The sequence below is a fragment of the Cotesia glomerata genome, linkage group LG9, assembly GCF_020080835.1.
Source record: "Cotesia glomerata isolate CgM1 linkage group LG9, MPM_Cglom_v2.3, whole genome shotgun sequence".
Lineage (NCBI taxonomy): Eukaryota > Metazoa > Arthropoda > Insecta > Hymenoptera > Braconidae > Cotesia > Cotesia glomerata.
In genome coordinates, this window is record NC_058166.1 from 19927615 (window position 1) to 20039270 (window position 111656).

A 111656-nucleotide genomic window follows, 5' to 3' on the forward strand; every position below is an offset into this window, starting at 1 on the left:
ACAGTCAGGCAACCAGGGGGTGTTAAAGCACGAGCTGCCAAGGGAACGGGGAAGGGGGAAAACCCCAGAGAGAGAAGAGGTACAGGATTTTACGCAAGGCTGGCCACGAATGGACGCGTCTCCCGCAGTTCTGCCGCTGACAGCCAGGAATTGGAATTGCATCGGCGTCGCTCGATAGCCACCCATCCAGCTCTCACCAATCCAACTATCCAACGATCCAACTATCTTGCTATCCAACTATCCAGCCAGTTTGAGGTTATACTGGTTATACTGGTGGATTTTAGGCCTCCGCATGTTACGTATGTTATAGGCCGTTTGCCCCTTTTGCTCCTCTGCTTCCATTTACATTTCTTCTTTCATCATTTCTCTAAATCTTTAGCCAAATCCAACATTCACCTTATACAAATAATCCAAATTCACTTGAGCATTGATAAAAAAAAAATCACATCTAGGCAAGTATTAATGGATAGTTTTTATTTTAATCAAAATGAATCTCGTCGTGGATCATTCAGATTTTTGGTATCAACATGTAGACGTTACCATTGGATATAAATCGGACGGCAGATTGATGGGAATGCTTTTGTAGAGAAAGAGTTTCACCCACCAAATACCGGATATATATCAATGTATGTATATGTATTTACGAATAAGGAAAAAAAAAAAAAACTAGTCACAGAGAAGAATAGAAAAAGCGTTACCGCATTGTTCGTCTCGATGTTTTTCGACGTTCGAGAGATTGGATTTTTTTAATTTTAAAATACAACAGCATATCCATTCTGGCGCCATCACTGCGGTATGGTGTGTCTGCAGGAAACAACCAAGAGCTTTTTTTACCCTATATCACATTATATACATACATACATACATACAGATATCTATTGTCACACTTTTTTTTTTTTTTTTTTTTCACCAGTTATGAAACTGATTCGAGAGGATAAAACTCAGCGGTCTGTCTCCAAATATAAATCTCTGAATACTAGATTGTGGCCACCGGTTTATTTAAAACTACTAAAAAGTCATTCTTTTTTATTATTTTATTATCCTTACAGTATTTGTTTTTTTTTTTTTTTTTTTTTTTTTTTTTTAATTAGAAAATTTTATCTAGTCTAGTAAATAACAGAAGACCTCATAAATAGACGATAATGTATATTTATTATATTATAATATTATATGACGAGTTTATTGTCCCACAAAGTGAGAAAAGTGACAAACGAGCATCATCTAGTAGCTTTCTCGGTTGTTCTGCATGATATACAACTGAACGAGAACAAGAACGGGGCCAGTTACACGGATCATCTGACAGAGACGATCGATCTACCTTCTGTGTATGTGCATCAACAACGGCAGCGAGAAGCTTCTCAGCACTTGGCAAACTACAGAAGCTCCTTGGCGCATCAAATTTTATATATATATATATATATATATAGATGATTACTCGTTACTCGCTTCGATTCACCATAAGACGTTATCCTCCTTATCAGTATCCTCATTGGTTAACCATTATCTCCCATCGTCGACCTTTATAAACGTGTCGTTTACTCTAATAAGCCCCCGTTTTACATTTTACATTTAACATTTAACCTTCCTTTAATTAATCTATTAATAGATTGTAATTAACCCATATACTTTAATTTTAATAGCTCATACTCTTCGAGATTTAATTATCGAGAGTGTATCATACCACTAAAAATGCAAGGTAACAAGTTATCAAACCAATAACTGTTACAATATCCTGATCTTCAAAATAAAAAATAAAACAAGTAGTACAAGTAGTTGAATAGTCAGACATACATAAAGTGTATTTTACGATAAATACTGAAAGAGTAAATGTAATATTTTATTTTCAGATATAACACCCTTTTTGAAAAATATTTTTCTCACTTTTGGAGGGTCTACTAACTCAGTAACCGAGGGCTATCGTGACGTTGATAAAATATTCAATGGGCATCTTTGGCCCTTTATCAATCGTTCTTTACCCCTTCGACACCTCACATAACTTATACGTTCTCGTTATTTTTATTTTTATTTATATTTGAGAAAAATATAAAAAAAAAAAAAAAAACAACCGATTCAGTTGGACCCTTGGGCTATAAACAATCTGTGTAGGTATATTATTAGATGGCAATATGTCAAGTCCACTCGTAATGTGAATATAAAATATAAAAAATATATATTTGGTTATATTTTTATATTAAAAATAGGGAAAAAAAAGAAAAAAAAAAAAAAGAAATGAGGAATCTCATTTTGAAGCGTATGTACCTGTGAGCTGCCCTCAGGGAAGGAAAGAAAGTGCCAGCACTGCCAGCAGAGTTGAGAAGAGCAAAAGGAGTCTTTACAGAGTCTACAGGATAAAGAAAGAGTTGGAGGTGGATTCTAAAAAGGAAGAAGAAGGAAGAAGGGAGGTCGAAGGGCGGAGATTAAGGGCCAGGAGATGAGTTTGTTAAAAAGGCAGAAGCGGGACAGCACGCATCAGAAACATCAAAGAGACAAGACGAAATGAAATCCAACCTCTCTTTCCTTTATTTCAGTCTGCGCCATCTTTTTAACTTTATTTTTATCTCTTTATCTTTTTTTTTTTTTTTTTTTTTAATCTTTTTATCTTTTTATCTAGTACGATTCTACTTCTGTGTCAATGTGTTTTATACTTGGTTTTTAGTTGTAATTTTATGTTAATTTTTAATATTTACAAGTTTCTGATTTTTTTTTTTTTTTTAGCTTTATTAACATCCACTATAGGTTATCTTTAACATACAAAATTTGATTATTATTTATTGATAATGTTTGAGTTTAAATATGGATTATAATTAAAAATTTTATCAAGTTGTTATTATTATAGTTAGTTATAATATGAGTGGTTGTTTAACAATTTCTTGGAGAGAATAATATAATTCAACTGTATATCCAGAGAATTGTTGAGAGACTTTACTTGGTTGGAACGTAGCGGATAGGATGAGACTAGTGCTTTTGTGAATTCTCGGACTGCGTGGGCGACTTGTGTCTGAAGAAAATCCTTGTGGGAAGCATAACAGGCTTTAAATCTTCTTAGGCACTCCTCGCTGTACTTTCGATCTCCATCTACAGCAGTCTACCGTTATACTTTTATTCAGAGAGGTGTCGGTTAAATATATTTCACAGAATAATTGTATATAGTTATAAAAAAAAAATAAAAAATATTAAAATACGTGGATTCGCAAAACATATTTTGAAAAAATTTAGTATTACTGTTATTTTTATTATTACTTATTTTATCTTGTGATTCTTAGAGAACTTTTTCAGGTTTCAGGGTCTTTTCCTCCTCATGATTTCTCGGTAACTGCTGAGGAAAATTTTATCTCCAGTACAACCAGGAAAGATGTGGGACTATAAATATATTCAAGAGAAAAGAAACTACCTCTAGGTATCCATAGTAACCGAACGATACCAGATAGTATACCGCAGACAATACAAAGATAGAAAATGATAAAAAAAACGATAAATACGAACGAACTGTTGAGGTTACTGAGACCATTCAGGTATATTGCTCTCAAGAAGACGCTTACTTTCACCGTTCCCTCTCTTCTATCCCCATTACCCATCACCAAGTGGATCTTGACGATATCGTTATCTTCGTTCGATAAATATTCACGCATCACTTGATTTTTTCTTTTACTTAATTTTTTTATAAATTATTTATTGAACTTGTAATAATAATAATAATAATAATAATAATAAATTATAATGATAAAATATAAAATAAGGTGAAAAATTATTGATAAAAACTCCATAGAACCGAATAACTGAAGACATAGAAAGCACACTCACGTCACACGTGCTATCGATATATGTTTCAGACGTAACCGTATTACAACAATTTAACTTGCGTTTGATGAATTGTTCGCACGTGTCACTACTAAAATGTATATGTATCCATATCCATGTTACAATAGTTACATTTAACGTTAATTACACGGTGATTACGCTGTTACAGTTATGATATCATTTGGATTAATATTATTATAAATTATAAAAATATATGGATGTAAAGGATAAACAAAATCTAACTATTTAATAATAATAATAATCTGAATAAATAAAATGAAAATAAAATAACATTTAGGACAGTTGCATATTTGTGGGATTGTCGGCTCGTAAATAATGTACTGCATGATGAGTGTATATATACGTATATAAAGACATAAACTGAAAAAACAAAAAGGCAATAGCCAAAATAACGAACAAATGTACCTATCACTTCTGGTACATAAAGCCGTGTACACGCTCACGGGTCGACGGATGCCCAGATAGATGTGCGATGTATACCATGTATATATCATGTATATACGATGTATACAACCGGGAGTTGGGAATAAAAATGCTGAAACAAAAACTAAATAAATAAATAAATAAAATAAAAATGTATACATAAATATAGCTAAAGTTTGGACGCGTGGTGACTATACAGGGTGTCCCAGAAGTAACGGACGCCATTGTACCATCTGATGAAAAAAATAATTCTGAGACGAAAAGTCCTTAGCCATTTTTTAATTAGACGCATAGATAATTAATTATTAATTAAAGTAACGTCGCTTTATGTGTTAGAGAGAGCGTCAGTTTCCAGTAAAGTATGTGGCAAACAAAGACACAACTAAGTGTATGACTAACTAGCTACTATAGATAACGTAGTCACACACATTTACTTACATATTCACACGTGCAAGCGTCTTCGTTTGGAACGCACTTGACTGGACACTGGTGCTCTCTCTCTCTCTCTCTCTCTCTCTCTCTCTCTCTTTCTCTAATGCATAAAAGGACATTATTTTAATTGATAATTAATTATCTATGCGTCTGATTAAAAAATGGCTAAGGACTTTTCGTCTCAGAATTATTTTTTTTATCAAATGCTACAATAGCGTCCGTTACTTCTGGGACACTCTGTATGTGTGCTTTTAGAAAACCCATTTTACCTCCTTTTATTATCATCATTAGATTATTGCATTTTCTTTTTTATTAAATAAATATATAACAAAATAACAGTGACGTATTTAGTATTATTGTTAAAAAATTCAAAGTAAAATAAAGAAAAGAAAAAAAGAGAGAGTAGAGGGACTGGACTGTATAATATAATTCAGTAAGTTTATGACTGGCCCGAGGGAGCGATGGTGGTTTGCATATACCAAGGGTAGGAGAGAAGAGGGGTAAATTTGTACCATACTTCTCTATATATGTATATAAAAGAAGAATAAGAGTAAAGGGAGTTTGCCGGTCGGCCGTATTTCTTGTCTGGTGAGCTTTATACGGTAGTGCGCGGTGCGTTATGACCGGCGAATGGATTATCATTCCTCCTATCCATGTTTCTCTTGCTTTTCATTCGTTTCTGCTCATCTCTCTGTATATATATTTACTCTCACTATATAATAGAGAGTAAAAAGAAGAATAATAATAATAATAATAAGAAGAAGAAGAAAAAGATATAGTGCCTAGCCGTAGCCGTTTCATGGAACGTCGTTTTCTGCCACACGGCAAAGGCATGCAAAGTAGGACGATTCCCGAAGGAAAAAAGCTAAACCATTTTATTTTTATCCGCAACAACTCAGCTTCTTCTTCTTCTTCTTCTTCTTCTCCTTCTATCCATCCCCGCTTAATATGTAATACGTATACAAACTACTAACTATACAAAGAACTCTGCACTGCAGATAAATAAACCTTAATATCTCATATCTTGTCGTATATACTTGTAATAACATATATATATATATATATATATATATATATATATATTATCAACAACAAATATAAAATATATGGATTTATATTAATTGTTTCTTATTTGTTGTGGTTTGCTCCTACTAGTTGACTGTCCCGAGGCATGTGTATCCACGTGGTACAGAGTCAGCAGAGCCAGAGCAAGAACCAAAACCAGAGCATGTGTATTGTTACCAAGATGTTGAACAAGCTCTTTCACTCGTACTGTATACACTACATATACTAGATATACTACATATACAGTATTATATTAGTCAAGAGTCGAGTAGCACAGTATCAGAACAGTACCAGTAGCAGTATAGCAGTATTACAGTATAATAGTATAACAGTACAACAGTATAACGTTCCTCTTTCTATATAACATTGGCCGCCATCATTGAACTCACTCAGCTGGAATTAATTTAAATGTTTTTTTTTTGCTCTGCCTCAAGCAACCTCTTTAACGTTTGTCTTATCTCGCTATATTCAATATACTCAATATATCTTTTGCTTCGAGCTAACATAATAATAAACACAATCAATTATTCTCTAATAGATAAATATATATATATATATGATAAAAAAGAAAAAATATAGATAAACTCGAGTATGAGAAAGAACAAAGTAGACTCAACGTCATCGACTTGGTCATTACCAAATGCTAATTTTTATATTTCACGAGCAATCGATGGCTACTAAGTGAGACGTGTGTCACGCTGTTTAACCGGTTAAAGTACATATATAGACATAAAGGTATATTATATATATATATATATATATATGTACACCAGTAGGGTGTTTAACGGGGTGAGAATCGTTTGTATCGACACGCGTCTCGTTACGTGTCGATCGCTCTTTTTTTTTAACCGCCTCATTCTTTTAACTTTGTTTTTTTTTTCTTTCCTTTTTAATAATAAACTCTTTGTTGGTATTTATCAACTAAAAATACTAATGATAATTTTTTTCTTCGAGAAATATAATATTATCTTGAAAAGTGTAATAATAATAATAATAATAATAATAAAAATGTATCTTTTGGTAGCGGAAAAATGACACGCGCCGGGTTGACACTATCCGCGATACTAAGTAGGTTTTTATTAAAACGTGTGATGAGGAAGGGAGAGGTAAAAAATAAAATAAGTAAAAGGGAAATAGCCGTTGTGAATAGAGAGATGAAAGGTTTGTCGGCGGGTGCATGGTCGATGATGTAACGATCACTACAACAGAGTTGAGGGTGTCTAAAGTGGGTGGCTCGTTTTCAAATTGTGCAGATAGATCTATATATATATATATATATATATAGAACGAATGGTGCCTTACCAGAGGGATCGAGGGATGCTGAGACACGTGACTGCTCGTGTCTGGTGCGTTGGTAAGTTGGTACGTCGGTACAGGAGGCCGTTATAAATAAAATAAAAGTATGGCTTATGTGTGTATAATATAGATATATATATATATAAATGTGTGAAATCGGGTGTCCAAGTTATTATCATCAAGCACCCGAGAGCTCAACAGAAAAGAGAGATTGGCTGTTTTACTTATACACAAGAGTACTGGATACATTTATATCTTTATATTGTTAATTCTTATATATAACTGTGTCGATGAGTTATTGCCACGCGTTGACTTTTACTTATAGGGGTGGTGTAGTGTATTCACTTCTAGATACTAAAATTGCTCTTTGCACTGTGTAATTCGATTTGATACGTTGAAAATTATCGTTATGATTAAAACGGCAACACATCAGACAGGTTTTATTGTTCCTCTTATACTATAGCCGACTTTTGAATCCATTCTTTATCATCAGATAGACACGTGTCATAATTGACAATTATAATGCCCGATTTGAGCATCCCAGCTTATGCTGGATTTATCTTAATCAATCTTTATGCTTCAGAAAAGTTTAATAAAAATATAAGAATTATCATTATTATAAATCTCTTAAAAAAAGAGAAATACTGTTATTGTAATCTTGGGATAATATTAATTAAGAGCATTTACAAATGAGTAGTTTGTTAGAGTAATTAAATGCCTCGCATTAGCTTACAACTCACACGGCCAGTAGGTTATTACACAAGTTTATTTCTACCCTCTCGTTCTCCATCTCTAACTCGAGCTCCAGCTCCGATTCCAGCTCCAACTCTCAACCAGTAAATATATATATATATATATAATATCTTGGTGGTAGCACGTGTGTCTCTAAAATTTTTTTTATTTGGTTATATAAAAGTAAAAAAGACAATCGAGTAAAATTTAATATTAAAAAATAAAATAAAAAAAGTTAATCCGAGTGAAATTAGCGAAGCGTTAACTGCTACCCAATTTATAAAAATAACGATGGAATAACTGTAGCGTAAAGCACACGTTGCAACTGGTCACAAGTCCAGCTTGTAGATATATATAATGTCTATACGGTATGAGAGAGTTTAACTGTAATAATAAAAAAAAAAAAAGATAAAAATATATATAAAGAGTCGACGTCAAATGACAGTGGATATACAATATACATATGTGCTTTTCATATTTCTATATTTTATATTATATAGACATTTATGTATATATACAGAAATATACAAATAGAAAGAGAGAAAGAGAGAGAGAGAGAGAGAGAGAGAGATGAGATTGTCCATCATCAAATGGCAAATCATGCTCGCTTGTTGGACAGTTGATGTTTTCGAAAGTTGAGTTGAGTTGAGTTGAGTTGATATTCTCTTTCTCTCAACGCATATTTCACGTTTCGAAAAATATGCTTAGTGATACGTTATGAAATCAGTCAGGCTGCCTATTATTACGGTGTGTCTCTCATACGAGAACCAGAGAACCAGAGAACCAGAGTACCAGAATACCAGAATATCAGAGTACACCAGAGTATAGGATTAATTAAAAAATGGCTATCGTTCCATCCTCTATACTATATATCATATATATGTCCATCGTTAAATGTTTGTTTTCAAATATACAGACACACACTCTCTCATATATATTCACCTCTTTTCATCAGATAAATTTCATAAAATATCATTATTTATAATTTATAATGAATATAATGATAATCATTTACATTGACAGTCAATACAATAGTGTTTCAAATAATTTTCACAAAAATATATCACATAATATATATATTGTTGTTATTATTATTATTATTAATAATTTAAACTCGACTTGTGAAAAATAAAAAATGACTGGAGGAATATAAATTGATGGATGGAATTTGTTGGAATAAAATGGAGAAAAACAAAGCCATCAGCAAAATAAGATAAAATATAAAAAAGTAAAAAAGTAACAATTGCTGTGGTACCAATAGGTTTCTTTAATCGAATTACAATGAATCAGTGAACGAGCCATCACGCAAGTTGCACTTGACTTGCTCTCACCGAGGATCCATAGACCAGATATAAGAGTGATAAAGTAGAAAAAAGTATAAAAGTAGACGGGAATTGGCATCCACTACTCTACTACTCACTTTGTTCACTAGCAGTACCACTATACTATTAGGATATATATGTATATATAATAGTAGTTAGTTTATATCTTTCTATCTTTCTCTCTTTCTCTTCTATCCGCAATCCTCATCGAGCCGATGCTAACAATGTTTGCAGATATATTGTATCTCACGCATCACTTGTCCCACAAATTGTTTTATAAACAGATTATGGCGACAGCCGTCCGCGAGTCCCGCTTTATATATATTATCTATCTATATATAAATCTACTCGATATATATATATATATATATATATATATATAACACATAAACACAGACCATCAACACAGCTTCCTCATTACTATTATTATTATTATTATTATTGTAATAAAGATATAATGTAGAATCTTATTGTCCTTATATTATAAATAATCATATCAGGAGTTTCCTTTGATAAACTTTTAATTAATAAACAATATAGAAATGAAAATATAATGACGTATGAAAATAAAAAAATACATGTAGAGGGTTGTTGGGTGTTGGAAGATGTGAAGAGGTAAAGAAGCAAAGAGGTGGCGGACGATAATGGACATCCGACGAAGCAATGGCCCGACGGCCGGAAAATCTCAGGCTCATTGGTCACGTAATAGCGGTTACCACTAGCAGTCCGGTGGTGGTGAAGCACGTCCTTATTGTGGCGGTACACCGTCAGCTTAATGGGCTGTGACCTCAGCCCATGGGTATCAACAGCATCAACACTATCAACAGCATCAACAGCATTAACAGAGTATCAACAAGATAGTATGAACAGAATGAGAGTATTAGAGTTAACCATCAGACCATCACCAATACCAACAATTCTTGGAATATAAGTTTGCTGTTAGATTCACATTTACATGAGCAGCTTCTGGTGGATAGGACATAACCAACAGACATCTTTGTTTAGTTTCCACAAGAGAACGGAAGAGCTAACGTCTGCCGACTTGGTGACGCGCCTGCCGGGCGTCTCCGGTCGCGTGGCTTTATACTCTTCTCCCTTTTACCATTTTAAATCCAAATAGTCTCAACATTGTAATACTTGATTGTCATCATCATATAGTATATATCGCGGTACATCTTTATCCTCTACTATTTAAAATTTTTTATTGTTATTTTTCAGTCATCAATTTAACTAAAACGGATATGATAAATAATAGACTTGTCTTATTTATTATCTCATTATAAAACTATTTATTTCTTTTAAGCTATGAAAAAAAAAAAAAAAAAAATTAATATACGAGGACTATTTATATATTTTTTAGTTTAATAAAAAAAAAAAAAAAAAAAAATATAAGAATAAATAAATTGGATGTAAAGGGGCAAGGGAAAGGGAAAGGGAAAAGTTCTGAGGGATGATTTCCCCATGCACACGATTACCAGCCCAATCTCGAATATAATTTTCTTGTTAGCCATAAAATCCAATCATAGCGAACGGGTAGGCGGAGTGACTGCGGTTTCATTTCTGACGGGGATTTAGAGCAGAGTGAACATCAGTTTGGAGCCTTTTTGCGCATCACCACAACGGAAAAACAGCATGTATCCCATCCAGTATATGACACGTTTTACCAGCTCAGCCCCAACTCGAAAATCTACACAACCTATACAGCAGGACAATTTAATATTGTTGGCATCATGGCATATCAGCCAGCACAATTATTGAACCAACTCGTTTTACAGCTTTACCATATTTTATTTCAATTTTCAACCTCATTTATTTTTATAATATTATTTTTTTAAATTATTAAAAATAATGATACATGTATATATATATATTTGCATCAAGAAATCTAGTTCAATTATAACAACAGGCTTTTGTATGTCTTAATCCACTTGCATACAAAGTTTATCCCAAGAGAATATACCTAAAAGTACTTGAACTTGAATAAACTTATCAAAGTTTAGTCAATTAAAGTTCTCGAGTGAATATAAGATGTATGGATAGTTGTTGGCGTTGTTGTACTTGTATTAGATAAAAAACGAGAGTTGTATTTGGTAAAACGGGAGAATAATGACAGGTAATACGCAATTAAAAAACACGAAAATTGTCAACGGACAAAAAAGCGATTTGCTGGAATAAACATGAAAGAGGCTGTTGGAGTCGACGGGGGGCAGTATCGCTTACTAAAAGGGAAAAGGGATCCAAGACACAATGGAGCAATATTAAATCAGCGGAAAGAATAGTTACTAAATGTATAGGGGTGCGACGCGTGCAGTAGTTGAGCCGGAAATTGGGCCCGATTTCACACACCCTCTAAAATTGTTCGTTTATTTATTTATTTCTTTTTTTTTTCATATTATATTTTATAATATAAAAAAAAAAAAAAAAAGAAAACTCTTAACTTTACAGGTATGTTGGCAACTAAATATACGCTGAATAGAGCCAACGTGAGCATCAGATACACCCAATCACAACTTGGTTGGACAACAGCCAAGCTTCGGCAAAAGCTTTACTAGATTTGGATTCTGATTCTGATTTGGATTCCTATGCCGATGCTGATGCCGATGCGGTTAGTTTTTTATTCTACTAGAATTTCGTCTATTCTTAAAGCTTCGGTCTTTGGTAAACTAGATCGAGTATAAACCCGCGATTTCTTTCGACCGGTGTTTACTCAAACCGCGAAAATAAAGTCTGCACATGACTTGAATTTTATTTTATTAAAATGTTTTATTTGGCTAACAGTATATTTTTTAATAATAATAATTTAGTAATATATTGTTGGTGATGAAAAATTTCAATTTGAAAGAAAAATAAAAGAAAAGCATTTGAATCACCATCTCCATATCTACATCTAAATCTCCATTTATTATTATTATTATTATTATTATTATTATTATTTTTGTTCCCTTTTTCTCTGTTTTTAAGTTTTTGTGTTTTTGTGTTTTAGTATTTTTTGTACTACTTCTCTCATCTCTCAGCCAACGAATCACCGACCCGTAAAGTAATTTCTCATTTTTGCCAGGGACAAAAGCGCGCTGAATCTTATTGTTCTTTTGTCAGTAATTAAGGCAGCCGAATTAGTTGACGATTGTTCTTCGTCGTCCGTTGCCGCGTCGGATAATAAATAAGATTCCTGAGAAAATTCCATTGCGTTTCCAACTTTCTCAAAATGAATATAAAAAAAAAAAAATAACTTATTCTACTGTTTATATAAATTATATACATTTAAGATATATAGGAAGAATAAACCAGTCGAGAGATAATAAGAGAAGGACCGCACTGGTTATTCTATATATGCTATAGGGTTCACTGAATTTAAAGAATTAATAGGCAAGGTACTTTTAAAGTTACTTTTCTCAACCGAATATCTTTTAGTAACAACTCTCTGGCCTTTTTTTAGTGACAAACTTACACTGTATTTATAACTCGCAGTTTGCAGTTCGCAGTTTGCAATTCGCAATTCGCAGCTTGTATTGGATGACTTGAGGACTTTACTTGGAGACTTGGTTGGTATATATGGCTGGTAGATGGCTTCAGAAGAAGAGCAAAAGAGTAGACGAGTACCAACCAAGTTTAACTTTAAGTACCACCGTAATAACTATTTCAACGGTATTTCTGCTTCCACTTCTCAGGTACTTTACATCCACTTCTAATTACAATTTCACCAGCAGTACCAGCACCAGCAGCAGCAGCAGCAGCAGGTTAAGGTTTCACGTCCTCTGACCTAAATCTCACTAAATTCAACAATCTCATTTATTTTAAATCCCATTATTTTATTATACATTGTGTGAATTTATTTTATTACAAATTTTTATATAATTTATAATATTATGAATCCGTAATTCATTGGCAAACCGGAAAATGTCAGAGTTATTTTCAAACTACGACCAAGAAAGTTTCGATTGCAAAAACTTGTCTCGACAGAAAACAATAAAATGACAAGTTGGATTATATATATATATATATATATATATATATATATATATATATTTTTCTTCAACATCTCTTCGACTCTCAACTTTTCTACGAGTAAGAAACATCGACTGTATCGTCAAATAAAAACACATTATCGTCTTGAAATTTTCTCTGCTTCAGTTCGTTCACCGGAACTACTTGTTTTTAAATAAAAAAATAATATATTAAGATAGATAATATATTATTTTTTGGAAAATTTATTAGAGATGTACAATTAAAATTTCAATTGGGGGTAGTGAGGAAAAAAAATAAAAATGGGAGTTAATCCATTTATGGAGATAAACTGAGGGCTAAAGGGGGGGGGGGGGAAATAAATCCATGAAAAGCTTACAAAAGTTTTATTTTTGGGATTGTAATGAATTATTTGATGTGGATATATGGTAAAAAGAGGGGGTTGATGATAAAAACGGTGATTGCAGCGAGTAATGACAAGGAGGGTGAGCAACAGCCTGGAAGTAAGTAAAAATTTTAAATTTAGTTACATAGCTCGCGTGCATAGTCGAAGAGGCGAACAGGCGTGTTTGTGATGTGGCCGTAGATGCGGAAGGAACCCTGGATGAGTCATCAGATGCCCCGGATTTCGTAACTTGGTGAAACAGAAATACAGACGGGAGAAACAACCGTACACAGCAACCAACTAAACCGGGAATGACGTTGCGTATGACAGAAGCTATATCAATATCAATATCATTTTATTATGTCAATTACAGAAGTCACTCTTTTATTTTATTTTATTTTATTTTATTACATAATTTTTTATATTTTTTTTTTTTAAATGAAATTATTATTATTTAATATTTGTATGATTTAATAAAAAAAAATAAAATAAAAATTTTCAATCATTATCAGAAGATGAATCTTTTGGATGAGTGACTTGGAAGATAAAAAAATAATAAAAGTGGTCTTGCCCGAAATAATAAAAAATAAAAAATAAAAAACTAAGAGAAGAATAAAAATATCAATAGCTACGTGAATAATATTCGTGTTGCGTACCAGTGGATGAAAGATATATAGAGAATAAAGTCGAGGGGTTGTGCGAGGGCGCTTTAATAAGGGCTGCCGAATTTCACACTGACTTGGCGCGGCTCGGGCTCCAACTCCAGTTCCAGTTCCGAATACATCATGGCCAAAAAACATCAGGGTCCAAAGATACACTCACACACAACCAAAAGCTCTTTTTTCATTTTTATCTTTTTTTTTCTTTTTTCTTTTTTCTTTTTTCTCTTTTTTAGATTTCTACAGAAATAACAGCAAATATAAAAATGAGGAATGGACTTGGAAGGCGTGCGCCTGACTAAAATAAACTCTCTCGATTTTTGTCCACCAGTACCAATATAGTATAATAATAATCTATACCCCTATTATTAGTATTATATTGACCAACTAAAGGTAAAGTAAAGTAATAACTCTGAAATGAAATTGCCGAAAACCGCCTACCCAAAATACCGGAATATGTCAACAAACCTGGCTGCAGTTGACGCTAAAATATATTATAACTTTTCCGCAGTCCAACCTACAAAAATATTAAATTTATTTTTATTTCTAATATACAATAAATCAAATAAACCGATCGACCGGTGAAAAAATGTAATTTATCATCAAAATTATTCTATTGGATTGCCTATTTCCCAAAAAATTTTTATTTAAAATTCCATCACTTTCGGTTACTCACTAAAATGACAAACAAAATATAACTTTATTATCAATTATCACTATAGTCTAATAATTAATTATTCTAATAATAATGAAAAAAATAAAAGAGAGTCGATGGATAAATGGAGAATTAAACAGCTGGGTGATACGGTCACTCTTCTCAATAAGTACTACCCACTGCAGCATAAAAATAACGTAAATGTAAAGGCGCATCAGACGAAGCTTCAACCGGATTGTTTTAATGCCGTTTAAACTAATCGAATTAGGATTAGTCGTGATGCTTCTACTGATGATAATGATGATTATGTACTAGGTGTGTGAGATTTTTTTATATTTAAATTTAAAACACTATTGATATAAGGGAGTTTAAAATTCAAAGTTTGGAGTTTTCAGAGGAACCAACATAGACAAGATAGTAGAGCTAGTAATAAAAAAGCATACTACTACTATTTATAGTATAATTTTGAGAGGGGCAACCCCTGGTTCCGCAAATCCCCAGCTGCCAAGCGCAGCAATCACCCAGCCGGAAGTAACGCGACTACTGCCTAACACACGTTTATCTCTTCACTCCCATTCCACCTTTTATTTATTTTTTATATTTTTATTTTTACAACATTGCATTCAATTTATTTTAAATCTCAATCAGAGAAAAAGAGAATGGTAATTTTTTTTTTTATTTATAATATCGGTTTTAAAAGTAAAATTATGAATTTTTTGGTGGTAAAAAAAAAGAAAAAATAAAAAATAGTTTCGGAATGTGAATGATATTTTGGCGGCGTGAGGAATATTGTTGTTGATGCTGATGCTGATGCTGATGCTGATGGGCTGATTGAGGGTGGCTAACGCGCAGGGAACCGTGCGCCGGCGATCCACCCTCCAAAAAACACCCTTTCAACCCTCCTCTCTATCAGATCGCTCCGCCCCAAATCCACCACTTGCACCAGGGCGTCTCTCTTTTTCTCACCCCTATATCTTTATCCCTATCCCCCTGTACCTCTATACATATTGCGTGAGCAATACACAAAGTTATAAACTAAAATTCTTCAACACTTGATACAAATAATAATAATAATAATAATAATAACAATTATAAACTATATATATATATATACTTTTTTTTTAACAACCACACCCAGAAGAGCGTATTATAATTTTTTTGTTCGATGGATCAAAGATTCCGATTCTCGATCAAGTAAGATATTATTATTATTATTATTTAAAAAGGATTTAGAAATAATAACAATGTGTATAGTTTAGGGTTTAGGATAATTTTTTTGGTTTGTTCGGCTTATAAGCTTGAATAAAAAATAATAAAAAGTATACATATATGGAGGATAGTAGCATCAGAGTTGAGAGTTGATAATAAAAGCTGGGGTAAAAACCGCGGGACTGTATGACTGTATGACTGTATGACTATGTACCGCGGTTGGGCCGAGTTTCCTTTCATTAGTTGAAGTAGAGGAAGCCGCGGATCCCGAGCAACCAACCAGTAGTCACTCTATAGACTCTCTCTCTATATATATATATATATATAACCACCCTATTTTACTACCCGAGTCTTTAGTTGAGTTGTATAGTAGTTGTATATATATAAGCCACCCTTAACCACCCGAAATGTACTCATCCTCTATTCGCGATTTATCTCTCTCATCTCTCATCTCTCGTCTCTCGGTTTTACTTGGGTCTGTGATACTCGGGTGGTACGGACTGAGCTCCTCATCTTGCGTGCGGTTGACTCGTTTTCAATGAATACAATGGCGAGCAGATCATATTGAATATGAAAACGGGAAATGAACGAGCACTCGTTGGTACCGTTCTTCATTTCTCCTTCCTCTTTCCTCCCTCATTCAGACTAACAACCATTTCCACAAACTACTCTTTTTTTTTTTTTTCAAATTTATAAATATTATATTTACTTTTATTTATTTTCATTATACTTAAAATTAGTTTAAGAATATAATCACTTTAATGTATTTATTTTAAATGTTAACAACTGATGGTGGTTTAAAATTACTTTGAGGCTCTACAGGGTGTTTAATTTAAAAAGCAATTTTACTACTCGCTTATTTTATTGAGGATCATTAAATGATTTGATTCGATGTCAACTTCTTGAGTGCTCGAGGAGGTAAACTATCGAATTATAAAAAATACCACTTGTTGACGCATTTTTATTTTCATTATAATTATCATCATCAGATTTATTAGTAAACTCTATATTATGTAGTTTATATCGAAAAATTAAAGTTAATTCGTCTACTGACACTGTGGATCCTTTAAAAGGATTTTGCTTCTTGTTTTTTGATAACTTGGATTAGCTAAAATTATTATATAAACTACCTAACCACCATACAGATAATATGTACTCATTCACTAAAACATAATAATACACGATCATTAATCTAATATTATTAAATTGAGTGATAATAAAATAAATAAATAAATAAATAAAAATAGTCCGAAGCGTGTGAGAACGATGAATAAACTGATGGTTTAGCTCCCCGAAAAGCCTTATATAGGCCTGCTGGCAAATTTAATGGTCCACTTAACTAGAAAACCTCATCGTCGTTGTCGTCGTCGTCGTCGTCGTCGTCGTCACCGTCGTCCCGTTGTCCCGTTGTCCCGTTGTCCCGTAGCCCGTGCAAAATTACACGCTCGGACTTATCAAACCGTGAAACCGATGATACGTCCGTATGTCAGTCAATATACCGTGTTTAGCTACTGAACACGCGCCAAAACACTCATTCTCATTAAAAATACATATCTTTTAAATTTTAAGCACCTCTCTACACGATAATAATCTATATATTTAAGAAAAAAAAAAACTACGAATAATCTGAAAACATTCTACATCCTTTCTTAAAAGAGGTTTACCTCTTTTCATAATAATAATAATAATAATAATTAAAAAAAATCTATAATATAAATGAAAAATTAAATGAAATTAATGATCATTGCAGTAATTATAAAAATAATTTCCGAACACGTATAATTATCTCTATTATACGTGTTCGGAAAAAAATAATCTCAATCGCGTACTTGTTGTGCTCTAGCCACTTGACATCGCCGCGTTCGTACGCGTGGCATCGATTTCACGGCAAACAATGCCACTGAAAACTGAAGGAAGACGAAAAAAAAAAAAAGAAAAAAAAGAAAATAAAAATTACCAAGACTTGTTTCAATGCATACTCATTGTACATAAGCTCTCCTGTGTATTATATATGTATACTATCCAGCAGAATCTCAATGCTGAATTCTGAATGTTGAATGCTGAGAGTTAAGTAGAGGCCTCTCAATTTCTCAATTTCTCCATCTACCACTGCTCTCACTCAATAACAATACACACGTCATATCAAACAAGTCAAGCGTTTGTCGTACAATCACGTACAATAACGTACAATGACGTTGGCTTAAACGCCGTAATTATATTTGCGGGCAAAGTGAGGCGCCCCAGGGGCCACTCGACACCCACTTTTATATAATATATAAATATTAATTGCATAACAAATCCCATCTATATATTATTATCATCATCAAATCAATGATGACACTTTATTGAGGTTATTTTATATAAATAAATAAATAAATAAATAAATAAGGAGACAACGTAAAATTTACAAATCGGAAAAATAATAAAGTTTAAGTAAAAGTATGGATGCATGAATCTCGGCTCTCTCGGCTCTACTCGTTATTAATGGGAATCAAAATCTCAAGAGTCATCGAGCGCTCTTCAATTTGAATGCCTTCTGCTCATGACGTCACATTGATTCTACTTTTCTTCTTTGGTAGCTCGTTTCATTATCGTTCCCTTAATTTCCTCCTGATTCTCCTCGTTCTTTACCCTTCGTGTGCTCCTTATGTCCCTTTATACTAATATATGAATTTGTTGTGTGTGTGTGTTTTTTTTAATTATTCTATTGAATGACTTGAGTAAATGGTAACAGCTTCTAATAAAAACTAAAAATCAATTCAACACCGGGTGTTAATTATTGATAATATAGTTACAAGTAAAAGGAGGAAGAGGAAGCAAGAGGGAGATAATTTCTTGGACATAATGATGTTTCGTATAGAACACTGCGGTTACAAGGTAGAAAATTTAAACTAAACTAAACTTGTATACCGTGAAATCGGGTCTCTATTATCGTGAATCGGATGATAATGAGGTTGTTTTGAAGATAGAGGATATAGAGGATAGAGTAGAGAGTAGATAGATAGATAGATGATAACAGTGATGGTGGTCCCTAGAGCTATTGATGGAATCGCATTCCCGTTCTTCCTCATCATGATCGTCATCGTCACCACCTCATCATCCCATCACGATTATCATCCTCGGACACATGTGGTTTGATGTTATAGTCAGAGGTAACTCTATATATATATATATATATATATAATGATACTACCAATAGAGAAATAGAGAGAGAGAGAGAGAGATAGTACTGTATAGTTCAGTAGGCCGTTAGTAACGAGATGCAGGAAGTGCGGGCTAGACTCTGACCGCGGGTTAGTAGTTCCTTGTTCCTCATTCCTCGTTTATGTTGATGTTAGTATTAGTGCAAGCTACTGCAACCCAATGGTATTGCTAGAGCAGTTGGTGAAGAGCAGAGAGCAGAGAGCCAACCCGAGGGTTGCTGATATTCGCCTCAATGAGTACCACGTAATCAACGGCTAATTATCCGATGCCCCTTTGGCCTCCGGAGGTTCCACCGGTCCGCGTCAGCCGCAGGGCCTCGTGCCAGTTTAGCCCAGCCATACATCACCCATATACAATTTCCATATTCTCTTCTCTTAAAATTCATATTATATATACATATGTCTTTCGTTTGGATTTATTTTTTAGACCAATAAGAGTGATGAGCTTTTTTTTCATCCAGGTGTTGTTATTTTTTATAAAAAAACAAGAAAAAGAAAAATAAAATAAGGCGTTTTGTCATCGTTGTCCGTGTACTTACGCCCTGATGAGTCCAAACGAGCTGAGCCGCGAGCGGTTGGATGATCACCAAATAAAACACGATACTATATAATACGGCGATGAGATGAATCCTGTGGCAAAGACTAGACGCGTTCTTTTGCCACGTGGCCGTTTCTTTCTCTCGATTAACAGAAAAAAAAAAAAAATATATATATATATATATAACTTAACTTGAGCCAGGGTAACCAAAGAGAACGTTATTGTCGTCACTTTGGTAACGACAATGCTTGACGCTCAACGCTCAACGCTCGCGGGTACGCACCATTTATAAGCCCTTTTGCCCTCTTGTCCTTTTGGAGTTGCTCAGGCATTTAAAACGGTTCGCCACGCTAAACATTATATTCACTTCAATCTCTATTATTTATTTATTTAATCGGTAATCACCGAGAAATTCTTTGTAAACTTTTAAAAAAGCCTCCAGTGACACATGTATTTATTTATAGTATTTTGTTGAATAAAAAATTGAAATATACATCTTGTGATAGCTGATGGCCGATGGCTGAGGGATTTAATTATATTATCAAATGAGAATAAAGTGATGGATCAAAAAGTAAATTAGGTTTATTTATCGAGAATCGGGAATCAATATTAATGATGGTATATTAATTTAAACGGACACCCAAAGGTATAGTACCTCTATAGAGGTATAGAGGAGATAGAGGAGATAGTTTATAGGCCTGAAAAACTTTGAACAGAACAAAGCGTTGGATAAAATGAATGGATGGATCTTCGGACGAAGCTTGATACGTTATCCAGCCCAAGCTTTAGGTGAGGAATGAGTAGGCTAGCTAGCCCTTTTATTTTATATATACAACAACAACAACAACAACAACAACAACAACAACAACAACAACAACATCAGCATGTTGACCCGGTTAGAGGCTTTGATAAATTTAACAATGGATTACGTGGGTGTCACTTCCATATTCATTACGACGACTTGACTCTAAATTCTCGTGTTACTCGCGTTACTCATTTGTTTTCCAGACTACCGATATATATTATACCAAAAAGCTCAATAAATTTTATCTTTATTTTTTCTTTTTATTCTGATTCATGTCTTGGATCTGTCATTCTTCAGCAGCATTTGCCACTAGAATATTTTTATATTTTTTATCAGCCTGAGGATAAGGATGAGGGTGAGGGTGAGGGTGAAAGGCAAAGGCAAGTCGACGAATTGAAGCTTTCATCGGTAGGATTCGCGGACAGCTTTGCGAATAGGAATAGTGGGTATAAAAATGTACAAGAGTATACAAGAACTACAAGAGGTGGAGAAAAGAAAAATGAGAAAAAAGTTCAAGGATCTAAATATCCTGGTGGCGTTTTACCCTCATTCCGTCACACAACTCAACATCTTCACAAGGTTTATTTGTATATATATATATATATATATATATTATATATCAAGAAAAGTACGATCAAGGTCTCGCCGGTTGCCGCAAAGATTGTTTGCACGCACTTATATAACAACGTCACGCACAAACCGCGCCCTCGTTTATTTCTTTTGTTCCGCGCGGTAGCTAGGGGTGCCTTGATCGCTTTTCGTCGGATACGCTTTTCGGGGGATGCCTCTTAAACTAACCTCCTTCTCAACTTCTCAATCCCAATCCTTTTTCTACTTCTATTTTTGTTATCGATTTCAAACAATAATTTGAATAAAAGATTAATTTTTTAATCAATTATATAACAATAGTTGTATAGTTATATGTATATAGGGTTGAAAACTGTTTTAACGATCAAAGTTAACTTGGTCGAGGACTATTATTATTTTCACTAGTTTTGTTATACAATTAAAGCTTCAATTGGTCTCTCCATCTTTTCCTTCCTTGATATAACTCAAGCTATAACCAAGATAACAAGTACAAGTAAGAGTAAAACCGCTCGCGCCCGCATCGTAACAATCCTACTTGCTAATCGAAAAACTTAATAAAAAGTTTACAAAACTTGATATAGTTAATTAGCATCTTTTAACCAGCCCCGTTTTCTTCTTGCCGTTCCTCTCTCAACTTTCCTCTGTTACTTTCAGACTTTAAATTTATAATTTCATTGAAAAATTATCAAACACTGAGGATAAAGAAATAAAGATTATTAAATTTGGATTTCAATATTTTTTTATTTATATAACTCTAATAAACATGAACAATAAATAGAGAAATAGAGAAATATAGATAAATAGACGAGTGTATACAATTGAATAAACGCAAGTATTGCCAGCGTATAACCAGACTGCCCTTTTTTTATTTTTATTATATTATTTAAAATAAATAAATTGCGTCTAATTATTACATAATAATAATAATAAAGCTCTTAAATAATTATTTTTTATAAATATTATAATTTTTGATTTATTCCATTATATGTTTTTGGTAGTTGTTACTAATAATTATTTAAATATAAATATAAACTAGATAATAAAAAATAAAATAATTTTTTTACAGCTTTTATTAATCTTAATAATATGGATTATAATTTTTTAATTTTAAATATTTTATAATGATTAATGAGGATCGACTTAAACAAGCGAAGCTGATTATACGTGATTTATAAATGACATATTTTAATTAACAACTATCAGACAAAACAAATAATATCACAAAGGTTAATAATAATAATAAATAATTTAATAATAATCGCACCAATAGACAAGAACAAATGAGCTTAAAGTAATAACAATCGATATGGGTTTTGATTCGACACTTTTTACTATATTTCATTTATTTATTTATTTTTACTTTACCGAAGCTCATTTGTCCCGATACATATATATATATATAAGATAAGGGTAGAGAAAGCGTATTCGAGCTGTCATAGATTTTTCAATAAATATATTATAGATAATTACAACATTGCACAGTTACTTTTTAGTTTTTATTAATTAATTGGGACTTACGCTTATTTTACAGTGCGTTACATCCAACTTATATACAATACAATTCAGCTAAAAATTTATTCGTATTACATATTTATAATTTTTATTTATTACTTCTACCAAAAAATAACTTTTTAATTAAAGATTTACTTGATAGTAAATTTTTTTATTATTCAGAAATCTAATAAATAAATTTTGGGGAAAAAAAAACTTGGAAACATTAAGACAACATCTATTAATAATAATAATAATAATAATAATAATATACAATTATATAATGAAGGGATGATAGTGACACAATAATAATAATAATAAGTATATGTATATAGAATAGATATATCTAATCGTATTGCTGCTTTATTGAGTTAAAGAGAAAGTTTTGGGGAGGAGTGTGTAACACTGTAACACTGTAACACACCCTTTAAAAGTAACTATCAGCATAACCAATTCGCCCCTAAAAACTTTTAGTTTACTACGATACTTAACTCTCTATACTATTCACTATTATATTCTTTACCCTTAATCCTCAATATTCACAATACTGTTTTTTTTTTTCTTCTTTTTGTCATTCTCATGTACACACATACAGATTTAACATACCGACCCTTGAGCTGATGTGCGTGACAATAATCACAAACCATTCAAGATACATATATATATATATGTATATATTATAATGATTATTCAGCTCTCTTTCTCTCTAAAATGTCATGTTTTAAATTCGAAAATCTCAGTGTGTCTCTTTGTCTCTTTGACAAAAATTTATACTTTTAATTAGTGCAAGCTCAATCCTTAAATCAGAGCTTTATAATAAGTTGGCCCGGATGGATAGATATATATATATATATATATATATATATCTATGTATATAAAGATTTATCATTGAAATTATTTAAATCTTGAGTTTTCTTTGACGCTTTGCCTCTTATTAATTGAAATGCTGTGCATTTAACTTTTAAGACTCGTAATTTTTTTATTAAAATAAAATCAAAGGTATTAAATGATACGCAGTATTAACTGTAATAAAGATTTAAAACCCTTTTAAGATTTTAGTAAGCAACATTAATATACCACCGATTAAAAATTTTCGCCTTAAATTTATATTAATTTTATGGTATATAGAATTATTACGCTATAAGCAATATTTTATATAATTTATATTTAATATCTTAAAGACAAAGTTTAATCTCAATTATAAAATAAATATAAATTTTTAACCTCGATGATTGAAACAAAATTTCTTAGCTGAAATTTATATCTAATTTACTGGCATGGCATAATTAATATTTATCGATAAAAGCTAATTTGTTTTTATAATGGCAGGAAAAATTTAAACTAACTTTATTGAAAGCGTTTAAATATTTAGAATACAAACGCGAATATAAAAATGAACAAAATTATAAAACTCGTTATTGATGTTTATTGTTTAATTATTATTATGAATAATTATTATTGGTAGTATACAATTTTCTACAATACCGACACGCTTTGGTATGTAATTATTTATTAATAATTAATAATTTATTAGCCCTCTTTATCTAAATATTAATTCGTCGGTTTATTTTTAATTTAATAATACAGTAACAATCCATTAGGGATTTTTTGGCAGTTTAGTTACTATTGATTATTATTATCATCAATTAAAACTTGAGTAATTTTATTTTTAAAATCACTAGTCTGAAATCCCTCTTCATTTCTTTGGTCTAGTCTACCAACTGTTTTTATTCAACCCAATCATTATTCTTTTCATCTAAAAAATTCTAGGACGACATATGTTATTATTATTATTATAATTATTATTTTTTTTTTTTTAAATGCCCTTGTTTTAGATTATCAATAAGCTAAAATTAAACCTTTTAAACTCCACACTTTTCCTCAAAATTTTGTCCTAGCTTGATAATTCTAAATTATTATCGAATTTAATTAGTAGATTTTGTAAATTTAATAAAATGTCAATTGCGTCATGATTATCGAAAGTTACAAGAACATGGACATTGAGACCAGGAAAAGACTTGTTATATTTTTCACTGAGTTATATAATTGAAAAAGTTTAACAAGTCTAATTCGTGGATAAGTTTAAAGTTATCAACCGTTGACCGGTTTACAAGATCAAAATTTTACCCTAATCTCGTTAAAATTCTCAGTCTTTATAAAATATTAATTAAAAAAGTAGGCTCATCATTTGATTATTACGAGTAAATTATTAAAAATTAATTTAAAATTGAAACTCAATCTAATAATCAATAATTGAGCATATTCATCAATCGATATAATAATAGTTAGTATTAAAAATTTAAAAAAAAGGTTTTTCAAGGGAATGTCATTATTAATTGATTAATAAATATTTCTAAAGAGTAAAATTGTCAACACGATCGATGATAGAATTTAATATACTATTAGTTAATATATGAATTTAATAAAAAACTTACCAAATTGTTATTTTAATAATAAAAATCACTAGAGATAACTCGTTGTCCTTGTAGTTGAAGACTCGATAATGCATTGTTTAATTTAAAAAATAATCACAGTTTAGATTTTAAACTAAATAAATAATAAACGGACTTATGGAGTATATAATTAATAATAATATCGATATTGATGTATTAATTTAGATGATATTAATGAGGTCGATGATATTGATGATAATTATAGCTCTTCAGAAAGGGCAATGGGTGCTCGAGAGCCAGCTTTCATGTCTTTGACGCCGATTCCGATGTCATCAACCGGAGTTGGTACGAGCTTTAACTGATTCCCATTAATCTTGATGTCGTTTACTGAGTGTGAGCGCCCGTGCGTTACCAGGGGCTTTGGCGGTACCGGGACTGGTCCTCCCTTAGTATTGGCATTTGAATTCCCACTGGAAGTGCAATTACTTCCAACGGTGACATTTATCCCAGCATGTGAATTTGTGATCATGTTAACATTGCAATGAGAATTTGAATTTGAATTTGTATTTACATTTGTGCTAGTTTTATTTATTTTAAACTTGGCCTTGAGAGTATTAGAGTTAGAAGAATTTCCATTATTGCTGTTGCTGTTGCTGTTGCTGCTGCTGCTGCTGCTGCTGCTGCTACTAATATTTATTGTTGCTGTTATACTATTTGAATTATTTTTATTAATTTGAGTAGTTAATGTTGGTGTTGAATTTTTATCATTGGCACAAGTGTCATTGCTTTGATTATTATTTCCATTTGGTGTTTTACTCGAATTAACATTAACCTGTGTGTGTGTGATGTTTGTCAGTTGACTCGCCGACTGTGAACGGACGGTTTGGCTGTTTCCATTTCCAGTCCCGGTCAGTTTGTCTTTCAACGCCATTTGATAAGCCACTTCAAATGCTTGCCCCAGTGTTAGAATCACCTCGGTTGCTTGGTCCTTTAATTAAAATAAATTTTACATTTTTTTAATACATCCAATCAGATAGACATTTATTCACCAGTAAATTTCGATAAGTTTCAAAGCGACTTTTTAAAATGATAAAAGTAAATTACCATTGTAGATACACAAAATACATGACAAAAATGTGTACGGCTTGCGTGATCTTTAGTTATATATGCAAAATGCGTTAGGTCGTCGGCGTCTTGGCAAGCGCAGTTAATATTACGGATTTCATGATCACAAATCGGTTCCTGTAACAACAAAAACTAAACTCGTATCTTTGTTAAAAATTATTAGAAAAAGAAAAAAGCTTCTTTTTAACAAAATTTTCTTCTTACATTGGTATTTGTATCCAAAAATCTAACCCCGCGGTAAGAAATTGCTAGTGTTATGGCCAAACTAACACGAGGATCTCTGCATGTGTTTTTGAGCTTCTGTATAGACTTTTTGGTGGATTCTGTTCCACGCAATTCTTTTACAACGGTAGACCCCAAGTACTGTGTAATAGAAAATAATAAAAAAAAAAAAAAAACAATTTTTTTTTTTTTCCCCCTATATACAATCTTGATGTAAAAATGAAACTGTTTTTTATGTTATTAAATTAAATAAACTTACATTGGCAACATAAGTGATATTGCTAGTGACTAGAACCTTGGGCTGATGCCTCCATTGAGTTTTAAGAGTCGAGGGTACGCCAAAAAGTAGCTCTGAGGGTGCTCGTATCTCCAGTTGTTCAGCAGAGGGTGTCCCGTTTTCAGGTCGGTGAGGAGGATGAGGTGGTTGAGGTGCTGGCCGATTCTTTCTGTGTCTCAAGGTACCCGTGGTCACTGCATTAGTTCCAGTTACGACAGTTGTCGAAGAATTTTGGGTCACCGGAGGATTTCCATTGTTCTGAGAGTTCTGGGTCTCGGGTAGCTTGTCGCGAATCTCCTCTTTTAACTGCTGAATATTAGTTTTCTGTAACCAACATTCCGTAGGCTCCTATAGACTAAAACCTACTCGGCTACAACCAGGGAATAACTTGTTTTATCTCTCAGTATCTTTTTGGGCTGGGTACAATGCCAGAAAAAAAAATAACATCAAAGAAAATAAAAAAATAAAGTGCTTCGAGGTATCTGCTGAGAAACCGGATATCTAAAATAAAACCAATGAAAAGGGTTTTCAATACAAAAAAAATTTTAAAAAAAAAAATGTTTACTCAGTAAAACTAATTAATAAGTAACCAAAGTGTGACAAAAGCAGGTAAAAAAGCCTAACCACAGAGCGATGGTGTCTGTCACAGCAAGTAGACTTGTAAAATAAAAAAAGGTTGGAATTTGCGCTCGAATGAGACAGATGAAAGAGTCATCGTATCACACAATGTCCGTGTCTCCAATTAGCCACGTTATTTACATTATAACGCGATCGAATGGCATCCTTCTGTTCATTGTACATGTGTTTTACTCGCTCTGTCAATGCTGAAGGGGAGAAAGTTAAGCGCAATACGTCACCCTATATTATATATATATATATATATATATATATATATATATATATATATATATATATATATATATATATATAATTTAATCCAGCTACTCGACAAGAGTATCGAAACATCGAGCTCTCATTGTGTCGATGATCGAAAAGCACCCCATAGTAGTTGGTTTCTGATGTTGGCTGTCTATCACCGACAATGTCTACTATCTACTGTCTACTGTCTACTGTCCCATCAAGTGGCGTGCTCTGTTTCCCAGTTTCCCTTTTGATTAACTATATATAAATATATATGCATGTGTATATGTCCCAGCCATCCAATAAAGTACTAATTTGATTGGAAGTTATTGACTGGAGGGTCTGTCCATGGTTTGGTTATAGGTATAATTAATAATTCCAATGAATTTAATAATGATAATTGTTATTAAATGAAAAAAAAACTCACTAAATTATTGAGATCCTTGTTGATGTCATCTAAATTGGAAGGACGTCCATTGGTAGCCAAAGCTTTAGATCTTGGAGTGGGACCGGTAACCGAGGCCAAAATTCTTTTCCGATGCCCGGGTTTTTGGATCTCAAGGACCGCCGCAAGTTCAACTTCCCAAACTCTCTTAACCCGATCCATGTCAGTGTAGAGATGTTTTTTAAAAGTCTCGAGGTAGTTATCTAAATTTATCCCCTTGAGCCACTCCTCGACGGTCCTCGCCTGTGAGCCAGATCTTTTGTCGACGCGCTTGTTCAGCGACAACGAGGCGTTCATTATCACAGCGCGCTCCGTGTCGCTCGTTATTCCCATGTCTTTTAGGTCCGATTCCTCCAACACGCCGTTCTATTTTATTTTTTTATTTTTAATACAATAAATCATCATAAATCACTTGTATTTATCTTTTAATTATTATTATTACTATTATTTTTGTTAATACTACTTACAATAAATTCAAGGTCATCAAAACCATAATTTAAAAAAAGTGATTCGTAATCTGCGAAACCTAAATTTAACAACCACTGTCCTATAGTTGTCGTAACCGTTGGGCTATTTGTTTCACATCCTATCCCTTTGTATAAAAAATAAAAAAAAAAAAAAAAAAAAAAAAAAAACAACAACAATCTTGATTATTTGTTTCTGAATTATTAATAAATAAATAAATAATTATTAATTACCAAGTCTCGATTGAAATTCTTTCTCCAGCTCATTAACAAATACAGATTCTCTGACAAGTCCAGTTCCGAAAGAAGCCATAATTTCAGATATTTTAGCCCACTCCTCTTGCTCGTCAAAGGGACTCATAATACTCAGGGATTTTTCCTCCCTGTCCCGATCTTTTTCCCGAAGCAGAGGATCCGCGTTGGCATTGTCGATAATCCGCTCGTTTGAGGAATCTGTGCTGCCGGTTCCCATTCCGGAATTACCCGTGTAGACGTTCCTCAGCCGTCTAAGTGTTCGCGGACGCTCCGCCGTGACCGAGCCCTTCAGTAAACCTGATATTATACAAACGAATAATTTTAATTAAAAATTCATTTACTCTAAATTCGATGATGGTTTGAAAAATAAATTTTATGTTAATATGTTATGTTGTGAGTTTTTTCAGTTTAGTAATTTTTAATAAAAAACAATGAAAATGTTATTTTATATATAATATTATCTTTGAAAATGTCTCTTTCAAGAGGTATAAAGGTATAAATGAGATATGAATTTGCTTGTCGACATTATTATGTACAACATTATAACATGAATAAAGATAAAAAAATGTTAACATTATTAAGTGATGACTTTGAATGGGTAAAAAAAATCTAAAAAAAAAGAAAAAGTGGATAGTAGCCATGTCTTTTCAAAGATGCTTCACGTTCATATTTTACATTACATAAAAATATACATGTATAAATATCGCATAATGAAAAGCTCATAAAAATACTAAATAGAGGGAAAAAAAAAAAAGTGAGATAAAGTTGAGTTACAAGTGGAAACGTACGTAATTTTAATTAAAGCCCCATGATAAAGGGCGTCTCAACTACACGACGCCTTTACCTCTTTCAGCTTCTACTGTATCCTCAAATCTCAAACCCCAAACCCTAAACCCTAAACCATAAAACCACCGCGCGACATTGTGTTGTTGCATTACGCAGTTATTATCCAAGTCACACACGCAAATTATTACACATATATTATTAAAAAAAAATCTCATTCTCATCCATTTACTTTTTTTTTATTTCCCTTATTTACGTTGTTTTAATAATCCACTTATGAGGGTAATATAATAGGTTTAGCCTTCTTAGTCTCAATTTATTTTCTTATTATTCATCATCATTTATATTAAATATTAAATAAATAAATTTTGGTGGAAATTTAAAAATACACACAAGACCTTGAAAATTATAATATACATAAACTCTACAGCAAAACCGGAAGTAAAATTGACTTTCAAATAGGTTGTCTGGGATCCGGCATTAAGTGACTATAAATAATTCATCGCTGCGACAATAAAAAATGATAAATAAAAAAAAAATTTGGCATGACAAGTTAATATTAATAATAATAAAATTGCGTTTCGTGTCTGAATAATTGCAAGCAACGAGGACATTTTTTTAACTAAATACTCTAGCGGATGACACACTCTCGGCAATTGGCATTATATTAACTTTCGGGGTCGTTAACCGAGCTATAGTAGTATAGATCGTTAGCCAATATTCCTCGAGCGATGGCAGATGGAGTTCTGCCAAGAAAAACTATATATTACAATTTCCGGTAACCTTAGAAAAAATCCACTGAAAATAAATGTATATATGTATTTAAATTTAAATAATTGTTTAATCCTATTATCGTTACATTATCATCATACTTTCCTCACTCATTTATTTTTTAAATTATATTTCTGAATAAATATATATTAAATAAAAAATCAATTACTGGCTGTTTAAATGTTTCAATATTATTAAAGGAATTAAAAAACAATTAACTTGCGTGTTTTTTTTTTTCCAACCGATTTGATTCAATGTTGAGGACAAGGTCATTAAAAAATAATAAAACATTTGATTTAAAATGAAAAAAAAAATTAGTAATTGTAATTGTCATTGTCAATGGTACTGACTGTTTAATCCAAACAATGTCAGGGCGTACAACTGAACGTGAATTTAAATTAAACCAGCCAATGTGACCAAATAAATTTAAAGGTGCAGTTACAACTGTGCTTTTTTAATCACTCTGTTTACTATATATACAATATTTACTATATTCTTGTTAATTGTTATCATTTTATTGCTTAGTTTTATATTTCAAAATTAATTGGCGAAAATTTTTAATCCAATAAAAAATATAAATTTTTATTAAAACAACAAAAGATCACTTTAATTGACTCATTTAATTACTTATTAACATATTTTTTAAATAGTCCATTCAAGTAATAATAATAATAATAATAATAATAATAATGAAATGATTAATTTAAGTACGTAATAATAAAAAAAGTAAGAGATAAAAAAGAGGCGTATTATGTATAATGTATAATATATATAAAAAGAGAGTTATACCGCACGAGCACGTGTAGTGACCTTGTTGTAAATTTCCTGCAGCTAATCACCAATAAAACATGATCATCACGACATTCCAGAGTGTAATGCGATCATCTGAATAACCGCAAGTGTCTCTACTCTTATTTATTTGAAATTATATATCAAATGGCTCGTTAAATGACCCGAGTATATTCAATAATAATAATAATAATAATAGTAATAATTACAAATGAGTAGATAATAGAAAGACAGCGTCAGGTAAATATAAATAATAAATAAATATGCAGTCGGTTTATAGACAAACAGGATACGAAACTTCCGTTTATTTGTTCTATAGGATCAATCAATTGTATATAATGTACCGTGAGATCGAGCACTCTACAATCACCAGTCCAATTTAATTGCAAATACCTCAACTAAACTAAACTCAAATCAACCAGCTACTCAATACTCCAGGCTATACTTTTATTTTAAGTTTTATATTTAATAATGTTAATAAGGATATTATTAATATTATTATCATTTTGATTCTGATTCACACGCGATTTCTTCATTGATAAATAGTTAATAACACTGGCTTATTATTGTATAATAGCTAATTTATAGTCGCTACTGGCAATCATTTAATTTAATTCTCCATCAGTAGTAGTTGTAATATAGTTTGCTAATTTTATTCTGTAGATGAGTAATACACATGAGTAAAGTTAAGAGGTAGTAATACCCTCAATTTTATAATAGTTGTTGTTATTATTATCATTGCACTGAATTTCTCTCTTTGTAATTTAATAACAGATCTGTCATCATCATCATCATCATCATCATCATCATTATTTATTATTTTTTTACTCCATCATTTGATTAAAAATTCATTTAATTTTATATTCAAGTAATTGATAATTAAATAATCTTATCAGTAATACCAGTAGTAGGTTATTTAAAAACTAATTACGTTTTATATAAATTTTTAACTGACTATTTGGTTGATAAATTTGATTAAAAAATACATAAAATTTTGTTTCTATCAACTTTCTAATTATATCATTTTTTGAAAATACTATTAATTTTGAAGATAAGTGTTTTCTTTTATAAAATATATGTATATAAAACTAATTAAATAATTAATTTATTTAAAATGACTTTCTAATAATTAAAATAATCTAATTAGAGAAGTATGTAAAAATTAAAAACACATTATATATGTTAACGAAATGCAACTGAAAAAGATAAAGTGACGTTTGCGGTAAGTATATACTTTATAAACACGATAAAGCCCTACTAGTCATATCTTATTGTTGTTATATATTTACCGGGGATTTACGTGATACGTGACGTAATGGTTCTATCAGTAGGTAAAGTACTGCATAATGTACAGCATACAGCATACATCACAGATATATGTTCTGATTCTGAGTAAGTAAAGAGCAACCAGGCTATTTATTACTTACTCGGATTAGATTAGGACGTCACAAGCAACAAGTAAAGTACTCGAAGTAAGGATTTTGGCATTTGGTATTCGGGATACCGCTTACGTTGGACACAATTTAACCTAAATCCCAATTAACCTAATCCAATTATCCAACATTAAAAACAATTAAAAAGAAAAAAAAAAGAAAAATTTAACGAAATAACCGGAAGCGTGAGTTGCTGTTGTTTAACTAGAGCAGATGTCAGCAAATAAATATATATATATATATATATACATATATATATATATATATACATTCAATATACAGAGTAGTATATTATTTTGTATTTTGTAAATATAATTTAAAAAGGTGTTCAAACACCTGCATTGTTAAATTAACGATCTACAATTGTCATTATCCTGATGCCCTTCAATAATACCCTAGCATATAACATAAATGTAAACCGGGATCCGTATAGTATGTATTATTTTTCTTTTTCTTTATATTCCTTTATATATCAAAACCTAAACCACAATGCCCACGAGCCGACACATGATACTTGTACTTGTATTATTATTTTTTTTTTTTTTTTTTTTTTTTTTTTTTCTAGTATTATTAGCTTAGTAACCGAAATTTTTTAACAAAAGAATTTAAAGAGTCTCAGATTATAGATATCTATACCTTACTAAGTTTATATTTCTATTTATTATAAATATAATTCTTACCAATTTAAAATAGCTTATCCAAACACTTGCACTTAACTTGTGAACGAGTGTGAATTGTAAAAGTAATGAGTTGTGATTAGAGTAGTCTAATATGTCTAGTCAGTAATGTAATGTCATAGAATAACGTGGGATGTTTTTAAATAAATGGGATGTTGCAAGTTCTATTGTATTGTTATTGAAAAATTACTGTAAACACCCGCGCACCAGACATGCACAACACTACAGACAATACTAGCATTACACTCGCGTACTGTTGGTTTGTTACTAACGATCGCCGCGAAAAATGACCCAGACGTGGGACTGTCGCCCGCCGGCTGGTATGGGGCCCCGCGTAAAATTATTAAAAAAAGTAGTGGGGATTTGTTGCTGCTGGTGACTTGGGTTTAGTTTAATATATTGAGATTGAGAGACTTAATCGTATTGGAGAAGGGGAACAAAACCTGTATTTTTTACCTCCTCCATCTCCTTTATTCTCTTTTAGATTCTCCTTTATATCAACTAATAATATTTATTTTTTTTAAGTACAAATACAAATGTCATTTATTTCAAAGAAAATTAATTGAATTATTAATAAAAAAAATTAAATTCAACATGATGATACGAGCAATAAATCGTGTGTACACACATCAATACAATGATGATGATGATGGTAATAATAATAGTAATAAAGCTGGAGGCATACTCAAAACCAACTGTGATCCAATAAATGTCACTTCTCATTTATATATCAAATATATAAAAGATAAATATCATCTTTTATTAAGATATTTTGTGATGAATGATTATATATAAATATATTAATAACTGGCTTAGTGTTACAAATATAATTATAATTAAGGATGTATAAAATGTTGAACAGGTTTCCAAATAGTAACTTAAACTCTCGTGAGATATGTTCAATGTAGTTAGTTTTCCGGAGAAACTTTAGATTGAGATCGAGACAATGTGTCATTTAAATTAATTTAAAAGCGCGTTTGTTTACGGGAAAATATAATATTAAGACAACAACTGAAGAGAGTGTGGGAGAATTTAATTAATTGAGTTAAGAAATTAACTTTATATTGTTTGTTTTTATTAAACTCTATTATTTTTTTAATTTGTGCTCATAATAGTATTTTATTTATATATATAGGACTCGGATAAATCCGGAGATAAAAAATAGAAAACGCCGCGTTGCCCAATGAGTCATTCATATAAAACCAACTTACGATCCACGCATTCCATCGTTATGTGATGTCATGTACAAATACATCCATTTAATTCAATCTTTTGTATTATATATCTATACAAAAGTACAATTACCGTATTCATCAGCATTTTTTTATTTTTTATTTTATTAAATACGACCAATAATTTTAATAAATAAATAAAGTTAAAAAGGTCAACAAAGGTCAAGACACTACTTTAAAATACTCACACGTTAAATAAATAAAATATTATTTTACTTGGACGGTTACAATCGATACTGAGAAAAAAAAAAAAAAAATGAATAACTTTATATCAAGCAAGTGCAATACAACGTAAACGATAAACCGGAGGAGTTTTATTTTTTTATCTTATCAGCAGATTCGTGTGCCACGATCGTCATGATTTAATTCAGTGTTGTTGTTATTTTTAATAAACTTTAACAATAACAACAGTAAACAAATTGAATATTTAATAAAAAATTAATAAACAATAGATAAAATGTTGGTGTGATGCTTTCATTTAAGAAAGTCGACACTCGGGTAATATCACACTAATTACACACACGCCAGGTGTAAATATATTAATTACTAACTTGAGCTATTTACAACACGGCGTAAGCTTTCACAATTATTTTTTAATTATATATTCAAAAATAACAATAGTGAGAAACAGTGCAGTCATTCATCCGTGCTCTCACCTTGCTCCAATTGTAAATTATCTACGCTCACTTCGTCTAGTGTAGTACACTATTATATATAGTACATAATAAACCGAGGATTATTATTGTTTTTGTAACATAAATTATCTTTAATATTTATGTATTTATGCCATATCATTTTATTTTTATTAGATTTGTTTTATCTTACCTTGAATATTTTATTTTAAAACATTATGGCCACTGTTTATTTTACCAATAAAACCAAATTTCAATTTTAATTCAAAAATAAAAAGTTTGGTGACGGATATGCTTACGTAGATTTAATTTAAGAATCGATTGCGTTTTTTTAATGGTATGAAGATGTCGAAAAAATTGATAATGATTTTTTTTTTTTTTTTTTTTCAAACAAAAAATTCTAAAGAATTCAGTGGCCACTTTGTTGAATTGCTGATTCATTCAGTTGAATGGTTGATTGAATCTTGATAAAAACGATAATGAAGATGATGATGAATGAAAAATTATGATGACGTGCAAATATAAAAAGTAACAAAAAAAAGATAGATCAACTTACTGTCTAGCGAATGTCCGTGGTTTGGCACGTCCATATTAGCTACTATAATAAATATATTCCGGAAAATATTTAATAATAATTGTTAAATAATGATAATAAGTAAACAAATATCGTGAAAGCAGGGCGACAAAAAAAAAAAAAAAAAAAAAAAAAGCATTAAAATAAATCAAGACACAGCAAACACAATGGCACAATATTTATTGGCAAAATAATATATAGTGTTATAATAATATGCACTATAAATTTCCAATTTTTAACCCTAATTATGCAATATAATTCAATAATCAACTAATACTTTATCTAATACTTTTTTTTTTTCATACCACACAGTCGTGTACAATTTTATATATATTATTATTAATTTTTAAATACGGTAAACTTTCTAATCTATCAATAATGCATTAAAAAAAAAAAAAATAATATATTTTTATAACAATAAAAATTTACATAATCACAGACTAAATAAAAACTTGTCGAATTTCAACAATAAAAAAAAATATTTTTTTTTCTAATCCTACAGTCCTATAAATTTCTACAGAGTACCCATCAAAAATTTGTTTAAAAATTTTGTTTTTAATTTTTTTTTTTTTTTTTGATGAGTTGTTGTTATAAATAGTAATAAAACAATAATCGCAATTACATAAGCTTTTTAAATATATAAAAACAAATTGTGATATTTAATAAAATTAAATTAATTAAAAATAAACGGTGTATAAAAAGCCAATGACTATATACAGTAGCGTAAAATAAATATATAATAATATATCTGACCCTCTATATACATTATACATTAATAATAATAATTTAAATATTGAAATACCTCAAACCCTTGTTGAAACTGCGCATTAAAATACAATTTAATATTTTTATTGTATTTTATAAAATGTCAATAAAACGCCAGCGTATACATAACAATATTTTTAAGTATAATAATAATAATTTTAATTATACGTTTCCGATTTGTTGTTAAAAAGTATGGCGCACAATAGTAATAATCATAATAGTGATGATTATTATTATTATTAGTAATAGTTTGTGGTAATAAAAATATAAAAGCACATCGATTGTTACAAAAAAAAATATAACATATATGTATAAACTGGATTGAGATTGAATTTATAATCAATTGTTTGGAGTTGATAGTGTACGGACACAGTAACAAAATAACGATAATATGCATGTACACCAGGGCATAAAGCGTCATGCGGTGCAGCCAAGCGTTTGTTGCTGTTTACCTGCAAACGGTACGTCACCAAAGTACTCCTCGACGTTGTCGGTGGACATACTTTTGTCGGATAAGGACACGCTTGATAATGAACCACTTGAGGCGTCTAATGAGCCACTTGGTTGAAATTGCAACAAATCCTCCTCCGTTTCAGTCTCCATGTCACGTGACCGACGTTTGTAAATCTTTAAAATAATTTACCCTTTTTTACATACACTCACTATGTATGTAAAATTTTTATTAATTTTTTTTTATTTTATCCTTTAATTATCAACTATCATGTACTTTTTTTTTTTTTTTTTTTTTTTTTTTTTAAAACCATTAATTTTCAAATTACAGATAAAAAATTTTCATTTTAATACTTAAAAATTTTTTCGACTAAAATAAAAAAAATGACAAAGATTTTATAAACGTATAAAAAAAAATATGAAATTCATACTGTCGGGGAATAAAAACTGACGCGATTTCAATGCAAATTTATTGAAATGGAATTCTTTCGCGATCAGTTCTCTTTGGTCTGATAAAAAAAAAAAAAAAAAATTTGTACATAAATATATAAATATATAGAGTATAAAACGGAAAAACATCGAGTACAAATATGAATAGCGCGGAAATATGAGCCGAATGTTGATCTCAACCGTAAATATTTTACATGATAAATACACAGCCAGTGTATATGGAGGTAAACAAATAAGCTCTTAGTGTATACACAGATATTTATATAGACGTTTAGTTGACAGGATAAATTGTGAGTTGGTGATTTAAACCGGTGTCTTTCTTAATCTTGTTCAACTAAAGTGTTGATAATAATAATAATAATAATAATAATAAAATAGGAGAATACGGTAGTGAAGTAACAGAGAGTCAGACAGATTTTAGATTTTAGATTTCTCACCACTCAGATGTTGTGTATTAAATTTTGTTTTACAGGGATAAGGATGCTGCTTGTGTAAAGTGTAAAGAGTAAAGAACCAGTTACCGAGTGAGTTAGTACAAGAAAGACATGAAGATAGGCGAATAGGCAAAACCACAGCAGGTACAAATTTGTAGACTTGACTGGCAAAGACGACATATAAACGGGTTAGCGAGGGAAACTCCTTCTTGAGAGAAATATATATATATACACACCGACAAGTACCACTACTATTGCTGTTATATAATATATATAGTTTATATAGAGTATAGTCGTGAAGGAAAGGCTTCATTATTCAAAGGGTGTCGACGTCTTGCGTTCTGCCGCTTCGTTGGACACGCGAAAGTTGACGGGTGAAATCCAACCATCCACGTACCCTACATCAAATTTTCCTTCACACGCGTATTTTCCGTAAATACATCTTCAATTGTCTTCTCTTTTCCTCTCAGATTTTCTCTCCTCTTGAAGGATTCAACAGCTCTATCTTTCATCACCATTACATATACCACACATGTTGTCTGTTGTCTGTTGTCTACAGTCTACTGTCTAACACTACGAATCAACTCTTAGTTTTTTTTTTCCTCTATCTTCTATCCAACATCTGACTATCTTATATCCGACACTTTTAGTAACATTTATCAAATGTAACCACTAGACATGTAGAAAGAGAAGAATTTATATTTGATTTTATCTTAAAGTCACTCTCCTGCCTGATAATATACGTGAAATATTTTATTTTTTATTTTAAATAATTAAACACGTTTAATGTAATTTGACTTATCAAGTGAAAAGTAACTTAAAAGCATCAAAGATGGATGCAAGAGAACATCTAAAGATATTTATAAATACGTTTGATATAAACGTAGACGTATCAAATTTACAAGGATCTAAGAATCTTGAGGAAGACATAGATAGTCTGAGAGAGAATGTTCCTCTATCCGTAGGTTATATTCACTGTGCGATATTCCATCAAGCGTATCAACACTCGCGAAAGATTGCGGGTGCATATGAAGAGTCAAGTTGCTATGACATAATGTTGATATATATATATATATATATATATATGTATGTATATAAGGAGTTGAGTATATCGAGTGTATAAAGTATGATATGGATATGCAGAGAAAGCCGCCGAGGCAGACGTAGATCTAGAGTTTAAGGATGAGCAAGTATGAGCAAGTAAAGGCATGAAGCATCATCAGTGCTTGTTGCCAGCTGGAAAAGGAGAACCCAGATCACAGCAGAACGATCACAAGATGACATACTACACACCAAACCCCACACAGTACCCCTTTCCGATCCTAGTATTGAGATGGTTAAGCATCGCATCTTCTCAAGGAGCTAGACTCCTTGTAAATCGCATCACAGATCAAACACCCGGTTTATATATTAAATGTCATTCGCTAGATCTCTTCTATCTTACTCTTCTCTTCTCTTCTCTTATCAACTCGATACTTGACTCTAGGTGAATTATATAGTACGTTATAGGATACATAATCTAGCATATGTACTTCCGAATGTTAATTTTATGTTACTTAACTCTCTATTATTTTTCGATTATAATTATCTTTAAATTATCTTAAAAAGTATATCAATACGACTAATTAAATATTTATTTTATTTTTTGTTTGGTAAAGTTTAAAACTAATTAATAAATATTGTAATTTAGTTAAAGTTTTAAAAACTTACCTGACTGAGTGGACGAATTCGTTCATGAATAGATTTCTCTGCCTGCAGAGCGGAAGGTGGAGGATGATCTGGAGTAGGCGGTTGAATATAGTGAGTAGGACTCGTTGGAATAAGCATCTGTACCCTCTTTAGTCTTTTATCTGTAGCTTCTCCAGTACCACCAGCAGTTTGAGGTTCCTGGGGGGTAGTATCACCATTCTCTGTTCTGTCGTCCAGCAGACTTTCCTGGGAAGATTTTAGTGTAAGAAATGCATTTGAAACGAATGTTTGATCGTGTAAAGTTTCATTGGTTGGTGATTGATCAACTGGAGGATTGTTATCCTCCACATCGTAATTTTCATAAGCTCTTTCACAGTGTCTGCGTAATTTACGTCGAGGATTTTGGAGTTTTATCAAACGATCCCCGTAAACAGCGGTAAGAGCAACTGGTTCTTCACCTGCCCGTCTATTTGTGCTTTCGGGACCACTGTACCTTGCTTTCATGTCTACATACTGGTCAACGCTTCTGGTTACGTGACGCAACTGATCTCTTCGAGTTTGAAGTTGTTCAAGATCAATGTGACTTCGAGCTCCACTTCGCGCAAGAAATAAATACTCGTAATTGCTCGGACCAAGAGAACAATCTGCTGATAACGACATCTGAGTTTGTAAATGAGTTGGTGATACTGACAGATTTCTTCGAGGTGGTTTTTTTGGTGGAGTCGGCTGTAAAATTATTTTTATTTAATTTTAAAAAACTAAAAAACTATCTATTACCAAAGATAATATTTTAAATTATTAATAAAAACACTTACCGAGACTTTACTATTGGAAGCAGGACTGTGAAGTGAACTAGATAATGGAGCCATTGGCAAATAAATTCCAGAAATACCAGAATCATTAGGTAGACAACGTCTGTCCCGAGGGCTAGGTCCACCAATACTCGATGAAGAAGATACGCTTAATTGATCAGACTCTCTACCAGTGAATCCCGCGGGCAATGTCAAGGACAGATCCTCAGAGACGTAACTGCCCTCAGTATACCGAGGTGCCGGTGGCGTCTGATATAATCCGCTGTCAGAGCCCCTAAACATCCCGAACATTTTTTCGATTTACTCATTACCACAACCAATCATCATCATCATCAATCACTCAATAATAAATAAGCATAATATGTATTTTTGTATTATTTGTTGTTATAAATATAATGTAAAATAAAATTAAGTATAATATCTAAAAAGCCGTCTGCAGTTAATATTTTTTTGTTAATGTTTTGCCGTAACAGGATCATACCGTGTTCGCGGTGATACTGATGTGTTGTTGTTGTTGTTGTTGTTGTTGTTGTTGTTGATAAAAATGTCAATAAATTTGTTGTTGTCATCGGGTGTTGTCTGAACAGAACTTGCAAGTGTATTTATTGAGTTGAGAGTGTCTGACATGGACATCAATACGCTGTCGAAGAAGGAGCTTGGATCTGAGTAACTCTCGGTCATTTGTAATTCTGGGGCATCGTAGTAAATGTTGCCCTCGAAATCCCCGCTGAAATAACTCAACTATTTTTTAAATCTATCATCTATCACAAAAAATATAAACTCTTTTTCAAACATTTATATTTGATTCATCATCAAAAGCTTTTAAAGAGTAATAAAAAAAATTATTAAAAATAAAATAGAGGCCTTGAGGGTATGTAAAGCTAGTAGTAAAGTTATTAATTTTAGGTTGAAACGGGCTAACATTTACATTGTTTAACATGATGGATTCATCTCGAGACTGGATGGAGGTGGAATCGTGTACTGGGCCAACGTCAAACATTTATGGTAGCTGGTGAGCGTGATTCCCGAGTAGTATAAGACTCCAAAAGGACGGGGGCTAAATAATGGTAGGGTGGGGATCAGAGCTGGAGCACACTGCCGGAGGGTAACACAAGTAAAGTGAAGGCAAGCCACGCCAAAACGAACAGAGGTGAGTCCAAGTACTCCGAGAGAAACCAACGGACTCACTAGATTCACCATCACTAGAACTGGTGGTGCCTACATCAGGAAAATTAAACCAACTGAAGCGGTGTTTAACGCGGTGGAGCAACATCACCACCTTTATACTGCGTCCTTTGCACTTTACAACCTCCACTCTCTCTTTCTCTTTCTCTTTCATTCATTCGTTGAGAATACATTCTCTTGTTTCTGGATACGGCCTTTTCCTCAACAACTAAATTCCAGACTGGCATTACTAGTACATAGTAGTAATACTATTACTATTACTATTAATACTAGGATTGGGACTACTATCAACACTAATACTGATATTCAGTTCTTTCTTCATTTACTTGCTAGGTTGGTACTTGCTACATACACTAGCTCTCATTCACTTGAACCTTAACATCTGTGCTTTTGTTTGCTCACATCTCCTATATTAAACCTGGCAGCTACCAGACCGACCTGTACACCCACTGCATTTATATATCTATATACTCTATATACTTTGAGTCTTTCTGGGAAATATTACAACAGAGGTCAGTTGGAATTTGTCGAGTTGTTAAAATAGAGATACACACTGAAAGTAATAAAAGAACGAAAGAAAATAATAAAAAAAAAATAAAGATCAAGTTTTGTCTGGTGTTTTTAGATTTTTTGTTCAACATTTCTTCGGGTACTCTTCTTTTGTCTTTTTATATGGCTTCTTTCATTTTTGAGTGTGCTCACAGAGCGTAAACATGCTCGCCTGCAACTGTTTCTACTGCTTCTACTGGTTCTACTGGTGCTACTGTTACTTCTGCTACTGAGATACAACGAGATAAAATATAAAAAGTCTATACAAGAGGGAGTCATCTCCATCTCCATCTCCATCTCCATTTTAGTATAATTCAACTTCTTGGCAAATTGTTTCTGAATTACTACTGGTGAGTGTTTGTGTGAGTGTGTTAAAATCTTTCTGGTTAAAATTTTTATGCCTGATGCACAATTACGAGACACTCGTTCATTAAATGTATATATAAAATTACATATTTAAATAGTGCCTCCTTTTATTTTATCATTATAGCTGGTGTTTTTTGTTGGTGTGAAAAAGTCTATGTTTGTGTAGGTAAATGAATTAAAATTTCACTAATGAGACTTACAAGGACATGACTGAAGTACCGGATACTCGGCGGTCCTCGTCTCGTGGTTTATGATAAAACTGCCATTGCGTCGGCGAAGAACCTTCCACGGGAGATAGATCCAATGCGTTGTCGTACGGACTGCCTAGAATGTCATTTGTTCGTGGAATATGCTCACTGTCAGCATCACTCTCTACTCCAGAAGATGATCGATGTCCTGGAAGAAAAATAAAAATAAAAATATTATATAAATAATTTTTATTATTTAATAAAAAAAAAACAAACTTTTGATAACAGCTGTAATATCATGAGTAACGTGAGGAGGAAATTGTCCCAGAAGATCTAGTACTGTGTTGTGTCTTGCGTCACGTATTCCTAAATCAACTCCACGGTCTAATAATGTTCTTACGACTTCCATTTTACCACAAAGTGCAGCCTCATGCATCGCAGTGCCAGCAGAAGTTCTTGTATTTACATCAACTCCAGACGCCAGTAAAACTTCAACAACAGCCCTGAAACAAACATTACGATAAATCTATTATATTTATTACTAATTAATGGTGTTAATAATAATTATAATTATCAATTATCAATTTACCAGGAGAATATAAACATATCTTTGGTATAGATGAGGGAACCAGCAATAGAAATAGACTGTTGGAAGTACAGTAATGGCTTACATGATGAATGTACGTCGAGTGTAGGGAGATTCATCGGCATACCAGGGGATACGATGGAATATAATGCCGCCGGGGGCCAGTGAATCAACGAAACCAGCATAGTATCATAGTATCACAGTAGTATCACAGTAGAATAGTAGCGGAACAGGAGCCATCCATTGGCAATGAGATTGGGAAACTGGAAAACTGGGAAACCCAGTCCAGGATTCGGGAATAGTGAGCCAGAGTTAGAGTCACAGTCACAGAGCCAGAACTAAAACCAGAGCCAAAGCCAGAGCCAGAGCCAGAGCCAGAGCCAGAGCCAGAGCCAGAGGCAAAAGGAGATAGAGATCTGATTCGCATGAAGCTATATTTTGTTATTACCGTACCATATAGGGGTATTTGTACTGGCTTACCGAGAGCACCGATATTGAATCCGATAATTGACATTACCCCGCCTGACTCTTCATATTCCCTTTCTACGCATCTATGCATCTATCCATCTATCCATCTATCCATCTATACCTATATATACTCATACTGATATCCTTAGTTATTTGTGGCTAACCTCGCTTCCACTTGAAATAATTATAATTATATATAAATCATCTAATTCTCTAATATTATTTTATATATCACAGAAGTAACAACAATTGATAACTGATAAGTGATACAAGTATAAAAGGATTTAACTTTTTTTAAAAATCGATTTAATTGTAGATCGTCGAATGGAACTAAATACACTGGCAGGCATCCAACTGTATCGCGATGCGATCATAGCATTATAGTCGAGGCGTTGTTGAAACGATTATTGCCCACTCTACTCCCCATTCTACCCTTTAACCCTCTTTATCCTTCCGCCAGAATCATCCCAATCTTTCTCTCTTTCTCTTACGTAACAACAAACATTCCCCGGTAAAGGTATAGGTATAGGTATATACATAATATCTAGATACCACCAATTTACCAGTTAGTTGTTTTTATTTTTATTTTTTCAAAACATAGCAATAGTAGTTGTTGTAGTAGTAGTAGTAGTAGTATATTGTATACAGTCGATCAACAATCACGGCAGATTACCAAACACGTTATACGTAAAAATAATCTAATGGAACGACCGGTTATACCCCGATTACGATGTAACCCGTAGTTTCGCGGCTATTACGATTTACCAGGCATTTAAAGCGACATTTAAAATAATTATAAAAGCTTTAAATAAATAACTGAAATCCAATCACCAAACAATAATATAATCAATATTATCATTTTTCGATTATTTCTCATTCTAATAAAATTATATTTATGCGTATGAATTACCAACTAATTAAAAGTTTCCAATTATTTTTTCATCCACGGGAGTAATTAATTTTTAATTACCAGCGTTTTTGCCTTGCTTGTTTTTTTGCTCGGTTAAATTCAATTAATTACCTGATATTTTATATTTATCCAATCCATTATTCATAAATTACGTTCAGATGATTTTTAAAAATGCTAATTAAAGGATGAATAATTTAATTGTTATAAAATATTTTTTAAAAAATTTTCATTACAACAGTTAATAATTTTAAATGAGGGTATTATTATTATTATTATTATTATTATTATAAAATAGGCGTAGTATTTGGTTCCAGTGAATTAGACATGTCAAACAGGCGGTAGGGATACTCGTAATCTGTAAAATTAAATCCCGTATTAAGATGTGTTCCGTATGGATCAGAAACTACGACAATGTCTTAGAATTCAGCCTTTCGTGTAATAGGATTCGTCAATGCTCAAGTGATAGTTTGTGGTAGCGCTGGAAGTACCTAACCCAGACTACCGAGAGTTTCAGTTAGAGTTCGATCCAGGATCCAGGATCCAGAATTTAGGACTGAGGATTCAGTTTCGGAATCTGGTAGCATTCAGTGAATTGATAAAGGGAGAAGCTGCCTGATTTTAGAGTAGCTTCAAATGGTACTCTACTCCCCGGGAATCTGGCAATATAATCGTTACCAGCAACACGCAGTATTTGATATAGAATAGAATAGAATAGATAGATAGATATAGAGTGTCAAGCACATTGAATGTAGAGGGATTGTTATGTTGGTGAGGCTGAGGCTGAGGGAAAAGCAGAGGCTGAAGCTGAAGCCGAAGCTGAGGGGTTGCTAGTCAGTATATAGGGATCGTATCTGGTCTGGCGTATATCGGTTGAATGGGATTATACAATACCGTGCTCTCTGATTGGCTCTAATCGGCACTATTGCACTTTGAGTGTGTGCCGCCGCCGCCGCCGCCGCCACCGATGGTAGCTAGGATGTTACGTATGGAACCGGTCTATATCCTAGTAGTGGTGTGCTTTACATACCTGTGGCCATTTCGTGAAGCTAGATGCAACGGTGTGTGAGGGAAGATTAGCGATGAGGAAGAATTACGAAGTGGTTCGATGAGCTCTGGATGTGTTCTCACTATCAATTGTACCGTTTCTAATCTGTAAAACATAATTAGTTTTTTTTTTTTTTTTTTTTAAACATACAATAATCTACAATAGTTTCATTTTATTTTAATATTTTTTAAACTCTATCATTGACGTATTAGTCTTCTTAATCAAGCTCTTTTTCTTTGTATATATATATATATATATATATATATATATATATATATATATATATATATATATATATATATATATATATATATATATATATATATATATATATGTTTTTTTTCTTCTTCTTTCCTCATTTATTCTATTTAAATTGAAATTAAGTAAAATCCAATTAATATAAATTTGTAGGTAGGAATCTTATTAAATTGAATCGGATTTAATTTTAATCGGCAGATAGATTACAAAACTTGAACAATGGCTTTTGAAATAATTTAAATTATGAGCAACATTGTGTTGTATTAAAGATAAATATTTTTATTGAAAAAATGAACTAATATATTTATAAAATTTCTGGTATTAATTTTTTATCTAAATTTCGAGTTAAAATAAATAAAAATATTTACCGGCCATACTGAGCTGCAAGATCGAGTGCTGATTCGCCCCGGCTGTTACGGATACTAGGATCACATCCGTACTGCAGCAGCTGTGCTACCACTTCAGTGTGCCCATATTGCGCTGCACAATGTAGCGCTGTTTCATTGTCTTTTGTCTGTGACAAATAATTTTATTTATAAATTATATTATAAAAATTAACAGTCAACAGTCAACAGTTTAATTAATCGTACCGTGAGATTGACATTTGGTACAGATGGACCTTGGCTGAGAATTAATCTGACAATCTCAGCATCTCCAGCCCATGCTGCCAAGTGGAGAGGTGAAGATCCCTTTGCATCAACAACATTTGTCGATGCTTCATGCTGTAGTAGCAATTTCACAACGTCTCTGAAATAATAATCATCAGAATTTTATCAACCGTTGAATTGATTTAATTATTAAAAATATAATTAAAATACTTACTTATGGCCATTTAATGCTGCATGGTGTAAGGCTGAGTACCCGCTGGCATCTTGCACGTTAGCTCCAGGACCTCGACGAAGACTGTAAAATAAAAATAAAATAAAAGTAGCAATTGACAATTGACAATAAAGGAAGAATATGTCGTAAATAATTTAACGACAACCGGAATAACGAAATTGTTTCAGCCCACTTTGAATAGAATCCATCTCACACTGAAATTAATTCAGCGAACATACTCATTCGTGGACCAGTCAGTTTCCGTTTGTCGGGCGCTTCATTTCCGCAATCAAGTATTCAGGTTTACTCACACTAAACTCGAGCTTCGAGTTAGCTTCGAGTTATACCGCCAGCATGCCAGCAGTATTCACCAGTATTCAGTACTGAGTAGAACAGAAAGACGTACGCACAATAGCTAGACAGAAATCGATCTGGTATTTACATTCAAAATATAATATAATATAATATAAAGACAAATAGACAAATAAATAATGATAGAAGGCGTTCAAATGACGAGATAAGAATAAAATGAGGAATCGGGTTTAAAGCATAAACCATGAACCAAGAGTATTGTTGATAATACCGAACAAAACGAGTTGAGATAATCCGTAGTGTCGACGTAAATGCAATGCTAAAGCTTCTCGGTCGCGTCAACCGACCTGCTAACGAAGCCTATACGTCTGACACATGTCCTCGTTAAACGCTATTGTTACGTCAAACCGACAAAGTCCACGGTTATATAGATCCAATACACCCCTATATACATATATGTACATATAAACTTTGCTCTGTTCTATTCTCCTCTCCTCGATGTTCTGGGGAGTGTAACAGCCCCTCGAGAATTTACAACTTATCTTTGTTTACCCTTTTCTTATTTATTGATACGTATAAAAAAAAAAAAAAAAAAAAAAAAAAAAAATATTTTTACTTCATCATATTGTTACTTCCGGAAATTTGCCAATTCATTTTTATTATTACCTACACATCCTATTTATATATTATTTGTAAATATTTAGGGTATGACCAAGCATTTAATCTCCCAATATTGATCACCGAAACCTCGATGATTGATAAAATATTAATCCTTAAACAAACACTATCAACCGCTAGCAATATACCAAAAAAAAAAAAAAATAAATATATATAGATATTAAATTCTGGCACTCTTTGCCCTATATGCTGTATAAAATAATACCAATAAACCTGACAAAAATATCATTTTATGACACTCGAACACATAATAAATCATCCTGGGGAAAATATAAAAAGTAATATAAAAGCACAAACGTGGTTAAATAATAATAATAATAATAATAATAAAAAAAAAAAAAAGGTATATAAATCTCATTAGCAGATTTCCAATAGATCCCGGTCAAAGGCCGCGGCGTTTCTCTGATCCATTGAGCTAAACATCAAAACGGTGCCGCGATGAATGCATCTCAAGTACGTGATTCTGTAACTGAAGAATAGACTGAAAACTATACAATAATAATCTTTGATGATAAAAAAATAAAGAAAAATAAATAAGAGTGTAATGGTAAAGAGCAGGAGCAGCACGTGCTTATACACTCTAAATTCTACAATACCTAACCAGCCTAGAAAAGTCCATAAGAACTTTAACCAGTCTCCTCTTACCCTTACCCTCAACCTCTTATATTCTTCACTCTTCACTTTTCTCTTTCTCAGCTCACCTCTTACTTTATTATATATTTGTGTTTGTTTTTATCCGCCCTCTTTTTTTCTCTATACTATACATAGTGTACTTTCACTATATAATACACTCCCTGCACTCTCTCGGTTGTTTGTACTACTGTATTGAATACAAGAGGGCTGCTGTCAACATTGGATTGTGATTCCCAAAGCCAACTACTTATACTACACTCCATATACGTAGTTAAACTTTTCATCAGTTATCTTGATGTATATATCTATCCTCGTATATTTGTATGTGTATGTCACCTTCAAGTTTATTCCATGTGATGATAAGAGCCTAAATATATATATATATATATATATATATATATAGAGTATGTATGGTGAGTGTGATGAAGGGAAAGAGAACAAGTAAAAGAGAAAAGGGCAAATGGCAAATGCCAAATGGTAAATCCCCTACAGAAAAGTTGCTGGGGACATTTTACTCCATTCATCGCTTCAGCCACACTCTTTACTCTATCACTGAGTTTCTTAATTAAACTCTGAAGATTGTCTGCAAAAGGACATCGGCCCTATACGAGAACCCGGTACCATAAAGAGAGTAGCCGACTAGGGATCTGACTTTTCTCCTTTTGCTCTTTCTCTTATGCTTTACTTGAGATTTATTTATGTTCGAATGTGAATCCTCCACTTGGACTTGAAGTTTTCAAATAAATTAAGCCAGTTGCTCCCCCCCCCCCTTTCCCTCTTTTCTACTCTCAAACTTAATTAATGTATACGTAAAACTATACTTTCAAGTATAATTAATTTTTACTATACTAAAAAGCCATTGTCATTTCTTCTACAATACAAAATGTTTCTATAGTTGTTTCTCACCTCCAAAAGGTGAGAAAATTGATAAGAAAGTACAACAGTCGGATCCAGCAGCTCAGATAAATAGATAATATATAGATGAAGAAATCGAAGAAATAAATTTTTGTTGAAATATGCATTATATAATAGTATAGGACTCTTAATTTTCTCAGTCTCATTTTTTTGCATCAAAAGAAAAACGCCAGCAAAAATGAACGAGTATGAATTAATTAACAATCTTAAAGTGGGTAAAAAAGGCAAGTGAAATTGTTGAAAAGTTTTTTTTTTTTTTTTTTTTTCTCAACTCGAGACTTGGCAAGTGGTTTTTTGCACAAGAGGTTTCTAGCATTATATTAGCAACTTCCTTATTTAAAATAAGTCGTTATTTTATACAACAAGTATCATTAAAGCAATGAATATTTAAGTCAGACAAATTAACCCCACAAAGGGCTACCTACTCTATTACACTCATTAATTAATAAACACTATAAACACACTGAGCTGGTACATTGTCGTTATCATCATGATAATTGTTATTAAAATTTAATACCCAGATTAAGATTATTATGTAATTGTTAATCCCTTTTACACAGTAGTGTGTTATACAAAACTGTAAAATATATATATACATATTTATAATACAGTGTATACATAACGTACAAATTTATTTCATGAATTATTTAACGGATTAAGTCTCTTCAGCACAATCGATGTGTCACATTCGGACAAGTCGATTGCGCAAATCCCCAGATACTCTCTATTATTTCCCTAAATAATTTATTTCATTTTTATAAAATTCTAAATAATTTATTCAGCTCAACAAGTGTTTGATCGACGCGACAAATTCATTTTACATTTTACTCAAACTAATTTATTTAAATTTTAATCGGCAATTGGTAGTAGTAATAACTCATTAATTAATTACTCATATTAGGCTTTAAAATGATAGTTTATTAATAGACCGAAAATCGTTCTCCGAATACTTTGCCAGCACCTCAAACTACTCAAGTTTTAAATATAAACATATATATATATTTTTTTTTCTATTGATTTTCAAGTAATGGCTATTCATTTTTTATTATTTATTGTCGCGGCTATTTTATTTATTGTGGCGCCAGAGGTTGTTGAACTGTATACACGTGCCAAAGCTAAAAAACGTGTGAAGCAGAAGAAAATTTACAACGTGTTTAAATAACATTATTGTAATTAGACGTGTTTATTACCGCTTTTAAAAAAAAAAAAACAAAATAATTAAATAGTCTTATTATTAAATAAATAAATAAAGAAAAAAATGATAATTTTCATTAAAACAAAGATAAAATAATAAGAATTAGTCTGAGTAATATTGTAATTTATGGGTTGAAAAAAATGTTCTTGGAATAAATTTATTGAATAGAAGGATAATTTGAGGGTGTCTTTACTCGGATGGTTATTCAACCTTTAGAGAATAAATATATATCATACCGGTACACGCAATCCGGCAATGAATGTTCAACAATGATTCATACCATCTACAATTGTAGATTATTATTATTATTATTACTCCATTGATAAAATACCTGAACAGCCTTGATATATTTCCTTGTTATTTTGTTATATCAGTTTGTATATTTAACTCTATGACGTTTATTTATCAAATGATTAAAATATTCAACTACTCGATCAACATCACTGTTAATATGTTAGCAACAATCTGGGATAAAAAATAATAAACGAAAAATATATAAATATATAGATATTAAGCAATATGAAAAAATTAATAAGAATATTGAAAGATTATATAGGTCACGAGTCTGCCCAGATCTTGATACACGAAACTAAAAAATCATTACAGCAAACAAGTGGAGACACATGATGACCTGAATCTCATTTTAAATGACATAGTACTATAGTACTATTAGAAAAATAAAATTACCTCTATCAGAGAGTGGATGGATAAAATGTCAAAATAATCGGAGTTATTTAAAACAGAGTAAATAAATGATTTAGTGGTTAAAAAAAAAAAAAACGGGTTAACACCCACCTTGCCAATGGACCACTCCTTCGTGCTCGCTGACCAAGTATTTTCTCCACAATCGTAACATTTCCACTTCTTGCTGCCTCCAGCAGCTCTTGATCTTTCCCCATGTCCCATTTATCACTGCTAATCACTTGTCATATTCCTCACTGTACTACTCACTTGAATTAAATTATTATTTTACTACTAATATTTACTGAGTTTACGAGATATACTACTTTTCATTGATCCACCGCTGCCATATTGTTCTCACTAAGCTGACATCTACCGGTAAATTTTTAAATTAAATTCCCGCCTCCACACTCAACCAGCTATCGCGCACTATTTTTAAATTTTATTTTCATCATTTATCAAAAATTGTCATGACGTCATGAGAATTTATTTTTTATTTCGTTATTTAAAATTTTATTTAAACATTTTGACCATTGATATCTCTTTATTTATAAAAAAATTATAAAAAAAAATCTACAAGTTTGAATTTAATTTTACCGCGCAATTACAATCTGTCGCTTACAGCTGATTTAACGTCACTTGTCATTTACCTCTCGGTATATTCGGGTTATTAGTGAGTTATAAGTTGTTTACTTTGATTATTTTCAGTTAATTAAATGTTTTATTCGCTGATTTAGGAAACCGTGATTATGGGAATTATTTTTAATTTAATTATTTACTTTGGTTTTCTTGGAATTATATATGCAAATAATTTTCAGCCGGGTATGTAACCTAACCTCTATTTATAATTGTTTCGTATTTGTAATAACAACTAAAAATTTTTAAAATCTATTTTATTAAATTAACAATCACCGATAACCATTATTTTTTATAAAATAATAAATTTTACTTAAATATTCCAATTTATATCTAATTATAAATGTGACATAATTATTTTATTACTTACAAGATAAATAATAAGATAAACACTTGGAGATTAAAATTTATCGGGTTTAAATTATTATTATTTAAATTCTATTTAATGACAAGAATTTATTTTCAACAATAACTATTTACATTTTCTTTATAAAAAATAATTTTTTTTGGCGGGAACTTTAATTAATATTTTTTTTTTTTTTTTTTTTTTTTTTTTTTTTTTCCAATTAAATATATAGTTAATTAATAAATTAAATAACTAAATACAAACTTATTTTATGCAGTAATTAAAAATAAAGAAAAGAAATTAATTTAATTATTTGCTCTGGTAAAAAGTTTAGAGTTCAATAATAATAATAATAATAATAATAATAATAATAATAATGTTTATGTAACTCGCCAACTGTCACGTAACGAAGATACAATTTAATTATTATATAAATAAATTTTTTAAGTAAGTAAAGGAAAAAAGATTTTTTTTTTTTTTTTTTTTAGATTCAGTGACAATTTCACTAGACAGTTTTAATACATCTCAGCGAAATGGCCAAGCATTTTACATTAAAACGACATTGCCTTGTTCGAAGGCAACTTTAGTTTTAATTAAAAACCCCCCCTCGAGCTTGTCGTTCATAATAATCCAAGCCCACGCTCAACAAAATTTGACTCTCGTCACTAAAAATGCTCAAAAAGTATCTAGAGTTGTTGGTACCAATATCGGGCTGCAATTAGACTCTAAACTCATCAAAGACACTAAAATAAATGTGATAAATGATAACAATAAGACTGTACCAGCTCTCATAGCCATCACTGCCTATACTTTTGAAGGTAATTATAATTTATCAATGTAAATAAATATTAATAATAATAATAATTGTTGTTTGTTGTCTATTAGCTCCCGTACCAGGAGGCTGCAATATGGAATTTGATATAGAAATATCACCGTATCAGCAGCTAATGCTCACAAACTCTACAATAATCATCGACTCGCAGCCAGCGTCAGCCCCACTTATCAATGGGCTAAAATTACCATGTGAAAAAAACCTTGTGACCTACGAAATTTATCGTCTCTATACAGATGAAAGTGATTTTAACAATGAGACTTATTTTTCAACTATTATCACAATGCTTACAGTTGACGATATTATTAAAAATGCTGTAAAAGTATCTATTTATTAATTTATTTATTTATGTTTATTTATGTTTATTTATGTTTAAAATAATAAATATTTTTATTAATGAAAATAATTTAATTTTCAGATACCAACATCAGCTTCGAGGTCACCGATGCGTAAAGTTTATAGTTCATACCCAGGAACTGGATCAGCGTATGTAATGATAGCAACTTTTGGTAACCATTCATCAGCATACGTACCAATATTTTCTTACGGCTGTACTCCATTCTCAACTGAAATTTCTTGTGATTATTTAAGTTAATATCTCATAGTTTACTTAATAGATTAAAGTTGATTTTAGTAATTAATTTATTTATTTATTACAGAAACAGCAATGTCAAAAGTACTCTGTGCATCTGTACTATTTTTTGGAATATTTTTAACATTGATAACCCGGCGACGTTATCAAGTAGAATTATTTTTACTTGGATGTTTTTCTGGCGGTATAATAGGCTACATAATTTTACACGACAATCAAATGGAGATTCAATGTAAGTAATATTTTTTTTATTTTTATTTAAATATTAAAAAATCATAAAAAATAAAAATATTAATATTGAATATAATGAAATTTATAGTAACAGTTAATTTATCAGTAATAATCGGAATAGTAATGGGTTTATTACTGGTATCGCTGTGGTATATTAAAGGAATGCCATGTATTGGAATTCTTCAAGCGTCATTGTCCCTCGGTGCTTTAGTGGCCAGTACAACGTACTTAGGAATGCCAGGCACGTATTTTATATTTTATAAATTCTAAAGTAAATAATGATAGTACAATAATAATAATAATAATATTAATGTAAAAAAAAATTTAACAGTACAGAAATAAAAAACAGTAGGGGTTGTAGAAACAGGGAAATTATAGGAAAATAATGAAAGCTGAGGGGACTGAGCTTTAGATTTAGGTTTTAGCGCGCAAGCTCAACGGACGTTGTATCCTCAATCCTTATTCAGAAAGAACATTTCGTAGCTTTCGTAGCTTTCGTAGCTGAGTCTATCAATGATATCCACTCATGTGGAAACGGCTGAATCCCCTATCCACTAGTAGGGTTCTATGTCGCTTTCTCACCACTGACTGATCTCACCCTCCCTTTTTTATTTTTATATGCCTCGATCTGAATGTGTGACAACCCCTTGGACAGCAGCAAACTCCCACGGACTCCTGAACCAGCTTGAAAGATTCACATTTGCCTAATTGCATCCCCCGTATATTTATTTAGTGCGTAACTTATTTAGATTACACGCTTGTAATGCGGAACATTAATTTATACAACGGGTATTTACAATTACAGGCTACAATTTTTTTTTTTTTTTAACAATACAAAAGTGTACTAACTGACGATTTTATTTGCTACTTAATTATTACTAAATCACTCGAAAAAAGTTTTTAATTCATTTAATTTAACAACTTTTTTCGTTAAAAATAACCCGAAAATCGAGTGCTTAAAAGTAACTGCCGTTTGAACAATAATTAATATCATAAGTTGATTGAATCAACTTTAAAGGCTCTAACTTTTATACTATTTATACTATTGACTCTGTAATATTTTTTTAAGACCAAAGTTTTATCTAATTTAAGTAATCAATTAATAAATTATTTAAAGATGGTCAACTAGTATTGGTTAATGACACAACATTTTGGATAATTTACTCGACAATAGTAATAGCCGTGGTGTTATTACTCTGTATATTTTCACCGAATTCAAATATTATCTGCTGTGCTTTTATTGGAGCATTCGCAATAATTTTGCCGATTGACTACTGGGTTGGCTCGAGCCTAAAATACATTATTATCAACACTGTACGACGGATTACAGTTTATGGATTTAACGTCGCTATTATTCATCCACCCTTCCAATCTAAAGGTAATAATATTTAATATGTGCAAATATACTTACTTGTCGTATTATTTAATATTTATTCATGTTATGATTTGTGTACTCAAAAGACATATGGTTGTCGGTCTTCTGGATATTGTTGGCACTACAAAGTATTCACTTACAAAGAAAAAGATTACAGGGTGGAAGTCCATTATTTCCACGTCGTGTCGATTATAATCTTATTGACTCGGAAAGTTCATATCCAATTATATCCGAGGAACCGCATCATCAACGGACATTTTTAATTGGTAATAATCCAACAACAACCAAAAATTATTCTACATTTTTTCAATAAATTATAATATTTTTCTACCAATAAATTTAAGTTAATATATATATTTTTTATACTATAAATTTTAAAAGTGTCAATTATTTGGCATTAAATATTGTTATTTTTAATACTAAGACTAAAAGTCGGTAAAATAAATAATAAAAAAATTTTATCAATAAATAATAACTAAGTCGAAATTACCTGACATTAAAATGAAATAACATTTATTGAATTAAAGACAAGTGTGACCTAAAACATTGGGTCTATTATATATATATATATATTTATATATATTTTGTTTTTTTTTGTTTTTTTTTTGTTTTTCTACTAATTACAATCTTAAAATAATCACAGCAACAATATCATTTTATTCACAACACTTACATAAAATTACTGCCGCAAATATTATATATTATTAATTAATTATCATTATAATTATAATTATCAATTTATTAATTATTATTATTAATATTTTTTATTGATAATAGATTTGTTTATACGCATACAATGTGTTTCTTCGAGCTATGACAAATACTCCCGTGTTAAAATTCACTAATTCATTATTTTTTTTTATAATAGTAATATGATTTATCAATTATTATTGTTATTATTATTATTTAACTGTACACTTTTTTATCATATTAGTCTAATTTTATTTATAAGTATTACATAATTGTGATATAAAATACTAAAAAAAAAAATTTAAACATTAACACGGAAGAAAAGTTGTTAAACTATTTACATATTTAAATGAATTTTTGATCCAATGGCTCGTAAAAATTACTCAAATTTAGCTTTAATTTTTTTTTTTTTTTTTTTTTCTTTCCTATTAAATAACTCGATTTTGATTCCAAAAATATAAATTTACGACTATTACTCGTGACTTTAGTCGATTTGTCTAATTAGTTATTATTATTTATTTGTATTTGATACAATAAAATTTGTTTTATCGTGGATAAATGATTCATCTAGATTGATTTATTTGGTACTATAATCGTAATTAATATTATTATTGTTATTAGTATTATAATTATTGTTATTAATATTAATATTAATATTATTATTATTATTATTATTATTATTATTATTATTATTATTATTATTATTATTACAACAGTACATTTTGCAATAATATTGTAGGTTATTAGCGTTTTACTTTAATAATAAACTTTCTTGTTGTCGAAATAAACTAACTATTGACTGTGATTATGAGATCGAATGAAACATGTTTTATCATTTTAACGTTACGCTAAATTCATACAGTGATTGTTTTATTATTTATTTATATAACTTTAAATTATTAAATGCAAATGCACTTGGGTTTATTTAAATCCGATTATTAATATTTCATTTTCAATAAATTAAATTATTGCTAGAACCTTTGAGTAGTCGCGTAAATAAACCCTTTTGGTAATGATTATGATAAATATCAAACAACACAATATAGATTTATTACTTTTAAATTAAATATTTGCATTACTAGCCACGGACTACTGAACTAACGGTATTAATTATTTGTATTATTTTTGTTATTATTATTATTATTATTATTATTAAATCACTGATTGTTTAGAAACAGTTTTAACAAACAATATAATCGCGACTACAAGATTAATTTCAAGGATTAACAGGTTGGTTAAAATTGTGTCTGGTTTATATGGATTACTATTTATGATTAGTGGTTAATTGTTGTATGTATTTATCTGTATTTGATTTTATTATCATCTGCTAAGTCTACATTTTTACGTCTGAACATATAACTGGTCTTTTCCACTGATGCGTTATATACAATAGCTGTTACTTATTTACCAGCATTCTTTTTATTTATAATATTTACTAGATAAAGTAACAAAGTCTATTTTACAATTATTTTTACATCATCTACACTTGATAATAATTCAAGTAATTTAATCTCATAAATGTGTTTGTTTGATGTAATTTAATGAGAGCATTTATGATTCTTATTTAAATAATTCATTACAAATCGGTCCATTGAATTAAACTATTCGCGCTTCTTCACTAACAGTGTTGCTTAGAATTTCTATATATTTATAATTTAATGAAAAATAATATAAATTAAAATAAAAAACAAAAAAAATGATATTAAAATTGAATTGTTGAAATGAGTTAGATTGTTGTGAACAAAAAAAAAAAAAAAAAAAAATAAAAAAAAGAAAAAAAAAAGAAAAGAAAAGAAAAAAGAGCGTCGGCATCCGCCATAACTATAGTTGAGCGCGATGGCCGACCCTAAGAAAGCCACCCTTACTATTATCAGCATCGAGTTTCCCTTTAGTTGACTTGATTCAACTGCTGGGAACCCAAAAAACAGCTAGCTCATCCCGCGAATCACCCCAACAGCAAATCTCGCGAGAATACCGGCAGCCGTTGTAGCTCCTATAAAAGTTGAATCCCTCTACAACGAGTTTACTCACTTGCTCTCATTCACCCAAACACCGGGTTGAAAGTTTCCTTCGGTTCTGTTCACTTTTCTTCAACCCCAATTCTTGGTTCGAGCCACCACCCCTCTTAATAATCCCATCCTTCTCTTTCCTCTTAAACTCTAACTCTACTCGTTCTTTTCTTTTCCTTCTTTGTCTGTCTCTTCCTTCATTTCGCAATTACCATACTCTCCTCACAGACACAGACATTTAAATTGAGCACAATCGATCTTAAACCGCTGCAGACAATCTGCAGAAATATTTTACCTTTTTATAATTTTTATTAATTTTTTATTTTTTGTACTAATGCAATAAATAATTTAAATAAGCGCGTAAACCCTGTGTGATCCGGATATCACTCCACTGTTTTATTAATTAGATTATTTTTTATAAAAACAATTAAAAAAAAAAAAAAAAAAAAAAAAAAAGAAAGAAAAAACTAAAAAATAAAGTAAAAATCCAGGCCGAAAATGAGCAAGTCGTGTTGGTGACTTTTGGACTCACTCAGAGGCGTCAGATGTAGTGTTGACCGGTGTGGTGGCCGGTGTGCTGGCGGTTTGATGCTGCTGTTGCTGTTGCTGTTGCTGATGATTATGATGGTGATGATGATGGACCACTGCTGGCGAATGCAGTTGATGCGTGGGTAGACCCAGAGAAGCGAGAAGTGGCCGTGTCAGAGTCCCCGGTGTCGGCGCTGAAGGAGGCGGGCTCTCCTGTCCGACGAGAAGACTCGTCGGCGGGAACCCGAAAAGCTGGGATCACTGAAGTCGCGGCCAGTAGTTGCTCGCTAAATCTGGAGTCTGCGACGGTATTTGAACCGGAACTGATACACCAGCTGATATCACTCCTGTTTACATGGAGATGAGATTGCATTTGTTTTTTTTTTTTTTTTTTTTTTTTTCATAATCATTATATCTCTTTAAATTACTATTAATTTAGAAAGATTTATTTAATATTTTGTATCTCTCTCTAGCGTAAGTGAAAATAAGTGAAATATTAGTAATAAAAATAAATAGATGGTTTTTTCGTCACCATTCCAACGGAGTGTTATATGTATATATATATATATATGTATATAATATATAATAGTACACCATTCCTGCACGATATGGTCCCTATTTCCTCCCCTTTGGGTTCGCACGTTATTGAGCGCTCGCCCAGCCGAGGCGAGACCCAACCCATCCACATCCACGTTCGCCTTCTACCGTCCAACCCTCCAACTCTCTAACCCGCGGGCTCTACAAAGAGGGTAAGAGGAGCAAGAGGAGCAAGAGGAGGTAGATTCTATACAGAGAGGGTGATGCTTTCCAAACCCTACCACCAACGCGAGTTTCGTTAAACGCAAGAGGGGTGCCGGAAGTATACAGCTGGATGGATAGAAAAAGATGTATATCTATATAGATAAATTTGGAAGGTAGAGGATAGAGGAAGAGAAAAATCGTAAAGGCAAAGAGAAAATAGTCAGTGAGAATTGTGGAAAATGGAAAATTCAGAGAGAAAACCGCCAAACATCCCATTCTTCGATTCACCCCACGGCGTCCATGCGAGATTTGTTTTAAAATCCTTTTACAATTTCGTTATTCCATTGGTATTAATGTGAGTGTGTGTTCGTATGTATCTAGGTATATACTATATATGCTACTATTGTTGATAGATATAGATAAAATAAAAATAATGTATAGATATAGATCGTGTGGCCGCGGTGGTGGTTTAGATTCACTGTATTGAGTATTGAGTATCGAGTATTGAGTATTGAGCTCGTTTCTGGTATAGTAGTATTCCCCGATCAGTCCAACAGTTTTTCTTTTCACTTTGGCTATTGTTTGTTTTTTTTTTTTTTTTTTAAATTTCAATTTTTATTTTTATTCAACCTTTTTTCCATGAATATCTATAGGTGTGGGTGTACTCGGGTGTAGCGTTAAAAAATACATCACACAAAGTCCTCATCCAGTATCTATTGATTTAAATTTTGATTTTCCTTTCAAAACCCCGATTTTAATTCCTTTGTCATGTCACACACGTGTCATCATGTCATCTTTTATTTTTATCTAAACATTACTTTATTTATTTATTTATACCCTTTTTAAATAAATAAAATGTACATAAAATATTTAAAGGAAGGAAAAGCTTTGGTAATAAGCTAATTAACGTATTATTAAAATTAATACGAGTTAAATGAGTAAGTAATTTGGCATAGAAAGCCGGAACAACAAAATATGCAACGAGGATTTTGCCTCTGTATATTTCACAAAGTACATGAGTAGAAAAATTATCCGTATCCGGCGCATTAGCATTTTACAAGCATTCTCTAAGCTTTTCTCATCTCTTCACATATATAATAATATAAAAAAATAAACTTTAAACCCCGAGTAAAAATATACATATATACATATATATATATATATATTTTTTTTTTTTTCGTAAATACCAATTAGTCTATTTTATTTAAATTAAGTTAGTTGGTTGTCTGTTGAAAGAAAAAATTAAGTAAAGTAAATAAAGAATATAAAAAAGAATTAGAAAAAAAAAAAAAAGAAAGAAAAAATGCGGTAATTAAAAGAATGTGAGAGAGTGTATGATAATAAACGAAAGGATGCCAATTAAAAGTGATTTAATTTACTTACCAGTGGCTGTTGAAGTGGTAGGTTGGTATGGTGCCCCTCCTGGACCGGTCGGTTGACCCCCCGGTGTGCTCGGTGTTCCACCGTGGGAGGTCGGTATGCCGCGATGGGGTTGCGAATGCGCCGCGGTCGTGTGATGAGAATAAGACTGGGTTAAAGAGTGCAGTGGCTCGTGAAATACGTACGCCGGGTATCCTTCGGCTCGCTGTTGCAGACAACTGCCTCCCATTGATCCACCCAAACTACTAGTCATTGAACTGAACAAACCATCAAATCATCAAATTCAACCCTTATTATATTTTCATTAAAAATATTTTATTTTATTTTATTTTATTTTATTTTATTTTAATTCATCAAAATTTATGTTAAATATTTTTTAAAATAACACTAAATTGACCTGTAAGTGTCTGGCATTGTAGCAATCGGTTGAGGGATAGATGAGTACATGGCGTTAAATCCAGCATTTAGAGGTATTCTAGGAGTAGCAGGAGTAGCAGCAGGTGGTGCAGAACCACCTGAAATTCCACCAGCTCCTCCGCCAACCACTTGATCAACAGCAGCACGTCTTTGATTTCGTAATTTTTCCTCCCGTCGCCACTTGGCCCGTCTATTACTGAACCAAACCTGTAATTATATTTAGAAAAAAATACTAAATATTAGTAATAATAAATACTCGTTGTTTTGAGTATTAAAATGTTATTCCCAATCATAACCCACTCTCTCAGGCATTCCACCAAGTAGTAAAATCGGTGTCGAGTCAGACGCAAGTTACACGGTTACGCGCCTCCATGGCTTCCGTTCTATTCGATTTAATATCAGCATTAGTATCAGTAGACCGTTGCTGTAAATTCCATCATATATATATATATATGTATATATATAGTATATATAATACTGTAGAAGAGAAGCATCCAAAATGGATGGAACCAACAGCTTTTCGGCCATTTCAAGAGGCCCCATTATAATCCCATACCCTCAGGGTGCGTACTACTGAATTCCCAAGTATAGTATATCTATCTATATAGATATTGAAGTAGAAGTAGGATCGGCCAATCAGAGGGCAACCTCCCCGGGGACGCGTCGTTGCCATGGTATCCCGGTTGTACGAAGAACCCTCTTAGGCCTTGCTTCTCTTCTCCAGAGTTTCAAACCCTCATCCCTCAATACCACCGTATTTTCTCTTCTATTCTTTTCTCTTTTCTTTTATTATCATTATCACTTATAATAAATACAATCGCCGATATAAATTTTTTTGTTTTTTTGTTTATAACCTCTGACACAATTAAGAAATCAACAAAATAAATTTTGGATTTGGAATAAAATTGGATATAATAAAAAAAAGAAAGTGAAAGAAAAATGAGAATGGTCTGACTTGACAGAGATTGGAATTTTCCGTGAGTTGTTCCCAGAGCGGCGGAGTTCGTCTGTTAGTTTCCTGCACTTAGCAAGATCAATACCAGCCAACGAGGCTTGAAAACATGCGTCAACATGGTCTTGCACTGTTTGTACGTCCACATAACGCTTGGTTCAAGCCCCACGGCCGCCTACCTCCCGACAACAACTACCTCGCTGACTGAAACCCCTTTTGCGTTTATATCACGGCCAATCCTCAACCTGTGTTGTTGTCCGCTTCTCTATCTTTCTATCTTTCTATCTTTCTATCTTTCTGTCCCTGTCTTGTTCATTCACAGGCACCCAGTACCTCTGCTCTGACCGCCGGGTAACGGGTAACGGGTAACGGTTGACGGGTGACGGGTATAACGGGTATAACCGGGAACGGGTGCTCGGTACCGTGTGCCACTATACACTATTGTGTGTCGGCAGTGGCAGCGGCAGGAGGCTACATCCAAACAATGTACGACAAGGCTGCGTACATATTAGCTTGTACTCGCCATACGTCACCTCATGACGTTTTCGTTGTTATGTATTAATTAAAATAATAATAATTATTATTATTATCATTATTCCGCAATAACTAACGATCAAATTTTAATTATTATTTTTTATTTTTAAATTCCATATTGTATTAATTAAATTTTCAAATATTTTATCATCATCGTCATAAGATAAAGTTATATAATTTTTATATCAGTGTATATAATTAAAACAAGAGACAATAAAAAAAAGATGTCATATAGTTGTTTTTATCGAAGCACTTAATGAACAATAGTTTGTTTCGTTTGAACGGAGCCTTTAAATGTTAGAGGCACGCCCCCACACACTCGTACACATTCACACTCACCTGGATACGTGCCTCAGGCAATCCAATCTTCTCGGCGAGACGTTCTCGTGCAAATACATCCGGGTAATGGGTCCGCTCGAATTCTGTAATAAGAGCAACATTGCAACAAGTGCGCGTCATTAGTCTGCCTCTATTTATTTATTTGTTTATTTATCGAGACTAAATTGATGGTGAAAAAAATAAAAAATGTGTGTGTTTTCATACCTTTCTCGAGAGCGTCGATTTGATCATTTGAAAAAGATGTACGATTGCGTTGTAATTTACGTTTGAGCCTAAGTCGAACCTGTGAATCTTCGTCCCCGGATGAGTTGTGATCAGAATTACCGTCAGAGGTTGTTTCCTGTTGATGTGTCAGCAGAGACCCGGTATCTATTTAAACAAATACAGAAAATAATTATAAATATATAAATAAAAGTATTTTTGAATGAGTAAACAATGTATAGATAAATAAGTTGAGGTGAGAGACATGATGCAAAGCATAAAGCGTCTACAGCATCACCATCAACATCTAACTTGTTCACATAAACCAGATCTATATATAGCAACGAGCGAGGAGCGAGAAGCGAACAGAGAGTAGAGAGTAGAGGCTAGAGGCTGCTGTCAAGCCCTGAAGGGCGACGATTATCTTCCGCCTGTGCGCACCGAACCCTCGGCTTTCTCTATCATCCCTCCCGTCCTTCAACCTACAACCTACATCCTACAACATCTACATCGACATCAATATAGTTATAGAGCTCTGGACCCTTTGCTCTGTCGGCTCTGTCGGCTCGAGAGTTAGTGCCGGGATAGCTGGCTGGCTGGCTGGCTGGCTGGCTGGCTGGCTGCTAGCTCCTCGGACTGTTCGATGACGAAGGGGACCAGGGGATGATGCTAGAATGGATTCTATCTGAACGTCAGCTGCTCAGTTTCTTGCTTGCTCACTCTCACTCTTATATTCTTACTCTCACTCTCATCACTTCTCAGCTCAGCTCAGCTCAGTTCAGCTATCTGTGACCTCTTTGTCCTTCTGAATTTTCACCATCACCATTATACTTGCTATCACTATCATACTAGTACTCTCGCCAGCACTAACAGTAATACACCCTCGTTCTACTCGTTATCCTCTAACATTCTCGTAGTTGAATTCAGCCCAGACATTTCCTCGGAAAATACCGAGACAGAGAGATGCTGAGAAATACTGAGAAATACTGAGAGAGAAAGAGTGGACAAGCGTTGATAGTACATGTAACTTGTAGCCTTGTAGTAACTTGTCACACTATATTCTATGTGTGTGTGTGTGTGTGTGTGTGTGTGTGTGTTTAAAGCAGCTTGGTATCTAACTACGCCTCAACACCCATCCAGCCTCTGATTCCTCTCTTGCTATATGGTTAGCTCTGGTTCACTCTGCTTTACTGTGAAAACTAGTTAGATCATAGGAACACGATGTCTCGATTGCTATTCATTTCAATTCACTCAATTTCATTCAAACGTACCTCAATGTCTTGTTTGGTTAGTAATTATTTACCTTCCATTTACTCTTTATTGTAATGAAATTTAAAAAAAAAAAAAAAAATAATGCTTAAATTAATATTGTAGTTTTGAGCGACAATAAATCTAATTAATCAGCTCTCACAATTAAAATAGCTGTTACAACAGTCGAGAATTTAAATAGAATCTGCATACTGTTGTCTAGGGTTGTCTCAAGCCTGATGGAGAAGAGTCTCTGCATATATACTATACGCAACAGCGTGAGTGACAAGTAAAGAGGAGGAAAACAAGTAAACCTGAGAGAGAAAGAGAGAGAGAGAGAGAGAAAGAGATAACACTTTGGTGGCGACGTTAATCTGTCTATTGAATAGGAAAGCAAAGTAGTATTAGGTTGGAGGTATAGTAGGTACAGTAAAATCAAGCATCTGGAACAGTCGTCATCTGTAAGGCCAATCTGCACCCGCAATCTCCATCTCTATCTACATCTCGGTTCACTGATTCCACAGATCCTATTATTACATTATACTGCTCCGAATTTTACTCTGTATACATTTATAAATTTTTAGATTTAATTCAACTACAATATATATATATATATCGGATGCACTTTACCAGCGATATATATTTTCTTCCGGCTTACACTCGAAATTCTTACGTTGCCTTGACAATTCTCTGACAGAAATAAAATAAATACTCTCACGCGGGAATAATCGAGCACTCGAAAGATTAAATTTATATACCCTCCAACAAAAATAATAATAATAATAATAATAATAATAATAATAGAAGATATATTTACCAGAACGTTTGAGAAGGGAATCGTCTCTCGGATGTAATTGACCACCGGGTAATAAAGACTGTCCAGTTCCGGGAGCGGCTGTTGTCGGTATTCCAGTGGCAAGAGGATGATGGGAAGGTGTAGCCGAGTACCAAGCCGGTGGCCATCCTGTCGCCTGTCCGTTGAACATCCTCAGCTTGTCGTAGACACTCTCGGCACCCTGGTGAGCTTGAACCGCGGCTGCCTGTTGCTCCTTCTGCGAGGCCAGGTTTCTTAGCACCCTGTTGATTGAGGACACCTGGAGCACAGAATATTATCGTATCATCAATTATTTATGGTTAAAATATACAACTGAAAAGCTTGATGGCCTCTCAGATAGATAGATAGATAGATAGATATATAGATCCTTTTTTATTTTTATTTTTATTTTCATTTTCAAAGGGATCAAATGAATTGTACTATTTGAGATTTAAACCGCAGGTACTTTTGCGTCCGTTGTTGCGGCCAAGTTATATACAGCTATATAGTTATAAGTTATAACGAGCACAAACCACTCGCTAACTAGAATAGTTTGTAGTTAAATAAATTTTATATACTTTTATTTCTTAAAGTAAATTATACTCAAAAAAGAAAGTCAACTAAATATATAACAATAATAACAACAACAACACAATGATGATGATGATGATGATAATAATAATAATAATAATAATAATAATAGTGGTATGAGCACTTAGACTTAAACTTGCCGGTCGGATCTATCCACTCGACCCTAATCAAAGTCTCGTCAATACGATAGTAGGAGGGTAATCGGTCGATTACGTGTACCGGAGGATGTCCATTCCGCCCTTACATGATCATCCTATATCCCCCTATATCTGAATCTCACAAACATCCTCATGAAGAGAGAGCTTGCGTTCGTCTAGGCTCATCACGTAGGACAGGACCAAAAAACTCCGGATACAGACAGTCAGCTAGATAGCTAGTCAGACTAACCTAAGGGAGTGATGCCAAGGGTTCATTCAATACTAAATTGCCACGCGTTCAAGTCATTATTGTAGTCGCGGATGTGTCGTCATTTCAGTACATTCATTCTCAAATAACAATAATGAAAAAAAAAAAAAAAAAAAAAATCGAGTCCGTATGTCGAGTGTAAGAGAATACTGGCGTAAAATTATCATCTCTCCCCGTAATAATAACAAGAGCTGATGTTGGCGAGTTGAAAGCTGGTGAAAGCGAGCCATATATATATATATATATATGTATGGGGTAATATGTAGTTGTTGGTGGGTTTAGGATTTGGACTAACGCTTGTACTCGCACTTTTCTCTGTATATATGTATATAATGTGTATACTGAAGTAGTGAACTGGTGTACTCGAATAGAGTAGAGGCCTTGTCTTTACCAGGGTGGGTTATTTGCTCGTCTGTGCTCTGGCGCAATATAAGGGGGCGGATAGCGGATGGCGGATGGCGGAAACCGGCCAGAGAATAAACTGAATGGGATCAGTTAAGCGTGTTGGTTAACAATTATTCGTGTTTGGTCGCGCGTGTAATGGCCTGCATCGAGGCTAAGGCTGCGGCTGCTGTGTGGCGGACCAGCCGCTATTCCCTCTACCTACCGATGATAGGGAGACTTTTAACTACGCTACTAAAATCTCTACATTACTAAATACTATTAATTTTATAGCTATATAGTTATTATATAAGTTATAATAACTATACATACACTGTTTTAATTATTTAGATACTAAAAATAAAAAAATAAAAAAATAATAAATACTTACGCTAGGTATATTGTCATTATTACAAACACCCTCTTGCAGCAATCGATCACGTATTTCCCATGCAAATATTGATGGACATTCACGTTTATAATCAGCTATTTTATTTACAACTGGTGTCGTTGCTACTCGTGGTTTACTTCCACCGATTGCACGTGGTTTTATTGATCCTGTTTCGTAATATCTGTAATTAAGCAAAAATAAAAAAATTAAATTTATAAATTGTTAATATTACAAGTAAGTAGACAGTAGTAGAGAAAAAAGAAGATAAAAGAATGAAAGGGCTGAAATCGTAATGACCACAAATTGTATGACGTGTGGGTTAGCTCTGAAAAGAAGAATGTCACGGTAAACTACACATACATGTACATGTATACGTATATATATATATACATATATATATATATATATATATATATATCAATGGGTATATTGACGGGTAGGGGGTTCATACTCCATTGGAATTATTGTCACTAGCACAGTACAGGGGAAAGAGTAACGGGGGCTAAAGCTAGTTATTACGCGGCTAGTCTCTCGGCTTTTAAATTCCCCTTGCACGCGCCCAACTACAATTACCATGTACCGATCCAACGGATAATAGACTGTAGACTGTAGACTGTAGACGCTTCTGTCAATTCATCAAGGAGTTATACTTAAATTTATTTAATTACCATTTATAATTGCTTCTATACAATATATTGTAGACAAGTGGTCAATTAAAATTTATTTTGACTCCCAATAATTGTTTTTTCTACTTGAATTCTCATACAAGTATTATATTTAAATTATAATTATTATTTATATTTAAATATTTACCTTCCGAGAATTTTTGAAACACAGCCATTGCTGACTTGAAGTATGCGGGAAATGTCACATGGTCTAGCACCGCTGTGAGCCAGCTCGACGATTTTTTGTCTTGTTGAATCAGGAAGCGGGCGTCCATTAACGTAAACACCTCCAAGCTGATTAACTCCACTGTGTCCTGCCGTTGAGCATCCGAATATTGAGTTCTGGCTGACCATACCCCCACCGAGACCTGGTCCTCCATGCATCAAGTCATCTTCTGTAAATAAATCAAAACAATATTATTTTCTTTTTAATAAGTAATTATACTCTTTTAAATTGTTAACAAGACGCTAAATACGTCTTTTATTTAATTAATTAATTTGCTTGCCATGACCTAGTTTGTTACTGCAAGACTCTGACAATAATATTATTAGTATTCGAAACTTTTCAGAGATGATTAAGATTTTAATATAATATAATAATAATAATAATAATAATAATAATAATAAATAATAGTAATTAATTAGATTATCATGTCTGACCGAAAATAATTTTTTCTACTTAATATAAAAGATTTAAAAATATATCAAGTAGTAAAAATTGAGTGTATCAGTTTTTATAGGAACGACGATGACGACAGGGAAAAGTGCTCCTGGTTGCAAACAAAGAGGAAAACCGCGTGCATCCTGGCATGCAGTAAATTAAAGAGAGTGGAATGACGGTGGCGTAAAAGAGTTGAGTTGTTGGCCTGTGTTAGTCACTGAATAAGAGAGTGAGTGAGTGTATGTATATTAAAAGAGAAAAGCAAAGAAGCGAATAGAACACACCGTCGGTTTGCACACGAGAATATACACGCCTACAGACTGAAGCCTACAACCTAACAGAAAATATAACTATATATATATATATATATATAATATATACAACACGGCAGGCACACATTCTTTATTTATAATTTTGCGTTAATCTACGCGACGACCAGGCAAAAGCGAGTCATGCCGCAAAGTGAGGCAAAAAGGTTCCACTTGGCTGAGCGTGAAACGGGACACAGATTAAATCCCATCCTAGTGGTGTACGACGCCCTCTTTTCCTCTTCGTCCTCACTTTACTCTTCGACTCATCTACCATACATACCCTATCCTCCTTTTCTCCCACTTTTATACACTATACTACACTCTTATACAACCCTCTGACAACCCCTTCCTGCTTCTGTCTCTGCTTCTCCTCTCTATTATATATATATATATATATATATATATTTATACATTTATACTACATATTCTACAACTCTCTCAGTCTATTCGTTATCCTATACCGAATGAGCAAGAGTCTTCTTATCATAAAAAATATACAAAAATTTAAATGAATAGAGAAAACCGACCGTTCTTACATTTTTTACATTTAAATATCATCATCATTTTCCTTCTAGCCATTATTATTATAAATTATAATTGTAGTTATAATTTTAATTTTGAAATTCAAAGTGGAGAGAACCAATGCATAGAAAAATTTTAAGAATTTATATTATTTACTTGAACAAATAGTTAAAAAAAAAAGAGGGTACTATTTATTTATTTATGATAAAATTTGAAAATGATCAAGTATATCGATTGTGGTGAGAATTTACTGAGGCGTAAAATGATAGCATTACTGTAGGTTATACGGTATAATCTATACACGGGATTAAACTCTTTTACGTTGATGTCGAACGTTGTGTATTCATGTAGATATGTATATATGAATAGTTGGATAAACGAGAGAGGAGTGATGACGAGAGGAGGAGAGTAAAATATATAAAGAGGACAGAATGAAAATTTGATTAATGGGAATTCGATAATGGAAACAAAACACAGTACGCCAAGCGAATAATACTCGAATTTAAAGCGCAAAGTTTACGTCGCGGGTATTTGTTGACGGGCGCGATAATGGTACGGATAATTAGATCGTTTTCCCATGAGCATCGTCCGATGCATTCACGAGAGCTATATTGAATGAGTGACTGCTGGATGATCGAAAACAAAACAAACGTTTGCTTGGTACTCTTCAACATCCACCTATATACTTATACACTTGCTGCATATATGTATATTATTTACATTACATAGAGAATAAAGAGAGTAAAGAGATTAGAGAGATTAAAGAGAGATCAAGCCCATGCACAGATTTAGAGTTTGAGTTGACGATAACGAGCAAGAATCTCTTTTCCAACACCCTCGTCGTAAGGACCTTGTGTATTTGTCCAGTACATTCAAGTTATATATATACCTTTCTCTCTCTCTCTCTCTTACTCAACGACGATTAGTTTCGAGACTCATTAAGTTCCCGTTAACTCGACAGAGAAGTGCAAGAACCCGTAGCTCTGAGGTTTCAACGTTCCGACGTTCCGGCGTTCCGACGATTACATACCAAAGGATATCCAGCTAACCACCCAGTAGACCCACCGCACCTAGCAGAGCATTTGAGGGTGAAATTATATCATCAACAATTAGATGGATTAACGATCTACTTGATGGAATTATCGATGGATAATTTTTTGATTGGGTATTATTCCAATACAAAACCCCCGACACGATAAAACTTTTTTTCTTTTTCTTTTTTTTTTTTTTTTAATTATTCACTCAACATCCATTTAATTACCGGTAAATTTCATTTTTTCCTCCAATTAAACACTCTCTGATGATGATGATAATAATAAAGTGAAAATTTTAAAAAGTTTAAATCAATAAAAATTCAATTTGATGTGTTGTATGAGGTGTTAAGGTAGTAGTAGTGTAACGTAGTTTTTACCATCAAGTTACCAAGAAAAGAAAGATAAGGTAAAAAATTTAGCCGCAATTAATTAATAAACGGAGAGTAAAGAGTACAAACGTTTGAGGAGGAAAAGATGTGTTGAGTGTGGAAGGAAAATCGTGTGAGAAATACATTAAACATAAAGTAGAAGCTTGGAGATATAAGATAGAAGATACTCCTCTTGAAGTAGTGTGCTTTGCTGGGTAAACTTAAGAGTGCAAGGGAGTTAAGGCTTTAGTGATAGACACACCTGAGGCTACAGAGTTTCATTTCATGGCAAAGACATCAAACGATACACTATCTCACGTTCTCTAATGAGTTGAATAGTGGTTTAACTTTTATAATGCACCCTCCACTCTTAAATTTATATATATATATATATTTTTTTTTTTTTTTTTTTTTTTTTTTTTTTTAAACTCAATTTCAATTACGATATATTTATAATTTCAAGTTGGTAGCCTGACAAGAGCTTAAAAATTTTCGGATTTAGTCACTTGACACAGCAATCCAATATATTGGTATACCAATGAATAAATTAGCTAAATGAGCTTCTGTGAGAAGATTAGAGCTAGGTTAGCTAGGTTAACTAGTGGTCGAATGTTTTAGGTGAGAATAACATAACAAGGTAAAATGAAAGTGTATAAGAGTAAGAGTATCTTTCTCTAGACAGTCTTTTGCGGTACCAACACACAGTGAGGGTTACGGGTTACAGGTTACGGGTTACGGGTTGTGGGTTGCGGGTTGTGGGTTGCATGTGCAAGGGGCTGTTGCCCCGACAGAAGCCACCCAACTGCCGCTATAGGGTTACCAAGAGCTAACCTCTGCCAACTGAATAACTTCTATTCCCTTAAAGCCCTGCATATAATAGTCTGCCGTAACTAAACTTGCTCTTTTTCCCTACACATCATCATATACATACCAGCACACACATCTTAATCTCACAAACTCATTTCTCGGGTTATAGAGTCCACGTTAAAGTATTTTCACACTCTACGGATTCTTTTATTTTTTTAGTTTTTTAATTTTTTAGTTTTTTAGTTTTAGGCTCTTTTATTCTTTAATTAATTATACTTTACAACACACGGTCTAAATTCTTATTCATACATCAATTATGATTTAAATATTCTAACACTTTGCGACTGATTAAACTCTCCAGCACTTGTGAATTATTTATTATTCATGAATTCAAACTAATCGATAACATTCTCGATTCTCGACTTTAAATTTATGATTTTATGCAACCGGAAACAAAAATAGTAAGTGACAAATGGGGATAAATTTATTCAAATATTTCATTTTTTTTATCTTTGCAATAAAAATATCCTCCCAACTCGAATTTCAAACTGCAGAGACAGGATCCTCGAGTCTGAGAAAAATAATGAAAGGAGAAAAAAAAAAAGTTATTAAATTGTGTCTTGTAGTCTTTTAGCTACCGAATTTACAAAAAATATTTTTATAATAACAAATTACAAAACGAACAAAATCCGATAGAGAACTGTATAGAGTATATATATATATATAGTATGGAAATAAAAAGATTTAACGCCCCGCGGTGAGCCCGAAGCTGCGTGATCTGGCAGGACGCTAAAATCCGTCAGGATCCTCGTCAACGAGTCAGAGCATCGTCACGAAGCTGCCATGATTTAATTCTCATTCTCTTATTCCGATACTATCGTAAATTAATATCTATTTTTATAAAACATTAAATCTTTAAAATAAAATTATTTTAGCATTTTATTTAAATTTAAAGCAACAATAATAAAATTAATCTGGGATATAAATATGTGTTGTACATTTCGATAAACAAATGTACTTTTGTTTTTAATATTTTATATTAAAATCCCATGACAGTGGTGATGTACACAACAATTTAAATGATCGCGATCAGAGTCGGCGGTATCTGGTGATTTGAATTTATATTTTCGCTGTTCTGCCGTTCTACCGCGGCATCGTTTTTTGCATCGCCTACCTCACAATTGTGATTATTCTTCGCTCCGACGATTGTCAGCCAATTTATAACGCATTTCATTTTTTTTTTATCCATAGATAAATATTATATTTAACTCGAAATTCATTTATTCATCTCGTTTTACTTTTTTTTTTTCTTTATTAAAATAAATCTTATTAATTTTTAACGTTTACTGTTAAATAATTTTCCAAAAATTTAATACCAATTTTATAAATTTTTCCACAAGGTAATTTTTAAAAAATTTTACTTGGTAATATTAAAAAAAAAAAAAAATCTTGTGTATTTTGTCTTTATTGTATATCAGGCATGAATTATAATACAAGAGTGGATGATAAAATATATTTAAAAGTAATAAGAGTGAGACAAACCTTTATGAGGCATTTTCCAAAATGATGGCTCGGGGGTGGACGAGCAAGGGTTAGCCACCCCCGCGCCCAACAGCGTTCTTGCCGCGTGCAGCGCCGCCGCGGCCGCTTCTCTGCTCCTAACAGCCGCAGCGCTCGGCGGGTAATCTGAGACGCCGTCACTTCCGGCACCTGAGACACCCCCGCCGCCTCCGGCCACGCTAACACAGTGCTAAAAACAAATACAATTTACATTATTAATAAATTATTATAGGATTTAAATTTAATAAATATAATCTATCAGTTTTTCATTATTAAATTAATGATAAAAAAAATAAAAGTAAAACTGTTGTAATGAAACAACAATGTAGTCTAAAAATAGAAAATGAAAATGATTAAAAGTAATAATATTTTTATTTTAAAAACTTAATTACATGAGAGAGCGGTCACGTTGAATATCGATTTATGTGTTGGTTTAACGCGGCTATTTTATGTAAATAATTTATCGTGTACATACGCTAAATTTATTATTAAATTAATTTATTAAAATTTCTGGCACAGATTTTAATTTAAAGAAATGAAAATAAAATTAGTAAATAACGGACTTGTTGATTTGATTTTAATAAAAAGAAAATAAAAGAAAAGAAAAGGTTGTAATTGAAGAAAAATAAATAAAATACGTAAATGAGTGAATACGATACGATTCACGTAAAGTGTGTGGTGTGTCGTGGGGCTTCTATTCGATAAAACAGAGCTTTTTTTATATTTTTCTTTTCACCTTTGACTCTGTTGGGAATGTGATGAAATGCCTGGAGAGCACTAAAGACCGTCGGCATTTTTGATGTACGAAACATCACACAAGTGAATTAAAATAATAAAATAAAAAAGGTTTATATACATATATATATATATATAATAGCAGTAAAAGTAAGAGTAGAAGTAGTTGTTGTAATGAAAAACGTCCCCTTTCGCAACTGGGAACTCGGATCTCGGATCTCGGATCTCGGGACTTTTCAGACTGGAGTATGATTATAACTACGTCATAATCCTAAAGCTAAAGAGTTTGAGAAAGGTACAAAATGCATTGCAAGATTTTTATCCCTCCTATTACCGAGCACTACACTGTACTATTAAACACTCTGTAGTCAACTACACTGTAATGCTGCCGGTGAATAGTCGACTCAAAATAGAAAAGTAATGAGTTTTACGCGGCGCTAACGAGTTTTGCTTTCATTAAGCCGGTACGGGGATTTTTTTTTAAACTCTCTTGACTCTCAACCATTATACCGATCTACAGATGGATCTTTAAATAATATTTAGATAATATAATAATTTTTTATTTTATTTTATTTTAATTTGTTTTAAACAATTAATTAATTTACAAATACAATAATCGAACAATTTGAAATTTTACCCCTACACGGTATAAATCAATCCCTACAAACCTAAGATCCGATTTATCCGTATTATCCCGTTGTTAGTTGGGTACAAGATCTATAATATATATTATATATAATGTATATAATAGAAGGCACTACCGTGTGTTATTTTATACTGCTATTAGCTTATAAACCTCATATCCATCTATTCTATCAGAAATAACTTTTACCAATCCAAATAACAAAACTATTATTACTCCCTTATTAAATACAAGTAGTACAAGTCAATGATTGTTTTACAGAATAATTAAAATTGTAAATACATACCGTGTCGAGAATGGCCGTGATCAGGCCGGATCCGATCACCGGGAACAAGTATAGCGGTGAAAAATATCACCGCCAACAACAGAGTAACCGTTTATTTTATTATTGTGCAAATCTCTCAATATATTATCAAACAAAACAATTTATAAGTAATTCCTTGATATTGTAATATCAATTTGTACATTTAACTTATAACAGCAATAATCACGTCCAATATTATTATAATAATTATAATCACATTAAAACAAAATTTTAGCACCGTCCTATTGCAGCCATTAGTTTTTTATTTTATTTATATTTAAATCACTTATCCGTCGGGCCACTGTTTATTATTATTATTATTATTATTATTATTAATAATGAATCAATTAATCACTCCCGTAAATTATATACCATATAAAATAATAAATTAATGGTCACTTATTTTTCGTAGTATTCATTTGAATTTTGATAAAACATAAACAAATGTTGAAAATAGTAGCAGATAATAAATAAGATAATATATAAGAAGATGTTGTTATATATAAATATTATTATTGAGGATGACCAACAATAAAGTGATCGGTAGGAGCGATGATGAGGAATAATATTTGTCGTTTATTGGGTTTATTGCGTTTATTGCGCCTGGTTGGCCGATAAAGCGACGGTACGATGGAGCACGTGCAACTAAACTGGGGGTGCAGTGACGCGTCGCTACTGCGGTGCGCGGCGCCCGATTGACCACCAGAGTCTGCCTTTCCTTCACGCGAGGATCCCTCGTAGCTCGTACGGTTTTGGATTTCGGCGTCGTCATCTCCAAGTCCCCCCACTTGGACTTTATACTAACCAAATCTAAACCCCTCGGATCTATACCTATATCTATACCCTTCATTCTATCTTTCTCTTTCTCATTCCTTTTACGGGGGAATTTGTTGTAGGGTCTCCTTGTCTATCCGATACGCTGTGTAGACTATTATATAGTATATAGTATATAGTATACAGTACAGTATAGTACAGTATAGTATAGTATAGTATAGTATATGTATTATTGGGTATAACAGACACGAACAGAGTCGTTTTTACGATGGGCGGGACTAGGATATCGCCCCAGCAGACTCGAGACTCTTTGGTAAAGCTAAAAGTGGGGAGGAATATCCCGCGATTTCACAAACCACCAGGGTATGTTGGCTCTCTTCCAGGTAGGGGTGAACGAGAGAGATATATGGGCGTGACTTACACTCGAAAACCCGTTGGTGGGATTCCCCCGACGCCATTGTTACTACATCGGCATCGCGACGTCGCGAAATTTACCTACCGGGGTTCCCAACAACGTCGCTAGAGCGTCGCGACGCCACTTTTAACCTTATCCTTAACGTTAACGCGACCCGCCGGATAACTAATCTTTTTTTACACACACTCAGGTAAGAATTTTTATTATATATATTTATTACCGATTATTTCATTTTTATTCCCCTCTAATTTTACTTTTTATTGGCTAAAAATTTCAAAATTTCAAAATATTCATTTTATTTTATTTGGTAAATTTTGTTTTTATGTTTGTAAAAAAAAAATACTCAATAAATTTTTATTTTTCAACAACAATTAGAGTTGCATATTTTATTTTTAAAAATGAATTTTATTTAAAAACATTTCAAACCAGTATAAAGATATGTAACAATAATAAAAAAAAAATATTGTTAATATTGTGAAAATAAGATCTCGATCGGCTTTCACGGTTCGCAAACACCTTCGCGTTTATATAAACGAGTAGAGGTTATCCTGGTATACTGGTTGGTCGGTCAGTCCGTCCGTCGGCGAATGTAAGTTTATGATTTTATAAAGCGTGAATTAAATCACCGTAAAAGCGACGATTGCGGCTCGATGATTTTGTCTTTATACATTATAATAATATAAAAAATACAACAATGTAGAAGATCTACCTTCTCCTAAAATATTAGGTATTATGTTATTATATAATGTGTCGCATCATTATAGTCTAAGGCTTGCCACGGTGTGAAAAAGGGACTAGATTATTATAGAGTTCCCCCTGCGTAGTATAGTACTTATTACTGCATTGATGGTGTCTTGCGAACCGCAATACAGGTTTTAGGATCAAAGCTACTCTACCGTCATTTTGGCTCTATAAATTTATTATTATATATTATATATTATATATTATATATACTGTACTCGCGTAGTACGTGTTACATTCACCGCCATTGTATCAGATTTATATATTCTTCCACGTGAATTAATATTTCTTTTCTTTCATCTTAATGTATGATATAAAAAATATAATACGATCAGAAATTAGGGGAGACTTTAAACCACGGCTTTTATTTTATTTTATTATTATTTTTTTTAATATCACATCATATAAATATATTTAATTGCTTAGAAAATAAAAATAAAGAAAAAAACCTTGTAATTTATAAATTATTTAAGAGAAATTTAATGATAAATATAATCATCCAGTTAAAAAGTGTGAAAAGATAAAAGATAAAACAGGTGGGTTCAATTAACGTACGATTACTTGTGTACCTAGTTCTTATGTACTTTGTTAGTCTCTTTCTCAGCAGAGTCTTGATTCGAGTAGAGTTAGTCGGGTATGTACCAGCCCGTCTACCGTCTATTACAGTCTACCGTCTACGTGTACATGATGTACGTGTGATAAATGCTCGAGGGCGTGCACTTAATTACACCCTATACTAAAACAAATCTTTTCATCTTATTTTCAGATTTCTTATTTTTTTCATAAAATTATCTATCTCTGAACAAACTTCATTTTACCATTCATTATTTTATTATACATCTATTTAAATTAAATATATATCTAGATATAAAAATTAATCTCAAACTAGCGTTAATAGTATCACTATATAACTAAATAAAACTGACGTCTAATATAATTTTGTCTGACGATCCAAAAAATTATCCAAATTAAATTTATATATATAAATTGATTCATTAAAAAAATGAAATTATTGACAATGAATTAATAAAAGAAACTTTTATTAGTAAATAAAATTCGTTGGGGAGTCATCTCGACTCATGAGTACTAAAGTTAACACAGAGCTTAAACCACTCACACACTCAAGAGTAAACTTTTACGTCCTCGCTCCATTTATACTCGGGGAATTCAGTAGTAGTAGGTCGCCGAGGACGTAACTACTGTCCTCTGAAACTAGTGGAGTAGACACTACTTGAGTACGCCACTGAAAACAGTGACAAAAATAAAAAACAAGCCAAGTTCAATGGTAAAATTAAAGCTCTATCTTTTTTTCAAATATATAAAATTATTATATATTAGATAATATTAAGTTATCAGTATCAGAGTATCTATATCTTTTGATGATTGGAATCGGTTGGTCACGAGTCACACGTGCTATTATATATATAATATTGCATGTTTTGTGTGCTCTATTATAAATCCAAGGCACGCTTTCTCCATCAGCAATCCGGTCACGCCCATCTCTCGCCTTTCGGCTTATCCATCATCCTCAATTCAATTCGTTCCGTCATTTAAACTTTATTTTTTATTATTATTTTTAATAATAATCAAAACTAAATAATTTAGATATAACTCAATGAAAAAAATATTAACCTTATAGATATACAATAATTTACTGTGAATAAATTATTAAAATTTTACAAAGAGTAAAAATCTTAAGTCAAGAAAAAAGAAAAAAAATTTTTTAATAATAAAAAATAAAAAATATATATTTAAATGTATAATAAATATAATAAAGTAGGGCAATAAGTGGCGCTTAGATTGAATATTATACTCCAATTTAAAGGTTCAGAGCATATCGGATATATCCATAGAGGAGGACATGAATAAGATGACTGATAAATGTTGAATGGGAGTGTGCTTTGGCAAGCCGATGAGCCCCGACATCTCGGTGTAATCAGACACCAGGAAGGAGAAAAAATCCATTTTTATAAATAAAACAGATAAAGATAATTGAAAACATATACAACATATATCCCCGCGGTTTCTGATCCGTGCCGCGGCCACTGATATTATTATATTCAACTACACAACACAACAAAATTCACTTAACTCCTATCATGATCAACATGATTCCTGTTTTTCTGAGCTTTTCATTGCCATTCATTTAAATTCCCAAAAAAAAAAAAAAATTAACCATAATTTTTTCTCATAGTCGGAATATTAAACTTTAACAAAAAAAAATATTTGAGACAAATAGATGGCTACTCAAAGACGCCGACCAATAAATTTTCAAATTATCTTACAACTATATATATATATATATATATTAGGGTGAGCCAAAAAAAACCTTTAATTTTTTTTTCTTTAGCTACCGCAAAAATATCGTCCAAAATGACGAAAAAAAAATTCTGGTAGAGTTTGAGCTCTTAATATATATATATATCTAGAGGTGTCACATGGTGATTTTTGATTTCTCATTTAAGTAACACGGGAATTTTTATTTTTTTTTTTTTTTGGAATAGGTCTGATATAATTTTTCGCTAAGTCAACTCGATTAAAAGTTATTTGCAGTTAAAGTTCAACTTAAAATAATATACGATGACTTTCACAATTTTTTATACTCTTTTTAACAATAAAACGGCTTGAAATCATAAAACAACCTATTTTTCATGATTTTTCTCGTTTTTACTTCCCAAAATTATTGAGAAAAACTTATGTCATATAGCACACAATTTGAATAAAAGCGTTGAAAACCTGATTTCAATGTAGTCGGAAGTACTGTAAAGATTTTTGATGCGATTATATCTATTATTTATTAATTTGCTGTTACCCGCTTGCTTCGCTGAGCGCTTTGCAGAATTGCATTTTTAGATCTAGACTTGAAATTTAATTGGAGTATTGTTTTGATTTGCACAGATTCCAAATGGAGTATTGAAAGTTTTAGTTAAAGTCATTGTAAGTCTCATAAGTCAAGTTGAAATCTATCTAGCTTCAAATGCGAAGAATTTTTTTGTTATTCAAAATTTTTTCAGTCACATTATTTTTCTATATAAAATAAATTTAACATTTTTTTTTACAAATTCTATTTAAATAATTAGCCAAATTTATTTTTTATATATCAAATGTTTGGAAAATGCATTCATTTTCATCTGTTACAAACCCGCGATCTCGCAATAAGAAAAATTTATCGGTTATGTGATCAGCAAAAATAACATGTTATTTCCATGCATGTATGTAAAATTCTTAGTCCGTTGACTGAATAACTATCATTAATATTAAGTTTTGAAAACTTTTACTATGACTTTTACCCTGCTGCCAGAGAGACGATCTTTGTAAGGAAATTTTTAGAAAATTTCATTGAAACCCAATAGACTTATCCTAAATTTCATGTCTCAAAAAGTCCTAGTTCATAAACAACAACATTTTTTCTCTTCTACTATTTTTATCTGATATCTAATTATTAAGAAAAAAAAAATATTCAAATCGGTTGACCCTGGAGGCCATTTCTGGAATTTCCTGTTTCTCTTGAGATTCTATCAAATTTTATTTCTGTACACAGAAAAGGAAGTAAAATTTATTGAAATCCGTATTGAGATGATCTCTACATGACCAATAAAAGACTACTACCAAATTAAGTCTATAGGAACTATAGCTGGTAAATTTTTAATTTTCATTGTTAACACCCACCCCCGCAATCCGTATTGGGAGTAGGTTATCATATAACATAAGTTTTTCTCAATAAATAATTTGAGAAGTAAAAACGAGAAAAATCACGAAAAATATGTTGTTTTATGATTTTAAGCCGTTTTATTGTTAAAAAGTATAAAAAATTGTCAAAGTCATCGTATATTATTTTAAGTTGAATTTTAACTGCGAATAACTTTTAACCGAGTTGACTAAGCGAAAAATTATATCAGACCTTTTTTGTAGGCCGTTCAATTTTCTACAAAAATATCTATTTATTTTTACCACACAATAACTCGTTGAGATACATCAAAATTCCAAAAAAAAAAAAAAATTTCCGTGTTATTTAAAGGTGAAATCAAAAATCACCATGTGACACCTCTAGATAATATTGATATTAAGAGCTCAAACTCTACCAGAATTTTTTTTTCGTCATCTTGGACGATATTTTCGCGGTAGCTAAAGAAAAAAAAATAAAAAGTTTTTTTTGGCCCACCCTAATATATATATATATATATATATATATATATTATTTTTATTATTATATAGTATCTCATTTTAAAGTGTACACTTCAGACACAAGCTGCGGAAAAAAATCCCTGAGGAATAAAAGAAGTGGCTACCTATGGAGCCGCAACCAGTGGCCAGCTACTACGCAGCCGCTCCATGTTTATATTCTTTTTTTTGTAACTACATATGTATACAATATTTATGTACATCCCCGAACAACTGTACAACCCCCCGTTTAACAATCGTGAATCTTGAGTATTTAAGCCCCTTGGTCCCGGTGTTCATCACTTTCCAACCCTTTCATTTTTTATTTTTTATTTAGATTTTAATTCCGATGAATTATTATTATAATAATAATATGAAAAAAAAAAAAAAAAAAAAAAAAAAATGATTGAAAATATATAAATAATGTAAAGGTTGAAATAGAAAAAAAGAGGGATCACCGATTGATAAATAAATTTTTGAAAGTTTAGCGGCATGTCCTTTAATCTCTTACACATTATAGTACAGAGTATATATTTTGTGTATGATGAATTAAAGTAAAGTGGGTAATGTCTGGCGAATTCAATAGGAAAGTGATGAAGGAAAAATAAGTGAAGGTAGTTCTATATACACTATAGACTATAGACTATAAAGCACCACGCTAGGGTAAGGTACGGTACTGTAATCACATCACATTCGAGAAAACGTTCGACTCATTATGGCAACATAAGGTAAGTACGACGCTTAAGTCGCCGCCGACAACCTACAGAATCATATTCAATCTCTATAGATGAATAACTATGGGATGGAAAAAGATAAAGAGATGTGAAAAGGATGTTGCGGTATAGGGAGAAGTGGAATAATAGGGGGAGGGTATAACAGAATAGAATAGTGGCCGGTAACATCCCTTATTTCGCGGCGGCTCATCGCACGCATCGGCGCATCCCAATACTCTCCCATCTCACTCCTCCCATCTACATCATCATCATCATCGTCATTCAGGATCCAGGTGGCTGCATCCCTTAAAAATCATACCTTCAAACCAACCAACCATTCCAACGTTACTTTTAATACATACTATAACTTTTATTTTATTTTTTTTTTTTTTATTCTCGATGATAAAAATAATTATTTTCTTTAAAAATTTAAAATAAAAATTGACAAAGTGTCGGCGCTTTTAGATGGAAAAAATAGGTTTTAGATGATGAAAGACTGAAAAGAGGGGTGAGTGGGAAAAAAAAAATGAAGTATTGAAGAGTGGTGTAATGCACGGTATATAGCCGTCGAATGATTGTAAAAGCAGAGTAAAAGTAAAAGTAAAAGCAAAAGCAAAGCTTAAAATCTCTTACGGTGGTGGGATTGAGCTCTAAAACATGATCTACACATAACAAGTTGGATCCAATCCGTAAGTCTCCGGATCGGTGGGCACGAAAATGCACGCATGGATGTCCCTCCAACAATAACCACCAGACGGTGTGTATTACTTTTGAAAATAACCGGCGTGACGTAAACGCGGTGGCATTATTGTTAACTTACAAAGGAGTATTTGCCGACACAATTTGCCAGGATTATTGTCTGGTAGTGTCGTCGATGCCGATTCCGATCCTTAAGACGATGCCGAAGAACTAAGAGACTGAGAAACCGAGAATTGAGAACGCCAAGATGGTATTAATCCCCATTTTCAGAACTAAGCACAGACCGTAAGATAAAAACCGATATATAGATGCTCCTGCTTTTAAAATTTACCTATTCTTATTCTCTATTATTATTGCTGGATATAATATATATATATATATATATATATATATATATATATATATATATATATAGATATATATATTTGCTTTTACTTATAATAATCTATATCTATTCTAAATTCTCATAAATGGATAGATAGATATACCTACATATATAGTTATATATACATATAGTTTGTCCATCGATCATGTTCTTGATCCCAGAAATTATTCATGCGTGGACTCTTGTCCATGGCGACGAATGAGGACGCACTTGTAACGATGACAACCCAACTCAATTTTAATGGAAGGACACTTTTCTTTGATGATACCGGTCATGTTTAGCCCATACTGTCCCGTTATTATTATTTATTCTATATATTTTATTCCATGGTGCTGATTTTGATCCTTATGCTGATGATGTACCTAATATACTTTCGTAACATCTTCAACTCTATTTCTATCACCACCTCTGATTAACTAATTTTTTTTTATTCCAAAAATTATAATCAGGAAATCCGGGGCTTAATAAAGAGTATTATATTAGCGTTAGTTTAAACAACTATTTTCCCTTCCTAAAATAATATAATTTTGAGCAAGCTCACGAAATTTTGTTTATTTTTCATAAATTACATGTAATGTTTTTTAATGCAATCAATATCTAATAGTAACCATTTTTTTGGTATCTTAATCTGTTGGTTACAATAATCAGAACCAAAGTTTATTCAAGACAGCGATACGTAATAAAATTTATAATATTGTAATATTGTAGAATACAAAAAATTTGTACATTGGATATTATGATTGATAGTAATGGATTAATTTCAAATTCAAGTATAAATTGTAATAATCTATAAATGTTGTTTGTGTTGACATATATATACTTTTTTACGAGCTTTTGGCTACTACAATGGGATGTGAGCATTGATTTTATATTATTTTGTGTATTTAAAAATTTGCAAGCTGTTGGATATCATCATTTTATTTTTGTAATGGGTGTCAATAAATAATTATTTTATAGTGTAAAAATATTTTTTAACCTCCTTATTATTATTATAACAAAATGTTAATAATAGTTTGTAATTATTAAAAATTTTTTAAAAATGAATAATGCAATGTTAATTGATAAACAAATCTATGGATATAATTATTACATAATTGAGAATAAATAAAAGTAAAAAAAAAGTTTATTAATAAAGTAGATATTAAAAATAATAATGCATAAATAATAATCTGTCGGCGTATTAAAGATCGAGACAAAGAGGATAGAGCTCAGCTCAGCATTCCACGGCAGCTTACAAGCTATCGCATCGGGAATCGGGATCGCTCGGCGTATCCAAAGTAAAGGTGCCGGATTTGTTTCTTTCTTATCCGTGGAAGAAGTCTGTATAGTTTTATATATATATATATATTCTATACTTGGAAAGTAGTATCCAGCAGGCAAACTTTTTCCATCCTCAAGCCTCAATCTTATATCTTCTTTTTTGTCTTCTCTCTACAAAAAGCTAAAACTCCTGTTTAACTGTTATATATATATTATATATAATATACTTACTACGTCGATGTTGGTTGTTCAGTCGGGAGCACGACCCGTCACTTTTATCCTTTGCTCATCTCAAAATTTTTGATTCATATTCGAATTCAAATATTTATTACAGAATAATATTATATAAAAATAAAGGGGTGAAGACGTGATGGCGCTATTAATCTATTGATATCCTACAGGAGCTACTACTGGAGATAATTTTATTAAAAAGAGTTTAACAGGTAATGTAAAGTATATAATAAAAGTATTATAAGTTAAAATTATTATTTAACATGCATGAAGAAACGAGATGATTTGGATGAGCTACTGGTTTATTCCCGTCAGTCTTAATAAATTATAAATGTTACATGAATGAGTTTATTCATACGGTCATTAAATGTCCGAACAATAATTTAAAATTTCGCGTTGCATAGCTATTGACTCAAGTTATTGCCACGGAAGAACAACTAAAATCATTTTTTTAATCGTCAAGAACTAAATATTTAAAAATTGAATATTTTATTAATTAGCGGGGGATCTGTCAGATCGTATATCTTTCGTGTATCTTGAAAGAAAACAAAACAAAAAAATAAATAAGAAAATAATCTGGGAATTTATTCTTATACATAGGCTGTTATATATTTAAATTCAATGATTGGCACCTGGAGCCGTCAGGTTCTCTTTTAACTCTCGTACTCAGCATGTTGCGGACGTGCCAATGTGTATATGTGATGTTCGGGCACATGACAACGGTGACAGAGAGGGGTAAAGAACTCAAGAACTTGCCGTCAGACCAACGATGGACAGATAAGAGACGGAAAAATAAATAAAATTTATATAATATACTTAAAAAATAACAAAAATTATAAAAGTTATCCTTGTATATAGAAGATCATCAGGACCGCACACCGTCCGCGGCGATCATGTCGATCACATAAACTGGCCGCCCTCTCATCCATCATACACCGGCGATACCTCTCAGGACTCGCTCTAATCAGCAACAACTTCATGTATTATATTATTTTGCTTAAGCTTGACAATTAATTACAACGCTAACCGAATTTTTTTTCTTTTCTTCTTTTTTATTTCAAAAGTTTGCCGACGTCTAATAATTTTTTAAGACTTTTTAAAGGTTATATTTTTTAAAGTTATTTCAATATATAATTCAAAGGGTTTAATAGAAAGAATACGTACGATTAAAGAATTAAATTACATGTTGAAATAATGAAAGTTTTGGCACGTGTCTATTCAAAAAAGTATAACTGTAACTACTAAATACACATGTACAGATAAGGTGATGAGTTCATTAACTGACACAAAGTCGGTAACGAGGTCTTCTGTATGATGAATATAATAATAATAAGAATAATAATACCAATGAGTCACTTTATTCTCTATACAGAAGATAATGAAGAAATAGTAACTGGCAGTGAAAAGTTGTCATTGCAGACAGTATTATCTATTTTCACTGTTAATTCTTAAGTTTTTCTGTCCAACTTTTGAACTCTTTGAAAAAAGTAAATTGTTAAATACAAAAAAAAAAAAAAAAACGTTAAATCCTCTTTGTCCGACAATATTATAGCTACAGGATATTATTTACCTCTTGTTAATTTTTCTCAGCAGTTTAAACTCGGGACCAAAGTATTTAGTAGAGATTTAAAAGAGATAACAATTAACGGATTAGTTTATATATATATATATATATATATATATATTTTTTTTTTCAAAAACCGAATTGAAATTAAAAAAAATTAACTAACCATATCTACATATAAATATATTATTAATTTGCTTAGAAAAGTTTTTTGTTTGTTAAAGGAAAGATTTGACGTGTGAAAAAAACACTAACATCTACCTGGCAGCGATCTATCGATTAATCATTGTGTCAACGAGGTATTATACCGAGAGGAAAGATTCAGTCTCTTATCTATCGCGGTAGTATCATCCAATAAAAAAAAAATAATTATAAATCTTTATTTTATTTTTAATTATTGTAAATATCTAAATATTTAAACACAGTTTGTAATTTAAGTAAATAAGTCTATTAGCAAATAAAAATATTTTAAATACGATGACCGAAAAAGAAAAAAAAAGATAACTTTAATCTGAGATATAGATAATCTTAACTAGAAGGCGTGTCTGTAGCTCTTTAAGTCTAAAGTCTAGAGAGCTCGGCCAAGACAAACGTTTTAAACATTTTCCGAATTAACCGTAATCTTTTCCAAATATAATAATAATAATGATCAATGTCAACTCGATAAATATGAAATTAATTTTAAAATATTAAATCATTTTTTTGTTGTTGTAACTGTAAAAAATACATATATTAATAATAAAAAAGCGAGAGTGGTACATTGTTTTTTTTCATTAGTAAGGTTGCTTTGATGTTTGAATAAGAAAACGAAAAAAGGACCGCATGTTATTCTCGGATGGTCTGGTAATACTTAGCCCGAGTTATAATATATCCTAGGACTTGGATATTTGGATACACATAATCTCTCTTTTCTTTATTTTTTTTTTTAAACTCTTCTTTCGGGATCTATTCTGTCCAGCAAGAGGAAGAGCACGAGTATGGGCTGGGACTCAAGTCCGCTAAACCTGAGATGATCTACCTGACTCAGTGGGTGACAAATAATAATATCGAATTGCCGAAGCCAGTTGCCGGAGGATTTCCTGAGACCTGTTGTGTGTTGTCGATAAATCTCATTCTCTGTATCATCATTGTCAGCCAACTCTTCTAACCTCTGAAATACGATATTACTTTTTCAATATTATTAAAATGCTATTATATTATGATTATTAAAAACAATAAACAAGCAAAAGAATATCAATACTTTTCTTTATTATTAAATATTTCGTTTACTTCAATTATCATGAATGAATATTTTTTGGTGTTGAGAATATTTCATTAATAGTGATTTTTTTTCTATCAGTGATATGTACATTAAATTAAAATCAACACTCATTAATTCATTAAAAAATTTTTTTTTGTAGAAATAACGCCTCAAGACTTTGATGTAAATTTACAAGATAGACTTTGATGTTTCAGCACTTGCCGGCATCTGTATCGTCACTATAAATACTAAAGTTTTACATGGAGGTTCAAAGTTTACGTAGATATAAATTAATAGATATATATATATATATATATATATATATATATATATATATATATATATATATATATATATATATATATATATATATATAATTTATATCGATGGGCAGCAGAATGGCATAAGAGCATTTAGCCTTAAGCGGACAAATCACCCCGTCGTTGTATTAGATTGCTTGAGACGACCGAGGGTAACAAAACTATCCTATTTGTATTACTGTATAGATATACTTACTATATATAAATATATATATCTATATATATATATTTTAGATCGAGAGCTACTGCTCTTCCACCTCCAATTCGAGATCCCGAGGAGCGTTTCATCCCCTGCTGTGCGATAAAACTCCCTTTTCCTTCTCTTCATGTGTTATTTCACCCCAAACTCAACTCGTCCTCATTCTCTCTCGTTCTAAAAGTTGTGAATCTTCTCCCTCGGGCGCCCCCGCGCCCAACCACCCTCGGTTTGACTCTTGATACAGTGACGACAAGCTGTTTGTAAACAGCGTATAAAAATACTACTCGATTATGATATGGACCCTTTTAGTTTGCTGAGTAGCAGTCTACACTCTTAACTAGAAATTTAAATTGCGCGCTGTATACGCAGATTAGGCTTTAAAACTCCCGATAAATTTATTTCTAATGATTATTATATACCAATTCAATAGTTTTTGCATCATCCCCTACAAGGTTTTGAGGCTAAAGAGTTGATTAAAACTTGATATACCAACAATGTTATATCAATTTTTGTATTTTTGTACGCACTTGAATAAAAATAATTTAATTAAAAAAATATATTATTTGTGTTGACTTAAACTTGAAAAATTTCTTGAGTTATCTGAATAAATGGAAATAATTTTAAATAGGAAACAGCAGTACAATAATGAAGGTAGATGATCAATGCTCATTAGTCTCGTGCATCAAAGGCACAATCGGCATATCCGAGGACAAAGGACGTGATGCGGGAACTGGCTTTGCAACTGTAACAGATGAGTAACCATCAGTGAGATTGCACAATTGCTGTATAGTATACAGCTTTCTAAACAACCCACACACATCCAAACAACCATCACCATTACCATTATTATCATCATCATAATTATTATTATGGATGTTATTATTATAATCATTTCGATTATTATTATGATTATATACTTAAAGATCCCACTCAATAAGTTAAAAATAATTCTAAATCAAAATTTATCTATCCTTAACTTTATTTTTTTTTTTTTTCATGTTTTTTTCTTTACATGTCCGTAACAATTACTGACGGCTGAGTGAGCATAAGTTACAAAAAAGTTGGAAAATGTACCGGTCATCTCGATGGAGATCCCGAGGATATCCAAAAAGTTATGCCGTAACATCTCAACAGAAATTTGCAGAACGCTTTAGACCTTAGATCTTACATCAAGTGCTCATCGATAGACCCATTTGACAAATGGACTCTTTGTCCTCTTTATATATCCATACTTTATACCTATATATATATATATATATATATATATATATCATTCAGGTACGATCATTGTCATGACAACAGGGAAAAAGCAACAGAGGACATGACTATTCACAAAAAAAATCTTGAATACAATGACGCTTTTGTTAGAATTTTTTTCATTCACCTTTTCGCTTTATATAATATCTATACTCTATACTGTATAAATGTACAAATATATTTCGAAATTATTGTAGGCACTTATGTTGTATAGTTTAAAATTTTAATAGTAAAAGTTAACTTTGGTAAAATGTACACATATTGTAAATCAGTAGCATAAAAATTTAGTGAATGACTGTTGCTGCTGAATGACGGATGATGAATTGCTGGACTATATAAATGATTCTACTATAATACAGTAGTTAAAAAGTAAATGTACACCTGTATTGAATATAAGTGGACACGAGCTATGATAATAGATTTTTGTAGTCACCCTGAAACTTATAATAGAGATGAAGAGAGGCCCGGGGTTTCACTTAAAAAGAGAATATTGACTGTCATCACAATCAGGATCAAAAATATATACTTTTCAGTATCGAAATCTATAATAATCTATATTAATAATAATAATGAAAACTCAAGAATTTTTATTTGTTACCTTAATGTGACAATTTTATTTATATGGGAAACGAGATGTCTATTAATAATACAGTTGAGTTTAAAAATTTCATGGGAGTAATCGAAGATAATTTAGGTGAAAATTTTTTTAACGACTTTATTGAATGGACTTTTTATTTTATTTAATTTTATCATTTATGTTTTTTTAAAGACCTTTAACATTTAGTGGGAAAATTTTGCCGACTCTATAAATAGAACTTTTCATAAAAAAAAATAAAAATAACTTTATATGATTGCTGACAAATATTTGCATTTGAATTTATAATAATGAATCTTTGGTAAACGTGGCTAAAGATCTCACCCATGTAGATAGGTAGATGCATAGAATGTTAAATCCATGAAAGAGGAGGATCCACCACCTGAGTAGTCGCGGTCAGACATTCTATACTCTCCGAGGTTGAAGTTGCCAGCCAACAGACCGCTTAGTTGCTCATTTGATTCAGCATAATGCAAGATAAATGTATGTAAGCGCTGACGAGCACATTGTGCAGAGATATCCGCGATTCTTGGCGTAACGAGTCTCAGATGAGTCACGGCGCATCACCTTTGTCCAGCTTTTCCTAATCATCTACCATTTAATTACGGCTTGCAGTTTAAGGTCTTACAAATGCTCATAAATTCACTCTCTTCAGACCATAATACAATTTATTTTGTTTTTTTTTTTTTTTTTCAACTTTTGTTCTTTTGATTATTTAAAAATAATAATGGCAATAAATGGTATGAATTATTAGTGTCATCAAAAAGTATCCTTCAAGATGTAAAACTGTTTGATTAGTTACAGTAAGGGTCCTACTTGAGTTTATATACGATGAGATGTTGAAAATCCTCCCTCAATGACAACAACCAAACACCCTTACGTAACATAATAATAATAATAATTATAATAATGAAAATATTATTAATGTTTGACACAATGATAGAGGATAATGGAGAGAGTAACGGGGTTTTATCACGGGCAAGGAAATGGGCGTCAAAAATGATGATTGACTGCTGAATTTTTATATGTACAAATGGATAGGACACTTGAGGGGATCAAAGCGCATAACTTTAGGGTTCAGACTCGAGTCCTCGACTGACTCTTGAAAGTTTTACAAGACCCCCCAGGCGAGAAAAATTCGCTACGGCCAGCTGATTCAATCCTCTTGTCTTCATTACCTCGTTTTATTACTCGTATTATCAATTCAGAAGTTTTAACATGTATGCATTACAACGAATATTACAATGAAAAACAAATGCAAAGTTTCGGATATTATTTTTTTATTTAATTTGTTTTTCACCTAGTCTTAGCTCTTCACTTTTATGGATGGATTCTGTGGAGAAGGGGAATGGATTCTGTAAGGCTACTACACAACATGAGGTATACATATTAACTCTTGTTTAAAAGTTTTGCTGTTGACAATTTAATGATGACTTGGTTTTTCCTCCAATGAAAACGTGTCACATTTAATTATTTAATAGTTTTCATGGTATTATTTACAGTAATCATTTGTTTCTGCTTGGATAAATTTTCGGTAAAATCCGTTTGCTGTCGCTATCTTTTGGTGCTTAAGACAAACTCTGTTTCATCGCTTTATCGGCCTGAAGAAATCAATCGGTAACTGGATAACCGCTAGTAATACAGATGTCAATTGCTGATATTTTAACCATATCTAGGACAGCACGAGATTTTAGTTTATACCGCAGAAAAATAAACTAAAATTTTAATAGAGGATTAAAAATGCTGATGGACTACAGTGCTTTGCCTGCAATAAATCCTTATTATTTTATTTCTAATCATCAGCACTTTGTGGTGATGCAAGAAAACTAATTAATATTAAGTTTTGCGACAAAAATATTTTCATAATTTTTTTGGGCCGTCCATCTGGCTCGGGGTGAAAATGACAGACTTTAACATTGCTAATATAATAGTCTAAATATAGTCGACTAAGTCCAAAAAAGGGAGATTTGGCCTAAATATTGTCAGAATCAAGACCCGAATATAGTCGAAATAGTGGTGAATTTAATAAAATTGTCGGAAATTAGGCACACGTTTGGTCAAATAGTCAGCAATCATTGTAAAATAGGCCTCAATAATGTCTAATTGCTGAAAGTAGGCCCAAATAACTGCGCTCTCTATCGTTTCTAAAAAACATATTATTATTGAGTTTTGCGACAATTTTAATTTCATCCGTTTTTGAAGTGGAAAATCAATTTCTAAGGTGGTTTATCAAGCTTGGGATCAAAATAACTGAAAGATAAAACCGATGGTAATATTCGGAAAAAGACTGTGCCTACGGAATTCTTGTGACAGTTAAAAAAATAAGTGTAAATATAGTCGATGAATCTTAAGCATGGAGTCGTTTGGCTTCAATATTGTCAGAATTGAAGTGTAAATATGGTAAAAATAGTCGTAAATTCGATGAAATTGTTTTAAATCAAGCGAAAATTTTGTCGAATAGAAAATAATCTTTGTGAAAGAGTCGGAAATGTGTCCAAACTGTGAATAATTAGAATCAAACGTTGTCCAAAAAGGCTCGAATAAAAAAAAAAAAAAATTAAAAGCTTTAATTAGAAACCGTAAGAAGAGTCGTAAACTTAATGGAATTGCAAAAAATTAGGCGAAAATCTGATAAAGTAGAGAGTAATCATTATGAAAAAGTCCTGAATTATCAAGAAATAGTAATAAATATAATCGAATCGTTATAAAGAGGTCTAGATATGGTCATAATAAACGTCATAAGTAAAAGAATAGTTTTAAATATGGTGGAATAATCAAACAATACACCCAAAAAGCTCAGTAGCAGGCTTAAATATAGTCGGATTATTTAAAAATAGTCTTAGATATGGTCAGGATAGAGTTAAAAATTTTAAAAACACGCAGAAATAATTCATTAATAAATAAATTATTCAGAATTTGCCAATTAATTACCAATAAATTCGCCAACTGATTGATTAATTAGCAATTAATCGTCGAAATAATCGATAACTTAAAAGATTATTAAAAAAGAGATAACTTCACATAATTTCAGTAAATTCGTTCAAGAGATAACTTCACATAACTTGACTTAATTTGGATAATTGAATACCTGTCTCCACTTTTTCCACAAGAATTACTGTATAAACATATATTACGCGAACTTTGATTGTAATCCATTCGAAATTGCAAATTATTTCGAGTTGGTCGCGTTTGGAGCGAAAATCGACAATTTTTTGAGTGAGGTTACCCATTGTAACATATTCAAATCGATTTAATTTGGATAATTGGATACCTGTATACGGTTTTTCCACATGAATTACTCTATAAACATAGATTACGCAAATTTTGATGGTAATCATGATAAAATTGCCAATTATTTCAAAGAGGTCGAAGTTAGAGCGAAAATCGACCATTTTTAGGGTGAGGGTCGCCATTTTAAAGTATACAAATCGACTTAATTCTTGCGATTGAATAATTGTCTACACTTTTTCCACAAAAATCACTGTAAAAACATAGATTAAACGAATTTTAAAGGTAATCCTGATGGAATTGCAAATTATTCCGAGTCGGTCGCGTTTAGAGCGAAAATCGACCATTTTTCGAATGAAAGTAGCCATTGTAATACATTCAAATCAACTTAATTTCAAAATTCACATCCTACACTCCACTTTTTTCGCAAGAATCACTGTATAATCATAGATTGAAAGAATTTTGATGGTAATCCAGATAGAATTGCCAGTTATTTCCAGTTGGTCGCGTATGGAGCGAAAATCGACCAGTTTTCGGGTTTGAGTAGCCATTGTAACATATTCAAATCGACTTAATTTAGATAATTGAATAATTTTTTCCACTTTTTCCACAAAAATCACTTTATAAACATAAATTGAACGAATTTCGATGGTAATCCTGATGGAATTGCCAATTATTTCCAGTTGGTCGCGTTTGGAGCGAAAATCGACTAGTTTGAGGGTTTAGTTGCTATTGTAACATATTCAAATCCAATTAATTTGAATGATTGAATAGTTGTTTCCACTTTTTCCACAAGAATCACTTTATAAACATAGATTAAAAAAATTTTGATAGTAATCCTGATGGAATTGCCAATTATTCGGAATTAGTCGCGTTTGGAGCAAAAATAAAACATTTTTCGGGAAAGAGTACCCATTGTAACACATATAAATCAACTTACTTTGGATATTTGAATACCTGTCTCCACTTATTCAACAAAAATCACTGTCGAAACATAAATTGGACAAATTTTGATGGTAATCTCAATGGACTTGCCAATTATTTCGAGTAAGTCGCGTTTGGAGCGAAAAAGGACGATTTTCCAAGTGAGGGTACTTCCTTAGAGTATTCAAATCGACTTTATTTTTTAAAGAAAATTATTATAAGTAATTTTTTCACAAAAATCACTGTATAATCATAGCTTGCACAAATTCTGATAGTTATATTCGAGAAATTACTGATTATTTTGGATTCGTTGCGTTTGGACCGAAAATCGACGAGTCTCCGAGTGAGGGTACTTCCTTAAAGTATTAGAATCGACTTTATTTTTTAAAGAACATTATTTTTAGTAATTTTTTCACAGAAATCACTGTATAAACATGGCTTGAACGAATTCTGATAATTATATTCGAGAAATTACTGATTACTTTGGATTTATTGCGTTAAGACCGAAAATCAACGATTTTCCGAGTGAGGGTACTATCGTAAAGTATTGAAATCGACTTTATTTTCTTAAAAACAATTTTTTTAGTAATTTTTTCACGGAAATCACTCTATGAACATGGCTTGCACAAATTCTGATGGTTATATTCGAAGAATTACAAATAACTTTGGATTTATTGCGTTTGGACCGAAATTCGACGATTTTCCGAGTGAGGATGATTCCTTGAAGTATTCAAATCGACTTTAAGTTTCAAAGAACATTATTTTAAGTAATTTTTTCACAGAAATAACTGTATAAACATGGCTTGCAGAAATTGTGATGGTTATATTCGAAGAATTACAGATAACTTTGGATTTAATGCAGTTGGACCAAAAATCGACGATTTTCCGAAAGAGGGTACTTCCTTAAAGAATTCAAATCGACTTTATTTTTCGAAGAACATTATTTTAAGTAATTTTTTCACATAAATTACTGTATAAACATGGCTTGCACGAATTCTAATGGTAATATTCGAGAAATTACTGAATATTTTGGATTCATTGCGTTTGGACCAAAAATCGACGATTTTCCAGGTAAGGGTACTATCGTAAAGTATTCAAATCGACTTTATTTTTTAAAGAACATTATTCTAAGTAATTTTTTCACAGAAATCACTGTATAAACATGGCTTGCACAAATTCTGATAGTAATATTCGAGAAATTACTGATTATTTTGGATTCATTGAGTTTGGACGGAAAATCGACGATTTTCCGAGTGAAGGTGCTATCGTAAAGTATTCAAATCGACTTTATTTTTTAAAGAACATTATTTTATGTAATTTTTTCACAGAAATCACTGTATAAACATGGCTTGCACAAATTCTGATGGTTATATTCGAAGAATTACAAATAACTTTGGTTTCATTGCGTTTGGACCGAAAATCGACGATTTTTCAGGTAAGGGTACTACGGTAAAGTATTCAAATCGACTTTATTTTTCAAGGAACATTATTTTAAGTAATTTTTTTACAGAAATCACTGTATAAATATAGCTTGCACGAATTCTGATGGTTTTATTCGAGAAATTACGGATTATTTTGGATTCATTGAGTTTGGACCGAAAATCGACGATTTTCCAGGTAAGGGTACTATCGTAAAGTATTCAAATCGACTTTATTTTTTAAAGAACATTATTTTAAGTAATTTTTTCACAGAAATCACTGTATAAACATGGCTTGCACGAATTCTGATGGTTATATTCGAGAAATTACTGATTATTTTGGATTCATTGCGTTTGGACCAAAAATCGACGATTTTTCGAGTAAGGGTACTTCGTTAAAGTATTCAAATCGACTTTATTTTTTCAAAAACATGATTTTTAGTAATTTCTTCACGGAAATCACTGTATAAACATGGCTTGCACAGATTCTTATGGTAATATTCGAGAAATTACTGAATATTTTGGATTTATTGCGTTTGGATCGAAAATTGACGAATTTCCGAGTGAAGGTACTTCCTTAAAGTATTCAAATCGACTTTATTTTTTAAAGAACATTATTTTAAGTCATTTATTTACAGAAATCACTGTATAAACATGGCTTGCACGAATTCTAATGGTTATATTCGAGAAATTACAGATAATTTTGGATTCATTGCGTTTGGACCGAAAATCGACGATTTTCCGAGTGAGGGTACTTCCTTAAAGTATTCAAATCGACTTTATTTTTCAAGGAACATTATTTTAAGTAATTAATTCACAGAAATAACTGTATAAACATGGCTTGCACTAATTCTCATGGTAATATTCGGGAAATTACTGATTATTTTGGATTCATTGGGTCTGGACCGAAAATCAACGATTTTCCAAGTGAGGGTACTTCCTTAAAGTATTCTAATCGACTTTATTTTTCAAAGAACATTATTATAAGTAATTTTTTCACAGAAATTACTGTATAAACATAGATTGCACGAATTCTGATGGTTTTATTCGAGATATTACTGATTATTTTGGATTCATTGGGTCTGGACCGAAAATTGACGATTTTTCGAAAGAGGGTACTTCCTTAATGTATTCAAATCGACTTCATTTTTTAAAGAACATTATTTTTAGTGATTTTTCCACAGAAATCACTGTATAAATATAGCTTGCACGAATTCTGATGGTTTTATTCGAGAAATTACGGATTATTTTGGATTCATTGAGTTTGGACCGAAAATCGACGATTTTCCAGGTAAGGGTACTATCGTAATGGATTCAAATCGACTTTATTTTTCAAAGAACATTATTCTAAGTAATTTTTTAACAGAAATCACTGTATAAACATGGCTTGCACTAATTCTCATGGTAATATTCGAGAAATTACTGATTATTTTGGATTCATTGGGTCTGGCCCGAAAATTGACGATTTTCCGAAAGAGGGTACTTCCTTAAAGTATTCAAATCAACTTTATTTCTAAAGAACCATATTTTGAGTAACTTTTCCACGAAAATCACTGTATAAACATGGCTTGCACGAATTCTGATGGTTACATTCGAGAAATTACAGATTATTTTAGATTCATTGCGTTTGGCCCGAAAATCGATGATTTTTCGAGTGAAAGTACTTCCGTAAGGAATTCAGATTACTTTATTTTTTAAAGAACACCATTTTAAGTAATTTTGTCACAGAAATCACTGTATAGACATGGCTTGCACAAATTCTGATGGTTATATTCGAAAATTTACAGATTATTTTGGATTCATTGCGTTTGGACCGAAAATCGACGATTTTCAAGTGAAGGTACTTCCTTCAAGTATTTAAATAAATTTTATTTTTAGAAGAACATTATTTTAAGTAATTTTTTCACAGAAATCACTGTATAGACATGGCTTGCATAAATTCTGATGGTTATATTCGAGAAATTACTGATTACTTTGGATTCATTGGGTCTGGACCGAAAATCGACGATTTTCTGAAAGAGGGTACTTCCTTAAAGTATTCAAATCGACTTTATTTTTCAAGAAACATTATTTGAAGTAATTTCTTCACGGAAATCACTGTATAAACATGGCTTACACAAATTCCTATGGTAATATTCGAGAAATTACTGAATATTTTGGATTCATTGCGTTTGGACCAAAAATCGACGATTTTCCAGGTAAGAGAACCATCGTAAAGGATTCAAATCGACTTTATTTTTGAAAGAACATTATTTTAAGTCATTTTTCCACAGAAATCAGTGTATAAACATAACTTGCACAAATTCTGATGGTTATATTCGAGAAATTACTGATTACTTTGGATTCATTGGGTCTGGACCGAAATTCGACGATTTTCCGAAAGAGGGTACTTCCTTAAAGTATTCAAATCGACTTTATTTTTCGAGGAACATTATTTGAAGTAATTTCTTCATGGATATCACTGTATAAACTCGGCTTGCACGAATTCTAATGGTAATATTCGAGAAATTACTGAATATTTTGGATTCATTGCGTTTGGACCAAAAATCGACAATTTTCCAGGTAAGAGAACCATCGTAAAGTATTCAAATCGACTTTATTTTTTAAAGAACATTACTCTAAGTAATTTATTCACAGGAATCACTGTATAAACATGGTTGCACTAATTCTCATGGTAATATTCGAGAAATTACTGATTACCTTGGATTTATTGCGTTTGGACGGAAATTTGACGATTTTCCGAAAGAGGGTACTTCTTTAAAGTATTCAAATCGACTTTATTTTTCAAGGAACATCATTTTAAGTGATTTTTTCACAGAAATCACTGTATAAACATGGCTTGCACAAATTCTAATGGTTATATTCAAAGAATTACAGATAACTTTGGATTCATTGGTTCTGGACCGAAAATCGATGATTTTCCAGGTAAGGGTACTATCGTAAAGTATTCAAATCGACTTTATTTTTTAAAGAACATTATTTTAAGTAATTTTTGCACAGGAATCACTGTATAAACATGGCTTGCACGAATTCTGATAGTTATATTCGAGAAATTACTGATTATTTTGGATTCATTGAGTTTGGACCGAAAATCGACGATTTTTTGAGTGAGGGTACTTCCTTAAAGTATTCAAATCGACTTTATTTTTCAAAAAACATTATTTTGAGTAACTTTTGAACAGAAATCACTGTATAAACATGGCTTGCAAGAATTCTGATGGTTATCTTCGAGAAATTACTGATTATTTTGGATTCATTGCGTTTGGACCGAAAATCGACGATTTTCCAGGTAAGGGTATTATCGTAAAGTATTTAAATCGACTTTATTTTTTAAAGAACATTATTTTACATGATTACTTCTTAGAAATCACGATATAAACATGGCTTGCACATATTCTGATGGTTATATTCAAGAACCTACTGATTTTTTCGGATTCATTGCGTTTGGACCAAAAATCGACGATTTTCCAGGTAAGGGTACTATCGTAAAGTATTCAAATCGACTTTATTTTTTAAAGAACATTATTCTAAGTAATTTTTAACAGAAATCACTGTATAAACGTGGCTTGCACTAATTCTCATGGTAATATTCGAGAAATTACTGATTATTTTGGATTCATTGCGTTTGGACCGAAAATCGACGATTTTCCAGGTAAGGGTACTATCGTAAAGTATTCAAATCGACTTTATTTTTTAAAGAACATTATTCTAAGTAATTTTTTCACAGAAATCACGGTATAAACATAGCTTGCACAAATTCTGATGGTTATATTCAAAGAATTATAGATAACTTTGGATTCATTGCGTTTAGACCGAAAATCGACGATTTTCCGAGTGAGAGTACTTCCTTAAGGTATTCAAATCGACTTTATTTTTCAAGGAACATTATTTTAAGTAATTTTTGCACAGAAATCACTGTATAAACATGGCTTGCACGAATTCTGATGATTATATTCGAGAAATTGCTGATTATTTTGGATTCATTGAGTTTGGACCGAAAATCGACGATTTTCCGAAAGAGAGTACTTTCTTAAGGTATTCAAATCGACTTTATTTTTTAAAGAACATTATTTTCAGTAACTTTTAAATAAAAATCACTGTATAAACATGGCTTGCACAAATTCTGATGGTTATATTCGAAGAATTACAGATTATTTTAGATTCATTGCGTTTGGACCGAAAATCGACGATTTTCCGAGTGAGGGTACTTCCTTAAGGTATTCAAATCGACTTTATTTTTCAAGGAACATTATTTTAAGTTATTTTTGCACGGAAATCACTGTATAAACATGGCTTGCACGAATTCTAATGGTTATATTCGAGAAATTACTGATTATTTTGGATTCATTGAGTTTGGACCGAAAATCGACGATTTTCCGAAAGAGAGTACTTTCTTAAGGTATTCAAATCGACTTTATTTTTTAAAGAACATTACTTTCAGTAACTTTTTAACAGAAATCACTGTATAAACATGGCTTGCACAAATTCTGATGGTTATATTGGAGAAATTACAGATTATTTTGGAATCATTGCGTTTGGACCGAAAATCGACGATTTTCCAGGTAAGGGTATTATCGTAAAGTATTTAAATCGACTTTATTTTTTAAAGAACATTATTTTACATGATTACTTCTTAGAAATCACGATATAAACATGGCTTGCACATATTCTGATGGTTATATTCAAGAACCTACTGATTTTTTCGGATTCATTGAGTTTGGACCGAAAATCGACGATTTTACGAGTGAGGGTGCAATCGTAAAGTATTCAAATCGACTTTATTTTTCAAAGAACATTATTTTTAGTAACTTCTAAACAGAAATCACTGTATAAACATGGCTTGTACAAATTCTGATGGTTATATTCGAAGAATTACAGATTATTTTAGATTCATTGCGTTTGGACCGAAAATCGACGATTTTCCGAGTGAAGGTACTTCCTTAAGGTATTCAAATCGACTTTATTTTTTAAAGAACATTATTTTAAGTATTTTTCTCATAGAAATCACTGTATAAACTTAACGTGCTCGAATTCCGATGGTTGTACCATGTGTTTACCATCAGCCGGTAAAACAGATACCTGTTTTACTATCAGTCGGTAAAACGACTTTATTTTTTAAAGAACAGTATTTTAAGTAGTTTCTTCATAAAAATCACTGTATAAACATGGCTTGCACGAATTCTGATAGTTATACCATTTTTTACCATCAGTCGGTAAAACAGATACCTGTTTTACCATCAGTCGGTAAGGCAGATACCTGTTCGACCATCAGTCGGTAAAACAGGAAAATACCTGAGAGCGCGGATTTGGACTAATTAGTATTACTACCATTTTGTATTTACAGAATTACACATAGCTTTAGGCTTATTGCGCTTGAAACGGAAATAATCGATTTTCCGAGTGAGGGTACTTTTTGAAAGTATTTGAATCGACTTTATTTTTTAAAGAACATTATTTTGAGTATTATTTTAATAGAAATCACTGTATAAACAAAGCTTGCACGATTTCTGATGATTATACAACTGTTTTACCATCAGTCGGTAAAACAGATACCTGATTTACCATCAGTCGGTAAAACAGGAAAATACCGAAAAGCGCGGATTTGGACGAATAAGTGTGGCTACCATTTTGTATTTACAGAATTACAGATAACTTTGGGTTTCTTGCGGTTGAAACGGAAATAATCGATTTTCCGAGTGAGGGTACTTTTTGGAAGTATTTGAATCGACTTTATTTTTTAAAGAACATTATTTTGAATATTATTTTGATAGAAATCACTGTATAAACATAGCTTGCACGAATTCTAATGGTTATATACAAAGAATTATAGATAATTTTGGATTTATTGTGATTGGACCGAAAATCAACGATATTCCGAGTAAGGGTACTTCCTTAAAGTACTCAAATCGACTTAATTTTTTAAGAACATTATTTTAAGTATTTTTTTCATAGAAATCACTGTATAAACATGGTTTGCGCGAATTCTGATGGTTATACCATGTGTTTACCATCATTCGGTAAAAACAAATACCTGTTCTATTATCATTCGGTAAAACAGGTACCTGTTTTACCATCAGTCGGTAAAACAGGAAAATACCGGAGAGCGTGGATTTGGACGAATAAGTATGGCTACCATTTTGTATTTACAGAATTACAGATAACTTTGGGTTTATTGCGTTTGAAACGGAAATCGACGATTTTTCGAGTGAGGGTACTATCGTAAAGTATTCAAATCGACTTTATTTTTTGAAGAACATCATTTTAAGTAATTTTTTTACAGAAATCACTGTATAAACATGGCTTGCACGAATACCGATGTTTATATTCGAAGAATTACTGATTATTTTGGATTTATTGCGGTTGGACCGAAAATCGACGATATTCCGAGTAAGAGTACTTCCTTAAAGTATTTAGATCGACGTTATTTTTCAAGGAACATTATTTTAAGTAATTTTTGCACAGAAATCACTGTATAAACATGGCTTGCAAGAATTCCGATGGTTATATTCAAAGAATTACTGATTATTTTAAATTCATTGCGTTTGGACGGAAAATCGACGATATTCCGAGTTAGCGTACTTCCTTAAAGTATTCAAATCGACTTTATTTTTGAAAGAACATTATTTTAAGTCATTTTTTCACAGAAATAAGTGTATAAACATAACTTGCACAAATTCTGATGGTTATATTCGAGAAATGACTGATTACTCTGGATTCATTGGGTCTGAACCGAAATTCGACGATTTTCCGAAAGAGGGTACTTCCTTAAAGTATTCAAATCGACTTTATTTTTCAAGGAACATTATTTGAAGTAATTTCTTCATGGATATCACTGTATAAACATGGCTTGCACGAATTCTAATGGTAATATTCGAGAAATTACTGAATATTTTGGATTCATTGCGTTTCGACCAAAAATAGACGATTTTCCAGGTAAGGGTACTATCGTAAAGTATTCAAATCGACTTTATTTTTTAAAGAACATTATTCTAAGTAATTTTTAACAGAAATCACTGTATAAACGTGGCTTGCACTAATTCTCATGGTAATATTCGAGAAATTACTGATTACTTTGGATTCATTGGGTCTGGACCGAAATTTGACGATTTTCCGAAAGAGGGTACTTCCTCAAAGTATTCAAATCGACTTTATTTTTCGAGGAACATTATTCTAAGTAATTTTTTAACAGAAATTACTGTATAAACATGGCTTGCACGAATTCTGATGGTTATATTCGAGAAATTACTGATTACTTTGGATTTATTGCGTTTTGATGGAAAATCGACGATTTTCCGATAGAGGGTACTTCATTAAAGTATTAAAATCGACTTTATTTTTTAAAGAACATTATTTTAAGTAATTTTTACACAGAAATCACTGTATAAACATTGCTTGCACTTATTCTCATGGTAATATTTGAGAAATTACTGATTATTTTGGATTCATTGCGTTTGGACCAAAAATCGACGATTTTTCGAGTGAGGGTACTTCCTTAAAGTATTTCAATCGACTTTATTTTTCAAGGAACATTATTTTAAGTAATTTTTTCACAGAAATCACTGTATAAACATGGCTTGTACTAATTCTCATAGAAATATTCGAGAAATTACTAATTATTTTGGATTCATTGGGTCTGGACCAAAAATCGACGATTTTTCGAGTGATGGTACTTCCTTAAAGTATTCAAATCGACTTTATTTTCAAAAGAACATTATTTAAAGTAATTTTTTCACAGAAATCACTGTATAGACATGGCTTGCACAAATTCTGATGGTTATATTCGAGAAATTACAGATTATTTTGGATTTATTGCGTTTGGACCGAAAATCGACGATTTTCAGAAAGATGGTACTTCCTTAAAGTATTCAAATCGACTTTTTTTTTTGAAGAACATTATTTTAAGTAATTTATTTACAGAAATCACTGTATAAACATGGCTTGCACGAATTCTAATGGTAATATCCAAGAAATTACTGAATATTCTGGATTCATTGCGTTTGGACCAAAAATCGACGATTTTCCAGGTAAGGGTACTATCGTAAAGTATTCAAATCGACTTTATTTTTTAAAGAACATTATTTTAGGCAATTTTTTCACAGAAATCACTGTATAAACATGGCTTGCGCTGATTCTCATGGTAATATTCGAGAAATTACTGATTATTTTGGATTCATTGCGTTTGGACCGAAAATCGACGATTTTCCGGGTAAGAGTACTATCGTAAAGCATTCAAATCGACTTTATTTTTTAAAGAACATTATTTTAAGTGATTTTTTCACAGAAATCACTGTATAAACATGGCTTGCACAAATTCTAATGGTTATATTCGAAGAATTACAGATAACTTTGGATTCATCGGGTCTGGACCGAAAATCGACGATTTTCCAGGTAAGGGTACTATCGTAAAGTATTCAAATCGACTTTATTTTTTAAAGAACATTATTTTAAGTAATTTTTTCACAGAAATCACGGTATAAACATAGCTTGCACAAATTCTGATGGTTATATTCAAAGAATTATAGATAACTTTGGATTCATTGCGTTTGGACCGAAAATCGACGATTTTCCGAGTGAGGGTACTTCCTTAAAGTATTCAAATCGACTTTATTTTTCAAGGAACATTATTTTGAGTTATTCTTTCACAGAAATCACTGTATAAACATGGCATGCACGAATTCTGATGGTTTTATTCGATAAATTACTGATTTTTTTGGATTCATTGAGTTTGGACGAAAAATCGACGATTTTCAAGGTAAGGGTACTATCGTAAAGTATTCAAATCGACTTTATTTTTTATAGAACATTATTTTGAGTAATTTTTTCACAGAAATCACTGTATAAACATAGCTTGCACGAATTCTGATGGTTATCTTCGAGAAATTACTGATTATTTTGGATTCATTGCGTTTAGACCGAAAATCGACGATTTTCCGAAAGAGAGTACTTCCTTAAGGTATTCAAATCGACTTTATTTTTTAAAGAACATTATTTTCAGTAACTTTAAAACAGAAATCACTGTATAAACATGGCTTGCACAAATTCTGATGGTTGAATTTGAAGAATTATTGATAACTTTGGATTCATTGCGTTTGGATCAAAAATCGATGATTTTTCGATTGAGGGTACTTCCGTAAAGTATTCAAATCGACTTTATTATTTACAAAACATTATTTTAAGTAATTTTTTAAAGAAATCACTGTGTAAACATGGCTTGAACGAATTCTGATGGTTATATTCAAGAACCTACTGATTACTTCGAATTCATTGCGTTTGGACCGAAAATCGACGATTTTCCGAGTGAGGGTACTTCCTTAAAGTATTCAGATCGACTTTATTTTTCAAAAAACATTATTTTGAGTTATTCTTTCACAGAAATCACTGTATAAACATGGCATGCACAAATTCTGATGGTTTTATTCGATGAATTACTGATTATTTTGGATTCATTGAGTTTGGACAAAAAATCGACGATTTTCCGAGTAAGGGTACTTCCTTAAAGTATTCAGATCGACTTTATTTTTTATATAACATTATTTTCAGTAACTTTTTAACAGAAATCACTGTATAAACATGGCTTGCACAAATTCTGATGGTTATATTCAAAGAATTATAGATAACTTTGGAGTTATATCGATTGACCGAAAATCGACGATATTCCGAGTAAGGGTACATCCTTAAAGTACTCAAATCGACTTTATTTTTCAAGGAACATGATTTTAAGTAATTTTTGCACAGAAATCACTGTATAAACATGGCTGGCACAGATTCTGATGGTTATATTCGAAGAATTACAGATAACTTTGGATTTATTGCGTTTGGACCGAAAATCGATGATTTTCAGAAAGAAGGTACTTCCTTCAAGTATTCGAATCGACTTTATTTTCTTAAGAACATTATTTTTAGTAATTTTTTCACAGAAAACACTCTATAAACATGGCTTGCACAGATTCTGATGGTTATATTCAAGAACCTACTGATTTTCTCGGATTCATTGGGTTTGGACCGAAAATCGATGATTTTCCAGGATAGGGTACTATCGTAACGTATTCAAATCGACGATATTTTTTATAGAACATTATTTGACATGATTACTCCTTAGAAATCACGATATAAACATGGCTTGCACAAATTCTGATGGTTATATTCGAGAAACTACTGATTGTTTTTGATTTATTGCGTTTGGACCGAAAATCGACGATTTTCCAGGTAAGGGTACTATCGTAAAGTATTCAAATCGACTTTATTTTTTAAAGAACATTATTTTAAGTAATTTTTTCACAGAAATCACGGTATAAACATAGCTTGCACAAATTCTGATGGTTATATTCGAAGAATTATAGATGACTTTGGATTCATTGCGTTTGGATCGAAAATCGACGATTTTCCGAGTGAGGGTACTTCCTTAAAGTATTCAAATCGACTTTATTTTTCAAGGAACATTATTTTGAGTTATTCTTTCACAGAAATCACTGTATAAACATTGCATGCACGAATTCTGATGGTTTTATTCGATAAATTACTGATTATTTTGGATTCATTGAGTTTGGACGAAAAATCGACGATTTTCAAGGAAAGGGTACTATCGTAAAGTAATCAAATCGACTTTATTTTTTATAGAACATTATTTTGAGTATGTTTTTCACAGAAATCACTGTATAAACATAGCTTGCACAAATTCTGATGGTTATATTCGAAGAATTATAGATAACTTTGGATTCATTGCGTTTGGACCGAAAATCGACGATTTTCCGAGTGAGGGTACTTCCTTAAAGTATTCAAATCGACTTTATTTTTCAAGGAACATTATTTTGAGTTATTCTTCCACAGAAATCACTGTATAAACATGGCATGCACGAATTCTGATGGTTATCTTCGAGAAATTACTGATTATTTTGGATTCATTTCGTTTAGACCGAAAATCGACGATTTTCCGAGTGAGAGTACTTCCTTAAGGTATTCAAATCGACTTTATTTTCTAAAGAACATTATTTTGAGTTACTTTTCCACAGAAATCACTGTATAAACATGGCTTGCACGAATTCTAATGGTTATATACAAAGAATTATAGATAATTTTGGATTTATTGTGATTGGACCGAAAATCAACGATATTCCGAGTCAGGGTACTTCCTTAAAGTACTCAAATCGACTTTATTTTTGAGGGAACATTATTTTAAGTAATTTTTGCCCGGAAATCACTGTATAAACATGGCTTGCACGAATTCTAATGGTTATATTCGAGAAATTACAGATAATTTTGGATTCATTGCGTTTGGACCGAAAATCGACGATTTTCCAGGTAAGGGTACTATCGTAAAGTATTCAAATCGACTTTATTTTTTAAAGAACATTATTTTACATTATTACTTCTTAGAAATCACGATATAAACATGGCTTGCACAAATTCTGATGGTTATATTCGAGATACTACTGATTATTTTTGATTTATTGCGTTTGGACCGAGTATCGACGATTTTCAGGAAAAGGGAACTTCCTTAAAGTATTCAAATCGACTTTATTTTCTCAAGAACATTATTTTTAGTAATTTTTTCACAGAAAACACTCTATAAACATGGCTCGCACAGATTCTGATGGTTATATTCAAGAACCTACTGATTTTTTCGGATTCATTGCGTTTGGACCGAAAATCGACGATTTTCCAGGTAAGGGTACTATCGTAAAGTATTCAAATCGACTTTATTTTTTCAAGAACATGATTTTTAGTAATTTCTTCACGGAAATCACTGTATAAACATGGCTTGCACAGATTCTTATGGTAATATTCGAGAAATTACTGAATATTTTGGATTCATTGCGTTTGGACCGAAAATCGACGATTTTCCAAGTGAGGGTGCTATCGTAAAGTATTCAAATCGACTTTATTTTTTAAAAAACATTAATTCAAATGATTTCTTTTTAGAAATCACGATATAAACATAGCTTGCACAAATTCTGATGGTTATATTCGAGAAATTACAGATTATTTCGGATTCATTGCGTTTGGACCGAAAATCGACGATTTTTCGAGTGAGGGTACTTCCTTAAAGTATTGAAATCGACTTCATTTTTCAAGGAACATTATTTTAAGTAATTAATTCACAGAAATCACTGTATAAACATGGCTTGCACTAATTCTCATGGTAATCTTCGAGAAATTACTGATTATTTTGGATTCATTGGGTCTGGACCGAACATCGACGATTTTTCGAAAGAGGGTACTTCCTTAAAGTATTCAAATCGACTTTATTTTTTCAAGAACATGATTTCTAGTAATTTTTACACGGAAATCACTGTATAAACATAGCTTGCACGGATTCTAATGGTAATATTCGAGAAATTACTGAATATTTTGGATTCATTGCGTTTGGACCAAAAATCGACGATTTTCAGGTAAAAGAACCATCGTAATGGATTCAAATCGACTTTATTTTTCAAAGAACATTATTCTAAGTAATTTTTTAACATAAATCACTGTATAAACATGGCTTGCACTAATTCTCATGGTAATATTCGAGAAATTACTGATTATTTTGGATTCATTGGGTCAGGACCGAAAATTGACGATTTTCCGAAAGAGGGTACTTCCTTAAAGTATTCAAATCAACTTTATTTTTCAAAGAACCATATTTTGAGTTACTTTCCCACGAAAATCACTGTATAAACATGGCTTGCACGAATTCTGATGGTTACATTCGAGAAATTACAGATTATTTTAGATTCATTGCGTTTGGCCCGAAAATCGATGATTTTTTGAGTGAAAGTACTTCCGTAAGGAATTCAGATTACTTTATTTTTTAAAGAACACCATTTTAAGTAATTTTGTCACAGAAATCACTGTATAGACATGGCTTGCACAAATTCTGATGGTTATATTCGAAAATTTACAGATTATTTTGGATTCATTGCGTTTGGACCGAAAATCGACGATTTTCAAGTGAAGGTACTTCCTTCAAGTATTTAAATAAATTTTATTTTTAGAAGAACATTATTTTAAGTAATTTTTTCACAGAAATCACTGTATAGACATGGCTTGCATAAATTCTGATGGTTATATTCGAGAAATTACTGATTACTTTGGATTCATTGGGTCTGGACCGAAAATCGACGATTTTCTGAAAGAGGGTACTTCCTTAAAGTATTCAAATCGACTTTATTTTTCAAGAAACATTATTTGAAGTAATTTCTTCACGGAAATCACTGTATAAACATGGCTTGCACAAATTCCTATGGTAATATTCGAGAAATTACTGAATATTTTGGATTCATTGCGTTTGGACCAAAAATCGACGATTTTCCAGGTAAGAGAACCATCGTAAAGGATTCAAATCGACTTTATTTTTGAAAGAACATTATTTTAAGTCATTTTTTCACAGAAATAAGTGTATAAACATAACTTGCACAAATTCTGATGGTTATATTCGAGAAATTACTGATTACTTTGGATTCATTGGGTCTGGACCGAAATTCGACGATTTTCCGAAAGAGGGTACTTCCTTAAAGTATTCAAATCGACTTTATTTTTCAAGGAACATTATTTGAAGTAATTTCTTCATGGATATCACTGTATAAACATGGCTTGCACGAATTCTAATGGTAATATTCGAGAAATTACTGAATATTTTGGATTCATTGCGTTTGGACCAAAAATCGACAATTTTCCAGGTAAGAGAACCATCGTAAAGGATTCAAATCGACTTTATTTTATAAAGAACATTATTCTAAGTAATTTTTTCACAGAAATCACTGTATAAACATGGCTTGCAATGATTCTCATGGTAATATTCGAGAAATTACTGATTATTTTGGATTCATTGCGTTTCGACCAAAAATAGACGATTTTCCAGGTACGGGTACTATCGTAAAGTATTAAAATCGACTTTATTTTTTAAAGAACATTATTTTAAGTAATTTTTACACAGAAATTACTGTATTAACATTGCTTGCACTTATTCTCATGGTAATATTCGAGAAATTACTGATTATTTTGGATTCATTGCGTTTGGACCAAAAATCGACGATTTTTCGAGTGAGGGTACTTCCTTAAAGTATTTCAATCGACTTTATTTTTCAAGGAACATTATTTTAAGTAATTTTTCACAGAAATCACTGTATAAACATGGCTTGCACTAATTCTCATGGAAATATTCGAGAAATTACTGATTTTTTTCGATTCATTGGGTCTGGATCGAAAATCGACGATTTTCCGAAAGAGGGTACTTCCTTAAAGTATTCAAATCGACTTTATTTTTAGAAGAACATTATTTGAAGTAATTTTTTCACAGAAATTCTTGTATAAACATGGCTTGCACGAATTCCGATGGTTATATTCGAGAAATTACTTATTATTTTGGATTTATTGCGTTTGGACCGAAAATCGACGATTTTCAGAAAGATGGTACTTCCTTAAAGTATTCAAATCGACTTTATTTTTCAAGGAACATTATTTGAAGTAATTTTTTCACAGAAATACCTGTATAAACATGACTTGCACGAATTCTGGTAGTTATATTCAAGAAATTACTGATTACCTTGGATTGATTGCGTTTGGACGGAAAATCGATGATTTTCCGAAAGAGGGTACTTCCTTAAAGTATTCAAATCGACTTTATTTTTTGAAGAACATTATTTTAAGTAATTTATTTACAGAAATCACTGTATAAACATGGCTTGCACTAATTCTCATGGTAATATTCGAGAAATTACTGATTACCTTGGATTTATTGCGTTTGGACGGAAAATCGACGATTTTCTGAAGGAAGGTACTTCCTTAAAGTATTCAAATCGACTTTATTTTTTAAAGAACATGATTTTTAGTAATTTTTACACGGAAATCACTGTATAAACATGGCTTGCACGAATTATGATGGTTATATTCGAGAAATTACAGATTATTTTGGATTTATTACGTTTGGACCGAAAATCGACGATTTTCCAAGTGAAGGTACTTCCTTCAAGTATTCTAATAGACTTTATTTTTAGAAGAAAATTATTTCAAGTAATTTTTCCACAGAAATCACTGTATAGACATGGCTTGCATAAATTCTGATGGTTATATTCGAGAAATTACTGATTACTTTGGATTCATTGGGTCTGGACCGAAAATCGACGATTTTCTGAAAGAGGGTACTTCCTTAAAGTATTCAAATCGACTTTATTTTTCAAGGAACATTATTTGAAGTAATTTTTTTACAGTAATTCTAGTATAAATATGGCTTGCATAAATTCTGATGGTTATATTCGAGAAATTACTAATTATTTTGAATTTATTGCGTTTGGACCGAAAATCGACGATTTTCAGAAAGATGGTACTACCTTAAAGTATTCAAATCGACTTTATTTTCATAAGAACATTATTTTTAGTAATTTTTTAGAAGAAAACACTCTATAAACATGGCTTGCACGAATTCTAATGGTTATATTCGAGAAATTACTAATTATTTTGGATTCATTGGGTCTGGAGCAAAAATCGACGATTTTTCGAGTGAAGGTATTTCCTTAAAGTATTCAAATCGACTTTACTTTTCAAGAAACATTATTTGAAGTAATTTCTTCACGGAAATCACTGTATAAACATGGCTTGCACGAATTGCTATGGTGATATTCGAGAAATTACTGAATATTTTGGATTCATTGCGTTTGGACCAAAAATCGACGATTTTCCAGGTAAGAGAACCATCGTAAAGGATTCAAATCGACTTTATTTTTGAAAGAACATTATTTTAAGTCATTTTTCCACAGAAATAAGTGTATAAACATAACTTGCACAAATTCTGATGGTTATATTCGAGAAATTACTGATTACTTTGGATTCATTGGGTCTGGACCGAAATTTGACGATTTTTCGAAAGAGGGTACTTCCTTAAAGTATTCAAATCGACTTTATTTTTCAAGGAACATTATTTGAAGTAATTTCTTCATGGAAATCACTGTATAAACATGGCTTGCACGAATTCTAATGGTAATATTCGAGAAATTACTGAATATTTTGGATTCATTGCGTTTGGACCAAAAATCGACGATTTTCCAGGTAAGAGAACCATCGTAAAGGATTCAAATCGACTTTATTTTATAAAGAACATTATTCTAAGTAATTTTTTCACAGAAATCACTGTATAAACATGGCTTGCACTGATTCTCATGGTAATATTCGAGAAATTACTGATTATTTTGGATTCATTGCGTTTCGACCAAAAATAGACGATTTTCCAGGTAAGGGTACTATCGTAAAGTATTCAAATCGACTTTATTTTTTAAAGAACATTATTTTAGGTGATTTTTTCACAGAAATCACTGTATAAACATGGCTTGCGCTAATTCTCATGGTAATATTCGAGAAATTACTGATTATTTTGGATTCACTGCGTTTGGACCAAAAATCGACGATTTTCCAGGTAAGGGTACTATCGCAAAGTATTCAAATCGACTTTATTTTTTTAAGAACATTACTCTAAGTCATTTTTTAACAGAAATCACTGTATAAACATGGCTTGCACTAATTCTAATGGTAATATTCGAGAAATTACGGATTACTTTGGATTCATTGGGTCTGGACCGAAATTCGACGACTTTCCGAAAGAGGGTACTTCCTTAAAGTATTCAAATCGACTTTATTTTCAAAAGAACATTATTTAAAGTAATTTTTTCACAGAAATCACTGTATAGACATGGCTTGCACAAATTCTGATGGTTATATTCGAGAAATTACAGATTATTTTGGATTTATTACGTTTGGACCGAAAATCGACGATTTTCCAAGTGAAGGTACTTCTTTCAAGTATTCTAATAGACTTTATTTTTAGAAGAACATTATTTGAAGTAATTTTTTCACAGAAATTCTTGTATAAACATGGCTTGCACGAATTCCGATGGTTATATTCGAGAAATTACTTATTATTTTGGATTTATTGCGTTTGGACCGAAAATCGACGATTTTCCGAGTGAGAGTACTTCCTTAAGGTATTCAAATCGACTTTATTTTTTAAAGAACATTATTTTGAGTAACTTTTCCACAGAAATCACTGTATAAACATTGCTTGCACTTATTCTCATAATAATATTCGAGACATTACTGATTATTTTGGATTCATTGGGTCTGGATCGAAAATCGACGATTTTCCAAAAAAGGGTACTTCCTTAAAGTATTTAAATCGACTTTATTTTTCAAGGAACATTATTTGGAGTAATTTTTTTACAGAAATTACTGTATAAACATGGTTTGCACGAATTCTGATGGTTATATTCGAGAAATTACTGATTACTTTAGATTTATTGGTGTTTTGATTGAAAAATCGACGATTTTCCGATAGAGGGTACTTCATTAAAGTATTCAAATCGACTTTATTTTTCAAGAACATGATTTTTAGTAATTTATTCACAGAAATCAC

The 111656-nt window shown here is 31.8% G+C and overlaps 3 protein-coding genes and 1 long non-coding RNA gene across 11 annotated transcripts; 2 read left to right on the top strand and 2 right to left on the bottom strand.

Annotated features, from left to right (window-relative positions):
• Window positions 1-23147: 23147 nt before the first annotated feature.
• Window positions 23148-51275, bottom strand: LOC123272008 (ankyrin repeat and sterile alpha motif domain-containing protein 1B). Of its 7 annotated transcripts, XM_044738588.1 has the most exons (20): window positions 51021-51275; window positions 46496-46576; window positions 46264-46420; window positions 46042-46187; window positions 45398-45520; window positions 42683-42909; window positions 42419-42614; window positions 40600-40845; window positions 40122-40392; window positions 39328-40032; window positions 36736-36910; window positions 35501-35542; window positions 28607-28924; window positions 28376-28500; window positions 27891-28274; window positions 26585-26926; window positions 26308-26466; window positions 26083-26220; window positions 25656-25966; window positions 23148-25622 (listed from the first exon to the last, which is right to left on the bottom strand). In XM_044738588.1, exons 1-20 carry the CDS (start codon window positions 51122-51124, stop codon window positions 25238-25240), a joined length of 4635 nt encoding a protein of 1544 aa, XP_044594523.1. In that variant the 5' UTR covers window positions 51125-51275; the 3' UTR covers window positions 23148-25237. The 7 variants fall into 7 exon arrangements, with proteins under 7 accessions (XP_044594523.1, XP_044594522.1, XP_044594521.1 ...); XM_044738587.1 differs by having other exon boundaries at window positions 23148-25966; window positions 26585-26908; XM_044738586.1 differs by having other exon boundaries at window positions 23148-25966; window positions 26585-26911.
• Window positions 51276-51536: 261 nt separating this feature from the next.
• LOC123272015 (transmembrane 7 superfamily member 3-like) lies at window positions 51537-55270 on the top strand. Its single transcript, XM_044738612.1, has 8 exons — window positions 51537-51728; window positions 52377-52706; window positions 52774-53042; window positions 53139-53310; window positions 53380-53544; window positions 53632-53784; window positions 54661-54921; window positions 55005-55270. The coding sequence occupies exons 1-8, from the start codon at window positions 51656-51658 to the stop codon at window positions 55229-55231; spliced, it is 1650 nt and encodes a 549-aa protein (XP_044594547.1). The 5' UTR covers window positions 51537-51655; the 3' UTR covers window positions 55232-55270.
• A 2364-nt stretch (window positions 55271-57634) lies between these two features.
• LOC123272020 (paired box protein Pax-6) lies at window positions 57635-74905 on the bottom strand. Of its 2 annotated transcripts, none has more exons than XM_044738619.1 (10): window positions 74132-74905; window positions 72450-72657; window positions 67353-67599; window positions 66540-66720; window positions 64775-65051; window positions 62713-62877; window positions 62521-62591; window positions 60664-60890; window positions 60270-60523; window positions 57635-58492 (listed from the first exon to the last, which is right to left on the bottom strand). In XM_044738619.1, exons 2-10 carry the CDS (start codon window positions 72460-72462, stop codon window positions 58404-58406), a joined length of 1524 nt encoding a protein of 507 aa, XP_044594554.1. In that variant the 5' UTR covers window positions 72463-72657; window positions 74132-74905; the 3' UTR covers window positions 57635-58403. The 2 variants fall into 2 exon arrangements, with proteins under 2 accessions (XP_044594554.1, XP_044594553.1); XM_044738618.1 differs by having other exon boundaries at window positions 62509-62591; window positions 74132-74904.
• Window positions 74906-97528: 22623 nt separating this feature from the next.
• Window positions 97529-102954, top strand: LOC123272054. The gene is made up of 3 exons (XR_006511009.1): window positions 97529-97562; window positions 98911-99017; window positions 102919-102954. It is a non-coding gene; the product is annotated as an uncharacterized LOC123272054 (long non-coding RNA).
• Window positions 102955-111656: the final 8702 nt, after the last annotated feature.

Excerpts from the sequence above, each read along its gene's own strand:
- LOC123272008 (XM_044738585.1), bottom strand. The coding sequence starts at position 51,124 with ATGGGGAAAGATCAAGAGCTGCTGGAGGCAGCAAGAAGTGGAAATGTT. Across the intron at positions 40,846-42,418 it reads GGTACTTCAGTCATGTCCTT|CGGGGATTTCGAGGGCAACA; the intron begins GTAAGTCTCATT and ends GAGTTATTTCAG. Across the intron at positions 28,501-28,606 it reads AGAATTTCAATCGAGACTTG|GGATAGGATGTGAAACAAAT; the intron begins GTAATTAATAAT and ends TTTTATACAAAG.
- LOC123272015 (XM_044738612.1), top strand. The coding sequence starts at position 51,656 with ATGGGAATTATTTTTAATTTAATTATTTACTTTGGTTTTCTTGGAATT. Across the intron at positions 52,707-52,773 it reads CACTGCCTATACTTTTGAAG|CTCCCGTACCAGGAGGCTGC; the intron begins GTAATTATAATT and ends GTTGTCTATTAG. Across the intron at positions 53,043-53,138 it reads TTATTAAAAATGCTGTAAAA|ATACCAACATCAGCTTCGAG; the intron begins GTATCTATTTAT and ends TTTAATTTTCAG.
- LOC123272020 (XM_044738618.1), bottom strand. Across the intron at positions 62,592-62,712 it reads AATCGACGCTCTCGAGAAAG|AATTCGAGCGGACCCATTAC; the intron begins GTATGAAAACAC and ends CTCTTATTACAG. Across the intron at positions 58,493-60,269 it reads TACCACTTCAACAGCCACTG|GAGTGATATCAGCTGGTGTA; the intron begins GTAAGTAAATTA and ends CCATGTAAACAG.